Source organism: Ranitomeya imitator, chromosome 1, assembly GCF_032444005.1.
Source record: "Ranitomeya imitator isolate aRanImi1 chromosome 1, aRanImi1.pri, whole genome shotgun sequence".
In the NCBI taxonomy this organism is placed as follows: Eukaryota; Metazoa; Chordata; class Amphibia; order Anura; family Dendrobatidae; genus Ranitomeya; species Ranitomeya imitator.
In genome coordinates this window covers 907,485,826-907,607,721 of record NC_091282.1, presented here as the reverse complement: position 1 = coordinate 907,607,721, position 121,896 = coordinate 907,485,826, and the positions used below count along the sequence as shown (strand labels likewise).

The 121,896-nt window shown below is 46.8% G+C and overlaps 1 protein-coding gene across 2 annotated transcripts; it reads right to left on the bottom strand.

The window, feature by feature from the left end:
- Nucleotides 1-6,851: 6,851 nt before the first annotated feature.
- Nucleotides 6,852-65,665, bottom strand: PPM1K (protein phosphatase, Mg2+/Mn2+ dependent 1K). Of its 2 annotated transcripts, none has more exons than XM_069743435.1 (7): nucleotides 65,602-65,665; nucleotides 19,620-20,131; nucleotides 19,443-19,543; nucleotides 11,377-11,542; nucleotides 10,606-10,750; nucleotides 9,434-9,568; nucleotides 6,852-8,690 (listed from the first exon to the last, which is right to left on the bottom strand). In XM_069743435.1, exons 2-7 carry the CDS (start codon nucleotides 20,063-20,065, stop codon nucleotides 8,559-8,561), a joined length of 1,125 nt encoding a protein of 374 aa, XP_069599536.1. In that variant the 5' UTR covers nucleotides 20,066-20,131; nucleotides 65,602-65,665; the 3' UTR covers nucleotides 6,852-8,558. The 2 variants fall into 2 exon arrangements, with proteins under 2 accessions (XP_069599536.1, XP_069599531.1); XM_069743430.1 differs by lacking the exon at nucleotides 65,602-65,665 and adding an exon at nucleotides 21,711-21,864.
- Between the last annotated feature and the right edge of the window lie 56,231 nt (nucleotides 65,666-121,896).

Below are 121,896 nucleotides of genomic sequence, written 5' to 3'. Positions count from 1 at the left end.
AACAGCAATGCAGCTATCAGGGAGCCTTCTAGGGCAGCTCAATAAGCTACAGAGCTGATGAAGAAAAATCTAGCCTCCATTGTCCCTGCAAAGAAAAGGTGGTGTTGGACAGTGGAAATCGCTACAGCACAAGCGGTTTGGGGGTTAATGTACTCTGCCTAACGCTATCCCTGCTTCTGACGAAGTGGCAGCAACCTCTCCCTATGCTCAGATCTGCAGCAGTAAGATGGCGGTCGGCGTGCACTCCCCTTTATAGCCCCTGTGACGCCGCAGAAAGCAAGCCAATCACTGCCATGCCCTTCTCTAAGATGGTGGGGACCAGGACCTATGTCATCACGCTGCCCACTCTGCGTCCACCTTCATTGGCTGAGAAATGGCGCTGAACGCATCATATGAAACGCGACTTTGGCGCGAAGATCGCGTACCGCATGGCCGATCCCACGCTGGGATCGGATCGGGTTTCATGAAACCCGTCTTTGCCAAAAGTCGGCGACTTATGAAAATGACCGATCCGTTTCGCTCAACCCTTGTGAACACTCGAGGAGCTATGGCCAGTCCAAAGGGAAGGGCTGTAAATTGGTAATGTCTTATTACCCCCTTGATTTGGACTGCTACCCTGAGGAATTTTTGATAGTCTCTGTGGATGGGGACATGATAATATGTGTCCTTTAGATCTAGCACAGCCATAAAACATAGTGGAAACAACATTTTTACTGAAGTTTTTATTGTTTCCATTTTGAATGGCTGCACTCTTAAGTGTTTGTTCAGACTCTTCAAGTTTAAAATTGTCCTGTAGGACCCATCCGGTTTCATTCTGAGGAAAAGGGGAGAGTAAAACCATTTCCCTCTTTCTTGGAGGGGAACCTCCAGAAGAAGTCCCTTCCTCAACAGTCCCATCACTTCTTGTTCCAAAGCTAGTTGTTCCTCCGTTGAGGATCTCCAAGATGTTATCAGAAAGGATGTTTGAGGGAGGGTGTGGAATTTGAGCTTTAGGCCCAATTTTATTATTTCAAGTATCCAGAAACTGTTGGTTATTTTTCTCCCAGGGTCAGAGAAAGAGGGAAAACCTTCCCCCCACCTGGGGAAAGAGTTCATTGGGAGGGTTTTTTATTAGTCAGTAGGGCCTTTGCTGAACATGAGCCCCTTATTCTTTTTGTCTTCGGGTCCTCAAAGGGGTATTTCCTTTTGGGTGTAAGTGGGGCCTTCCTTATGTTTTTTTCCATTCCCTTTTAATCAAGGCCTGCTTTTTTCATTAAGCGGGAAGGCTCTTTTCTTCTGTTCAAGGCCTCCGAACATAATATCTTCAGCTGTTTTTTGGGGGTGAGGATCAGTTAATCCCATAGTGTTCCTAATTGCCTTGACAAGGCTTTCTGTCTCTTCTAGCTGAAAACAACTGCGACCCCCAGAGGAAGATGATGTTGATGATGAATTAGAGGTATCTGAATCCCCTTCTTCACTATTCATGTCACTAGACCTGAGTTCAAGGGATCTGTGTCTGGTCTTCCTTCGCTTTTTTACCCTCCTGAAGGGACCTAAAGGTGTCCTCCACCTGGGTTTTAATTAGCGATCTAAGTTCTGTTGCAAACATGGGAAGACCTTCACAGACTGTCTGTTCTATGCATGAGCTGCAAAGTCTTTTTTCCCACGAGGAGGGCAAATCTTCCCTACAGAGTGCACAGATCCTGTGTTTAGATTTCCCTGAACTTTTTCTCCCCTGAAGAAAAAGCAAAACAGAAAATAGGGCTCTGTCAGTCACGAACTTTCACGAAGATCACTCACCACCTGGCGGATGTAAGAGTACCGGTTGGGGATGAACCGTATCCACTGTAGGATTCTCCCTCACGCCAGACGCCACGCTGGAGCCTTTGCTGTGCTGGGATCCTGAGCGCCCTTTCCTGGTGGTATCATGTTGCTGTTGGTGGGAAGCCTGTTTTCCTTTTGCCTGTGGCCGCCGTTTTTTGCTGCTGCTGTGGTGGCGATCTGGACTGTGGGGGATTTTAACTCCGGTAGGTCCAGATCGCTCATGGTTCCTGGGGAACACTGGCAGAGCTCCATTAGAAGCACTGGGCCAGAGCACTGTCCCCCTTAAAGAGTGCTGTGACTGGATTACCCAGTCCTGCCCCGCGCCATTATGCCCTGCGCGCTGACCGTTTACCCAGTCATGCTTTGCACCTACTTGCATCATCCTGCTCGCGCACGCGCACAGACCGGCTCCCAGAGGTGCTTTGCGGCTGCGCCGCCCCCAACAAGGAGACGCGCCTGACTGTGCATGCGTCCTGGTTCCCAGAACCCTCCAGGAAGGCAGCCTTCATTTCAGGGGAGGCAGCTGCCTGTTACTGCCTCCCCCGGAGGTACCCCTGCGGTGGCATGCTGCCGGCGACCTGTTGCCATGAAGAGGATTTCTGGGAGAGGCAGCCTCGTGGTCTTCTCTTCCTTGCTGCCTCTCCCCGCACACCCTAGAGGCTCACTGACCCCAGCAGTGGCGCTTCAGTTAACCACGCCAGCCGAGGTAGGGAACCCCGCTGCCTGGATCGGTCTGACTGGCTCCGGCATCCCATGATGATTCTAGGTAAGATTGTGACTACTGCAGGTTCCCTATCAAGGACAGGAAACCAAACTGATGCGGGAGAGAGGTACTGCTTTTTTACAGCAAAAACCCTTTTTTTTTTTTTATTGCCAAGAGATCATGTTTTTCTGCAGAAAAACCAACTAGTGTTAACTTACCCTCACTGTTGCTCTTATTTACATTCTCATCTGGACTATTGTAATTCTACTAAATCAGTCTCCCTCTTGCTAAACTCTCACCTCCCCCAATCCGACCTGAATACAGCAGCCAGGATCATATTCCTTCCTTTCCAACCGCTGCCTCTGACCTGTGCCAATCTTTGCACTGGATGCCCATCCGCTACAGTCCAATACAAACTTATCCCTCTCAAAAGTGCTCCGCAGTTCAGCACCCCACCTACATCTCCTCTCATTCTATCACCCTACCCATGTTCTCCGCTTTGCTAATGACCAGAGACTAACATCCTCTATAATCTGAACCTCCCCCTCCAAGACTTCTTGCGTGCTGAACCAATTCATTGGAATGCATAACCGAGGACATCGATTAATCGATTGCAAGCGAGGCGCTCATTCCTCTTGGTATATTATTTACCGTATTTTTCTGATAATAAGGATATGTGCACACGTTTGCGAATTTGGCTGCAGATCCGCAGCAGTTTTCCCCATGTAGCGTACAGTACCATGTAAACCTATGGAAAACAAAATCCACAGTTCACATGCTGCAGAAAATTGCGTGCGGAAACACTGGTTTTCTGCAGCATGTCAATTCTTTGTGCGGATTCCGCAGCGTTTTACACCTATTCTTAATAGGAATCTGCAGGTGAAATCCGCATAAAAACCTGCGCTAAAGCCGCAGGTAAAACGCAGGGCATTTTACCTGTGGATTGTGCGGGAAAAATCCAAGATGGAATCCGCAACGTGTGCACATAGCCTAAGACGCACCTAGGTTTTAGAGCAGCACAGGGCCAGCTGCAGACGCCAGCTTCCAGCAGCGGCCGGGCTTTTGCGTGTGCCACTACTAAAGGGAATGAATATTCACTGCATTCCACGCCTATGGGAGTGAAGAGCAGTGAATATTCATTCCCTTTAGTAGTGGGACAAGTGAAAACCGGGCAGTTGGAGGAAGCCGCCAGCTGCCGCTGTGCTTGCTACTAAAGCACAATGAATACTCACTGACCTCCACGCACATAGTCCTGGCGTGGGGAGCAGTGAGTATTCTGGCAGCTGTCCTTTAGCTTGTAAGCCGAGCATGCCGTCCCTGCTTACAAGCATAAGGGCTGGTTTTCACTTGCGAGGAACACGTCCGTGTCTCGCATGTGGAAACGAAGCTCTGGTGCCGGCACTCCAGAGCGGAGCATGCGGCTGCATAGCAACACATGGAGCCGCACGCTCCGCTCCAGAGTGCCGGCACCAGAGCTTAGTTTCCACATGCGAGACACGGACGTGTTCCTCGCAAGTGAAAACAAGCCCTAAAGCAGCTGCTGGCATCGGAACAAGACGCTGCGAGGGAGCACAGGAAGGTAAGTTTTATTGTTTTTTGGTTTTTAAGTGCTTTTCAGATGGGGCCCTGCATACCAGGATGCTATTAAAGAGAAATGAATATTCACGGCCCTCCACGCCCATGGAATGCAGTGAATATTCATTTCTCATTAGCAGCGGGCACAGGAGTTAGCTGCAGGAACCGGCTTCTGCCTCTTGTGACCTGCCTCTGCCGCTCCCCCACCTCAGCCAGAACAGGTACATCCGGACTATAAGACGCATCCCCCATTTTTTGGGAGGGAAAAAAAAAGTGCATCTTATAGTCCGAAAATACAGTATGCATTACGCCGTAATGTCTTATTTTCTGTACAAATCCTCTCTAAAATGTAAAGTGCTGTAGAATATGTTGGAGATATAGAAATCAAAGTTATATTTAATCATTTTTTGTTATATTTTATATATAGTGTAGCAGATGAAAAAAAAAAAAAAAAAAAAAAAAACCACCTAGGTCTTCAAAAAAAAAAAAAAAATTTAAATAAATAAAAAGAACAGGTGTTCCCAGTATGCAACGATTAGCTTCTAACTGTACCAAGGTGGATCAAGAGACAGTCACGGACCACCAAGGCTCAATGATGATTGCAGCCTTATCCTACAGAAGAGAATGCAGAACATTGCAAATGCAGCATAGCTGCTGACTAGTCTGTCCATGCTCAGCTCTGGACTAGAAGCCTCTGCAATAGGCCTGTGAGCTTCAGGACTGGAACACAATGTACTGGAAGAAAGAAGAAAAGTGGTCTGGTTTTGTTGACACATCCTTGCTAATTATAGGTCAGCTCTGCTGATATGACATCACACATACAATGGTATTTCAGCACGTACAGAACCATAGATGACGAGGAAAAAGCTAACATATTAAACACCTTCTTCTCCACGGTATTCACGGTGGAAAATGAAATGCTAGGTGAAATCCCAAGAAACAACGAAAACCCTATATTAAGGGTCACCAATCTAACCCAAGAAGAGGTGCGAAACCGGCTAAATAAGATTAAAATAGATAAATCTCCGGGTCCGGATGGTATACACCCACGAGTACTAAGAGAACTAAGTAATGTAATAGATAAACCATTATTTCTTATTTTTAGGGACTCTATAGCGACAGGATCTGTTCCGCAGGACTGGCGCATAGCAAATGTGGTGCCAATATTCAAAAAGGGCTCTAAAAGTGAACCTGGAAATTATAGGCCAGTAAGTCTAACCTCTATTGTTGGTAAAATATTTGAAGGGTTTCTGAGGGATGTTATTCTGGATTATCTCAATGAGAATAACTGTTTAACTCCATATCAGCATGGGTTTATGAGAAATCGCTCCTGTCAAACCAATCTAATCAGTTTTTATGAAGAGGTAAGCTATAGGCTGGACCACGGTGAGTCATTGGACGTGGTATATCTCGATTTTTCCAAAGCGTTTGATACCGTGCCGCACAAGAGGTTGGTACACAAAATGAGAATGCTTGGTCTGGGGGAGATTGTGTGTAAATGGGTTAGTAACTGGCTTAGTGATAGAAAGCAGAGGGTGGTTATAAATGGTATAGTCTCTAACTGGGTCGCTGTGACCAGTGGGGTACCGCAGGGGTCGGTATTGGGACCTGTTCTCTTCAACATATTCATTAATGATCTGGTAGAAGGTTTACACAGTAAAATATCGATATTTGCAGATGATACAAAACTATGTAAAGCAGTTAATACAAGAGAAGATAGTATTCTGCTACAGATGGATCTGGATAAGTTGGAAACTTGGGCTGAAAGGTGGCAGATGAGGTTTAACAATGATAAATGTAAGGTTATACACATGGGAAGAAGGAATCAATGTCACCATTACACACTGAATGGGAAACCACTGGGTAAATCTGACAGGGAGAAGGACTTGGGGATCCTAGTTAATGATAAACTTACCTGGAGCAGCCAGTGCCAGGCAGCAGCTGCCAAGGCAAACAGGATCATGGGGTGCATTAAAAGAGGTCTGGATACACATGATGAGAGCATTATACTGCCTCTGTACAAATCCCTAGTTAGACCGCACATGGAGTACTGTGTCCAGTTTTGGGCACCGGTGCTCAGGAAGGATATAATGGAACTAGAGAGAGTACAAAGGAGGGCAACAAAATTAATAAAGGGGATGGGAGAACTACAATACCCAGATAGATTAGCGAAATTAGGATTATTTAGTCTAGAAAAAAGACGACTGAGGGGCGATCTAATAACCATGTATAAGTATATAAGGGGACAATACAAATATCTCGCTGAGGATCTGTTTATACCAAGGAAGGTGACGGGCACAAGGGGGCATTCTTTGTGTCTGGAGGAGAGAAGGTTTTTCCACCAACATAGAAGAGGATTCTTTACTGTTAGGGCAGTGAGAATCTGGAATTGCTTGCCTGAGGAGGTGGTGATGGCGAACTCAGTCGAGGGGTTCAAGAGAGGCCTGGATGTCTTCCTGGAGCAGAACAATATTGTATCATACAATTAGGTTCTGTAGAAGGACGTAGATCTGGGGATTTATTATAATGGAATATAGGCTGAACTGGATGGACAAATGTCTTTTTTCGGCCTTACTATGTTACTATGTAATTGTCTAAAAATCTGTGCCATTCTGGGTTTTTGTACCCTTTATGGTTGCAAGATGCTCAGTCCATTGCCATGCTACTAACCAGACCTTTATTTGGATTAGAGGAGGACAATGGCAAAGGTCGTACGGACTCAATGATGAATGCGGTCTAATATTGGTAGAGGAAAGCAAGAACACATGAAACATCTCAAACTTTTTATTAACTACAAAACTAAAAACACATACAATCCACCATCTTGTATAGCTGCCAACATTGTGTGACTAGTAGTACCAATATGTAAATCAGAAAATAACTTCTCCACTACCTGCAGGCCAGCAACTAGATATAATCTAGGTATACCTACAGAGGGGTAGAGCGGTTACAATTGGAGTACTAACAAAAAGTGGTTAGTGTAGCTGAAAGAGCCTTCAGAACCTATATTTCTCTCTCCTCTCCCCCCACTTCGCAGTTTAGATTTGGTCCACTACTCGGTCAATCCCTACTACGTCCACCAACCAACCAGTAAAATACTACCACCTACTCTCGCTGCCGGCACCATTTCAGCAGTGTCTGTACTGCCTTTCCAAGGGATCGAATGACATTGTTATGTCACGTAATCCAGGGGTGTCAAACTGCATTCCTCAAGGGCCGCAAACAGGTCATGTTTTCAGGATTTCCTTGTACTGCACAGGTGATAATTTAATCACCTACACACAATGATTACAGCACCTTGTGCAATGCTAAGGAAATCTTGAAGACCTGCACGGTTTGCGGCTCTCGAATGCAGTTTGACACCCCTGACGTAATCCTTGTTAAGTCAGCGCTAGCTTCACTCTCATCAAGACATCTGGAGAGAGAGAGAGAGAAATTGCAGTGCTCACTTACTCTGCATATTAATTATGTTTGCAGGAGAGAAGAATGAAGCCAGAGCCGATTAGCCACAGGGATCACGCGAAAATGTCACAGTAGGCCTGGGAGAACCAGTGCCGACACTGCTGGAACGGCACGGGTGGCAAGTATAGGTACTATTTCACTGAGGGAGTGGGGGCAGATTTCAGAAAGGGTGTCTGAGTAGTGGACAACCCCTTTAAGTGAAGCTGGCATGCAGGCATAAGTATTCCTACAAAGAGGGCAGGTGGGGGGGTGGGGGGGGGGGGGAGTTGGGCGGTGAAGGAAAAAAAAAAAAAAAAAAAAAAATAATTGTTTCCCCCTCACCCTTGTGCCAAGATTCAATCATCCCTTTGACCCCAAAAATAAATATGAGGAGCCTAAAAGCTGTTAAAACCCAAACAACAACCTCACCATTATCAGCACTATCAATGGCCAACACGGGCAAGTGACAGTCCCTAGACTTCAATTAAAATTTTTATTATTTATACACATTTACAAGAGAAAAACAATGCTAATCATGGGCTAAAAATGGCAACAGCAAGAGCAGAGAACAACTAAAAATACAATTAGTCTATTCTGCTCCTATTCACATTTTTCAGAAAAGAAAGGTGTTAAACACCTAGTACAAACCTTTATAGAGTACAAAATTGAGCACGGGTACAGTTACGTGGTAGTGTTCAATTAATCTCACATTATATATAATACAAACACTACACATATGGTGTAACAGATAAATGTCAGCAGAAGATGGAGACCTACCGCAGTGCAAATGAGCAATATTAGTAGTTCATATATGTCTGAAGTCAACCTTCTTGCCAACTTCTGTATTGATCCACTAAAATGAGGTGTTCCATACATTGGAATGGTTGGATCTATACATACAAGGTCCTTCCTTCCAACAAGAATTGTACATGACAAGCAGCGTTCCCTGGTCTAGAGAGTAATGGATTTAACGAATACAAGAAATCTTTGTACAGTGCATGTAGACTGTGCCAATATCTGCAGAGCAGTCTACCAGTTATGCCCATCTGCCACTCGATTTAAAGCCACGACTGAAAGAAAAGCTGACTTCAGTGCTCTTGTGCTTTCCCCATGCACCAAATGGGACAACTATGGCTGTGCTATTATCTTCTGCACCGTACTGGATCACCTGAAATGGACAGCAAGAAGAAAGTGGTCAGCATAAAAATATACTTCACATTATACAAATTAGAATTTTGCCATCAGGTCAGAAGTGGACAGTTATTGATTATATTATTCCCAATACTCCCCCTCCCCTCCGTTTTAAAATCCACCATATGGTTAGAGATATAGACCTTTGTTTAGTGTCAATTTTGGGGTCTTTTTTTGCTAAACGAGTGTGGCTCACAGGGTAAACATGCAGAGCAGCCTAAAGATACCCCCTTCAAATAATCCAAAGGCCATAATTTCACACTTAAAGGAATTGTCCAGTCTTAAGCTAAAAGTCTGGAGTCACTCTGCGTGCTGTAACAATTCTCCAGGGCTGGGGAGGAGCGATCATAGTGCGATTTGCACACTCCAGGCCACATTAAGACTATAGACTTTTTTCCAGCCTGACTCATTATACTTGCATTGAGCTAGGCCACGTTCATCTAGTCAGCATGTGACTATTGCTTTAGGGGGAGGGTGGGAGTGTTTTAGGGGGAGGGGAAAAAAAAAAAAAAAAACACCCCACACACAAGCAATGATGAAATGGTATATTAAGTCAGACGTTCTCGCTAGCGCATGGCCATTTATCTTCACCACCCAATTCTTACAGTTCTAGCAGGGACTTTACAGTAGGTGAAAACTTTTTATAGCAGTATTATTGCACATTTTCATCTCACAAGTTATCATAACCCATAATCTGATCAAACGTCTCACAATGGTCACCTGATCAGTGAGAACTTGCGCGGCTTCCCAAGGATCATGGCACTGGCTGATTATGTTACAGATCTCCTGACTGTTCACAATGAAGTTGATGCCATCTGTAGTTAATACTAAGAAGCTATCATCTGCATGGTGCACCTGCAAAATAGAGAAATAGTTAGCCAATAGCAGTGAACAGTCCTAAACTGGAGAGAGTGTACAGACTAGAGAGAGGAAGGAGTCAAACACTAAGACCTAGTTCCCATGATGAGTATTTGGTGCAGTCACTTCTGATGGTACAAAAAGTCTCCAGATGTCAGCTAAACTAGGCGTTTTTTCATTGTCTCCAAGTGCGAAGTCTCTTTAGTACTTCAGGTTTTAAAGACTTAGGTCAAAGCTAAATAATCGGAAGCTTCCAAAACTAACTTCATTATTCGAGTCATTTGCAGGTTCCTATCTGGCCCAATTGGTGCCTTTTGCTGCCTCCAACTTTTGGAACCACATTTTATCCAGTCACTCAAATATAGTAGATTCTTTAAAAAAAAAAAAAAAAAAAAAAAAAAAAAAATTTAAAAAAAATGGGGGGGTGGGGGGTGGGGGGGTGAGAAAATAAGTCCGACAGCCCTTATCCCCCACCAAATGTGACTTCATGCTTTACTGGCCTGAGCACTAGATAACAGCCATTTTCCATCAAAGGGATATGAACTACTTGACCAGACAATCTGGCTGGTGTTAAGTAGATAGTCCGCCCACTCAGGAGATATATCTCCAAGTGGTGGGGTGGGCAGCCCATTCTTGACCCTATATACATATGGAAACAAAAAGGTCATACCAGGCATTGCTAGGAATACCAGTGTGGAGCCAAAAAGTCTGGTTTCTTACTAATCACCCAAGGCAAATCCCCCCCCCCCTAAGCAGTACAATACACTAACAGCCAAAGCAAGATAAGAAGAATGCAGAAAGACAAAAGGGGCCCAGTGTTAACATTTGCATTACTTTGAAGTAGATCAGGGCATAAATTATGAGTTAAGAACCCCTTTTTTTTATTATTATTTTTTAAATTAACGCTTTTGGTATTTTTGTCCTCTCCCCAACATAGCCCTATGAAGGCTTTTAAAAAGGCAGGTAAAAGGGGAGGGTGGGACTGGAAGGAGAGTATAAAAAAAAAAAAAAAAAAAAAAAAAAAAGATTCTCACCTTAATCCGCTTGGTTTCAGGTTCTGCTATCACTCCCTTGGACTTGAGATCAAAATCACCTATGCTTCTGGTCATTGCTAGTTTTCCATTTACATGAGGCTGTCCCCAGCTATTCCAAGCCACGAAACCACCACTTGCCTTTATCCTGAAAATACACAAGGGTGATATTAAAAGACAAGGTTTTATTACGCAATCTAGATACCTTATTCATCATGTAGTTCCCCAATGCATGGGGGCACCACACATATTGAAGATTCCTGGCATAAAAGACGGAGAAAATGGTGCTTTGATGAGTGAATTGGTTCTTCAGTGGCAAGACTATTAAGTAACAGAGCTGAAAGAAACTTACTGAAGTCCCATTATAGAAGATGCAATATCATGATATATAAATATATGGTTTATGTCCAATAGAACTCAACTTGATCAAGAACAATTAAAGTTTGTCTGTCATTTGATTTAATCACCCATATGTTTGTTAAAAAAAAAAAAAACTACCACTTCGCTCCAAATGCTCATCGACAGCGACGTACACAGGAAATTACCTTATTGAGGTAAAACGGACAATATCAGTGCCCCAAATGTATACATTTAAGTGTAAAATTTAGAATTTTTTTTTTTTAATGGGTCATAATGGTCCATGGCAGGGATGGTTACAGTATTTCCAATATGTAAACCTCTTAGCGGACCCTCCAAGTTCAGCTAGCTTTTTGACAATTAACACTGTGGATAAAAATAGGACACAAATCAGACATAAATGCAAGGAGTTTATACCTTTGTTTTTCATCCTTCCGTTCAGGTGTATGGTCAATAGTCAGCTTCACAGGTTTTCCTTTGCGACACAACAGTGCCCGGCTGTCACCAACACTGGCCACAACTAGCTCAATGCCATCGCGCAACAAGGCTACTGTTGCAGTGGTCCCACTGTTCAATACAGTTGCTAAAGATACCATGAGAAATTCAGAAACATCATGTCAGTACTGACCGGAAACAAAAATAAGCCTGTAATATTCTGGATTTTCTCTTTTCATGCTAATGTGTGTTAAAACAAACTAAAAACGCAGTATTATACTGGACAGACCATAAACAACATGGCTCAATGCATGCCCTCATTAGTAGGAATGGTAATTAAGGGGGATATCCAGGAGAATATATAATTATATATATATATATATATATATATATATATATATATACACATATATACACTAGCTATTGAACCCGTTCTACGCCCGGGTGGCGAGCATTAATATTGGTATATGGTCTCCATCCTGGTATGTGCTGCTCCATCCTGTCATGTGCTGCTCCCATCCTGCGCCTCCATTCTGTCATGTGCTGCAGTGTGTCTTCAAGAAAATGGCGCCGGAAAGCGCAGACTGCGCAGGCGCCGATTCCGGCAGCAGGACCAAGAAAATGGCGGCGGAAAGGAATCAGGTGGCGTAAATAACAAATTGCTGTGGCATGAAGTGTCACAGCTTCATGCCACAGCAATTTGTTACTTACGCCATTCCTTTCCGCCCATTTTCTTCGTCCTCCTGCTGCCGGAATCGGCGCCTGAGCAGTCCACACTTTCCAGCGCCATTTTCTTGAAGACACACCTGCAGTGGAACCGGAGTGTCTTCAAGAAAATGGCGCCGGAAAGCACGGACTGCGCAGGTGCCGATTCCAGCAGCAGGAATCGGCGCCTGCGCAGTCCGCGCTTTCCGGCGCCATTGTCTTGAAGACACACTCCGGCTCCTCTGCCTGTGACTGGTCAGAGGGCGGCGCCGGCACGCATTAAGCGCGTCATCGCGCCCTCTGAACTGTCACAGCAGAGGAGCCGGGAGACGGAGCCGCACGCAGCGCTGGAACGGGGAAAGGTGAATATACTTACCCTCCTGGCGGTCCCTGACTCTCCGGTGGAGATCGTGGTGTGCGTTAAGTGCTTACGCATACCGCGATCTCCTGGAAGCGTTACTCTGTGGGGGCCAGACTGCGCCGGCGCTTGCGCCTGCGCAGTCTATAAAGGCTTCGGACAGAGTGATGCTGAGAGAGAGAGAGATTATATTTATATATATCACATGTAGTTGCTAAGGCTGGTTTCACATTTGCGTTTTTGCCGCTGCGTTTTAGCGCAAAAAAAGCATGCGTTTTTTTCATATACTTGAAATTAAAAACTCATGCGTTTTTTTGCATGCGTTTTGACGACGCATGCGTCGTTTCTATGCATGCGTTTTGTTGCAGAAATGCAACATGTAGTAATTTCTAGCGGCGATTTTTTGCCGCACAAAAACGCAGGGTTAGGGTTAGGATCCCTTAGGGTTAGGATCCCTAGCTATTTCTGTTTATAGTGGGTTTTCTTGTTGATTTTGATGATTGGCAGCTGTCACACACTTCTCATCATGCGTTTCAAAAACGCAAATGCAGGTAAAAATGCATATAAACGCGTCAAAACGCCACGTTTGTATTAAAACATGCAAAAACGCATGCGTCTAAAAAACGCAGCATTTAAATGCGTTTACATGCGTTTTTTCACCAAACGCGTTTGCGTTTAAAACGCTGCGTTTTTAAACGCAAATGTGAAACCAGCTTAACAGAGGCAATTACCTGTTTTTTTTATACCAGGTGCTGGTCATTGACTGCTCCTGCCAGGGATTCAGATACTTCCTGTCAGAGCAGCAGTTTTTTTTCCCCTTTGGAAAAAAGTGCTACTCACCATCCAGTTAAAACAGTCCTTTATTTAATCCAGAAAACGGGTAAAGCAGGAGAGGAGCGGAAACCTTCTGTGGACGACGGCCATTTCGCGCTGACTGCACTTCAATGGGTCCTGTGCTCATCTCTTCCTGTTGATAGGGCGGGACTACTGGCGTCCTGCTGATTGACATCTGGCTTCCCCCAATTAGGTAGCATAAAGAAGTCTGTCAATCAGCATGACTCCAGAGTCCCGTCCTGTCAACAGGAAGAAACTGCTGCTCTGGCAGGAGCAGTCAATGTTCGGTGCTGGGTACAACAGGAAAGTAGTTACCTGTTAGCAATTACATGCTTCCCCCCCCACCCCCTTCAAGAAGGGCTACAGGCAACTGCTCCACACATGTTCCAATATTAAAAATGGAATTTAGACATTTATATTACATCCAGAGGACAGGTCATTCATATTTAATAGATGTGGGGTCCCAATATCTCCAGAGGACAGGGACCAAAATTACCCATTATGCCCAATAGCTTCTGGCAGGAGAAGGAATAGAGGTGGCCATGCACAATTGTGGCCCTTGCTCCAGTCACTGCCATGGGAGACAAACGGAGGAGGATGCTAAGGCTTCTCTCACACTAGCGTCGGAATTTCCCCGTCGCAATGCGTCGGGGAGAGATTCCGACGCTAGCGTTTAACGCTTTGCACAATGGGTGCAGCGGATGCATTTTTCCGGTGCATCCGCTGCCCCATTGTAAGGTGCGGGGAGGTGGGGGCGGAGTTCCGGCCGCGCATGCGCGGTCGGAAAAAGCGGTCCGTCGGGAGAAAAAAAAAACGTTACATGTAGGGTTTTTTTTCCCCCCCCCGACGGTCTGCCAAAGCACGACGCATCCGTCGCAAGACGGATGCGAAGTGTGCAAATCCGTCGCAAATGCGTCGCCAATAGAAGTCTATGGGGAAAAAAAAAAATGCATCCTGCAAGCACTTTTGCAGGATGCGTTTTTTCTGCAAAACGACGCATTGTGACGGACTTACAAAAACCGCTAGTGTGAAAGTACCCTTACTGTGTTTGTGAAGTAGGAAATATCATGTTAAGGCTTCTTATTACATGTATGCCTATAGATTAGTATTTTGGAACACCAACATGTTACATGCATCTGTGCAGAAAGACCTATTTGGGGGGGGGGGCTGCATTAGGCCACGATGTTCAATGAAGAGTGTGACAGACAACTATTTAACAACATGTGCGACTATAGCTTAAAGCAGGTATTCTTACTGTCTCAAAAATGGAGGTCATATAGAAGCCAATTGAAAACATTTGATAAATTGGTCATGTTTATAGCAATCACAGCTCAGCATTAATATAATATTGAAAGTTTCCACTGACTTGTTGCCACAGACAAGGCTTGGCTTTAGTTTTTGCTACCCTTTAGCTTTGATAAATTAAGCCCAGCGGTCTGTAAGTTGCTGGATTCTCGCCTCTGTTCTTGCCGTAATTCACACTATATTGGTTGAGGCTACAGTCAGAATCACTTAGGCAGGTTGCACAAATTTAACTTTCATGGCCCAATTACAGACCTTAATGTCCAGACCAGCTGCTGGCCTCCTGGTCTACAGTCAGCTTCCCAAGCTTCTATGGAGGCTGTCGTGTTCGTGGCAAGAGACCCCTGGACAGCCATTACAGTCCATGAAAGTTGAATGTGCAAAGCCAGCCCAAGCAGACATTACATTACAGTCCTAGTCCTCGGTGTCCTTCATAACCATCCTATCCAAGTAGAAAGTGGACTAATTGCAGAAGGCCATTATGGCACTAATAATTTTTATTTATATAGCGCCAACATATTCTGCAGCACTTTACAATTACGCAGGGACATGTACAGACAATAAATTCAGTACAAGTTAAGACAATTTAAACAGTGACATTAGGGGTGGCACTAATGAAGAGAGATTGAGACAAGGCCACTTACAAGAGCAGCATCAAGATCTCCTTTTACAAAGACCCTGTATCCCCCCTTCAATAGTATGCATGAAGATCCATGACTGCTACAAATGAATTCAGGGAGACCTGGTCGGAGGTTTTAAAGACTCAGGTCTAATGAGTGACAAATAGAAAACCCAAGATCTAGCCATCTGATCAATAGCTGACCTTTAACACCTTGCTTATGGATGGAGGCCTTTGTATTGTTGGTGACAACACGGCTCTGCAGAAGGTCACCTTGGTTTCAACAGTAAAAATACCTGCTTTATGTAAGATGAAGTATTCGCTAGAGGCAGCCTGTCACCAGATATCCTGCCCAATCTGAGGCAAACTAGTTAGTGAGAGAAACTCCCAAATATTGCATTATGTCACCACATAAGCCGAGTCACCTCACTGGTTGACAGCTTTATCCCCATTAGTTGTCAGTCAGGAGTTGGGGGGTCAGCTGACATGGACTGGCGGCACAATACCTACTGCAGTCATTTTAAGTCTGTACATACTAAAGTAGACGCTGCGCACTGAGCGGTTCATAGTAGATCAGTCCGTGTCCATAGCCTGCTATAGATCTCTGCAGTACAAGTCATCATTTTACAGGACGATGCACTGCTGAGAACCAATTTAATTTTTTTACTGCACAGAAGATAATTTCAAACTGAAAATAGCAAATTACACACGTGACACTGCAACCAATAAAGCGTTACTATAGCAGCCTGACTTGTAAGAGACACGGCGCTATTATCATGGTGTCCGACATGGATCCGTGCTGCCCGGTGACAGATTCCCTTTAACTAGGAAAGCATTGCTTATGTTACAGTCATAGATTCTGGAACAGTCGTCTTGGTTATTGCAAATTCTAGATCATCTCCAAAAATGGTGCAATACACACCTTGCCAATTCCCTGTTGCTCCTGTGCAGACGCTTCCCAAATCCCAAGGCTTTAGTGAGCCTAAAAATCATAGGGGGTGAGAGGAGTGGTCTGCAAGCACAAAAAAAAAAAAAAAACCCACACACACCACAAACCACCACCTGTGAATCTGGTACTGTGCCCCTTTAAAAATAAATATATATATATATCTCTAAGTGGCACATTACCTGCTTTACAGTTGTTGGTGGGTGTGCCCCCTTCTCTTCTTTAAACTATATAAGAGGCATGACTTCCGCCATGTTGGTGCATTTACACAAATCCCAAAGCATGCACTTTTCAGATTAGATTTATATAAAAAGGCCAAGAGATTTTGCATGGCATTTTAATGGCTTTCTGGTGCCCAAGACAGTGGTTATCCAACACCAAAAACAAGCCCCAAGCCCCTCAGTGTTCCAAAATCTATGAGTTTTTAGCAAATAAATAAAGTGCCGAATTTACTTTATTGCATTTAATAGACATAACATTTATTATTTGTAAATCTGTCTTTTCAACGACACTAATAAACAGACCTGTCAAGATTGCTCAACACTCACTGGACAATTTAACTTCCATGTTCATCTCAACTAATGGGACAAAGTGGATGTTGGGATATTCCTGTAGTCCAGGCTAGGAACCGCTGGACTCCCTTCACCTGGGACAAAAATTAGGAGATGATCTCCCTTTCCACTGAAGGCCAGCATTACAACGTCTGGGGCCTCCAAGCCTAGAGCTGCTCATCACGCGCAGTGTCTGCTACAAATAACATGCGCACACAGGCAAATAGGAAGTTCACCCAAGGGCTTTATCATACAAGGCAAACCTGCAACACTGGGAGATGGGAACGTTAAAGGCTGCACGGAATAGGAAATGCACAGGACATGCAAGTCAACATAGGGATGCACCTACAGGTTTCACCAGATCTGATGCCAAGTAAAAGGGCCTTCAGTACGTTGCACACAATGGTTTGACTCAGTTTACAACAAAAGTCTGTAGTAAATTAACTCGTGAAGTCACAATTTCTAGTGCCATCATAGCACATCTACACCAAAATTGGAGAAGCCAAGGCGTGGCACCACAGCTAGTCTAATTTCTGACAAGCTGTGGCCTGCATTATACCAGAAGTCTTAGGCCGGGATCACACATGCGAGAAACACGTCCGTGTCTCGCATGTGAAATCCAAGCTCTGGCGCCGGCACTCCAGAGCGGAGCGTGCGGCTCCATGTGTTGCTATGCGGCCACACGCTCCGCTCCACAGTGCCGGCGCCAGAGCTTGGATTTCACATGCGAGACACGGACGTGTTTCTCGCATGTGTGATCCCGGCCTTACTCTGATCCCTGGACTGGAGTAAGATTTGTGGCAAGGTGCCCCTCTTAAAATGAATCAAGCACCTTTTACTCCAGCACATCCCTCATGACAGGCTTCATGAATCGGGGCCATTGTGTACAATGCTTTTAAGTTTGGAGCATTAGTAATTTTAGTCCCAATAGTTACAGATTTAAAGGTGTGCAGCCTCCCTACCCCCAGTATTGCAAGTTAAAACATTTTATATACTGAATTAGAGTTTAAGATAGCATGAGTGGCTGCCAAAAGGATCAACTCTCCTAAGCCATCTACATGGGCATGTAGGTCACAAGGGGTTGAATACAATGATACCTTTTTCTGCAATCTCATGACTTCCACATTTGTCTTATATGCAAGTGAGCTGTTCAGGACTATGTGCCGGACACTGATCTGCACGAGAATCTGCCTCCGAAGATTTTATTTTTCTTTTTTTATATGAAAGCGGAACATTACATGTCCCACACTGGTAATGGCTAACAGTACGATCTCACTAGAGAGCAGTGTGTGGTTATATCAGACATCTGCAGGGTCCTCTCAGCCTCACCTTCCATGTCACAGGCAGCCAATGATGCAATACAGCAGAGCTGTGAGAGCTGCAGCTTCTAACATGTTGGTTATTAGACAGAGTTCAGATCTCCTGTTATTTTTTAGTTACACATCTCACACTGGTAACACTTTCATTTAAAAACACGTTCGGAGGCAGATTCTGATCCAGATCCGTGTCTGGCCCATAGCATGGAACAGATCATTTACATAATAAAAATATGGATTTCTCAGAAATATGACAACAGATTGCAGATAAGGCATCACTTTATTCACCTTCATGCCCATAAGCGACTTAGGAGGGTTGATAACACAGATTCCCTGTACTGTAAGAATGTTGAAATCTAGGCACCATCATATAACAGACTAAAGTCACTATTCAGTAATATTGAAAGAACTCGGCTACAGTAGAGCACCCCCTGGTAATAACATATGCAATTCAATAACCCAATCGCTAACATACAAACTAACACAAGGGGTTGGCCCACTAATGTTTATCACCAATCCATTTTATTGTAAACACAGGATCTCCAGTTTTAGAGACAGATGGAGGTGCCAGCAGTCATACATGTCTGACAGGACGTCGACAGAGCAGCAGCTTTTTTTCCACTGCCTAACTTCGAGGAGCCGGCTGTCAGTCATGCCCCATCAGAGCAGCCTAGAAGAGCTGCTCTGTTGATGTGGAGCAGTGGATTTGCTCACAGGAGTGGTCAGTGACTGTTTAGAACAGGATACAATATGCAGATTGTGGCCAACTAGTGATGAGTGAACTTGCATGGATAAGGTGTTATCCAAGTATCTTGGGCATGCTTAGATAATATGTTAAGAGTCCCCACGGCTACATTTTTTGCTGCTGTTAGACAGCTGCAACACATGTGGGGATTGCCCGTTTGTTAGACAATCCCAGCATGTGTTGTGGCTGTTTAACATGCAGACGCATGGATTCAAACATTATTTGAGCACGCTCAAGATACTTGGATAACACCCAAGCAGGTTTGCTAACCATTTAGTAACTACTTGCCGGTTTGTTGTTCGGCTCATAGTTAAAATATAATAATAATAATAATAATAATAATAATATTTATTAAATCACTCAATCCCTTCAAAACAATCTTAAAAATTAAGCTAGCAACAGATATCCTGAAATAATTCACTTTAAAACAGATGTTGGAAAAAGGGGCATAATTCAGGAGGTCCGTCTCTTCTGTTAACTCCCATCAAGGCCAGAAGCACTGTACCACCTCCTCAGCAGTCCCTTAGATCAGGGGCTTAGCACATCTTTTGGATGTCCGCTTTATAACGCATTAGTCGAGTCACGATTCTTGTATCTAGTATGAATGTCTGCACTTCCATTTATTAAATAATGGAAGAACTGAGGGTCAAAAGAAACAAGTGGAGCACCTACCATTGGGAGACAGACGAGCCATTTTTGCAAACTCTTTATCAATTTCTAGAAATGCCTTGATCAGCACTTTTTCCATATCTTTCTCCTGGGTAAGGATGTCCCTGGGGAGATAAATCGCACATTAATAATGTAATATTGCATTCAAAGGGCAATAACCCCATGAATAAGATGACGTACGTGATATACTGGGCCATGTATTGGTTACAGAAGTCGGCTGCTCCAGCCCCTGCATGCCCATCGTAGACGGCAAAATACAAGACCTCGTCATTTATTTTGGAAAAGTTGAAGCGGTCTTCATTTTCCTTCCTCTTCGATATCTGAGAGGAGAAGCCCACCTTAGACATATTGATTTGAGGTATAATTTTGCCATACTTAATACTGGGCGGAAGCTGAATAGGCTCGTCAATTCGATTGTCCCAGATGCCAAAAGAGTCCCAGGTGGCCGGTCGCCCACTTCCGTCAGGGTCAAACCGTGATGAAAAAGACCTGCGATTGACAGTGAAGCACTGGCAGGCCGAAGCAACACGACCGTTATCTTGCAGCACACGCGACGTCAGCAGCGCTCCTCTTCTCACCCGAGACCCTCCATATCTTGCAAATATAACAAAGACGGCTGTTGACATTCCTCAACTACAAAGGACGTGGGAAGGAATAAACTTCTGATCTTCAATAGCTTGAAATGGATGAAACTGTAGTTTGCAGGGGGGGGAAAAAAATGTTAATGTATAATATTTCTTGTATATCACCAACGAGACACTATTTGTATCAGTCCTAGAGTCTAGGCCAAAAGTAAGACCTTATCAGAAGGCTTTGTGGTCAGATGTTAAAGAGGCCACTTACCGAATACATATTTTAGGGGGTCATGTCACACCAAATTGAAACAAACAAGGAAGGGAAAAAAAAAGAAAGTAAAAAATAAATGAAATATATAGTTAACTTTTTTTATCCTGCCATGTATAAGGCCAGATCAAGTTCTATAATAAAAGTCCCTGTGCCATGGCCTGCCTGCAGCGGGTAGACAAAGATTAGAGCAGCAATGACAAGGCAGAGCTGGACCCAAGGACAGCAAGTATTCTCCCAGCATGTTTTTTCTGTGCTTGAATTTTCTTGCTCAAAAAAAAAAAAAAAAGAAAATTCAAGTTCAACCTTTGTTAATGCTTTTCAGGTGGGTTTCAGAGTGGATCTGTCCCAATCTAAGCCTGAAGCCTATTGCAGGCTGCGACCCCTCGCGCAGTCATGCTCAGGTTAGAAGAGGTGCTGCGTCAGTCCGTGCAGTGCGATACCATCCTCACACGAGTTACAATCCTGCGCCCTTAAGAGTATATTCGCAGATTATGGACATGGTGTAGGGAAAAGAAATAAAACCCTGCGGTGAAATTTACATAGTGAAGAATTAAAGAGCCACTCTCCACCTCCTGCTGCACTACGGAGCGTTCACTAGCAGCGTCCAGGGTAACTGAGTGATGGCACCAGGAGCCTCGTGTATGGGCACCAGAGCAGCGATCATACAGCGCCCTGATAATTAGTCGTGCGGTCAATGGAGGACATTATGGGGACTGCAGCCATGTCCTCTAGGCACAGCTGCTACTAGGAGAACCTGTGTAATGGAGGGCAGACAGTGACCCCGCCAACAGCTGGCTGATGGGGGAGCAGCACCGATCGCACATTGGCAACCTGCCCTAAAAATAGGCCATCAAGGAGGAACACTAAACCTGGCCCACATGTCACCGATAATTCCTCTCCACAAGGTGGGCAACACGACCATCGCAGAGCCTCGCTCACCTCAATGTCTGTGCCGGGAATGGATCCTTGCAGACCAGCACAGCACTGGTTAACGGTGATGACTTACTTTGCTGCCCTCATCCATGTGTCAGTGTTGTCCATAACAACCAATCACAGGCCAGTAGTTAGGGGCTGTGATCTGATTGGTTGCTGTGTGGGATTATTGCACATTGATGTCATGCGACACCCCCAGTATGGGCCCTATGGAATATCACCGCCCGTGGTGACAGCAGCTGAGAGCCACGGGTCACATGACAGAAGGTGACCCGCCTGCTCATTAGGCAGCATTAGTGCCAGTGATCGGGACAGTTACCTGGACGGCAGCCGGGCCCTCATTCATTATCGCAGCATAATGTACACCCAGCCTCACCCGAGCAGGTGACACACCCACTGCCGCCACTGGATGCAGACCAGCTGTGCACAGCGCCCCCTCCCGCCCGCCAAGCACATTCCATGACACCCCAATAACACCAGCTGTGGTCATACCGCAGAACACGGTGATCCGGTGCGCACTGCGCTGACGACCCGTCTATCGCGCTCCAAAGCCGCCGGCACACTACGGGTTACAGGCTCTCCTGATCGCTGCGGGGAAATGAAGCAGCAACAAAGCTGTCTGGGCCCAAGTAGTGTGGCCTTCCCCGCCCATCAACATTCAACAGCCAATAGTAAGGCGCCTCGGCAGCCACCGCCTCCAGGCCCTGGCTTCCCACCAGATACACGGGAGGAGAAAGGGCGGGAAGCGCCTCCCTCAGAGGTCACAGCGCATTCCACAGCGGCTGCTGCCTGCTCTACAGTAACCCCCAGTGTGACGGCGGCGGCTAATGTTATGTAATCGTTCTCACACTGTGAAGTAATCATTGCAGGACGTTTCCTCACAGGCTTGCGTTATACTGCTCAGTAAAAGATGGCTGCTTGCTGTCAATGAATAATGAAAGCCGTCTTATTTACGCTGGAGACCTATACAGACCTGACATGAGGGAGGTTTATGCTTGGAAGCCACAAACTTGTATACTATAACAAGAAAAACAGTCACAAATAGGGACAGATGCATGTAGAAAAGCCGCGAAGACACCATCACGTGTTTCTCAACGCAAGCACTAAATAGCCAGGTCTTTCACCGGGAAGGACCAACCACAGGAAGGGCAGCATCCAAAAAGGAAAACCACCTATGCCAAAACATGGTATCCATTCACAGACAGCTGTTTCGGGGTATTTGCCCCTCATCAGTGTGGAGTAGGGACAGGACGCTGAAAAGATGCTGCAGGGAAACCAATGGCGTGAAAGAGTAGACCGGTACGTCTGCAGGCTTGTTCACACACTACTTTTCCCCATGTTTTTTTCCCCACACGTTTCTGCAGAAGAAAAGAAATTGTAAACCATCAGAGCAATTTTTCCAATCTGCAACGTGTTATTTCTTTCGGCAACGCCAACTTTTTCATTCAAATGGCTGAGAAAAACATTCAGAATGGAGCATATTTTACCCAGCGCCCTTCCTGCCAACACTTCACAAGAAAAATCTGCTGCATATAGTGAACTAGGGCTGTGAACTTGATATTTAACTTTTTCTGGAAAGCAAAAAATCACAGACAATATCTTTTACAGACACATTAGAAAACCATAATAAATACTGATTATAAGTGATTCGTGTCTATGTCAGGAGGAAGACCAGGCTGCAAGTACCTGTTTTGAGCCAGATCTGGAACTGCTCAAGCTGCGTCCTTTGTTTCCCTGGGGAAGGCAAAAAGGACTGGACCGGGGCTCTGACCAGGAAGCTGGGGGCGCGGTTATAAGTGAAAGTGCATGCAGCGTTTCCCGCCAGTGGTGACAAGCAAGGTGCGTGCGCAGCGGGCTCCGAGGGGTGCGTAGCCAGGCTACGACAACACGCGGCCGATCTGATGCCAGGATGCTGCCAGAGCCCACCGCAGTAATAAGGAAAGAGTTGGGAGCCCTGTTCAGTTAAGCGCCACACGACAGCCTAAGAGCCAGTTCAGGACTGTTCGCTGCTGCCCTCGTCGCTGGACCGTGGTCTGCAGGACCTTGCTGGACAAGCAGCACGCCAGTGGTTGTCGGCGCTTCAGTCTTGGCGGCATCAGGCAGCGCACCCCATAGATGACAAAGATCGACGTGTTGTGTGCTTCGTGACTGTGACTACAGCGCACGTGCCGCAAAGAGGGAACAGAGTACTGGATAGACTTTTGTAACCCACCTTACCTGTTATGTCCCATGAATGAGACATTTTACAGACTGTCTTGTAAATTTTACATTCTGTATTGCAGTTTCTCATATTGGTTATTGTTGCTATGTGTTTCTGTGTTTTGCGTAGCTCAAATCCTCCCTTTTTCCATGAAGTTTGTCCCTTTTGTCTCCCTGTCTCCCTCTGCTGGGTGTCATCTCACTTCCTTCTTCTTCTCCCTGTGTGTCTCAGTCTCCATCTTGGCTTCATTAGAGGCACATGTGCTTTCAGCTTGTTTGAAAAAAGTCTTTTTTACCTGCTGCTGTTTGTATGCATTAAACAAGAATTCTTGAAATCAAAGTCTCTTCTGGATTCTTCATAACATGTGTGCCGGCAGCTGCGTTAAGCTATCTGCGAACGCCGCCAAGTGTAAGTAAGGTGAAGAGATTCAGCATCACACAGACCCATATTTGCAGCCACAGGCTTCGGGGACAGAATAGTAAAAAAGACTTACCAGATTCATCTGCAAAGCCACCCACAGCTTCTATAAAGCTACAGAACTCCCTGAAGAGCATCCGCTTTCAGCATATAAGAGACTATACATCCCCCCTTCTCCCTGTGAATCAGGATGGCTGAAGGAATGTCTACACGGTCTCTGCCAGACCCATTGTTGGAGGAAGAATGCATAGAACTTGATCCACCATCTAGTGAGAAGGCTAGATGTCCCACAAAGCCCACACGGAAAGTAAGGGAGAATTTAGAATCCAGTAAACATGATCTTCTCTGTGCCATAGCAGAACTATGGAAAAAACTGCTGAGTCACATAGACAGCCTGTCTCAGCCTGCTTCTCTCGAAGGACCACCAGAGGGAACCCTTGCACAACTGTTCAGATTATCAACTGTTTGCAGAAATTTCAGAACAGTGCACCTCTCTGTTACAGAGACATAACCTGTCAGTTCCCTGCAAAGAGCTGCAAGATGTCATCTTGTATTTCTGGCTTAGCTAGACAGTCAAAGCGATCATATAAGTCACGCTCTTCAAAATCCTCAACCCGCAGCGAACAGCTCGTAAGAGCACGTGCAGAAGCTGAGGCCACTAAAATACAAGCTGCCTTCGCTGAAAAGAAAACTGAGATGGAAATAGAGGCAGCCAAAACAGAGGCCCTAGAGATGAAAAGAAAGGTAGAAACAGAGGCCCTACAGAAGAAAAAAAAGGCAGAAATAGAGGCCCTAGAGAAGGAATGCGAACACGCTGCAGCCATGACAAGGTTAAAGGTCCTGGAACAAGCCATCAGTGGGAGCCAAAGAGACAGTGATTTTGATACTGAAGACACTCTTAAGCGTACTAGAGACTATGTACAAAGCCAGTACAGCGCTCCCCCTGCTCCTGCAATCCTTCCTGACCGCACTGATGCTCCCCTGAGACAACAGGACACAGAGTTTTTCCCCTTTCCTGATCCTCTGTGCACCAGAATGTACCGGAAACCTGCACCGCACCAAACCTTGTACACAGAAACATACGTGCAGGCCATTATGCAGGCAAGTCACCACACTCCGGTCAGTCACACAGTTCCAGTCCCATGTGTGGCAGAAACTAAGCTCATTAAGCCAGTTAATGGACTGAACGCCAACACTGCCCTATATGTTCCTGCATTCTCAGGGCAAAGCACAGTCTGTATTTACAATGCTACCCAGCCAGCAATGGTCCTTCCAAAATTGGAGAATGCTGATATGACTGGCTTTGCAAGGTACATGATTCGGCGTGATCTAAATAATACTGGTCTTACAAAGTTTGACGATAAACCTGTGAACTACAGGGTTTGGAAGTGTACCTTTAAAACCACAATCAGTGACCTCGGCATCACCGCTGCTGAAGAGCTAGACCTGCTAATCAGGTGGCTTGGACCACAATCCACGGATCGGGTCAAGAGACTTAAATCCGTCCACATCAGTAATCCTGTCACGGGTCTCACCGCTGCATGGAAGAGGCTAGAAAGAAGCTATGGCAGTCCTGAGGCCATAGAAAAGGCCCTGTTCAAGCAACTAGAGGATTTTCCAAAGTATCTAGTAAGGACAGTACAAGGTTCCAAGAGCTCAGCGACCTTCTGTTAGAGCTTCAGCTGACCAAAGCAGACCCGTACCTGCCTGGCCTCAGCTACCTCAACACTGCTCATGGGGTAACCCCAATAGTTTCCAAGCTGCCATCCAATATCCAAAATAAGTGGTCCATGCTTGGATCAAAATACAAAAGGGAAGACCAAGTCTCCTTCCCTCCATTTTCCTACTTCTGTGAGTTCATCGAAAATTTTGCAGTGTAAGGGTATGTGCACACGTAGAAAGATCCTCTGCGGATTTGATAACTCCGCAGGGCAAAAACTGTGCTTTTTTCCTGCGGATTTATTGCGGTTTCGCGTTTTTTGTGCAGATTCCACTGCAGTTTTACACCTGCGGTTTTCTATTATGGAGCAGGTGTAAAACCGCTGCGGATTCCGCACAAAGAATTGACATGCTGCGGAATGTAAACTGCTTAGTTTCCATGCGTTTTTTTCTGCAGCATGTGCACTGCAGATTGCGTTTCCCATAGGTTTACATTGTACTGTAAATGCATGGGAAACCGCTGCGGATCCGCAGCGTGTGCACATAGCCTAAGACTGATCCAAGTTTTTCCCATGAAGAACACAGTAACCCTGTTTCATCTCCTAAACACGAGAGTCCATGTCTTAACTACAGGAACCGCCGAGCTCCAATGTCCGTCAAGACTGATGTTTGTCACGCTTGTGCCCAGACTGGTTGGGGGTGCGGGTGTGGCCCCACTGGACCACAGACCAAACTTCCCTGGAAGGGGCGTAACTAAGTAGCTTCCTAGGTGTTCGCTGGAGCCTCTGATGGTGAGGTCAGACTTGTGCAATAGGAAGCTACCAGGTACCATTCCAGGGTGGTGTCTGGCTGTGGCTGCTGATCCCACGGGGGAACGGAATAAAGACAGACAAGTGGGCACGGCTGGCGCTCTGGCAGGGGGGCACGGCTGGGACACAGGCAGGCGGACGGGTACAACAGAGACACTGGCAGGCGGGCATGGCTGGCTCTCTGGCAGGCAGGTACGGGTACTACAGAGACACTGGCAGGCGGGTACGGGTGGCTCTCTGGCAGGACAGGAGGACAAGGCTGGTACACTGGAAGAACCGGTAGGGAACGGTCTGCAGGCTGGTATGTAAAACAGGTAAGAACCTGTTTAGACAGGAGGACTTATGAATAGGAAGAGAAAGACCGCAAGAGCGGATGCAGAGCAAAAGCGCAGGTGCTAGAGCAAAGAACAGAGACACAGGAGGAGGAGCCAGAAGGAGTAGCCAAGTGGAGAAACGCAGGAGGCGGAGCCAAGAGCAGGAGGCGGAGCCAAGAGAAAAATGCAGGAGGCGGAGCTATGTGCAGAAACACATGAGGCGGAGGCAAGAGCAAGAGACGTAGAACCGCAAGGAACGGAGCGAGGTAGAACCGCAAGGAGCGGAGCCACAGAGCGAGAGCTGAGCGGAGCCGCAGAGTGCAGAGCAAAGCTACAGAGAGCAGAGCTGAGAGCAAAGCCACAGAGTGCAGAGCTGAGAGCAAAGCAAGGTCGCAGAAAGCAGAGCAAAGCAAGACACAGAGTACACACAGCAGGGAAAGGAAACCAAGACAGGAATATAGGACACAGGAACAGGATTAGACTAAGACAGAGTCAGGAACGAGAATAGGCACAGAGACATGGACACAAGCCAGGGTACGACGCCCCTCAGGGTGGCGGACATAGGCCAGGGTACACAGCCCTGCTAGGTGGCTACACAAGGACATAGACCACATAGGCCAGGGTACTAAGCCCCACTGGGTGGCTACACAGGAAACAGACCAGGGTACAATGCCCCCCTGGGTGGCAGACACGAGATTAACAGACAGGGCCTGGCACCTCAGCAGCTAAGAACTGACTGAGGGAGTAAGTTGCACAGGCCCCCACCAATGGGTGGGGATCTCTTAAATGCAGGAAGCCTCATGGCAATTGGCCGGGGACACTTTAGCAAGGTGCACACAGACTCAATAAGACACAGGAGTTGTCGGCGCCGCCCCCCTATGCACACAGACAGCATGCACCGAGCAAACAGCAGACATGAGGCACACAGCATGGAGATGGCAGCAGAGAGAAGTCACAACAAGGCCCAGAGAAGTGAGCTTCAGTGTAATGCAGGTGGGGGATGGGAGGCCATGCAGTGATGCCAGCAGGGTTGTTGCAATGTTCTTCCCACACCTTCAGTATCACAAGATAAGAGCAACAAAGGTGAGAAGGCTGAAAATCCTAATCGTATGTGTCCCATTCACAAGAAACCTCACTCCTTAAAGAAGTGCATCGGCTTCAGAAAGAAACCACTCCAGGAACGCAAAGAGCTTCTGAAGAACTTTGGGATATGTTAAAGGTGCTGCGATTCTACTGAACACTTTGCTAAGGACTGTAAAATATCTATTAAGTGTTTGGAGTGCAACAGTGAGGAGCATGTGCAAGCGCTCCATCCATTCCAATCTAACACTGCACAGCCTATGCCTTCCCCCACCACAAGGCAAGGCGGGGAGGATGCTGTTCAAACAGCGAGTTCTATCACAATATCTTTATGCACAGAAGTCTGCAGAGAAAGCCTCTGGGACAAGTCGTGTGCGAAGATATGCCTGGTCAATGTGTATCCCAAGGGTCGACAAGAGAAAACCGCAAAGGTGTATGTTATCCTGGACGATCAGAGCAACCGGTCACTTGCAAGGTCAGAGCTCTTAGATATGTTTGACTTAAAGGGAAACTCTCACCCCTACACCCTGGGCACCTGCAGCGTTACGTGTTACGGAGGCCTCTGGGAGAAAAGCTATTGGACTCATGGTGTCTTCTCTTGAGAACAGTGTGGAGATACCCTTACCCACTCTGGTCGCATGCAACCAGATACCGTCCAACAGAGAGGAAATCCCAACTCCAGAGGCTGCACTCCATCACCCTCATCTAAGGACTTTGGCAGGCAAGATACCAGCTCTCGACAACAGCGCAAACATTCTGATCTTGCTTGGCAGAGACATTCTGCGACTACACAAGGTACGTCAGCAAATCAACGGGCCACACGACGCTCCATTTGCTCAACGCTTTGACCTAGGCTGGGTTATCATAGGCAATGTCTGTATTGGAAAGATGAAGAGACCCACGAGGATTTCCTCATTTAAGACTCACGTCCTACCAAATGGTCGCAGCACTTACTTTCAACCATGCCCACATCATTACTGGGTGAAAGAGAAAATAAGCGATAACAAGTGGAAGAAAGAAACCTCTGACGACACAAACATATTGTAACAACTCTGCTGGCATCACGGCATGGCCTCTCATCTCTCACACTATCTTACCCACTGCTCCAGGTCATGATGTGGGTTCTATTTCTTGCCAGCTCCATATTCTGTTCCTCTGCCCTCTGCATGCTTCCTGGCTGTGTGTATAGGGGGTGGCGCCTGAACTCTATCGTTCTTATAGGAATCAGGTGCACCTGTCTAATCTGTTCCTGACCAATTACCAAGAGGCCTCCAGTATTTAGTGCAGCTCCACCCAGTGGACTGGGCCTGTGCAATGTGTTAGCTCAGTTTGTGTTTTGCTGCTGAGTTTGCCAGGCCTTGCTCTGTGTTTCTCCCTCTCTAGAAGCTTTTCTCCTTGCCTTGCCTTGATCTTGTTTTCCGCCCTCCAGGAGGCAGAATATCCTGGTCCCTGTGTCTTTGTTCCATTGCCTTGTCTGTACTTTGTCCTACCTCTGTCTCCTTATCTGTGGCTTCCTTCCCTCCTGTGTCTTTCCTTGTGTTCTCAATCTGCTTACACTCCGCACTCTTGCAGCTCTGCCTGCTCTGTACCTTTGTGGCTTTACCTCTGCTCCACACTCCTGCGGTTCTGCTCCATTCTACTCTGCTCTGCTCCCGTTGCTGCAGTAATCTCTTACTGCAGATCCTCTCCGCATTCCTTGCGGTTCCACTCTGCTTAGCTTCTGCAGTAATCTCTTAATGCAGCTCCTCTCCTCATTCCTTGTGGCTCTGCTCTGCTTAGCTTTTACAGTAATCTCTTGCTGCAGCTCCTCTCCTCATTCCTTGTGGCTCTGCTTAGCTTCTGCGGCTGCAGTAATCACTTGCTGCAGCTGCTCTCCGCATTCCTTGCGGTTCTGCTCTGCTTTGCCGCTGCAGATATCTCTTGCTGCAGCTCCTCTCCCCATTCCTTGCGGTTCTGCTATGTTTAGCTTTTGTTGCTACACTATCTCTTGCTGCTCTTCCGCTCCTATCTACAGCCTTGCACTTCTCTTCCTGTCTGAACAGGTCCCAACCTGTTCCTTCATTCTCCTTTCCTTCTGACTTGTTTCCATACCTGCATCTCCTTTGTGAACCTGTTCCTTCATACTTCAATCCTTTCTGCTTGTTTTCTTATCTGCACCTCCAGTGTGAACAGGTCCCTACCTGTTTCTTCTTACTACATATCCTTACCTGCACCTCCTGTGTGAACAGATCCCTACCTGTTCCTTTATACACCACACCAACCAGTCCTGTATTCCTGCCATCCCTGCCATCCCTGTGTGCCTATATAATCACTGCACTCGTACTCAGAAGCTTGCTTTGATATAGGTGAAAAAGTTTATTGAAACAATTGTGGCAAAAAGGAAAATTGGTGTAGCGATAGGCATAAACGACGTTTCGGCCAGCTCGTGGCCTTGATCACGCTATTGCTGGAACAAACAAATAATAAAAAGGACAATAAATAACTATATACAATGCAATCAATGACTATCTACAAGAAAATTAACATATATACAAATCTGGAAAACATGTCAAAACCACAAGTAGCCAATGTCTGTATATAGGGCGCATATAATATCAGGACGACAAATAGAGGCATAGGGAGGCAAAGAGATACATCTAACGTGCGTGAGAGTAAGATAGTAGCATACCCTGGTGGGAGATTCCTAATGTATGGCTGTACTGCAGTGTTGCTGGTGGTGCCAACCAAAATAAAGGGGCCTGGAGAGAATGGTGGAGAGCAAAATGAAAAAAATGAAAAGGAATATTATGGTACTGTCTTGTAGTAAGGGGCACAAAGAAATATGCTACAACGTACTTCTAATTTGCCAATAATACCCGTCTGATGGACCCTTGGTTGCCGTATAGTGGGATACACATATGGAAATAGCTGTAGGGACATATGGTAATATGTTATCTGTTAAGTTCTTGATAGATAAATAATGAGTAAGACAGATTCCAGTATACTTGCCAGTATATTGTTCTTACTACAGACAGTGTAGCAGGCCAGTTGTCGTAATACGAAACGTACGTGCAGATATGGCTAGAGAAATACATAAATATGGGAGTAAATTTGTCTGTACAGTGCATATCAGGTGGGGTACCGCGGAGCCATGTTATACTTGCCTGTATGATCAACCTGTAATACACTGGATGTCCCCAATAAGTGGAAAGGGTACATAGAAGTAACTGTGGAAATAGATATCTAGGGTAAGTGGGTTATAGGGGCGGCTCGTGGTATGAGATTATGTAGTAGGTGTACTACCTGCCGGTGTGTATGCCCAGTCTTGGTCCAACAATACGGGTACCCAGTTTCAATGAGAATGGGAGCTGTGGTGATTACCAATTCAGCTGTAATATAGTAGGGGAGTTGTTAGAATAGAGTACTCAGAGTCCCAAATTACTTAACTGTAGGGTGCATGTAGAAGTCTCACATCAGCGGTCCGTGGTTGTGGAGAGGCCGGCGTTGGTAGCCAGGTGATGGGAGCAGACACAACCTGTGTCCTTGCTAAGGAATGGCTGCCATGTCTAGTAAGGCAGCGCTATATAGGGCTATTGCCGGTCAGGTGACCGGATGCTGGCCGGAGTGTCCGCATCTGCATGATGTGAAGGGGAAGGGGAGGGAGGTCCCGTGGAGCCAGCGCGTGTGTTGTCGGCATCTTGTGCGGCAGAGACCGCAATATGGCACTCACGCATGGGCAGTGGGCTCAAGCGGGGACTCCAAGATGGCGCCCGCGCATGCGCAATGCATGCTGTGGGTTAAAGCGATGCCGGGACAGTAAGATGGCGCCCGTGCATGTGTAATGCCGATAGTGGGCTCGAGCGTTAGTGTCCAGACACCTGGAGCTGGCGACCACAGGGGAAGGAAGCAGTCAGTGTGCTTCAAGGATTACTATAAGGCCTTGATAATACAAGATGTACAAAGTTACAATAACACTGCAGATACATGATATAAATACAGATGTAAATATATATAAATGGTAGGAGTCCAAACTTGAAAAAAAAAGAACATAAGAAAACAGGGAAAATAAAAGAAAATAAAGAAAAGAAATAAAGAAAAGAAAAAAATAAAGGCTATGGGGATGACCAATGAATGAAGCTAAAGTTTGATTAACAAATGATAAAAAATGATAATAAAAAAACGGGGATAATTTTGAAACTAGAGTATAAAGTAAAGTAAAGTAAACTAGTGAAAATAGGCTGGGCAAATAGATATTGGTAAAGGAATCGGGGGGTATGGATCTTACCGTCTAGATAGTGCGCACGGTGGAGGCTATAAGTGCAGTGGGTCAGTTCGCCTAGGAAAAAAAAGGGGGTATACTCATGTTAGCCAATCAATTTCACGATTTAATCCCCTTGGGTGGAGGGTATCCAAGGTGTAGATCCAATATGTCTCCCTCTGTTTTAAAAGTTGGATGTGATTGCCTCCCCTTCTCGGGCGTGGTACTCTCTCGACTATTTGGAACCTAAGTTGGGCAATATTGTGTCTCGCCTCCTTGAAGTGCGCTGGCAGGGGTAACCATAATTTCTCGCGTCGGATCGTAGATTTGTGGCTGGATATGCGATCCCTTATTGCCTGCGTGGTCTCCCCCACGTACAGTAATCCACAAGGGCACTTAATAATGTAGACTACAAAGCTTGTTGCACAGGTGTAAAACTCTCTAATGGGATATGATTTCCCGGTTCGTGGGTGGACTACTTCATTCCCTTTGATAATGTTCGAGCAACACATGCAACTCAAGCAGGGAAAGGTGCCCGTTCTTTTTTGGTCAGTGAGGGTCCTAGTGAGCGATGATTTTTGTGACCCTAAGTCGGCTCTTACCACCCTATCTCGTATATTTTTGGCTCGTCTAGTGCACATTAGTGGGGGATCTTTGAAGATGGGTATGTTGGGATAGGCCTTGTGGAGGAGGGGCCAATGTCCCCGGATGAGGTTATGTATTTTGTGCATAGTGGGGTGGTGATTATGTACAAACGGGAGCCTCGGGTTCTTTTGTATACTGACTGTCCCGTCGTTGAGATCACTAATGGCTCGAGAGGATTCTATCTCAAGGAGATTGGTAGGATAGTTGCGGGCTTCGAATTTTTGTGCCATCTCCTGTATTCTGGTCTCCCTGGTTGGGGGGTCGGAAACAATTCTAGTAACCCTTTTAAATTGTGATCTGGGAAGGCTGTTTTTGATAGATTTGGGATGACAGCTGTTGTATAACAACAGGCTGTTGCAATCAGTCGGTTTCATATAGATATCTGTGGTAAGATGGCCATTGATATCTTTCAGTACTCTAGTGTCCAAAAATGTGACCTCCTTGTCATGGTATACCAGTGTAAAGGACAGCTCTGGTCTAACAGCGTTAATGTTGGCGTGAAATTTTAAAAGGCTAGTTAGGTCCCCTTGCCATATACAAAAAATATCGTCTATGTACCTATACCAGGTACGTGCGTGTAGTTGGAAGATAGGGTCTGTGTACACGTATTCTTTCTCAAAACGATCCATATATAGATTGGCATAGGCAGGGGCCACATTAGACCCCATAGCGGTACCACATGTCTGTACGAAAAAATCATCTCCAAATAGGAAGTAATTTTCTCTAAGTACTAGATTTAATAAATCCAAGCATAGTTCCTGGGTGCCCCTGTCTACGTTGGCCTCATTTAGTGTTAAGGATACCGCCTCGATACCCTTATCATGAGCAATTGATGTGTACAAGCTGTTTACATCGAATGTACATAGGATACTGTTGTGTGGAATGATGTCAACATTACGGATTTTCTTAAGGAAATCTCCAGTGTCCAATATGAATGATTTAGTGAGTTTGGTATGTGGCGTTAGGAGTTTCTCTAGGAACATGGATAATGGGTTCAATATTGAGTCGGTTGAGGCCACTATGGGGCGGCCAGGAGGGTTTTGAAGGTTTTTATGGATTTTAGGTAGAATGTAAATTACAGGGGTCACCGGGTGATTATTGGTGAGGTACACTTTTGTTTTTTTGTCAATGGTATTCATTTGTAGGTGTTTATCGAGTACCCTGCTAATCTTTTGCTGTATAGCATAAGTTGGGTCGGTCTGTAACATTTTATATGTTGATGTGTCCGAAAGTTGTCTCCTTACTTCGGTCATATAGAAACTCCTATCCATGACAACGATCGCTCCCCCCTTGTCTGCTGGTTTTATGACGATATTTTTGTTCTCACTAAGTGAGTCCAGAGCCTGTTTCTCGAGAGAGTCAAGGTTATGGCGGACAGGGAGGAAGCCTAATCGTTGGTCATGGAGAGTCTTTTTGACGTCTCTGTCGAGTAAATTGACAAAGGTCTCCACAGCGTGACTTGATTTAGGTGGAATGAAGGTGCTGCGATTACGTAGACCTAATTGATCAATTGTGAGGATTGATCCCTCAGTTTGGGCTGGTGTAGAAACTGGTCTAAAGGAATTAGTGGACTCCTCAAAATATACTTTGAGTCTAATATTCCTGTAGAATTGCTGTAGATCCCTCTCTAATTGGAAGGAATCCCATTTAGGGGTTGGGCAGAATGATAGACCCATGTTAAGAACTTTCAATTCTAAAGGAGAGAGAGTGTAGTTAGAAATATTGATCACAGAGTTTGGACCCCTACCTGAGATCTGAGTGTCATGTGACGATCCACGTCCTTTCTTCCTGGACCTCCGGGTTGGCGTGCGTTTTGGCCTAAAAAACGAGGTCCCGATGTGTGAGCCCCACCAGTCTCGCTGCCGGATCCTGCAGAGGAACCCCCAGCAGGTGAGGAGCCCCCTGAGTGGTAATTTCCGCCTGGGGTGCGACGATATCTGGGTCTTGGACGTTTGGGGAAGGAGTCCTCCCATTTGTACACGTTGTTGGTTAGATAATCTTCAATGTCTCTTTGAAATTTTGTACGTTTTCTCTCTTCCAAAGTCTTTTGATGTATGGTTAGAATAGAGTCCACTTTACCTTTTAACGTAGTGAATTCGGTGCTGCTCAAGGTGGAGTTTAACTGCGTCTCGATGCTCTCTATTTTCTCTTCAGTAGTTTTAATGGCCTCTTGGAGGTACTCGATAGTAAGCAGTATGATATCGAATGAACATTTGTTTAAGATTTTTTGAAAAGTTGCGCAATACTTTTCATTCTCTGAAAATAAAGTTGGGCGAAGATTGCAGCGTAGTCCCCTGGGTATTTTTCCTTGACGATGATATTCTCCCAAGGTGGCACAATGCAGATCGTAGCCGATGAGTCTCTTTCTCTCTTTTTCCCAATCCCTCGACTTGGCGTCCTTGCTGGGTAGATGTAAAAAATCTGTCTTTGTTTTTATTTTGGACAGGATAGTAGAGCCCGTTGCATCATCGTAAACATAGGTTTCAGTAGACATGGATTCCGTCGGTGCTTAGAACCAAAAATAGTCAATGCGGAGAATTCGAAGGCTAGCACTCGACTGTTATGGATGTGACGGTGCTAGTGAACGGAACCAATAGTCCCAATGCACATATCGATATATAATCACTGCACTCGTACTCAGAAGCTTGCTTTGATATAGGTGAAAAAGTTTATTGAAACAATTGTGGCAAAAAGGAAAATTGGTGTAGCGATAGGCATAAACGACGTTTCGGCCAGCTCGTGGCCTTGATCACGCTATTGCTGGAACAAACAAATAATAAAAAGGACAATAAATAACTATATACAATGCAATCAATGACTATCTACAAGAAAATTAACATATATACAAATCTGGAAAACATGTCAAAACCACAAGTAGCCAATGTCTGTATATAGGGCGTATATAATATCAGGACGACAAATAGAGGCATAGGGAGGCAAAGAGATGCATCTAACGTGCGTGAGAGTAAGATAGTAGCATACCCTGGTGGGAGATTCCTAATGTATGGCTGTACTGCAGTGTTGCTGGTGGTGCCAACCAAAATAAAGGGGCCTGGAGAGAATGGTGGAGAGCAAAATGAAAAAAATGAAAAGGAATATTATGGTACTGTCTTGTAGTAAGGGGCACAAAGAAATATGCTACAACGTACTTCTAATTTGCCAATAATACCCGTCTGATGGACCCTTGGTTGCCGTATAGTGGGATACACATATGGAAATAGCTGTAGGGACATATGGTAATATGTTATCTGTTAAGTTCTTGATAGATAAATAATGAGTAAGACAGATTCCAGTATACTTGCCAGTATATTGTTCTTACTACAGACAGTGTAGCAGGCCAGTTGTCGTAATACGAAACGTACGTGCAGATATGGCTAGAGAAATACATAAATATGGGAGTAAATTTGTCTGTACAGTGCATATCAGGTGGGGTACCGCGGAGCCATGTTATACTTGCCTGTATGATCAACCTGTAATACACTGGATGTCCCCAATAAGTGGAAAGGGTACATAGAAGTAACTGTGGAAATAGATATCTAGGGTAAGTGGGTTATAGGGGCGGCTCGTGGTATGAGATTATGTAGTAGGTGTACTACCTGCCGGTGTGTATGCCCAGTCTTGGTCCAACAATACGGGTACCCAGTTTCAATGAGAATGGGAGCTGTGGTGATTACCAATTCAGCTGTAATATAGTAGGGGAGTTGTTAGAATAGAGTACTCAGAGTCCCAAATTACTTAACTGTAGGGTGCATGTAGAAGTCTCACATCAGCGGTCCGTGGTTGTGGAGAGGCCGGCGTTGGTAGCCAGGTGATGGGAGCAGACACAACCTGTGTCCTTGCTAAGGAATGGCTGCCATGTCTAGTAAGGCAGCGCTATATAGGGCTATTGCCGGTCAGGTGACCGGATGCTGGCCGGAGTGTCCTACTACATAATCTCATACCACGAGCCGCCCCTATAACCCACTTACCCTAGATATCTATTTCCACAGTTACTTCTATGTACTCTTTCCACTTATTGGGGACATCCAGTGTATTACAGGTTGATCATACAGGCAAGTATAACATGGCTCCGCGGTACCCCACCTGATATGCACTGTACAGACAAATTTACTCCCATATTTATGTATTTCTCTAGCCATATCTGCACGTACGTTTCGTATTACGACAACTGGCCTGCTACACTGTCTGTAGTAAGAACAATATACTGGCAAGTATACTGGAATCTGTCTTACTCATTATTTATCTATCAAGAACTTAATAGATAACATATTACCATATGTCCCTACAGCTATTTCCATATGTGTATCCCACTATACGGCAACCAAGGGTCCATCAGACGGGTATTATTGGCAAATTAGAAGTACGTTGTAGCATATTTCTTTGTGCCCCTTACTACAAGACAGTACCATAATATTCCTTTTCATTTTTTTCATTTTGCTCTCCACCATTCTCTCCAGGCCCCTTTATTTTGGTTGGCACCACCAGCAACACTGCAGTACAGCCATACATTAGGAATCTCCCACCAGGGTATGCTACTATCTTAGGCTAGGTTCACACTAGCGTTGCGCCGCCCTGCGTCGGCGACGCAACGCGCGACGCACGTAAAAACGCGCGCAAACGCGCGCAAAAACGCGCGCGTTTTGCGACGCGTGCGTCGTTTTTGACGAAAATCGGACGCACAGAAAATGCTACAATGTAGCGTTTTCTTGCGTCCGACGCTAGCGTCGGAAACGACGCACGTGGCAAAAACGCCACCAAAAACAACGCACGCGTCCCCTATGTTAAACATAGGGGCGCGTCGCCGCTGCGTCGCCGCTGCGTCGCCGCTGCGTCGCCGGCGCAACAGCGACGCACATTGGCGGAACGCCAGTGTGAACGTAGCCTTACTCTCACGCACGTTAGATGCATCTCTTTGCCTCCCTATGCCTCTATTTGTCGTCCTGATATTATATGCGCCCTATATACAGACATTGGCTACTTGTGGTTTTGACATGTTTTCCAGATTTGTATATATGTTAATTTTCTTGTAGATAGTCATTGATTGCATTGTATATAGTTATTTATTGTCCTTTTTATTATTTGTTTGTTCCAGCAATAGCGTGATCAAGGCCACGAGCTGGCCGAAACGTCGTTTATGCCTATCGCTACACCAATTTTCCTTTTTGCCACAATTGTTTCAATAAACTTTTTCACCTATATCAAAGCAAGCTTCTGAGTACGAGTGCAGTGATTATATATCGATATGTGCATTGGGACTATTGGTTCCGTTCACTAGCACCGTCACATCCATAACAGTCGAGTGCTAGCCTTCGAATTCTCCGCATTGACTATTTTTGGTTCTAAGCACCGACGGAATCCATGTCTACTGAAACCTATGTTTACGATGATGCAACGGGCTCTACTATCCTGTCCAAAATAAAAACAAAGACAGATTTTTTACATCTACCCAGCAAGGACGCCAAGTCGAGGGATTGGGAAAAAGAGAGAAAGAGACTCATCGGCTACGATCTGCATTGTGCCACCTTGGGAGAATATCATCGTCAAGGAAAAATACCCAGGGGACTACGCTGCAATCTTCGCCCAACTTTATTTTCAGAGAATGAAAAGTATTGCGCAACTTTTCAAAAAATCTTAAACAAATGTTCATTCGATATCATACTGCTTACTATCGAGTACCTCCAAGAGGCCATTAAAACTACTGAAGAGAAAATAGAGAGCATCGAGACGCAGTTAAACTCCACCTTGAGCAGCACCGAATTCACTACGTTAAAAGGTAAAGTGGACTCTATTCTAACCATACATCAAAAGACTTTGGAAGAGAGAAAACGTACAAAATTTCAAAGAGACATTGAAGATTATCTAACCAACAACGTGTACAAATGGGAGGACTCCTTCCCCAAACGTCCAAGACCCAGATATCGTCGCACCCCAGGCGGAAATTACCACTCAGGGGGCTCCTCACCTGCTGGGGGTTCCTCTGCAGGATCCGGCAGCGAGACTGGTGGGGCTCACACATCGGGACCTCGTTTTTTAGGCCAAAACGCACGCCAACCCGGAGGTCCAGGAAGAAAGGACGTGGATCGTCACATGACACTCAGATCTCAGGTAGGGGTCCAAACTCTGTGATCAATATTTCTAACTACACTCTCTCTCCTTTAGAATTGAAAGTTCTTAACATGGGTCTATCATTCTGCCCAACCCCTAAATGGGATTCCTTCCAATTAGAGAGGGATCTACAGCAATTCTACAGGAATATTAGACTCAAAGTATATTTTGAGGAGTCCACTAATTCCTTTAGACCAGTTTCTACACCAGCCCAAACTGAGGGATCAATCCTCACAATTGATCAATTAGGTCTACGTAATCGCAGCACCTTCATTCCACCTAAATCAAGTCACGCTGTGGAGACCTTTGTCAATTTACTCGACAGAGACGTCAAAAAGACTCTCCATGACCAACGATTAGGCTTCCTCCCTGTCCGCCATAACCTTGACTCTCTCGAGAAACAGGCTCTGGACTCACTTAGTGAGAACAAAAATATCGTCATAAAACCAGCAGACAAGGGGGGAGCGATCGTTGTCATGGATAGGAGTTTCTATATGACCGAAGTAAGGAGACAACTTTCGGACACATCAACATATAAAATGTTACAGACCGACCCAACTTATGCTATACAGCAAAAGATTAGCAGGGTACTCGATAAACACCTACAAATGAATACCATTGACAAAAAAACAAAAGTGTACCTCACCAATAATCACCCGGTGACCCCTGTAATGTACATTCTACCTAAAATCCATAAAAACCTTCAAAACCCTCCTGGCCGCCCCATAGTGGCCTCAACCGACTCAATATTGAACCCATTATCCATGTTCCTAGAGAAACTCCTAACGCCACATACCAAACTCACTAAATCATTCATATTGGACACTGGAGATTTCCTTAAGAAAATCCGTAATGTTGACATCATTCCACACAACAGTATCCTATGTACATTCGATGTAAACAGCTTGTACACATCAATTGCTCATGATAAGGGTATCGAGGCGGTATCCTTAACACTAAATGAGGCCAACGTAGACAGGGGCACCCAGGAACCATGCTTGGATTTATTAAATCTAGTACTTAGAGAAAATTACTTCCTATTTGGAGATGATTTTTTCGTACAGACATGTGGTACCGCTATGGGGTCTAATGTGGCCCCTGCCTATGCCAATCTATATATGGATCGTTTTGAGAAAGAATACGTGTACACAGACCCTATCTTCCAACTACACGCACGTACCTGGTATAGGTACATAGACGATATTTTTTGTATATGGCAAGGGGACCTAACTAGCCTTTTAAAATTTCACGCCAACATTAACGCTGTTAGACCAGAGCTGTCCTTTACACTGGTATACCATGACAAGGAGGTCACATTTTTGGACACTAGAGTACTGAAAGATATCAATGGCCATCTTACCACAGATATCTATATGAAACCGACTGATTGCAACAGCCTGTTGTTATACAACAGCTGTCATCCCAAATCTATCAAAAACAGCCTTCCCAGATCACAATTTAAAAGGGTTACTAGAATTGTTTCCGACCCCCCAACCAGGGAGACCAGAATACAGGAGATGGCACAAAAATTCGAAGCCCGCAACTATCCTACCAATCTCCTTGAGATAGAATCCTCTCGAGCCATTAGTGATCTCAACGACGGGACAGTCAGTATACAAAAGAACCCGAGGCTCCCGTTTGTACATAATCACCACCCCACTATGCACAAAATACATAACCTCATCCGGGGACATTGGCCCCTCCTCCACAAGGCCTATCCCAACATACCCATCTTCAAAGATCCCCCACTAATGTGCACTAGACGAGCCAAAAATATACGAGATAGGGTGGTAAGAGCCGACTTAGGGTCACAAAAATCATCGCTCACTAGGACCCTCACTGACCAAAAAAGAACGGGCACCTTTCCCTGCTTGAGTTGCATGTGTTGCTCGAACATTATCAAAGGGAATGAAGTAGTCCACCCACGAACCGGGAAATCATATCCCATTAGAGAGTTTTACACCTGTGCAACAAGCTTTGTAGTCTACATTATTAAGTGCCCTTGTGGATTACTGTACGTGGGGGAGACCACGCAGGCAATAAGGGATCGCATATCCAGCCACAAATCTACGATCCGACGCGAGAAATTATGGTTACCCCTGCCAGCGCACTTCAAGGAGGCGAGACACAATATTGCCCAACTTAGGTTCCAAATAGTCGAGAGAGTACCACGCCCGAGAAGGGGAGGCAATCACATCCAACTTTTAAAACAGAGGGAGACATATTGGATCTACACCTTGGATACCCTCCACCCAAGGGGATTAAATCGTGAAATTGATTGGCTAACATGAGTATACCCCCTTTTTTTTCCTAGGCGAACTGACCCACTGCACTTATAGCCTCCACCGTGCGCACTATCTAGACGGTAAGATCCATACCCCCCGATTCCTTTACCAATATCTATTTGCCCAGCCTATTTTCACTAGTTTACTTTACTTTACTTTATACTCTAGTTTCAAAATTATCCCCGTTTTTTTATTATCATTTTTTATCATTTGTTAATCAAACTTTAGCTTCATTCATTGGTCATCCCCATAGCCTTTATTTTTTTCTTTTCTTTATTTCTTTTATTTCTTTTCTTTATTTTCTTTTATTTTCCCTGTTTTCTTATGTTCTTTTTTTTCAAGTTTGGACTCCTACCATTTATATATATTGACATCTGTATTTATATCATGTATCTGCAGTGTTATTGTAACTTTGTACATCTTGTATTATCAAGGCCTTATAGTAATCCTTGAAGCACACTGACTGCTTCCTTCCCCTGTGGTCGCCAGCTCCAGGTGTCTGGACACTAACGCTCGAGCCCACTATCGGCATTACACATGCACGGGCGCCATCTTACTGTCCCGGCATCGCTTTAACCCACAGCATGCATTGCGCATGCGCGGGCGCCATCTTGGAGTCCCCGCTTGAGCCCACTGCCCATGCGTGAGTGCCATATTGCGGTCTCTGCCGCACAAGATGCCGACAACACACGCGCTGGCTCCACGGGACCTCCCTCCCCTTCCCCTTCACATCATGCAGATGCGGACACTCCGGCCAGCATCCGGTCACCTGACCGGCAATAGCCCTATATAGCGCTGCCTTACTAGACATGGCAGCCATTCCTTAGCAAGGACACAGGTTGTGTCTGCTCCCATCACCTGGCTACCAACGCCGGCCTCTCCACAACCACGGACCGCTGATGTGAGACTTCTACATGCACCCTACAGTTAAGTAATTTGGGACTCTGAGTACTCTATTCTAACAACTCCCCTACTATATTACAGCTGAATTGGTAATCACCACAGCTCCCATTCTCATTGAAACTGGGTACCCGTATTGTTGGACCAAGACTGGGCATACACACCGGCAGGTAGTACACCTACTACATAATCTCATACCACGAGCCGCCCCTATAACCCACTTACCCTAGATATCTATTTCCACAGTTACTTCTATGTACCCTTTCCACTTATTGGGGACATCCAGTGTATTACAGGTTGATCATACAGGCAAGTATAACATGGCTCCGCGGTACCCCACCTGATATGCACTGTACAGACAAATTTACTCCCATATTTATGTATTTCTCTAGCCATATCTGCACGTACGTTTCGTATTACGACAACTGGCCTGCTACACTGTCTGTAGTAAGAACAATATACTGGCAAGTATACTGGAATCTGTCTTACTCATTATTTATCTATCAAGAACTTAACAGATAACATATTACCATATGTCCCTACAGCTATTTCCATATGTGTATCCCACTATACGGCAACCAAGGGTCCATCAGACGGGTATTATTGGCAAATTAGAAGTACGTTGTAGCATATTTCTTTGTGCCCCTTACTACAAGACAGTACCATAATATTCCTTTTCATTTTTTTCATTTTGCTCTCCACCATTCTCTCCAGGCCCCTTTATTTTGGTTGGCACCACCAGCAACACTGCAGTACAGCCATACATTAGGAATCTCCCACCAGGGTATGCTACTATCTTACTCTCACGCACGTTAGATGCATCTCTTTGCCTCCCTATGCCTCTATTTGTCGTCCTGATATTATATGCGCCCTATATACAGACATTGGCTACTTGTGGTTTTGACATGTTTTCCAGATTTGTATATATGTTAATTTTCTTGTAGATAGTCATTGATTGCATTGTATATAGTTATTTATTGTCCTTTTTATTATTTGTTTGTTCCAGCAATAGCGTGATCAAGGCCACGAGCTGGCCGAAACGTCGTTTATGCCTATCGCTACACCAATTTTCCTTTTTGCCACAATTGTTTCAATAAACTTTTTCACCTATATCAAAGCAAGCTTCTGAGTACGAGTGCAGTGATTATATATCGATATGTGCATTGGGACTATTGGTTCCGTTCACTAGCACCGTCACATCCATAACAGTCGAGTGCTAGCCTTCGAATTCTCCGCATCCCTGTGTGCCTGCCAGCCCTGTGTTTTCTGCCGTGCCTGCCAGCCCTGTGTTCTCTGCCGTGCCTGCCAGCCCTGTGTTCTCTGCCATGTCTGCCAGCCCTGTGCTCTCTGCCATGCCAGCCTACTCATCTGAGTTTCAGCCGTGCTCTTCTGCCAGTCCTGCCTGATGCCCGCACCTGTCCTAGTGTTCCTGTTCTCCAAGTGGGATCAGCAGCCACAGCCAGACACCACCCTAGAGTAGCACCTGGCAGCTGCCTGCTGCACAAGCCTGACCTCGCCATCAGAGGCTCCAGTGAAAACCCAGGCAGCTGTCATAGTCACGCCCCTTCCAGGGTAGTCTGATTTATGGCACAGTGGGGCCATAAATTCCCCGAGCTCACGCCCATCAGTCAGGCCGTGAGCATGACAGTTTGCACAGGCCATGGCCTCCGCTGTATTCCATGTCCTACCGCTCGCAGAGCATGATTAACTTTTTTCCTGCCCGTATGAGCAACCTGAAAAATTTGTTCCACCAAGGGTGGTTCAGATTGAAGAGACTTCTGACCCAATTATAGTCTCTAATGCCCTTTTTGAGCAACTTCAGGCCTATGAGGAGGAGCACGACCCAGATGACCCACCTATGTTCTATGGGAATCCTGAAAAATGCCAGGGGTTCCTGAATCAGTGCTTGCGCTACATCCTGCAGAATGTAGCTTGTTTCCCCTCTGACCGGGTCAAGGTGGGTTACATCATGTCCTACCTGGCCGAAGATGCTCTAATATGGATAACTCCCATCTGGGAAGCAGGGGATCCTATTGTCATGAACCTAGGGGCCTTCCGTAGAGTCTTTGACATACCTCGTCCTGCTGCTCCTATGAAGTCTTCTCCATCTAGATCTGAGAGGCGCTCCAGACGGGCGAAACCCGTGAAGAAACCTCCATGTCAAGCCATGATTGTCTGTGATCCTCCAGTTCCTCTACTCGTTAAAGCAGCTACCCGTGTGAAGCCTAAGAAGGTTGATGAGAGTGGGCTGGCAAAGCAGCAGCCTGAAATCAGCCATAAGACGGGCATACAATGTCGCTGCTGTTGTGAGGAACACCTGGATGGCCTCTGTCCAGGGGATCTAAAGCTCCAAAACCTCAGGCCAGTAGGAGAGACTGCCCTTGGTGAGAATAACTCCCTTCCGCTAAAGTCTGTGTCTGTTCCGGTGCCTTGTGGGAGCTTCGGTCCTGCAGATGTGTTCAAGCTGCAATCCAGATGGAGTCTATGTGTGGTTCCTGTTCCACAGCTCCAGAATCCTGTGAAGGTGTTTGGTGAATGCCGAGTCCTACTTATGAGCAGTCCAGTGTCAAAGGGACTACTACAGCTCCAAATCGGAGCATTATATTCAAAGAAGACCAGTTTCCCATTGGTCATTCTGAGCCGGGTACTCTACTGCCCAGTCCGGTCCGAAGACCCAGCATGGTGCTGCATTTTGAACTACCTAGTCTCCAGAGGTCTCTAGTTCCTATAATGCAAGGTCAGTCTACAGTGTTGTCAACTTCTCCACCTGATCTGCTGGTTAAGTCATGGTGTGCTGACGCCACTGAAGAAAAGGAAGCAGTGGCACCCTCTCCACACACCTCCAGTGACAATACCAGTGACCAGTTCCCAGGAACATCCCTGTCGCTTAAACATTTTTCTCTGAACTATGGGCAGAAGATGCTTCCTTTAAAGACGCCTTCAGACTCCATGTGGCAGGTGGATGAAGAAGTTGAAGCAGAAGCTCTTGTATCTCTGTTCTTCACCTATTCGGAGGAAGAGATGGTCCAGTTTTGTCAGAGTAACAGGCTGATGGGGCTTCCTGAATGTATGTCTTCTGCTTCCAAGTGGCTACTTGATACTAAGACAGAGACTTATTCATCCTCTAATCCGGAAGAGGAGATCCAGTTTTTTCATGGTACCAGGCTGAAGATGTTTCCTGTATGTATGCCTCTAGCTTCCATCTGGCTATTTGGTGAAGATCCCGAGACAGAAGTGTTCTCATCTCTGCTTTCCACCAGTCTAAACGGGGAGGTTCAATTTTCTTGTGATTATGGGCTTAAGTTGGATCCAGTGAAGGTGTCTTCATTTTCCAAAGAATCGGATTATGTTGAGGTTAAATCAGAAGCTTCCAAGTCCCTGCTTTCAGTCAACCAGGTAAAGAAGTCCTGGCCCTTGTATCTTCAGTGTGGGAAACTGATCTTGCTAGACTCAAAGAAACTGGGCAACCTGAGATCTAATGTCTCATCTACCTCATTCTACCAAAGGAATGTTGTGATGGTTCTGACTGTGTGCTCCTATCCTTCTTCTACAAGTTATTCTGGCAGGCTTGAAGAAGAGGGGCCGCAAAGGGGGGGTACTGTAACAACTCTGCTGGCATCACGGCATGGCCTCTCATCTCTCACACTATCTTACCCACTGCTCCAGGTCATGATGCGGTTTCTATTTCTTGCCAGCTCCATATTCTGTTCCTCTGCCCTCTGCATGCTTCCTGGCTGTGTGTATAGGGGGGCAGCGCCTGAACTCTCTGGTTCTTATAGGAATGAGGTGCACCTGTCTAATCTGTTCCTGACCAATTACCAAGAGGCCTCCAGTATTTAGTGCAGCTCCACCCAGTGAACTGGGCCTGTGCAATGTGTTAGCTCAGTTTGTGTTTTGCTTCTGAGTTTGCCAGGCCTTGCTCTGTGTTTCTCCCTCTCTAGAAGCTTTTCTCCTTGCCTTGCCTTGATCTTGTTTTTTGCCATCCAGGCCACACAGTGCTCCATACTGTATAATGGCCACACATGATGCTCCATACTGTATAATGGCAACACATAATGCTCTATACTGTATAATGGCCACAAATAATGCTCCATACTGTATAATGGCCACACAATGCTCCATACTGTATAATGGCCACACATGATGCTCCATACTGTATAATGGCCTCACAGTGCTCCATACTGTATAATGGGCACACATAATGCTCCATACTGTATAATGGCCACACATGATGCTCCATACTGTATAATGGCCACACAGTGCTCCATACTGTATAATGGGCACATATAATGCTCCATACTGTATAATGGCCACATATGATGCTCCATACTGTATAATGGCCACACAGTGCTCCATACTGTACAATGGGCACACATAATGCTCCATACTGTATAATGGCCACACATGATGCTTCATACTGTATAATGGCCACACATGATGCTCCATACTGTATAATGGCCACACATGATGTTCCATACTGTATAATGGCCACACAGTGCTCCATACTGTATAATGGGCACACATAATGCTCCATACTGTATAATGGCCACACATGATGCTCCATACTGTATAATGGCCACACAGTGCACCATACTGTATAATGGCCACACATGATGCTCCATACTGTATAATGGGCCCACATGATGCTCCATACTGTATAATAGCCACACATAATGCTTCATACTGTATAATAGCCACACATAATGCTTCATACTGTTTAATGGCCACACATAATGCTCCATACTGTATAATGGCAACACATGATGCTCCATACTGTATAATGGCCACACATAATGCTCCATACTGTATAATGGCCACACATAATGCTCCATACTGCATAATGGCCACACAATGCTCCATACTGTATAATGGCCACATATGATGCTCCATACTGTATAATGGCCACACAGTGCTCCATACTGTATAATGGGCACACATAATGCTTCATACTGTATAATGGCCACACATGATGCTCCATACTGTATAATGGCCACACAGTGCTCCATACTGTATAATGGGCACATATAATGCTCCATACTGTATAATGGCCACACAAGATGCTCCATACTGTATAATGGCCACACAGTGCTCCATACTGTATAATGGGCACACATAATGCTCCATACTGTATGATGGCCACACATGATGCTCCATACTGTATAATGGCCACACAATGCTCCATACTGTATAATGGCCACACATGATGTTCCATACTGTATAATTGCCACACAGTGCTCCATACTGTATAATGGGCACACATAATGCTCCATACTGTATAATGGCCACACATGATGCTCCATACTGTATAATGGCCACACAGTGCTCCATACTGTATAATGGCCACACATGATGCTCCATACTGTATAATGGGCCCACATGATGCTCCATACTGTATAATAGCCACACATAATGCTTCATACTGTATAATAGCCACACATAATGCTTCATACTGTTTAATGGCCACACATAATGCTCCATACTGTATAATGGCCACACATGATGCTCCATACTGTATAATGGCCACACATAGTTACTCCTACACACACATCTCCGCTCCATACACCTCGTACACACTCAGCTCCGCTCCATACACCTCGTACACATTCAGCTCCGCTCCATACACCTCATACACATTCAGCTCCGCTCTGTTATGATGCGGTGGTCTAGGAGCAACATGGAACGAGCTCTGAAGGAAGTGGTAACTGTACTGACCGCAGTCCCTAAGCTCAACACAACACTAGAAGTAGCCGTGGAATGCTTCTAACTCTCCCTAGGCATCTCGTCACAGCCTAAGAGCTAACTACACCTAAAGACAGAAGCAGGAAAACTATCTTGCTTCAGAGAAAATCCCCAAAGGATAGATTAGCCCCCCACAAATAATGACTGTGAGTGGAGAGGAAAAAGACATACACAGAATGAAACCAGGATGAGCACAGGAGGCCAGTCTAGCTTGATAGATAGGACAGGATGGAATACTGTGCGGTCAGTATAAAACACTACAAAAAATCCACGCAGAGTTTACAAAAAAATCTCCACACCTGACTAAAGGTGTGGAGGGCAAATCTGCTTCCCAGAGCTTCCAGCAAGACAGAATTAATTCACACTGATAAGCTGGACGAACATAGAAAGCACAGAATGGATAAGTCCACAATCTATGGACAGAAAAGCGCAAGCAAAAACTTAGCTTTGCTGAACTGGTCATGATAACAGGGAAATCCAAAGAGATGTGAATCCAACCAGGAACCATTTACAAGTGGCACTGGCTGAAGGAACAGCCAGGCCTAAATAGCCGGGCAGAAGAGACGATAAGTGGAGGCAGCTGATGACAGCTAACTCCAAGGAGCAGCCATACCACTTGAAACCACAAGAGGGAGCCCAAGAGCAGAACTCACAAAAGTGCAACTTACAACCACCGGAGGGAGCCCAAGAGCGGAATTCACAACAGTACCCCCCCTTGAGGAGGGGTCACCGAACCCTCACCAGAGCCCCCAGGCCGATCAGGACGAGCCAAATGAAAAGCACGAACCAAATCGGTGGCATGGACATCGGAGGCAACAACCCAAGAATTATCCTCCTGGCCATAACCCTTCCACTTGACAAGATACTGAAGCCTCCGCCTCGAAAAACGAGAATCCAAAATCTTCTCAACCTCATATTCCAACTCTCCGTCAACCAACACCGGGGCAGGAGGGTCAACCGAGGGAACAACGGGCACCACATATCTCCGCAACAAAGATCTATGGAAAACATTATGAATGGCAAAAGAGGCTGGAAGAGCCAAACGAAAAGACACCGGATTAATAATTTCAGAAATTTTATAAGGACCAATAAACCGAGGCTTAAACTTAGGGGAAGAAACCTTCATAGGAACATGACGAGAAGACAACCAAACCAAATCCCTCACACAAAGCCGGGGACCGACACACCGATGGCGGTTAGCAAAACGTTGAGCCCTTTCCTGAGACAACATCAAATTGTCCACCACATGAGTCCAAATCTGCTGCAGCCTGTCCACCACAGAATCAACACCAGGACAATCAGAAGGCTCAACCTGCCCAGAAGAAAAACGAGGATGAAAACCAAAATTACAAAAGAAAGGTGAAACCAAAGTAGCCGAACTAGCCCGATTATTAAGGGCAAACTCGGCCAACGGCAAGAAAGACACCCAATCATCCTGATCAGCAGACACAAAGCATCTCAAATAGGTCTCCAAGGTCTGATTAGTTCGCTCAGTTTGGCCATTAGTCTGAGGATGACACGCCGAAGAAAAAGACAAATCAATGCCCATCCTAGCACAAAAGGCCCGCCAAAATCTAGAGACAAACTGAGAACCTCTGTCAGAGACAATATTCTCCGGAATGCCATGCAAGCGAACCACATGCTGAAAAAATAATAGAACCAGATCTGAGGAGGAAAGCAACTTAGGCAAGGGTACCAGATGGACCATTTTAGAGAACCGGTCACAAACAACCCAGATAACAGACATCTTCTGGGAAACAGGAAGATCCAAAATAAAATCCATGGAAATATGCGTCCAGGGCCTCTCAGGGACCGGCAAAGGCAAAAGCAACCCACTAGCGCGGGAACAGCAAGGCTTGGCCCGGGCGCAAGTCCCACAGGACTGCACAAAAGCACGCACATCGCGCGACAAGGAAGGCCACCAAAAGGACCTAGCAACCAAATCTCTGGTACCAAAAATCCCAGGATGACCAGCCAACACTGAACAATGAACCTCAGAAATAACCTTACTTGTCCATCTATCAGGAACAAACAGCTTCCCCACTGGACAGCGGTCAGGCCTATCAGCCTGAAATTCCTGAAGCACCCGCCGCAAATCAGGGGAGATAGCAGAAAGAATCACCCCCTCCTTAAGAATGCCAACCGGCTCTAGAACTCCAGGAAAATCAGGCGAAAAACTCCTAGAGAGGGCATGAGCCTTAACATTCTTAGATCCCGGAAGATACGAGACCACAAAATCAAGACGGGAGAAAAACAGGGACCATCGAGCCTGTCTAGGATTCAGCCGCTTGGCCGACTCGAGGTAAATCAGATTCTTATGATCAGTCAGGACCACAACGCGGTGTTTAGCTCCCTCAAGCCAATGCCGCCACTCCTCAAACGCCCACTTCATAGCCAACAACTCCCGATTGCCGACATCATAATTGCGTTCCGCAGGCGAAAACTTTCTGGAAAAAAAAGCACACGGTTTCATCAAAGAACCATCAGTGTAACAACCCTGCCGGCATCACTGCATGGCCTTCCATTCCCCACCTGCCTGTTACATCTACTCACTCACCCAGTGCCATGCTGTGAGATCTGTCTGCTGCTGGTTCCATGCCATGTGCTTCATGGCGGCCTGCTCTGTGTACACTTCCTGGCTGTGTGCATAGGGGGGCGGCGCCAGCCACTCCGGATTCTTATTGAGACTGTGTGCACCTCCCTAAGGTGCTTCTGGCCAATAGCCTTGAGGCCTCTGATACTTAAGGCATCCTCACCCATTGGAGGATGCCTGAGCAAACTATTCCCCTCAGTTAGCATTTGCTACTGAGCTGCCAGGTCGTGTGTTTCCTGTCTCAGAGGGCTGCACTATTGCAGGCCTTCATCTGTGTTCTGTTTGTGTATCCGTGTCCGTTCCTGTCTGTACTCTGGTCTATGTCCGTCCCTGCTCCTTCTTTGTCATTAGTCATTTCCCACTCTGCTGTGTGTACCTCTGCCTTATCTTTCTGCTCTGTTCGCCACTGTCTGTGGCTCTTCTTCTCTCTGCTCAGTTCTACCACAACCTGTGGTTCTGTGTCTCTCAGCTTTTTTCTCAGCTCTGCTCTCTGACCTTGCTCCGCACTCTGTGGCTTTGCTCTGCGGCTCCGCTCCTTACGGTTCCACCTGGCACCGCTGCTTGCGGTTCTACGTCTTTAGCTCTTGGCGTTACCTCCTGCGGTTTCGCTCTTGGCTCCGCCTCCAGCGTCTCCGCCTCCAGCGTCTCCGCTCTTGGCTCCGCCTCCAGCGTCTCCGCTCTTGGCTCCGCCTCCAGCGTCTCCACTCTTGGCTCCGCCTCCAGCGTCTCCACTCTTGGCTCCGCCTCCAGCGTCTCCACTCTTGGCTCCGCCTCCAGCGTTTCCGCTCTTGGATCCGCCTCCAGCGTCTCCGCTCTTGGATCCGCCTCCAGCGTCTCCGCTCTTGGCTCCACCTCCAGCGTCTCCGCTCTTGGCTCTGCCTCCAGCATCTCTGCTCTTGGCTCCGCCTCCTGCGGCTCCGTCCTTGGCTCTGCCTTCTCCTTCTCTACTCTCTGCTCTGCCTTCTCCTTCTCTACTCTTAGCTCCGCCTTCTACTCGTACTCAGCCTCCTGCGATTCAGCTTTGCTTCCACTCTTGCTCTATCTTTATTCTGCAACTTTCCATACAGGTCTCTACCTGTTCCTTTATATTCTCCAGTCTGAACAGGTTCTTACCTGTTTCCACACATCCATCTGAATCCCAGTTCCTACCAGAGTATCAGTCCTGTCTGCCAGTGCCAGCCGTGCCCGCCTGTCTGCCTGAGTGCCAGCCGCGCCCGTCTGCCTGCCTGTATCTCCGTCAAGCCAGTCCACCCGTCAGGGCCTCTGCCATACCTGTCTGTCAGCCAGTGTCACAGCCGTGCCTGCCTGCCCATGTCTTGTCCCCGGTGGGATCAGCATCCACAGTCCGACTCCACCCTGGAGTGGTACCTGGTAGCTTCCTATTGCACAAGTCTGACCTCACCATCAGGGGCTCCAGCGAACACCTAGGAAGCTACTTAGTTACGCCCCTTCCAGGGAAGTTCGGTCTGTGGTCCAGTGGGGCCACACCCCCAGGCGCCCGCGCCAACCAGTCTCGGTGCGAGCGTTACAGATTGCTCAGGCCATGGTCCCCGCTGAGTCCCATGAGCCGTTGCTCTCGGAGCAAAATGAACTCTCTTCTAGCCTTTATTGGCCCCCGGAAGGTTTTTATACTCAGTTGAAAGATCTACCTACACCTACTCCTGGTGGTCTCCTCATAATCTCTAGAGAGTTGTATGATTACATTGCCAGTAGAGAAAAACTCCTTCCGCCTAGATACTATGGGGATCCAGAGGAGTGCATGGAGTTCCTGGAGCGTAGTCTGATGTACAGTATATCGAAGCTAATCCTTCCGAATTTTCTTCTGATGAGTTCAAGGTAGGATTTATCTTGTCCTACCTAGCAGGAGATGCATTGAATTGGATGAACCCTCTCTGGGAAGCAAGGGATCCAATCCTCTCAGACCTTGGGGCTTTCCTGGAAGCCTTTGTTAAAGCCTTCAAAGCGCCTAAACCTGCTCCTCCTGCAAAGTCTTCCCTCACCAGATCCCAGAGGCGGTCTAGACGAGCGAATCCCCCAAAGAAATCGTCACGTCAGACAAAGTCCGTCCAAGACCCACCTGTTCCTCTACCTGTCCCAGCAGGTACCCAAGCAAAACCCCAGAAGGCTGATAAAAGTGGGCTGGCAAAGCAGCAGCCCAAATCCAGCCGCAAGAAGGGAACGCGGTATCGCTGCGGTTGCAATGAACATCCAGACGGTCTCTGCCCTGTAGATCTAAAACTCCAAAACCCTGGGCCAGCAGGAGAGGCTGCCCTATGTGAGAGTACCTCCTCTCCATTAAAATCAAAGACGGTGTCTCTGTTTTCCGGGAGCTTTGGTGTGGTAAAGTCGCCAACCATTCGGAGTCGGTGTGTGGTCTCTGTCATACAGCTCCAGAACCCGGTAAGGGCGTTGTCTGAAGTTGGTCAAGCCCTACTCAAGAGCAGTCTAGTCCTGCAAGGACAACTACAGCTCCAAGTTGGAGCCTTATACACAAAGAAGTTTATCTACTGTATGCTGTCTGTTATGCCCATGGGTCATTCTGAGCCTGGGACGCTACCACTCGCTCTGGTCAAGAGTTCCTGCAAAATACTTCGTTTGAATTTATCCAGTCATGAGAGGTGTCTGGTTCCCATGCATCAAGGACAGTCAACTGTGTTGTCTTCTTCTTCAGCTGGTCTGCTAGTCGTCGAGTCAAGGTGTGTTGATGTCACCCAAGATGGGGAAGCGGTGATTATCTCTCCACACGTCTCCAGTGACTATACCAGGAACCCGTTAGTCATCGAGTCAAGGAGTGCTGATGTTACCAAAGATGGGAAAGCGGTGACAATCTCTCCTCACTACTCTAATGACTATACCTGTAACCTGTTCGTGGAAATACCTCCGCCTCTTGGACGTTTTTTTCTGGATAATCGGCAGAAAATGGTTCCTATGTGGGTGCCTTCATTGTCCATATGGCCGGTTGGTGAAGATTCCAAAACAGAAGTTTTCTCCTCTCAGTTTTTTCCTGATCCGGTGGAGTTATTATTCTCCACCCTCTGCTCCAGTGACTTTTCCTGCGTTCAGTACTCTGGAACATTTCAGCTACCTGAAAGTTCGTCTCTGGATATCGGGCAGAAGGTGTATCCTGTGAGTGTTCCTTCGGCTTCAATGTGGCCGCCTGGTGAAGATTTCAAGACATCTCTGCTACCTGAAAATTTGTCTCTGGATATCAGGCAGAAGATGTATCCTGTGAGTGTTCCTTCGGCTTCTAAGTGGCTGGCTGGTGAAGATATCAAACCAGTAGCATACAAGTCCCTGCTTCTTGTCTACCCAGAGGAAATGGTCCAGTCCATTGAGGAGGCTAACCCTATTTGGTACAAAGAGACTTTGCTATCTGAGATTTCTGATGAAGCTAACCCTGTTGGGCACAAAGAAACTTTGTCTTCTGAGATTCCTGGTGACCCGTTTGCCTTATCCTACTTTGAAGATGTTATGACTTGGACTGTGAGTGGTTTCTTTCTTCTTCTATGGATCATTTTAGCAGGTTTGAAGAAGAGGGGCGTAAAGTAGGGGGTACTGTAACAACCCTGCCGGCATCACTGCATGGCCTTCCATTCCCCACCTGCCTGTTACATCTACTCACTCACCCAGTGCCATGCTGTGAGATCTGTCTGCTGCTGGTTCCATGCCATGTGCTTCATGGCGGCCTGCTCTGTGTACACTTCCTGGCTGTGTGCATAGGGGGGCGGCGCCAGCCACTCCGGATTCTTATTGAGACTGTGTGCACCTCCCTAAGGTGCTTCTGGCCAATAGCCTTGAGGCCTCTGATACTTAAGGCATCCTCACCCATTGGAGGATGCCTGAGCAAACTATTCCCCTCAGTTAGCATTTGCTACTGAGCTGCCAGGTCGTGTGTTTCCTGTCTCAGAGGGCTGCACTATTGCAGGCCTTCATCTGTGTTCTGTTTGTGTATCCGTGTCCGTTCCTGTCTGTACTCTGGTCTATGTCCGTCCCTGCTCCTTCTTTGTCATTAGTCATTTCCCACTCTGCTGTGTGTACCTCTGCCTTATCTTTCTGCTCTGTTCGCCACTGTCTGTGGCTCTTCATCTCTCTGCTCAGTTCTACCACAACCTGTGGTTCTGTGTCTCTCAGCTTTTCTCTCAGCTCTGCTCTCTGACCTTGCTCCGCACTCTGTGGCTTTGCTCTGCGGCTCCGCTCCTTACGGTTCCACCTGGCACCGCTGCTTGCGGTTCTACGTCTAGCTCTTGGTGTTACCTCCTGCGGTTCTGCTCTTGGCTCCACCTCCAGCGTCTCCGCTCTTGGCTCCGCCTCCAGCGTCTCCACTCTTGGCTCCGCCTCCAGCGTTTCCGCTCTTGGCTCTGCCTCCAGCGTCTCCGCTCTTGGCTCCGCCTCCAGCGTCTCCGCTCTTGGCTCCACCTCCAGCGTCTCCGCTCTTGGCTCTGCCTCCAGCGTCTCTGCTCTTGGCTCCGCCTCCTGCGTCTCCGTCCTTGGCTCTGCCTTCTCCTTCTCTACTCTCTGCTCTGCCTTCTCCTTCTCTACTCTGCCTTCTCCTTCTCTGCTCATAGCTCTGCCTTCTCCTTCTCTTCTCTTAGCTCCGCCTTCTACTCGTACTCAGCCTCCTGCGATTCAGCTTTGCTTCCACTCTTGCTCTATCTTTATTCTGCAACTTTCCATACAGGTCTCTACCTGTTCCTTTATATTCTCCAGTCTGAACAGGTTCTTACCTGTTTCCACACATCCATCTGAATCCCAGTTCCTACCAGAGTATCAGTCCTGTCTGCCAGTGCCAGCCGTGCCCGCCTGTCTGCCTGAGTGCCAGCCGCGCCCGTCTGCCTGCCTGTATCTCCGTAAAGCCAGTCCGCCCGTCAGGGCCTCTGCCATACCCGTCTGTCAGCCAGTGTCACAGCCGTGCCTGCCTGCCCGTGTCTTGTCCCCGGTGGGATCAGCATCCACAGTCCGACTCCACCCTGGAGTGGTACCTGGTAGCTTCCTATTGCACAAGTCTGACCTCACCATCAGGGGCTCCAGCGAACACCTAGGAAGCTACTTAGTTACGCCCCTTCCAGGGAAGTTCGGTCTGTGGTCCAGTGGGGCCACACCCCCAGGCGCCCGCGCAAACCAGTCTCGGTGCGAGCGTTACAATCAGACTCCCTCTGAGACAAAACGGCCCCTGCCCCAATCTCAGAAGCGTCGACCTCAACTTGAAAAGGAAGAGAAACATCCGGCTGACGCAACACAGGGGCAGAAGTAAATCGGCGTTTAAGCTCCTGAAAGGCCTCAACAGCCTCAGAGGACCAATTCGTCACATCAGCGCCTTTCTTCGTCAAATCAGTAAGGGGCTTAACCACACTGGAAAAGTTGGCAATGAAACGGCGATAGAAATTAGCAAAGCCCCAAAATTTTTGAAGGCCCTTCACAGATGTGGGTTGGATCCAGTCATGAATAGCTTGGACCTTAACAGGATCCATTTCTATAGACGAGGGAGAAAAAATAAAACCCAAAAAAGAGACCTTCTGAACTCCGAATAGGCACTTAGACCCCTTCACAAACAAAGCATTATCACGAAGGATCTGGAACACCATCCTGACCTGCTTCACATGAGACTCCCAATCATCGGAAAAAATCAAAATATCATCCAAATATACGACCATGAATTTATCAAGATAATTGCGGAAAATATCATGCATGAAAGACTGGAACACAGATGGAGCATTAGAGAGCCCAAATGGCATCACAAGATATTCAAAATGGCCTTCGGGCGTATTAAATGCAGTTTTCCATTCGTCACCCTGTTTAATACGAACAAGATTATATGCCCCTCGGAGGTCAATCTTAGTAAACCAACTAGCCCCCTTAATCTGAGCAAACAAATCAGTAAGCAAAGGCAAGGGGTATTGGAATTTGACCGTGATCTTATTAAGAAGACGATAATCAATACAGGGTCTCAAGGAGCCATCCTTCTTAGCAACAAAAAAGAAACCCGCTCCCAATGGTGACGAAGAGGGCCGAATATGCCCCTTCTCCAAAGACTCCTTAACATAACTCCGCATGGCGGCATGCTCTGGCACAGACAGATTGAAAAGTCGGCCCTTAGGGAACTTGCAACCAGGAATCAAGTTAATCGCACAATCACAGTCCCTGTGCGGAGGAAGGGAACTGGACTTGGGCTCATCAAATACATCCTGGAAATCCGACAAAAACTCAGGGACCTCAGAAGAGGGGGAAGAGGAAATTGACATCAAAGGAACGTCACTATGTACCCCTTGACAACCCCAACTAGTCACCGACATAGTTTTCCAATCCAGCACCGGATTATGTTCCTGTAACCATGGAAAACCCAGTACAACAACATCATGCAGGTTATGCAACACCAGAAAACGGCAATCTTCCTGATGTGCTGGAGCCATGTACATAGTCATCTGTGTCCAGTACTGAGGTTTATCCTTGGCCAAGGGTGTAGCATCAATACCCCTCAAAGGAATAGGGCTCTGCAAAGGCTGCAAGGAAAAACCACAGCGCCTGGCGAATTCTAAGTCCATTAAGTTCAGGGCAGCGCCTGAATCCACAAATGCCATGACAGAAAAGGACGACAATGAGCAAATCAGGGTCACAGATAAGAGAAATTGAGGCTGTATAGTACTAATGGTAACAGACCTAGCGACTCTCTTAGTACGCTTAGGGCAATCAGAGCTAACATGAGCAGAATCACCACAGTAAAAACACAGCCTATTCTGACGTCTGAATTCCTGCCGTTCTGTTCTAGTCAAAATCCTATCACATTGCATAGGTTCTGGACTCTGCTCAGAGGATACTGCCATATGGTGCACAGCTTTGCGCTCGCGCAGACGCCGATCGATCTGAATGGCTAGAGACATAGATTCGCTCAAACCGGCAGGCGTAGGAAAGCCCACCATAACATCTTTAAGGGCTTCAGAAAGACCTTTTCTGAAAATAGCAGCCAGAGCCTCTTCATTCCATTTAGTGAGCACAGACCATTTTCTAAATTTCTGGCAGTATAATTCTGCCGCTTCCTGACCTTGACACAAGGCCAACAGGGTTTTTTCTGCATGATCCACAGAATTAGGTTCGTCATACAATAATCCGAGCGCTTGAAAAAATGCATCTACATTCAATAATGCTGGATCCCCTGTTTCAAGAGAAAAAGCCCAGTCTTGAGGGTCACCACGCAGCAAGGATATGATGATTTTTACTTGCTGAATGGGATCACCAGAAGAACGGGGTTTCAAAGCAAAAAACAATCTGCAGTTATTTTTAAAGTTCAAAAACTTGGATCTGTCCCCAAAAAACAAATCAGGAGTAGGAATTCTAGGCTCTAAAGCCGGAGTCTGGACAACATAGTCCTGAATACTCTGTACTCTTGCAGCAAGTTGATCCACACGAGAAAACAAACCCTGAACATCCATGCCAAAGCATATATCCTGAACCACCCAGATATCAAGAGGAAAAAAAAGACAAACCAGAGCACAGAAAAAAAATGGTTCAGAACCTTCTTTTCCTTCTTTTGAGATGCATTTAATTCAATTTTGGCCACTTGTACTGTTATGATGCGGTGGTCTAGGAGCAACATGGAACGAGCTCTGAAGGAAGTGGTAACTGTACTGACCGCAGTCCCTAAGCTCAACACAACACTAGAAGTAGCCGTGGAATGCTCCTAACTCTCCCTAGGCATCTCGTCACAGCCTAAGAGCTAACTACCCCTAAAGACAGAAGCAGGAAAACTATCTTGCCTCAGAGAAAATCCCCAAAGGATAGATTAGCCCCCCACAAATAATGACTGTGAGTGGAGAGGAAAAAGACATACACAGAATGAAACCAGGATGAGTACAGGAGGCCAGTCTAGCTTGATAGATAGGACAGGATGGAATACTGTGCGGTCAGTATAAAACACTACAAAAAATCCACGCAGAGTTTACAAAAAAATCTCCACACCTGATTAAAGGTGTGGAGGGCAAATCTGCTTCCCAGAGCTTCCAGCAAGACAGAATTAATTCACACTGATAAGCTGGACGAACATAGAAAGCACAGAATGGATAAGTCCACAATCTATGGACAGAAAATCGCAAGCAAAAACTTAGCTTTGCTGAACTGGTCAGGATAATAGGGAAATCCAAAGACATGTGAATCCAACCAGGAACCATTTACAAGTGGCACTGGCTGAAGGAACAGCCAGGCCTAAATAGCCGAGCAGAAGAGACGATAAGTGGAGGCAGCTGATGACAGCTAACTCCGAGGAGCAGCCATACCACTTGAAACCACAAGAGGGAGCCCAAGAGCAGAACTCACAAAAGTGCCACTTACAACCACCGGAGGGAGCCCAAGAGCGGAATTCACAACACCGCTCCATACACCTCGTACACATTCAGCTCCGCTCCGTACACCTCGTACACATTCAGCTACGCTCCATACACCTCGTACACATTCAGCTCCGCTCCGTACACCTCGTACACATTCAGGTCCGCTCCATACACCTCGTACACATTCAGCTCCGCTCCGTACACCTCACACACACACAGCTCTGTTCCGTACACCTCGTACACTCTCAGCTCCGCTCCGTACACCTCGTACACATTCAGCTCCGCTCCATACACCTCGTACACACATGGCTCCGCTGCATACATCTCACACACACACGGCTCCGCTCCATACACCTCGCACACGCACGGCTCCACTCCATACACCTCGCACACACACGGCTCCTCTCCATACACCTCGTACACATTCAGCTCCACTCCATACACCTCATACACATTCAGCTCTGCTCCATACATCTCGTACACACACAGCTCTGCTCCGTACACCTCGTACACATTCAGCTCCGCTCCATACACCTCGTACACACACGGCTCTGCTCCATACACCTCATTCACACACGGCTCCTCTCCATACACCTCATTCACACACGGCTCCGCTCCATACACCTTATACATACACTTACCATTGCAACCAGCACAGCAGAGTCCTCTCAGTCCTGCAATCCATGGAGGTCCCGATCATGTGACCCGTGACTCCTCCCCTCCTGTGACCTCATCACAGGTCCTGTTTGCACAGAGCAGTCAATATGTGGTGTGCTGCTCTTCGAGTGCAGGGATGACCGGCTGATATTGCACACCGTGGGTTGTGAGCAGGGGCGCGTGCACTGCAATAGTGACAGCAAATGTCAGGGATTATGGAGAGTCTGCACCAGGTGTTCTGGCCACCGCTCTGCTGCCCCCTATCTTTTAGTGACGACTGCCGCCTGAAGCAAGGGTCTCAACTTGCCCCATGATAGCGGTGCCCCTGCTTACGGCTCTGCCTGCTCTGTACCTTTGTGGCTTACCTCTGCTCCGCACTCCTGCGGTTCTGCTCCGTTCTACTCTGCTCCGCTCCAGTTGCTGCAGTAATCTCTTGCTGCAGCTCCTCTCCGCATTCATTGCGGTTCCACTCTCCTTAGCTTCTGCAGTAATCTCCTGCTACAGCTCCTCTCCTCATTCCTTGTGGCTATGCTCTGCTTAGCTTCTGTGGCTGCAGTAATCTCTTGCTGCAGCTCCTCTCTGCATTCCTTGCGGTTCTGTTCTGCTTTGCCGCTGCAGATATCTCTTGCTGCAGCTCCTCTCCGCATTCCTTGTGGTTCTGCTCTGTTTAGCTTTTGTTGTTACACTATCTCTTGCTGCTCTTCCACTCCTATCTGCAGCCTTCCACTTCTCTTCCTGTGTGAACAGGTCCCAACCTGTTCCTTCATTCTCCTTTCCTTCTGACTTGTTTCCGTACCTGCATCTCCTGTGTGAACAGGTCCCAACCTGTTCCTTCATACTTCAATCCTTTCTGCTTGTTTTCTTATCTGCACCTCCAGTGTGAACAGGTCCCTATCTGTTTCTTCTTACTACATATCCTTACCTGCACCCCCTGTGTGAACAGGTCCCTACCTGTTCCTTTATACACTACACCAACCAGTCTTGTGTTCCTGCCATCCCTGCCAGCCCTGTGTGCCTGCCAGCCCTGTGTTCTTTGCCGTGCCTGCAGCCCTGTGTTCTCTGCCGTGCCTGCCAGCCCTGTGATCTCTGCCGTGCCTGCCAGCCCTGTGTTCTCTGTCATGTCTCTGCCAGCCCTGTGTCTCAGCTGTGCCAGCCTACTCATCTGAGTTTCAGCTGTGCTCTTCTGCCAGTCCTGCCTGATGCCCGCACCTGTCCTAGTGTTCCTGTTCTTCAAGTGGGATCAGCAGCCACAGCCAGACACCACCCTGGAGTAGCACCTGGCAGCTGCCTGCTGCACAAGCCTGACCTCACCATCAGAGGCTCCAGTGAAAACCCAGGCAGCTGTCATAGTCACGCCCCTTCCAGGGTAGTCTGGTTTGTGGCACAGTGGGGCCACAAACCCCCCGAGCTCACGCCCATCTGTCAGGGCGTGAGCATGACACATTCCTGTCCCACAATGATGACCTTGGGTCAACAGTTTTCAACTCTACAAGAGAAGACAACCAGCTAGCACCTGCAAGGGAGGACAAAGAGTTGATAAAGATTATGGAAAAGGAATTCATCCAAGAAGATTCAAATAGCTGGGTAGCACCTTTACCTTTTCGTTCTCCAAGGCTACCTGATACTGTAATCTGCAACAAGCAACGGCAAGGTTTTCATCCCTAAAACGCACCTTAAAAAGAAGGCCAGAGATGGAGAAACATTTTGTTGACTTCATGCAGAATATTTTCGACAGAGCTCACGCAGAACACGCACCCCTGCTAAAAGAAGGTGAAGAATGCTGGTATCTCCCATCCTTTGGTGTCTACCATCCTCGCAAATCTGACCAAATTAGAGTGGTGTTTGACTCCAGTGCTCAGTATGAAGGCATCTTCCTAAATAGCCTGCTCCTCACTGGGCCTAATCTAAACAACAGCCTTATAGGAGTACTGATTCCCTTCAGGCAAGAAATGCCAACAGCAGCAAACCTTAGACTCCACAAGATCATCTCCAACAGTAAAAAGGTAATGGAAGCATTTCCATCTGAGGATCACGCTGCTGGTGTAAGGGATCTTGTTCTGGGTTCTGACGTTCCTCCCATGCAACGCTGCCTCGGTCTGCTTTGGGATATTAACCAGGACATATTCACTTTCCAGGTGTCAGCTTGTGATAAACCTTTCACTAAACGAGGAGTTCTATCTGTTGTGAACAGCATCTATGATCCTCTCGGGTTTATCGCACCCATCACCATTGAAGGCAAGATACTGTTGAGACAGTTGACCGCCAAGAGTACGGATTGGGACACTCCACTACCATCCCAGAAACAACAAAGGTGGGAGGCATGGAAGAAGTCTCTGAAGGTCTTAGAGCATTTCCAAGTCCCACGTTGTTATTCCCCAGGCACCCTTTCAGCCACCATCAGAAGAGAAGTCCACATTTTCTCCAACGCTTCTACAGAGGCTATAGCTGTCATAGTCTACATGAAGACCTTGGAAGAAGATAACCGGGTGCATTGTGGATTCATCCTCGGTAAGGCAAACTAACCCCAAAACCTGCTCACTCTGTTCCAAGACTCGAACTTTGTGCCGCTGTTCTGGCAGTGGAGTTAGCTGAAGCTATAAAGGATGAAATGGACATTGCTATTGCATTTACCTTCTACACAGACAGTAAAGTAGTACCAGTAACATCGGATCCTGATGCATCAATGATCCTTACTCCTGCTACACTTCTTACTCAGAAGGTTGGAGCTGCGGCAATCCCTCCAGGGAAGTTTGTGGACGGGGACATTTACAGACGTCAGTGGAAACAAGTACAACACTTGTCCAATGTCTTTTGGCACTGCTGGAAAACTGAATACCTGCACTTGCTCCAAAGCCATCACAAATGGCAGACTGCAAAATCTATTCTCCAAGAGGGAGACCTCATCCTCTTTAAAGATAAAGAAGCTCATTGCAACGACTGGCCAATGGGTCTTATCACCAAGGTTGCACCAAGCAATGACGGGAAGATCTGTAAGGTAGAAGTCAAGATTACAAAGGGCAGTTCAACTCGTATTTTCTTCCGTCCAGTCACTGAGCTTGTGCCACTTTTACCAAAGGAGGACATAAAGTCGTTTATGTACACTGCTCACGGCGGGGAGCCTACCGCCATATATTCCTCTAGCTGTGTTGGAACATTTGAACTTTCTCCAGCGGATTGTTAGGTTGGTCGAAGTGTTTGCACTTTTCGGCTTCCCCAATCTGAAGAGGGGTTTACGTTTGGACTCAGACTATGCCGCTGTTGAGGACTTCATGCCTCCAACTGAAGACTGGACCATGCCAATTGGACTACAACTGTTGTTGTTGTTACTTGCATGCTTGTTTTTCCTTTTGTTTTTCAGATCTACAGTGACATCCCCAGAGGACATCATAAGAATTATGAAATCTAAAGATTTCAGATGGGGAGTGTTATGTCCCATGAATGAGACATTTTAATGACTGTCCTGTACATTTTACATGCTGTATTGCAGTTTCTCATATTGTTTATTGTTGCTATGTGTACCTGTGTTTTGCATAGCTCAAATCCTCCCTTTTTCCATGAAGTTTGTCCCTTCTGTCTCCCTCTGCTGGGTGTCATCTCACTTCCTTCTTCTTCTCCCTGTGTCTCAGTCTCCATCTTGGCTTCATTAGAGGCACATGTGCTTTCAGCTTGTCTGAAGAAAGTCTTTTTTACCTGCTGCTGTTTGTATGCATTCAACAAGAATTCTTAAAGAAATTGAAGTCTCTTCTGTATTCTTCATAATATGTGTGCCGGCAGCTGAGTTAAGCTATCTGTGAACGTCGCCAATTGTAAGTAAGGTAAAGAGATTCAGCATCTCACAGAGCCATATTTGCAGCCACAGGCCCCGGGGACAGAATATTACCAGCATATACTTTCCCGCCCACGGGAGACCCTGATTGTGCTGCGGCGTTGTTTGCTCCGGCCAAATATGTTCATGGACTAGGGGCTCAGTGGAAGGTACTGGACACCGACCACTGGCACCAGAAGACAGACCGTTGTTTGCAGGACCCCACTGGAACAGCACCGCGCAGCCAATGTTGGCGTCATCGCCTGCTCCATAATTGCTACGGCCTGGAAGACGACTAACAGGCTAAGTTGATCTAACACGAACTGCCACTATCTTTTCCCTTGTTTTCATTGACTCTGCGCTTCTTTTTGCATCTGAACTGTTTTTGTCCTCCCTTTAACTGTTTGTCTCCCTGCGTGGAGTATTCCCCTGTTAAGTAAAATTGTTAACCCTTGCTCTGCCTCCTGTCTGTCACTGTATCCCGCAACCAGCTCACATCTACAGCCCACAATTCCTATATGAAGACATCGGCAGCAGTCACTGCAAACTATAAAATGAGAATTACAGTCAAAATAATCTATGAATTTCTCAAGCTTCAAAAGAATCAGACACCTTATATTTTATATGGACAGGGCAAAAAAGTGCCTCATTTTTATGGGCAGTCCTGGAATTTCTGGACAGTTGGCAACCCAGTAGTGAATGTGTGTGGTTACCCTTAGAGAGCAAAAGGATCAGCTGTCACCTTTCTTTTTTAAGAGGAAGACACTTCAGGAAACGTCGGCGTTCTTTCTCTTGAAGCTTTGTTTTTTTAGTAGTTTTTAGGATGTTTCCTGAGCGCTTTCTTAACTTTTTATGATCCACAGCATGGTTCTTATTAACGTTATTTCCAGTATTTTTGGTCATCTTTTTACTGGTGTTTTCTTTTTTCTCTCCATTCAACAATGAAAAAAATACTTTCAAAATGCTAAAAGAGACCCCCAGGTTGCCTTATGGGCGCTTTTTTGTCATCCCATTGACTTATATTATTAAGTATAAAGTGTCTTCAGAGACGAAAATGCTCCATACTTATAAAGACGTTCAAAAGACATATGAACATATAAACAGTAAAGTGCACAGAAATGCATATTTTCAATACTTTAATTTTTTCCGAGAGCCGTTTCAGGCTGGTTTGAGTGAATTCACTTGAAAATGATGTAGCGTGCAGATACCTTTAGAGAACAAAATGATCTGCAGTCTAAAATCAGACACGCCGGATCCTTATCTCCCCCAACAATCGTTTGGGGCCTCCATACACATTAGACCATCAGCCAAATCCATCGATATGAGTCTAATGTGTATGGGGTGGTCTTAAGCCCAGATTCACATAGACTGGATCGGCTACATATCTTTTGAGCCTTGACCAAAGCTCAACAGTCTCATGTTCGTCTATATATAAAGCTAAGTCTCCATTTTGTTAGTCCATGGAAATCTGACTGCACTCAGATGTCATTCAAAGTGCAGTCCTCTGGTTTCAACGGACTCATGGACTTGCAAGGCTGAGTGTGATTCGAATATTGGATCAAACTTGTGCATGCGATTGAACGGGGAAAAAAACAGCATGCTGCGATTGCATGCAAAATTCGGATCGCATGCACCGATAAAAGTCTATGGATGCATATGAATTTCTCTGTCTCCTCTGCAGCTATGCTGTAATCCTCTTGTGAGAGGATCGGAGCACAGAGCACTGACAGTTGGCTCCTGCTGACAGCAAAGCTGAAGCCTAGGGTCATTAGCATATCGCATCGAATGTGATACGCTAGTGTGACACCAGTTGTGATACGCTAGTGTGACACCAGTCTAAAGGGAGATTTCACAAGCGCCTAAACGGCACATTTTTTTCCCACTGAAGCAGCATCATAATAATCCATGACCCACAGCCAGACTGAGATTTGAGGATAAAAAAAAAAAACATTTTCAGCAGCTTTATAAAAAAAACCATTCCAAAGTAATTGTGATGTGGCTTAACTTTCTAATATGCCCGTAGTCCAAATTATACATTATTAAACCAATGGCAAGGCCCTAATCTCCAATGTTCCTTGGCATAGGAGGGAGGTTTATGGATGAGATGTCTTGAATGTGCCTGCTTTATGTTTAACATTGCCATTGTAACTTTCAGTGAAAATGAACACTTCTGCCTTTAACATTATTTTCATGCACCTCTTTGAGAAGCGGCAAAATAGCGCCCCCTAAGTATCAGACAAAGATATACTATAAGTAGAAGCCAAAATCTCCTGCCAGGCTTCGTCAGACGAATGTGCATACAACCAATGTGCCAGTGCACATGACTGATTTTCCATACAAACCAACAGTCTGTGTAGGGAAAAAGTTGCCGCATGCACTACTTTGGTTCCAGTTCTGGACCGGAATAGTGCCTGTAAATAGCAGGCAGCTTCTCCACTCATCAGATATGCGGACAAGCAGATGGCCCGGCACTTGGAGTCGGTCACGTCTGCAATTTGTGGAAGTAACTGGCCAGAGTTTTTGTACTGCCATTTGAACTTGGCCTTACAGATATTAAATATTACAATATCCACTTAATGTATATTTAGTCTATGAAGAGTTAACACTCACAGATTTCCCTTACCTTATGCCTCAGGACACAACACAGTTATTAATGTGACAGCGATCTCATGTTGCTCATGAGTGTGCCAGCAGCAGATCAGTATGACACATGAAAAGCAAGCACATGACAGGAGTACACCCATCAGTATGACACATGAAAAGCAAGCACATGACAGGAATACACCCACTTCTGTACATAGACATTGTGCTCATATGTCTGTGCCACTAACCAGCTCTCTGCCTATTACCAATTCCTATGTGTTGTATTTATATCATGCTCAACTTCAATAGACAACGCACCTATCTTCATATATGTTATGGAAGGGCTAGTTACAATTTACATATATTACCACTCAAACTGGGGATTTAAAGCGACCCTCCACTCCTATAGTAAATGTGACCATACATTTCCAGTAAGAGTCGCCATACCTACTGTGCACCTCCTGCCACCATGTCTTAGTCTCCAAGGTTATCCCGTCTAGATCTCCAAAATGGCAGATTCATGGGGAGCACTATGGAAAGTTTGAACCTTGCAGAGAGGCCTAGTGAAGATGAATGCAGTACACAGTGCAGTCCAGTGTGTCTATCCTGCTATAGGGAAAAGGCAGGGAAGGCATGTTTAAGATGGTACACAGCGCCCGGATTTCTGCACTGATATGAAGGCTGCAACAGAGTGGAAGCTGATAATTGGCTGCAGTGGTCATGTGACACAATGTCAGCCATACCATAAGAGAAACAGTGCTGTGATTGAATGAATGGCACAAGTCCAGGTGTCACGGCTCTGTTGTCGAGTGTCCTGGGACCAGGGGCTCTTTCCCTGTCTCTAATGCTAGGGGTGCCCTAGCTCGCCCTCTTCCCCGGATTACTTATGATGGTGAAGATGCCAGGGCTACGTACCTTGCCTTAGCTCCTGTACCCACCCTTTGTCTGTTCCCTTTTGCCACCCAGGGAAAAGGGGAGTAGTAGTGTTCCGTAATACACCAACCAGACTAACAAGGCAATGCGAACAGGGGTAACGAAAAATACCAAATATATGACTATACTCAGACAACAGAGGAATGCATTGAACCCCCAGCACCAAGAATATGTTATGCTATATATATTAGGTATAATAGGTTCCATGTGAAATGCATCAGTCCACAGGCTGCGCCCCTTGGCAGAGGGGACAAGATATTCTCCTTCTGACCTCCCCCACCTTTGTAATTCCCACAGTAAATACCAGCAGGCTCCGGCCCCCTGCGGCTATTGTAATGTATGTATGGCCTGTTTTTTCTATTGGCCTGCCCTGTGTATCTGTGTTATATATTCTGTGTGTTGTAAATAAAGTGCGTTCTTTTAGACTGGAAATACCTGGAGTAGCAGTCAGCTTTTATATGCTCCCATATAATCAAGAAATTCTAGCCAGCATCCTTCATTCAGAATCCAGCAAAAGCAGAGTGGACCTCCTGAAACACGGGGGGTGCTGAAAGAGGTACTACAGCACAGTAGACCCCGTTACACTGGTGGCAGACAGCGGGATGTGATACCCCTTCTACAGGAGGAAAGGAATGAATGGAAGACAACTACCAGAAGTTAAAGAGGACTATACTAAAAGATCTGGTGGAAGCCCGAAGGTTAATCGCCAGCAACAAAACAAAAGTGGATTTGATAGCAGCCATCATGGAACACGACAGTGCAGCGCCCCCCAATGTGAACTTGGAGGAGACTGAATTCCAGAGGGAGGTAAAGAACAGACTGGCGTTCTATGGCCCAAACCCTGCAGTAGAGATCATACGAGAGGTGATGGCTGATATGCGTACTGATCTGAAGGACGAGATGGCCGAGCAGACCAGGATAGAGCTAACCAAGATGGAGATGGCAGAGCGGAGAGAGGAGAGTCAGCGAGCAAGGGGAGCTCTGGCCTCCGCCCAGGTACCTTCAACAGTAAGCCACAAAAAGATCCAGTATAATGCCTTCCGACAGTTGGGGGAGGCAGAGGAAGACATTGATGGCTTTCTGCAGGACTTTGAGCGGCAGTGTGCCCTTCATCAAGTGAAGCCGGAGGAACGGGTTCAAATTCTGGCCAGCAAGCTGACAGGCCGGCAGCGGACGCCTATCGCACGGTACCTGATGAGGACTGTATGGACTATGAGCGGATCAAAGAAGTGATCTTGGCCCGGTATGCGCTGACACCAGAGGCATACCGCCAAAAGTTCCGCGGACTTATAAAACGAGTAACCGATACCCACGCTGAATGGGCCTGTAAATTACGGTGGTCACTGCTACAGTGGGTACAAGGGAGCCAAGCAACCACTAAGGAGGACATCCTCCAGCTCTTCTTGTTAGAATGATTCTTTAATGGACTAAACCCCGAGACACAGGAATGGCTTCAGGACAGGCGGCCAATGACTCTTGAGGAAGCCGCTCGTCTGGCCGATGAACATCATGACGCCAGGAGGCCTCAGTTGTCCGGATCAAAGATGGTCACTAGGGGTCCGCCCATGGACCTGGAGGGCCCCAAACCACCGAAGATTGTAGGGGGACCAGCTAGAAACCCGGCCTACCACAGTTCCCCTGGGGCGTGATGCCACCCCTGCCGTCAGCTGGGCCACCTGCAAAGACAATGTCCCAACTGGACTCAGCATACCCAGTGGCCAAAGGCGGGAACAGCTACCTTCCGCCGGGCCGCTGTACACTGCTACCAAGGCGAAGCTGACCCGGCATTGGGGGCTACAACTAACCAAGGGGTGGAAGACATGGAGTAAGTGCTACATGAAGTAGACCCCGTGCAGGCAGCCCGGGCAGATAATCGACAACAGCATCGACAGGTTGTGTAGGTTAATGGGAAACGCATGCAGGGACTAAGATTCCGGAGCAACTTTGACCCTTGTGAAGCCTCATCTCGTCCGGGACGAAGAGAAGACGGACCGGACAGTGGCAGTCCGTGTAGCAGGGGGAGCCATACATCGACTGCCCACTGCCAGGATTCACCTGAACTGGGGAGTTGGGGATGGCCTTGTTGAGGTCGGCTTGATGGAGGATTTGCCTGCAGACGTTTTGCTGGGAAATGACTTGGGGCCCATGTTGTCTGCCTTCTCGGTTGCCCCTCTGGCTGAGACATATCCTGTGACCACCCGGAGACAAGCTCGAGCTGCGGAGGCGGAATCATACTCAGAGGAGGCCCAGGTAAGACATCCCAGCCCTATACGTATTCCCATAGCCAGACACATTTCTTGGGCCACCCCAGATGAATTTAAGAGGGAGTTACTTGGGGATCCTTCATTGGAGGGATATCGTGGGAAGGCACAGGAGGGGAACTGGAAGGGGAACAGTTTATATGGAAGCAGAGACTCCTCTCACAGAGCAGCACCACACAGGGACGAGCCCCACTATAAAACGACAGCTGGTAGGTCCCAAGAAGTATAGGCAGGAGTTACTGCGAATCTCTCATGACATACCCTTGGCCGGGCACTTCGGCGTCAGTCACACCAGGCATCGTCTGACACAAAACTTTTTTTGGCCGGGGGTAACCTATGATGTTCGTCAATACTGCCAGACCTGTGACAGTTGCCAGCGCATTGGCAAGAGGGGAGATCGATGCAAGGCCAAATTACGCCCCCTCCCCATTGTGGAGGAACCATTTAGCCGAGTAGGGGTCAATCTGATAGGGCCGTTAGCCAAACCCAGTCCGTCAGGGAAAAGGTATATATTGACAGTGGTAGATTATGCCACACGGTATCCAGAGGCGGTTGCGTTACCTAACGTACTGGCAGAGACGGTGGCGGCTGCCCTGCTCCAGGTTTTCTCACGGGTTGGATTTCCCCAGGAGATTATCTCAGACCAGGGTACCCAGTTTACAGCAGAGGTGACCAACCAACTGTGGAAGCTGTGCGGCGTAAAGTCCATTAGAAGCGCCCCGTACCACCCGCAAACCAATGGGTTGTGTGAACGCTTTAACGGGACGTTAAAACAACTCATTGGGACTTTTACCAGGATCTACAGGGACTGGGAGAAATTCTTGCCTCACCTCCTGTTTTCCTATCGAGAGGTGCCCCAAGAATCCACAGGGTTCTCCCCATTCAAACTGGTATACGGGAGACGGGTAAGGGGACCCCTAGACTTAGTGCTAGAACACTGGGAAGGGGAGGGCATCATAGAAGGGGTTCCTATTGTACCCTATGTGCTGGAATTCCGGGACCGCCTACAGGAGCTGACCTAGGCTGTACGTGGGAACATGCAGGTGGCCCAGCGACGCCAGCGCGTATGTACGATCGGAGGGCCAGAGAGCGCACCTTGGAAATAGGGCAGAAGGTCCTGGTGTTAGAGCCCACTAGGCAGAACAAGTTCCAAGCTGCATGGCAGGGGCCCTACCAGGAAGTGGGGAAAATAGCCGACACCACCTATAATGTCGCCGATTGTGATGACCCCAGGGTTATCCGCATGTTCCACGTGAATATGCTGAAGCCCTATCGGGAGCGCCCTGAAGAGGTAGTGGCCATCTGTGCACCTGAAGCAGAGGATTTAGCCGGACTTCCCTTGCCTGATGTCTTAGGGGAGAGGACTCAGTCTAAAACATGGGACCAGGTACACTGGGGTGAAGACTTAGGTCGCCGGGAGAGACAGCAGGCGTAGGAGTTGTTGAGGCAGCGACAGAGGATGTTTTCGGGGAAACCCGGGTACACTCACCTGGCACAACACAAGGTTGAGACCCAGGATCAGCCCCCCTGCGACAACCCCCCTTCCGCATCCCTGAGTCTGTACGAGAAGGGATGCGACAAGAGATACAAGAGATGTTGCGTTTAGGGGTCATTGAAGAGTCAGATAGTCCCTCGGCATCCCCCGTAGTGTTAGTGTCCAAGAAGGATGGGACTACATGGTTTTGTGTAGACTATCGTAAGCTCAATGAGAAAACAGTGACGGATGCGTATCCCATGCCGCGTGTGGATGAGTTGTTAGACCGGCTGGCGGGGGCAAAGTATTTGACCACCATCGATCTATGCAAAGGCTACTGGCAGATTCCCCTTAGTCCTGATGCTATTCCCAAGTCGGCATTTGTCACCCCGTTTGGCTTATTCCAGTTTCGAGTTATGCAATTCGGGATGAAGACTGCCCTGGCGACCTTCCAGAGGCTGGCTGACCGGCTTCTGGATGGTCTCCAGGACTATGCGTGTGCCTACCTGGATGACATCGCCATCTACAGCGTGACATGGGAAGAGCATCTAAATCACCTAGAGACAGTATTAGACAGGATCCACAAGGCCGGAATCACCCTGAACCCAAACAAGTGTCACGTGGGCAAAGCAGAGGTTCAGTATTTAGGGCATTGGTTGGGAAGTGGAAAACAGAGACCAGAACCAGCCAAGATAGAGGCCATAGCCAAATGGCCCACCCCACGCACTAAAACCCAGGTCATGGCATTTCTAGGGACAGCGGGGTATTACAGGAAATTCATTCCCAATTACAGCAGCGTGGCCAAGCCCCTCACTGATCTGACCCATAAGAACCAACCCCGCCAGGTAACCTGGACCCCAGAGTGTGAGGAAGCCTTCCGACAGCTAAAGGACGCCCTCACCAATACCCCTGTATTGGCCGCACTCGATGCAACTAAACATTTCCTTGTTCACACAGACGCTTCTATGTTTGGATTGGGGGCAGTACTGAGCCAAGTCGGGCCGGACGGCCAAGAACACCCGGTAGCTTACCTGAGTCGGAAGCTACTGCCCCGTAAAGTAAGCTATGCGGCCATCGAGAAGGAGTGCCTGGCAATAGTATGGGCACTCAAAAAGTTACAACCATATTTGTATGGACGACAGTTTTCCCTCCTAACGGACCATAATCCCCTAGTCTGGCTTAATCGGGTCTCCGGAAACAACGCCAGATTACTGCAGTGGAGTTTAGCCCTACAACCTCTGGACTTCACCATCCACTACAGACCCGGCAAACAAAACGGTAATGCCGATGGACTAAGTCGACAAAACGGAACTCGTACCGACCCCATAAACTTCGGTCATCCCCAAACCGATCCGTTAAGGATCAGACTGTGTATGCCGATCGCGTCGCTGAAAAGGGGAGCTGTGTTACAGAACCCCTAGCACCAAGAATATGTTATGCTATATATATTAGGTATAATAGGTTCCATGTGAAATGCATCAGTCCACAGGCTGCGCCCCTGGGCAGAGGGGACAAGATATTCTCCTTCTGACCTCCCCCACCTTTGTAATTCCCACAGTAAATACCAGCAGGCTCCGGCCCCCTGCGGCTATTGTAATGTATGTCTGGCCTGTTTTTTCTATTGGCCTGCCCTCTGTATCTGTGTTATATATTCTGTGTGTTGCAAATAAAGTGTGTTCTTTTAGACTGGAAATAACTGGAGTAGCAGTCAGCATTTATATGCTCCCATGTAATCAAGAAATTCTAGCCAGCGTCCTTCATTCAGGATCCAGCAAAAGCAGAGTGGACCTCCTCAAACACGGGGGTGCTGAAAGAGGTCTACTGCACAGTAGACCCCGTTACAACTTATGATGGTGAAGATGTCGGGGCTACATACCTTGCCTTAGCTCCTGTACCCACCCTTTGTCTGTTCCCTTTTGCCACCCAGGGAAAAGGGGAGTAGTAGTGTTCAGTAATACACCAACCAGACTAACAAGGCAATGCGAACAGGGGTAACGAAAAATACCAAATATATGACTATACTCAGACAATAGAGGAATGCACCGGGGAGTGGAGGATGGGGTTAAACCAAAGTAGGAGAGGAAAGGGAATTATCACACTTCAAAACCTAGCAACAGTCAGAGCTAAATCCACTATCCACCTTCTCCAATAACTACCAATAAAAACCTCCAGCCATACAGCAAAAGCTGGCTCTGACAATGAGTGCTAACCAGGGCTTAGATTATAGGAGATGGGAGTGGTTAACTGCATAGCTGAGCCTTAACACAGGAAAGCTTCCAGGAGCTCTCAACTGAGCAGATTAACCCCTGCACTGCTAAAAGAAACTTGCACCGTTTAATATGGTGGAGTGCTTCTAACCAGTGTAGGAGTAGGATAAATCAGACACTGCGGTCTTCTGGTTCCTATCTGTCATTGTAAACCCATGACACCAGGAGACGAGTATACAGTTTTTTTTGGAATGCAAATAGTACAGGAAACAGGGATGACACAGGGGCAGTTGAAAACATTTCCTTGTGTAGGAATACACAGGCACATCCAGCTTGGTGGTTACTGAGTTCAATCCCTATGCAGCAAACACAGATACTACCCAATGAGATGGTGTATCTCAGATAAAGCCCTGGTACAGTTATATATTAGGGACAGACTAATGTCCCTAATAGGCTAGTACAGGAAACAGGGATGACATGGGGCAGTTGAAAACATTTCCTTGTGTAGGAATACACAGGCACATCCAGCTTGGTGGTTACTGAGTTCAATCCCTATGCAGCAAACACAGATACTACCCAATGAGATGGTGTATCTCAGATAAAGCCCTGGTACAGTTATATATTAGGGACAGGCTAATGTCCCTAATAGGCTAGTACAGGAAACAGGGATGACACGGGGCAGTTGAAAACATTTCCTTGTGTAGGAATATACAGGCACATCCAGCTTGGTGGTTACTACATGGAGGTTCAATCCCTATGCAGCAAACACAGATACTACCCAATAAGGTGATAGATCTCAGATAAAACACTGGTGCAGATAAAGCCCTGGTGCAGTTATATATTAGTGGCAGACTCTGGTATGCCAATGTAAAGGTACCGTCACACTCAGCGACGCTGCAGCGATATAGACAACGAGCCGACCTAAACTAGATCGCTGGAGCGTCGCTGTTTAGGTCGCTGTAGAGACGTCAAACACAGCAACTCCAGAACGATGCAGGAGCGATCCAGTGATGTAACTGGAGCGCCCCCAGACGCAGGGCCACGGGTTACTCGGTACCGGTCCTCTCTGGCTCAGTTCTGGGGATGTCACGGTGGCTGGACCCGGTCCATGACCCTGCTAAGGGGCGTCCAAAAAAAGAGATAATGAAAGTCAGCTAAGGTTTCATGACGCCACCTGTGGTATTCAGTCAGGGTGACCGACGCTGCTTGGGGTCCACTGGGGTGATGTGATGGCAGCTAGATGGTATACCTTCCCACAGGTGAAGTATGTCCCCAGGGCTTCCCAGTGGTGTAGGTAGCGATGGTGTGAGGCGCAGTCAATAACGAGGACACAGGGTTGCAGTCTCTTTACCTTTTACTAAAGGCTTCAGGATCCTCAATCCAGAGCACTGTCAACAGGGCTGTCTGAGACCGGCCGGTCCGAAGGCACATCTAGAGTTCCCTTTGCAGGTGGAAATCGTTGCCTACCACTAGCGCCTGTGTGTTGTAGTGCTTCCCTGCTGAGCATTCGGGATAGTCCTCACAACTTCCGTTCTCGTTCTTTCTCGTTCTTTCTATTCTCCGTCCCTCAAGTTTGTTAGGGCTAGGACGCACCCGTTTGACGGGAAGGCTCGGAGCTATTCTGGGACCCTAGAGACGCCCCTCTCCACGCCTGCCCCCTATGTCTGCTTAGGTGATGTAAGGTAGACAGCCAACCTATAATTAACTGTCCTGCGGTATTTGAAGTTAGGCATAGAGTCAGTTACTTCCTCGGTGTTCCGGTCACCGGCTACGCACCTCAGTAGGATGTTGCCGTTCTCGGGGCACGACTCCTACTGGCTCTCCTTTGTGCTTGATCTCGTTTCTCACTGTCCACAATATCCTTTGCTTCGTGTCCTTTCTTTAGATGCCGCCGCAAAGTAGTGCAGGCGCGGCTCTGTAACGATCTGTCCTTGTCGCTAAGTCTCTGCCAGGTTCCGACGCCTGACAGGGACTCCCCTGAAGTCTCCCCCGCAACACCCCCTGCAACGGGATGTTGCCTGGGCAAAACCCAGTCAGCTTCTCCCTAACTTTCTATCCAACCCCTAGTTTTACCAGTGTGAGGAGTGGCCTAATAAATAAAACCTTTTGCTCCCCCTAGTGGCCGGAGTGTGAAGTGTAATGTGTGATAGTGATACCTGGTCAGATGAACTCCTTTAGTGCCATCAGACGTACCATCACTCCCCTTAATGGCAGAGCAACATTACTGCAACGACCAGGTCTCTGGGGCGCTGCATAACGGCGACTCACTTATCGTTCTCCCTGGTTGTTAGCTCCATGTAAAACGTTGCTGGCGTCGTTGCTTTTGATGTCAAACATGACGATACACGCCGACCTGGCGACGAAATAAAGTTCTGGACTTCTAGCTCCGACCAGCGATGGCACAGCGGGATCCAGATCGCTGCTGCGTGTCAAACACAACGAGATCGCTATCTAGGATGCTGAAATGTCACGGATTGTTGTCGTTCTCGTTGCAAAGTTGCTGAGTGTGACGGTACCTTAAGGAGGCTTATTCATCATTCAATGCTCCTCTGTTAAATTTAATATGCAAATTGCCTCTTCGGAGAGGAAGATGACTTGATCTTTATAGTGCCACCTGTTGGAAGCAACAAATTCCTCTCTGAAGAAACAATTTGCGTATTACATTTCCTAGAGGAGCATCGCACAGCGAATAAAGCCTCCTTACCTTTACATGGCAGAGCTGGTATAATCCGCAGACACGATAACTGCATGGGGCAAGTGAGTTCTTCCAACTCCACTTTCTCAGTGAAGTTGCTCACAGTCAGGGATCACAAAGATAGTAACGCTTCACAAGGCTCCAGAGACATGAACCATGTCCCTTCCTCCGTGTCAGGCCGGAAACCACTCCTGGGCAATCTTATTCCCTTGCGACTGCTGCTTAGGAACAAAAGGAATTTTCCAACTGGTAAGTTTATCCTCCACTTGTTTAGGGGAATGACAGACCACCATCCGCCCATCATATGAAATCAGCAGCTTCACTGGGCTAAACCCCCATCTACATACCTCCCAACTTTTGAAGCTGGGAAAGAGGGACAAAGTTTGCGGCACGCAACGCGCGCGGTGGCAAATTTTAGGCCACACCTCTGACCACACCCATTCACTAGTCACACCCATATCCACGTCCCAACCACACCCATTTAGCACTGCTGATCACACTGTTCATAAAGAATCAATCCTTGGAGTGGAGCCATGTGTGTATGAGGTGTATGGAGTGGAGCTGAATGTGTACGAGGTGTATGGAGCGGAGCTTAAAGTGTACGAGGTGTACGGAGCGGAGCCTTGTGTGTATGAGATGTATGGAGTGGAGCCGTGTGTACGGAGCGGAGCCGTGTGTGCAAAGTGTACGGAGCGCAGCCGCGTGTGTAGGAGTAGCTATGTGTGGCCATTATACGGTATGAAGTATCATGTGCGGCCAATATACAGTATGGAGCATCATGTGTGGTCATTATACAGTATGGAGCATCATGTGCAGCCAATATACAGTATGGAGCATCATGTGTGGTCATTATACAGTATAGAGCATCATGTGCAGTCATTATACAGTATGGAGCATCATTGAATACAAAGATAATGACATCATATGTAATCGAGGAATAGGTGGCACAAAGAAGGGCATAACACAAAACCCCAGAAATAACCCCCAATAATCATATGGACAATTATAGGACCAACTGCAAAACTCAATAAGAAAAACTAAAACGCGCCAACAACAGTTTTTTTAGTCCAAAATGCAATGATGTTCGCTTTGCTATGCATTGATTGTCACCTGAATACCTTGCTGTGGGAGTTATTTTTGTATGGCTGTGCTGTGCACCAGCCGGACTATGGCTATCTATGATGGAAACTCTGTATTATATATATGATTCATGCGCTGTGCACTGCTTACATTGGGCATTTCTGTGCCGCACTGCTGGATGTTCCCTATGTTCCCCCTCTATTTGTCTACATATTTTCATTATAATAAAGTAATTTTGCATTTTGGACTAAAAAAACTGTTGTTGGCGCGTTTTAGTTTTTCCTAGTATGGAGCATCATGTGCGGTCATTATACAGTATGGAGCATCATGTGCAATACAGTATGTATGGAGCATCATGTGCAGTCATACAGTATGGAGCATCATGTGTGGCCATTATACAGTATTGAGCATCATGTGTGGCAATTATTCAGTATGGAGCACTGTGTGGCCATATTTTTTGTTTATAATTATTCAAACTTTGTCCCTCTTTCCCAGCTTCAAAAGTTGGGAGGTATGCCTGAACCCATTGACCCTTGACAATTCTTCTCTGAGCGCTTCATTTTCATCCACCAGCGCATTAAACGATGTAGTGTATTCAGCCATTTTATGGCTGGTGCGATCTCCCAGTGCTGAGATCTCCCCCTTCATTTCCTGTAGCATTACATGCATGTCTTCCTTCAGGGAGGCCCTTAGGGAAGTGAGAAGTCCTTGCATGCCTTCTCTTGTTAGCGGGTCTCCCGCAGCACCCTCACCTCCCCCAGTGCCCGGTGAGAAACGCGAGGACACGGATGGAGAGACTGGTGCCATTTTACCTGCAGTCCCCACGGGCTTTTCCCTGGCAAAGAAGTTGGGCAGTCTCGACGGGGACCCGTGCTTCTGGGCTCGGCCGTATGTCATCATGTGCCCCAGGCAGTGTGGAAGCTGATGTTGCTTATGTAGAGGAGAAGGGATGTCTGTAAATGCCAATTTGAGCTGGTTTAGGTCCTGTGTCTCAGGAGCTCTTCAGCTATGCAGACTCCAGGTTCAGCTTGCAGGCCATGCCCCTGAACATGTGTTTATGTGCTGCATGTATACCAACTTAAATCAAGCTCAACCCTGTGAACATTGTTCTTTTGTGACTTGTTATTTTCAGTATCCCTGTTTACTTTAAATATTGTTAATCCAGTTAAAGAAATTGTGGTTTCCTCCTGGTGCCTCCGCTGTTGCATTTAGACCACCTGCTTACATTGACCACAGCAAACTTGACTACTTATTGCCACTGGTCCAATATTCTGACCCAGAAGTACATGGGATCAGGGTCTTGAGAAGGGACACAGTGCAGGTCTGACTGAGACTGGTTGTTCAAGTTGTGTTTTTGATTGGAAAGTTTTTCACTATGTACCCTGTCTTGTGCATTGGCCTAATCCTTCACAGGGTTCTACCAGAAAAAAAATCACCCCAAATGAAGGCACAATAAATTTCAAATAAATTAGAAAGAAGGGGAGAATCATGAGATGTATGAGAGATTTCATGCATGGAACATTATAAATTTAGTTTTGGAAAAAATTTGGCATGGCTTGGTCGGGCCTTTTTCAATAAATAATGGCTAAGTATCTTCCACTGAGTTCACACTATTCTTTTGCACAAGGAAGTACAATCGAGATGGTTTGATATTGATCGTAGTAAACTTGAACATTTGGGAGTTCAGTTTCCAAACAAATGGACTGCATGACTGTTTCTTGGGCATATAAAAGACTAAATCTTGATGCAATTGAAGTAGCGCTGATGACAATGTGCTACTTGCTGGTGCAGACTAGTTACCAGAAAGAAAATGACGGAATGAAGGAGGACAGCTTGAGGCTTGCTCATCTTGACAGTCAGTTACAACCTGCATTAACATCCGATCTACTACACCGCTGCACGACCAGCTCTACCCTCACCTACTGTAGCCTCACCCATCCCTTGTAGACTGTGAGCCCTTGCTGGCAGGGTCCGCTCTCCTCCTGTACCAGTCGTGATTTCTGTTGTTTAAGATTACTGTACTCATTTTTATGTACACCCCTTTTTACATGTAAAGCGCCATGGAATAAATGGGGCTATAATAATAAATTATAATTTCTCCACATGAGCAGATGATAATGTGTCATGGGCTGAAGGAGTGATGTAGTTCACATGGCTTATTATCCAACAACACACTGCAATAGATTGGCCTTCAAACAATGTGGAAAAGAATTCCCACACACAAGATGCTCACACATTAGAATTGCCACCACTACGACCACTACTACAGCTTTCACGCACTGTTGAGCCTCCTACACCAACAGTCATGACATTCTGCTCCAGAGCTGACAGAAGAACAAGCAGATTTTGCCACAGAGGAATTTTTAGCCACACGTCCTGACTCCCCTGCAGTGTGTAAAGTCGAACACCCTACTCTTCTTATGACCTCTTCTTACGATATCACTTTGACTCTCACCTCCCCACTTGATTCCCACATGTAGACTTGTCCTGGCTCAGAGTACTGTTGCTTGTCAGAGCCAAAGTTCTACTACTTGGTACTACTACTGTGGGGATGGTTGTTGTCAGCATTGCCATTTGTACTGTTGTTAGCGGTCCTCACATATTTTGTCACGGTATAAGGTTTTTTCTCTCTAGCATTCACTTAACATGAAGGGTTTAAATAGTTATAGGACTGTAGTAGTCATCAAAAGTGATATTTTGTGGGGAACCTTTTTTTTTTTCAAAATAACATCCTGAAAACATCAATCCTCTTCAGAATACTGCCCATTAGATGATATGCACTTGCCACAATGGTTTTTACACTGTTTGAAACATTTTTTATATTCTTTTGAACTAATACTGTTAAGCGCCTCCAGCTATTTTTTCTTAACCTCTTCTGCGTGCTGAAAACACTTTCCCTTTTGGTTTTTCTTCATTCTTGGGAATAAGAAGACGTTGCAGGGGGCTAGGTCGGGAGAGTGAGGGGTTGAGAAACCGTTGTCATGCCATTTTTCATCAAAAACTGGTTGATTTTAAATGCTGTGTGAGAAGGCACGTTGTCATAATGAAGCAGCCAGACCCCTGATCGCCACAATTCAGGTGTTTTTTGCCAATAAACCTGATTTGCACTGGTGGTTGAATAATTTTGGATTAAGCTGTAGACAGGATATCTGATAATAAATATGGAGTTGTAGAACATATTATTAGGTATTTGTAATTGAACAAACGCTTGAGACACATCCAGACTGCTGTAATTATGGAAGGATAACTCCAATGAGTCCTCAAAGCATACGAGGAGATACCCCCCAAAAATAAGAATTACTTTTTTTTTTTCAAAATAACATCCTGAAAACATCAATCCTCTTCAGAATACTGCCCATTAGATGATATGCACTTGCCACAATGGTTTTTACACTGTTTGAAACATTTTTTATATTCTTTTGAACTAATACTGTTAAGCGCCTCCAGCTATTTTTTCTTAACCTCTTCTGCGTGCTGAAAACACTTTCCCTTTTGGTTTTTCTTCATTCTTGGGAATAAGAAGACATTGCAGGGGGTTAGGTCGGGAGAGTGAGGGGTTGAGACATCGTTGTCATGCCATTTTTCATCAAAAACTGGTTGATTTTAAATGCTGTGTGAGAAGGCACGTTGTCATAATGAAGCAGCCAGACCCCTGATCGCCACAATTCAGGTGTTTTTTTTTCTCACTGCCTCATATTATCGCTTCAGCACTTGCAGATAGTAATGTTAGATCAATGTGGTACCCTGAGGAACAAGCTCAACTTGAGCGACTCCTTTGATGTCAGAAAAACAAACAATAATGGACTTCAAATTTGATTTCACTTGCTCTGCTTTTTTTGCTCTGTGTGATGAAGCTGTCTTCCAATGTCTGGACTGCTGTTTTGTTTCAGGATCATAGTTTTAACACCAAGATTCATCCATTGTGATAACCTTTGCCAAAAAATCAGTGTCACCCTCCTTACTCGCCTGACCTAGTACCCTGAGATTTCTTCTTATTCCCAAAAATATTAGAAAAACTATAGGGAAAGTGATTTCAGGACGTAAAAGAGATTAAGAAAAAAATAGCTGGAGGCACTTAACAGCATTAGTTCAGAAGAATATATAAAATGTGTCGAACAGTGGAAAAATAATTGGGACAAGTGCATATCATCTAATGGACAGGATTTTGAAGGGGATTAATGTTTTAAAGATGCTATCTCAAATTAAAAAAAATAAGTAATTCTCGTTTTTTGAGGTACCCCCTCATATGTTATATTAACATATAATTTTCCAAACACACTTAAAGCAAGAGGATATATAATATTTTGTTATGTTTGTGAGGCAACTTACTCAGGAAAATAGGTAATATGCTAAAAACTGCAACTGATCCTTCCGGTTCTTGTACAGACAAGAAATCCTGGCCACGCAATCCCTATTGGTTCCTGCGTGAGCAGAGATAGCCCGAATCACAGACTAGAAGATGGCAACTCTGACCTAAACTGCCTAAAAGGCCGTTGAGATCCCAAAGTGAGTAGAATAAACGACTAAATACAAAACAAAGTATATAGTACGTACTGCGAGACTATGCCACCTACTTAGAAAGTAACAGAAGGCAGGTGCACAGTAGAGTACAGAAACAGCAAAGAGATAACCCTTAGCTGGAATTTCACAGACTGGCTTTAAACAACAACAGAATGTCAGAACATTCAAATGAAACTATTACCAGCAGAAAATGCTAGCAGGGGGAAAGTATATAATTATAAAGAAGAAAAAAACATAAGCCAGCTCACCAGTAACCACCACAGGTGCCCGGAACTCTGCTGCAGACAGGCGTAGTATTCCAAAGAAGAAAAAAAGTTGAGTTCCAGCTCCTTAAAAGTAATTAGTTTTATTAGTGCCATTAAAAAACATACTGTACATGGTGTACAAGCTCCCTCCGGTATATGCCGATGGACATTGGCATATACCGGAGGGAGCTTGTACACCATATACAGTATGTTTTTTAATGGCACTAATAAAACTAATTACTTTTAAGGAGCTGGGACTCAACTTTTTTTCTTCTTTGGAAAGTATATAAAGCCAAACCCAAACGGTGATAGAGGAGACAAATAAAACACCTGTGTTATGCTAAACAGACTGCAGTTAAAATAACATAACTAAAACACTTGGGGAAAATGTGTGTAATGGTAAGCTGCAGCCGCTGATGCGGCCCAGCCCATAGACACCCCCACGCCGACCGACCACGACGGCGTGGGGCGCACATCCCCCGGGGACGCAATACGGACCCTTTATACCGGAGAGGGGGACCCGGGCCTACCCGAACTAGGTAAGGACAGAGACCGGGGTTCTGTGGCAGCTGAGCATGTGGACAAGGAAAGAGACATGTAGGACTTAATTACACCGCACAACTTCTGGTATAGAGAAACTAAAGTTTACTAAAGTAAAGTCACACAGTATATAAACCAAACATGACAATGCCAGGCTCCCGATTCCACACCTCCCAGAAGGGTACCACCCAGTGGACCCCAAGGCACCAACGGATCACCAAGGCATACAAAGGCAGGACATCAGAATGCAGGCAAAACATCTGGGTACACGAGGACGTCAGGACATCACGGTACATGAGGTCATCAGAACATCAGAGTACATCAGGTCATCAGGACATCAGGGTACACGAGGTCATCAGGACATCAGGGTACACAAGGTCATCAGGATACAGCCAGGACATCGGGGTACAGACAGGACATCTGGACACAGGGCCACCAGCAGACATCAGACAGGAGTCGTTCAGTTCCAGACATCCGACACAACCTACAGGCACCACAACAGTCATCAGGCTCCAAGCTCCAGGCAGTGGTCATCAGGTTCCAGACTGCGGTCGTCAGGCTCCGGGCATCGGACCTAGGAAGGAACTCAAGTGGGATGGTGCTAGAACCGCAGGATTGCTGGACCTGCCAGGAGCTAGCACCGCATGGTAGCCAGAGGACAGAGTAGTAGATGCTCAGAAACACTGGTTACAAGAGACTCAAAGTCACTGGGTGCAAGACTCCAGACACAGATAGATTCCAGGAACATAAAACAGCAGACACAGTTCAGACAGGGTCAGGTACTGGACAGGTACAGGATCAAGGATTCAGGCCTGGATAAACCACCTCCAGGACTGGCGCCAGAACAGGACATAACAGGAATCAAGTATCCAACAAATGTGTTAGACCGCACCCAATACTGACACCGTCTCCATGGACAATGTCATGATTAAGGGAGCTTAGTCTTCAGAAACGCGTTGAGATTCTTACCCATATGGTTTGTTGTTATGATAGGCAATTCAGTATCACAATGGACATGGAGGTCAGAGCACATACAGTGATCTGACAATAACCCAAAATAATAGAACGAGCTCTGAGACGTGGGAACTCTGCAGACCGCAATCCCTGATCCTCTCCAAACACAACTAGAGGCAGCCGTGGATTGCGCCTAACGCTCCCTATGCAACTCGGCACAGCCTGAGAAACTAACTAGCCTGAAGATAGAAAAAACAAGCCTACCTTGCCTCAGAGAAATACCCCAAAGGAAAAGGCAGCACCCCACATATAATGACTGTGAGTAAGATGAAAAGACAAACGTAGGGATGAAATAGATTCAGCAAAGTGAGGCCCGATATTCTAGACAGAACGAGGATAGGAAAGATAACTTTGCGGTCTACACAAAACCCTAAAGAAAACCACACAAAGGGGCAAAAAGACCCTCCGTACCGAACTAACGGCACGGAGGTACACCCTTTGCGTCCCAGAGCTTCCAGCAAAACAAAATGGACAAGCTGGACAGAAAAAATAGCAACAAATAGCAAAGAAGCACTTAGCTATGCAGAGCAGCAGGCCACAGGAATGATCCAGAGAAACACAAGTCCAACACTGGAACATTGACAGGAAGCATGAATCAAAGCATTAGGTGGGGTTAAGTAGAGAAGCACCTAACGACCTCACCAGATCACCTGAGGGAGGAAACTCAGAAGCAGCAGTACCAGTTTCCTCCACAAACGGAAGCTCCCAGAGAGAATCAGCCGAAGTACCACTTGTGACCACAGGAGGGAGCTCTGCCACAGAATTCACAACAGTACCCCCCCCTTGAGGAGGGGTCACCGAACCCTCACCAGAGCCCCCAGGCCGACCAGGATGAGCCACATGAAAGGCACGAACAAGATCGGGAGCATGGACATCAGAGGCAAAAACCCAGGAATAATCCTCCTGAGCATAACCTTTCCATTTAACCAGATACTGGAGTTTCCGTCTTGAAACACGAGAATCCAAAATCTTCTCCACAATATACTCCAATTCCCCCTCCACCAAAACCGGGGCAGGAGGGTCAACAGATGGAACCATAGGTGCCACGTATCTCCGCAACAATGACCTATGGAAGACGTTATATATGAAAAAAGAATCTGGGAGGGTCAGACGAAAAGACACAGGATTAATAACCTCAGAAATCCTATAAGGACCAATGAAACGAGGTTTAAACTTCGGAGAAGAAACCTTCATAGGAATATGACGAGAAGATAACCAAACCAGATCCCCAACACGAAGTCGGGGACCCACACGGCGTCTGCGATTAGCGAAACGTTGAGCCTTCTCCTGGGACAAGGTCAAATTGTCCACTACATGAGTCCAAATCTGCTGCAACCTGTCCACCACAGTATCCACACCAGGACAGTCCGAAGACTCAACCTGTCCTGAAGAGAAACGAGGATGGAACCCAGAATTGCAGAAAAATGGCGAAACCAAGGTAGCCGAGCTGGCCCGATTATTAAGGGCGAACTCAGCCAAAGGCAAAAATGACACCCAGTCATCCTGATCGGCAGAAACAAAGCATCTCAGATAGGTTTCCAAGGTCTGATTGGTTCGTTCGGTTTGGCCATTAGTCTGAGGATGAAAAGCCGAGGAAAAAGACAAGTCAATGCCCATCCTACCACAAAAGGCTTGCCAAAACCTCGAAACAAACTGGGAACCTCTGTCAGAAACGATATTCTCTGGAATGCCATGCAAACGAACCACATGCTGGAAGAACAATGGCACCAAATCAGAGGAGGAAGGCAACTTGGACAAGGGTACCAGATGGACCATCTTAGAAAAGCGATCACAGACCACCCAAATGACTGACATCTTTTGAGAGATGGGAAGATCTGAAATAAAATCCATAGAGATATGTGTCCAAGGTCTCTTCGGGACCGGCAAGGGCAAAAGCAACCCACTGGCACGAGAACAGCAGGGCTTAGCCCGAGCACAAATCCCACAGGACTGCACAAAAGAACGCACATCCCGCGACAGAGATGGCCACCAAAAGGATCTAGCCACTAACTCTCTGGTACCAAAGATTCCAGGATGACCAGCCAACACCGAACAATGAACCTCAGAGATCACTTTATTTGTCCACCTATCCGGGACAAACAGTTTCTCCGCTGGACAACGATCAGGTTTATTAGCCTGAAATTTTTGCAGCACCCGCCGCAAATCAGGGGAGATGGCAGACACAATTACTCCTTCCTTGAGGATACCCGCCGGCTCAGATAAACCCGGAGAGTCGGGCACAAAACTCCTAGACAGAGCATCCGCCTTCACATTTTTAGAGGCAGGAAGGTACGAAATCACAAAGTCAAAACGGGCGAAAAACAGCGACCAATGAGCCTGTCTAGGATTCAAACGCTTAGCAGACTCGAGATAAGTCAGGTTCTTATGATCAGTCAATACCACCACCACGCGATGCTTAGCTCCTTCAAGCCAATGACGCCACTCCTCGAATGCCCACTTCATGGCCAGCAACTCTCGGTTGCCCACATCATAATTCCGCTCAGCAGGCGAAAACTTCCTGGAAAAAAAAGCGCATGGTTTCATCACTGAACAATCAGAACCTCTCTGCGACAAAACAGCCCCTGCTCCAATCTCAGAAGCATCAACCTCGACCTGGAACGGAAGAGAAACATCAGGTTGACACAACACAGGGGCAGAAGAAAAACGACACTTCAACTCTTGAAAAGCTTCCACAGCAGCAGAAGACCAATTGACCAAATCAGCACCCTTCTTGGTCAAATCGGTCAATGGTTTGGCAATACTAGAAAAATTGCAGATGAAGCGACGATAAAAATTAGCAAAGCCCAGGAACTTTTGCAGACTTTTCAGAGATGTCGGCTGAGTCCAATCATGGATGGCTTGGACCTTAACAGGATCCATCTCGATAGTAGAAGGGGAAAAGATGAACCCCAAAAATGAAACCTTCTGCACACCAAAGAGACACTTTGATCCCTTCACAAACAAAGAGTTAGCACGCAGGACCTGAAAAACCGTTCTGACCTGTTTCACATGAGACTCCCAATCATCCGAGAAGATCAAAATGTCATCCAAGTACACAATCAGGAATTTATCCAGGTACTCTCAGAAGATGTCATGCATAAAGGACTGAAACACTGATGGAGCATTGGCAAGTCCTAATGGCATCACTAGATACTCAAAATGACCCTCGGGCGTATTAAATGCAGTTTTCCATTCATCGCCTCGCCTAATTCGCACCAGATTATACGCACCACGAAGATCAATCTTGGTGAACCAACTAGCCCCCTTAATCCGAGCAAACAAATCAGATAACAAAGGCAAGGGGTACTGAAATTTAACAGTGATCTTATTAAGAAGGTGATAATCTATACAAGGTCTCAGCGAACCATCCTTTTTGGCTACAAAAAAGAACCCTGCTCCTAATGGCGACGATGACGGGCGAATATGCCCCTTCTCCAGGGATTCCTTCACATAACTGCGCATAGCGGTGTGCTCAGGCATGGATAAATTAAACAGTCGACCTTTTGGGAATTTACCACCAGGAATCAAATTGATAGCACAATCACAATCCCTATGCGGAGGTAGGGCATCGGACTTGGGCTCATCAAATACATCCCGGTAATCAGACAAGAACTCTGGAACCTCAGAAGGGGTGGATGACGAAATTGACAAAAATGGAACATCACCATGTACCCCCTGACAACCCCAGCTGGACACCGACATGGATTTCCAATCCAATACTGGATTATGGGCTTGTAGCCATGGCAACCCCAACACGACCACATCATGCAGATTATGCAACACCAGAAAGCGAATATCCTCCTGATGTGCAGGAGCCATGCACATGGTCACCTGGGTCCAGTATTGAGGCTTATTCTTGGCCAAAGGCGTAGCATCAATACCTCTCAATGGAATAGGACACTGCAAGGGCTCCAAGAAAAACCCACAACGCTTAGCATATTCCAAGTCCATCAAATTCAGAGCAGTGCCTGAATCCACAAACGCCATGACAGAATATGATGACAAAGAGCAGATCAAGGTAACGGACAGAAGAAATTTTGACTGTACCGTACCAATGGTGGCAGACCTAGCGAACCGCTTAGTGCGCTTAGGACAATCGGAGATAGCATGAGTGGAATCACCACAGTAGAAACACAGCCCATTCAGACGTCTGTGTTCTTGCCGTTCAACTCTGGTCAAAGTCCTATCGCACTGCATAGGCTCAGGTTTAAGTTCAGGTAATGCCGCCAAATGGTGCACAGATTTACGCTCACGCAAGCGTCGACCGATCTGAATAGCCAAAGACATAGACTCATTCAAACCAGCAGGCATAGGAAATCCCACCATGACATCCTTAAGGGCTTCAGAGAGACCCTTTCTGAACATAGCTGCCAGCGCAGATTCATTCCATTGAGTGAGCACTGACCATTTTCTAAATTTCTGGCAATATACCTCTATCTCATCCTGACCCTGACAAAGAGCCAGCAAATTCTTTTCTGCCTGATCCACTGAATTAGGCTCATCGTACAGCAATCCGAGTGCCAGGAAAAACGCATTGATATTACTTAATGCAGGATCTCCTGGCGCAAGAGAAAATGCCCAGTCCTGAGGGTCGCCGCGCAAAAAAGAAATAATAATCAAAACCTGTTGAACTGGATCACCAGAGGAACGAGGTTTCAAGGCCAGAAATAACTTACAATTATTTTTGAAACTCAGAAACTTAGTTCTATCTCCAAAAAACAAATCAGGAATAGGAATTCTTGGTTCTAACATAGATTTCTGATCAATAGTGTCTTGAATCTTTTGTACTCTTGCCGAGAGCTGATCCACAAATGAAGACAGACTTTTAATGTCCATCGCTACACCTGTGTACTGAACCACCCAAATGTCTAGGGGAAAAAAAAGACAAAACACAAAGCCAAGAAAAAAAAATGGTCTCAGAACTTCTTTTTTCCCTCTATTGAGAATCATTAGTACTTTTGGCTTCCTGTACGGTTATGATAGGCAATTCAGTATCACAATGGACATGGAGGTCAGAGCACATACAGTGATCTGACAATAACCCAAAATAATAGAACGAGCTCTGAGACGTGGGAACTCTGCAGACCGCAATCCCTGATCCTCTCCAAACACAACTAGAGGCAGCTGTGGATTGCGCCTAACGCTCCCTATGCAACTCGGCACAGCCTGAGAAACTAACTAGCCTGAAGATAGAAAAAACAAGCCTACCTTGCCTCAGAGAAATACCCCAAAGGAAAAGGCAGCCCCCCACATATAATGACTGTGAGTAAGATGAAAAGACAAACGTAGGGATGAAATAGATTCAGCAAAGTGAGGCCCGATATTCTAGACAGAACGAGGATAGGAAAGATAACTTTGCGGTCTACACAAAACCCTAAAGAAAACCATGCAAAGGGGCAAAAAGACCCTCCGTACCGAACTAACGGCACGGAGGTACACCCTTTGCGTCCCAGAGCTTCCAGCAAAACAAAATGGACAAGCTGGACAGAAAAAATAGCAACAAATAGCAAAGAAGCACTTAGCTATGCAGAGCAGCAGGCCACAGGAATGATCCAGAGAAACACAAGTCCAACACTGGAACATTGACAGGAAGCATGAATCAAAGCATTAGGTGGGGTTAAGTAGAGAAGCACCTAACGACCTCACCAGATCACCTGAGGGAGGAAACTCAGAAGCAGCAGTACCAGTTTCCTCCACAAACGGAAGCTCCCAGAGAGAATCAGCCGAAGTACCACTTGTGACCACAGGAGGGAGCTCTGCCACAGAATTCACAACAGTTTGTGCTGAAGTTTGTATCCTCCATGTTTAAGTTTGTGAATAAAGAAAACTTTTTTTCATGGATTAGGTGAAGCTGGACATTTTCTTCTCTTGGCCATTAGATCCGCAGAGATCTCCAACCACTGACGCTGTTGACAGAATTCCCACATGCAAGTATTTTGCATTAGCCCTGGCCTTATCCTCCAGACTGAAAACCTTCCTTTTAGCGTGATGTTGCTGTCAACATTTGACATGTCTGGAACCCAGCACCTGCTCCACCTCATACACCTTGACATGCAAATTTTCCACCTCAACCGAGGAATTATCCTCCGGATCACTACTATGTGATAAAGTATCAGCCCCTTCCTTCTCAGTATCAGGGAGATATGTCAGAGAGAAATCAACATCAGGTTGACTGAGGAAAGGAGCTTTAGAAAAAGCATTAACTGCCTCAGTAGACCAAGAGGAAAAGAGTACCCTTCTTGGTCAAATCGGTAAGAGGTTTCACTATGACAAATAACGTCTTAATGAACTTATGATAAAATTTTTGCAAACCCTGAGAACCTCTGTAAATCTTTAAGATTAGTTGGTTGTACCAAATCAATGATGGCCTGTACCTTAATGGGATCCATCTGAGCACAAAATAAGATATATGCAGGGGAAGAACTTCACACTCGGTGTCAGAAAAAATATCCTCAGATTCCTGAACAAAATCGGGAGGAGGAGATCTCATAGATAACAAGGATTTAAATAAAAAAAACTTGAAAAACAGAAATTCCCCCAAGACATAACTTTGTGAGTCTCCCAATTTACGGTAGGATTGTGTTTCAGCAACCAGGTCATATAATAATAATAATACTTTTATTTATATAGCGCCAACATATTCCGCAGCACTTGACAATTAAGCGGGGACGTGTACAAACAATAAATTCAATACGAGTTAAGACAATTTAAACAGTGACATTAAGGTACCATCACACTGAGTGACTTTAGAACGATAACGATAGCGATCCGTGATGTTGCAGCGTCCTGGATAGTGATATCGTTGTGTTTGACATGCAGCAGCGATCAGGATCCTGCTGTGAGATCGCTGGTCGGAGCTAGAAGGCCAGCACTTTATTTCGTCGCTGGATCACCCGCTGACATCGCTGAATTGGCGTGTGTGACGATGTCTTCACTTGTAACCAGGGTAAACATCGGGTTACTAAGCGCAGGGCCGCGCTTACTAACCCGATATTTACCCTGGTTACCATTGTAAATGTAAAAAAAAAAACACTACATACTTACATTCCGGTGTCTGTCGCGTCCCCCGGCGTCCGCTTCCCTGCACTCCTCCTGCATCCTGTGTCAGCGCCGGCCGGCCGTAAAGCAGAGCACAGCGGTGACGTCACCGCTCTGCTTTACAGCCGGCGCTTACACAGGATGCAGGAGGAGTGCAGGGAAGCGGACGCCGGGGGACGTGACAGGCACCGGAATGTGAGTATGTGTTTTTTTTCTTTACATTTACAATGGTAACCAGGGTAAACATCGGGTTACTAAGCGCGGCCCTGCGCTTAGTAACCCGATGTTTACCCTGGTTACCTGGGGACTCCGGCATCGTTGGTCGCTGGAGATCTGTCTGTGTGACTGCTCTCCAGCGACCACGCAGCAACGCTGCAGCGATCGGCATCGTTGTCTATATCGCTGCAGCGTCGCTTAATGTGACGGTACCTTTAGGAGTGAGGTTTCTGCTCGTAAGCTTACAATCTACAAGGAAATGGGGGGACACAATAGGTGAAAAGTGATTGTTATTTCAGGTCTGGCAATTATAATAAATAGGGATTTTCATACAAAGCTGCATGATCCGGTCATCAGCCCGTGTGTTTAAGTGCAACAGTCAAGTATCAAGTGCAGTTATGTGTATGGAGGGTGTGGAGACAGATGAATAGTAGGGTGCAGATTCAATGTAATATTTGGAAGGAGGGAACAGGGCAAAGTTAGTTTACTGAGTAGTTGATGTGGTAGGCTTGTTTGAAGAGATGGGTTTTCAAAGCGTGCTTGAATAGGTCGGGGCTAGGTATCAGTCTGATCTTCTGGGGAAGTGCATTCCAGAGAGCTGGCGCAGCACGAGAGAAGTCTTGGAGATGGATGTGTGAGGTTCGGATTACAGGGGATGTTAGTCTTAGAACTGTGGAGAGCTTTGTGGGTGAGAGAGATGAGTTTATACTGGACCCTGTAGCGAATGGGTAGCCAGTGTAATGACTGGCACAAGATGAAGGCATCGGTGAAGCGGCTGGACAGAAATATGACTCTGGCTGCAGCATTCAAGATGGATTGGAGAGGAGAAAGTTTGGTAAGAGGGAGACCGATCAGAAGAGAGTTGCAGTAGTCCAGATGGGAATGAATAAGAGCGACAGTAAGAGTCTTAGCAGTTTCAACGGAGAGAAAAGGTCATATTCTGGAGATGTTTTTAAGATGCAGGTCACAAGAGCGAGTGAGTGATCGGATATAGGGAGTAAAGGAAAGTTCGGTGTCGAATATGACCCCAAGACAGCGGGCATGCTGCTTGGGAGTTATGGTTGAACCCTCCAGGGTAATGTCGATGTTGGGTAGAGTGAGGTTAGTAGAAGGAAGAAACACAAGAAGTTCCGTTTTGGAGAGATTTAGTTTCAGGTAGAGGGAGGACATGATGTTAGAGACAGCAGACAGACAATCCTTGGTATTTTGAATTAGGGTAGGGGTGATGTCGGGGGAAGAAGTGTATAATTGGGTGTCATCAGCATAGAGATGATACTGGAACCCAAATCTGCTGATTGTTTGTCCAATAGGACAAGCAGGTGTTTCATTGAGTTTTATTCCTGTGAGGAAACAGTGTGTGCAGTGCATACACACTAGAGAGGGAGAGAAGTGGACCGAAGAAGACTGTGCTTACCGTGCGCACACTCCAGAGGGGGAGGGAAGGAGAGAGTAGCAAGCTGAAGCGGCGGTGTGAAGAGACACAGACAAGGACCTGGCGGGTCACGTGACCAGAGCGGGAGGCTCCTAAAGAAAAGAGCTAGCACCCGAGCATACTGGGGGGTGCAAAGCTGAAAATAAGAGCCGGCAACGCAGGAAGAGGAGTCAGACAAGCCAAGGTCAGTAACAGGAGGACAGTGCAGGACAAAAGGAGTGAGACAAAAACATAGTTAGGTGTATAGTCTGAGTCAATTAACAATAGAAACAAACAACGAAGTACAGAATCAACAGGCAATAACAAAGTGGGGGACAGACCGGATCACCAACAGGAAATATTCACGCAAAGCAGGCACAAGGCACAAACACACAAAACACCAGGGTCAACTTAACTCAGCTGAGGGCAGGAGTATAATGGACAAGGACTTGAACAAACCAAGGGTATATAAAGCTCTCCCAGAACTAGAAAGAGGCCACAAATAATTAACCCCTGGCACGTCCAACCGAAAACTACCATAGGATCATGACAATTCCCTACTTGAACCCTCTGTAGGCCCCAATCTGCATCAGTTTTCCTGCCACAATAGGATGAGAGGGTGAAGTCACAAAAACACCCTCAAATGTTTTCTTATACTTAAGACATCTGTCCGAAACAACTGCCAGTGACATGGTCTCATCCAGGGACAACGAGGAGGGACTATAAACGATCATGACTGCCAAGACCCATGATAATATTCTCCCACAAAGTGACGCCACACCAGAAAAATTAAACTATAACTTGTTTATTTTATAAAATAATTTTGATCATGTAACTTCAATCTTTTCTTTTGGCTTAATATTTGGGTCGCAGCTTAAAACCGGCAAAAATTTGCCAACCAATCGGGTGTAGGGAGGTTGTCTGCCTTCCAGTCTCCCGGCGCAGGTATCCTCACCACCATAATCTCCACCCATTCCGCAGCTGCGACTGAATAAAACACAAAAACCAACAACCAAAACACAAGGGAGGGAGGGCGGGAAACAGGTCCGGGTCCAAAGTGAGAGGATCCGGAAGCGCTAACAGGCGCGCCAACCCCTTTTCAAATGGGGCCACGCCCCCCGGCGGCGTGGCCTCCAATCATCAGCGCCGTCACCCCGTGGGAGACCGGGGAGGAGCCATGCACAGGCCCGGCAGTCAGGTGACAGCGGGACTGTGCCGCAGTGTCCCTCAGACTGCCGAGACCCACGATAATATTCTCCCACAAAGTGACGCCACACCAGAAAAATTAAACTATAACTTGTTTATTTTATAAAATAATTTTGATCATGTAACTTCAATCTTTTCTTTTGGCTTAAGATTTGGGTCGCAGCTTAAAACCGGCAAAAATTTGCCAACCAATGGGGTGTAGGGAGATTGTCTGCCTTCTGGTCTCCCGGCGCAGGTATCCTCACCACCATAATCTCCACCCATTCCGCCACGGAGTAGCCCGTGACACGAGCTACGACCCACCCAAAGAATGGAGCGCCTGAACCACCCCTTCCCGAAGACCATCCAGGAATATATCTAAGCCGGTGTCATTCAGATGGACCCCATCTGGCAGGAGAAAACCTGAATTATCCCCCTCTAGCCGGTGGTGCCTCACCACCACACCATTCTTGAACCTAATGAATCGGGATATCCGCTGGTTTAAGGTGCATCGAGGTCTTTCCATGGCGCTCAGCTCCCTGGCGCCACGCCAAACCAATCTAGGAACCACCTCCGACCAGACTAAACGCATTGCTGTAAAGAAACCCGGAAATTTGTCCAAGTCGGCTCTCATCAGGGTCAACAGTTCCGCGAGAGGAAAAGAAGCCAGGTCGTTCCCTCCGGCATGAATAACCACCACTGTCGGGGAAGACGCGACTCTTGCAATACGCACAACTTCCGGAAGGACTTGAGCCCAGGTAAGTCCCCTTGTTCCTCGCCAAATCAAGTCCATTCCTGCAAAAACCCAGTGATCGACCTCCTGGGCGTAGTTCCGTACGCCGTGCTGCCCAATAAATGAACGAGTGACCCACCAGCCATATGCTGAGCCGCATACCATCTGAAAACAAATGGAACAACAGTAATGTTAAGCAAAACGCAATGAAAGCTAGGAACAGACGGCAAAACATAAGCAAAATCCGCATAAGAGTGTTATCTTGGCCGCAAACTCTTACATGACTAATTCAGGCCTGATGTACCTGGTAAAACAGCGGGACCTCCATCTACCAACCCTCTGAATATCTGCTTCGAAAAAACCCGCCCTAGAGGCTTCGGTCGCTGCGCCGATCCTAAATGAATGGGTACCGAAATCTGCCGCGGGCAGACCTAGGAATGACAGAGCGTGCCTAAGGACCGCCAAAAACTGACACGACAAAAAGGGGGAGCCGTTTTCGTGGATGAACAATTGAGACCCGCTACTCCTAACCTGCATGAAATTTTTAATCAACGCTAAAGGGCAAATCGCCCCCCCCGATGGCAAAAAGAGGGAACCAAGTGCCCCTGCCTTCCTGATCGGTTTTGGATCTGCGCACCCTCACCCTCAACCCGTCGTCGCAGATCACCATGTCGTCCAGCTGCAGGCCGCCAGCCCTGAAACGGGACGAGGGGAGTATTTCACTAACCCGCATGGCCCCGAAAAAAGCCAGACCGAAAGCCACCGAGATCAAAGTGGCTTCGTAACCGGAGTCGCAAACATTAACCAATAGTGAAGTATATCGTGGCACAACTGTGTCGGTGCTCAAGAGAGGTTTCCCACACCAGTATCTATATATATAATTGTCTAAGGGTTTTTCTGTCTGTCTGTCCAGGAAATCCCACGTCTCTGATTGGTCGAGGCCACCAGGCCTCGACCAATCAGAGACGGGCACAGCATCGACGTAGAAATCCCGCGTCTCTGATTGGTTCAGGCCGCCAGGCCTCGACCAATCAGCGACGGGCACAGCGACGATGATGTCATAAAGGACGTAGACATCCCGCGTCTCTGATTGGTCGAGGCCGCCAGGCCTCAACCAATCAGCAACGGGCACAGCGACGATGATGTCATAATGGTTGCCATGGCGACGATGATGTCATAAAGGTTGCCTCGACCAATCAGCGACGGGCACAGTATCGACGTAGATGTCATAATGGTTGCCATGGCGACGATGATGGCATAAAGGTTGCCTCGACCAATCAGCGACGGGCACAGTCATCATTGTCCATATACTACGGGGACATGCATATTCTAGAATACCCGATGCGTTAGAATCGGGCCACAATCTAGTATATATATAGTAAGTAAATAACTTGGCACTCAACTTAGTGGGTAGTGATAATAAACAAAGATAGTTTTATTACTTGAATAGCAGCCCAGCATAAACGTTTCGGTCTAACATTTAGACCTTCTTCAGTAAACTGCATAAATGTATAACAGAACATGACAATTACAATGTTGAAAACATCGACAACATTCAGTTTACTGAAGAAGGTCTAAAGGTACCGTCACACTAGACGATATCGCTAGCGATCCGTGACGTTGCAGCGTCCTCGCTAGCGATATCGTCCAGTGTGACAGGCAGCAGCGATCAGGCCCCTGCTGTGCTGTCGCTGGTCGGGGAAGAAAGTCCAGAACTTTGTTTCGTTGCTGGACTCCCCGCAGACATCGCTGAATCGGTGTGTGTGACACCGATTCAGCGATGTCTTCACTGGTAACCAGGGTAAACATCGGGTAACTAAGCGCAGGGCCGCGCTTAGTAACCCGATGTTTACCCTGGTTACCATCGTTAAAGTAAAAAAAAACAAACGTTACATACTTACCTACCGATGTCTGTCCCCGGCGCTGGGCTTCTCTGCTCTGGCTGTGAGCAAAGTGGCCGGAAAGCACAGCGGTGACGTCACCGCTCTGCTTTCCGGCTGCCCGGCGCTCACAGCCAGAGCAGAGAAGCACAGCGCCGGGGACAGACAGCGGTAGGTAAGTATGTAACGTTTGTTTTTTTTACTTTAACGATGGTAACCAGGGTAAACATTGGGTTACTAAGCGCGGCCCTGCGCTTAGTTACCCGATGTTTACCCTGGTTACCGGGGACCTCGGGATCGTTGGTCGCTGGAGAGCTGTCTGTGTGACAGCTCTCCAGCGACCAAACAGTGACGCTGCAGCGATCCGGATCGTTGTCGGTATCGCTGCAGCGTCGCTTAGTGTGACGGTACCTTAAATGTTAGACCAAAACGTTTATGCTGGGCTGCTATTCAAGTAATAAAACTATCTTTGTTTATTATCACTACCCACTAAGTTGAGTGCCAAGTTATTTACTTACTGCAAACATTAACCAAAACCTTAACCAGATTAGACAGTAGTTGGAAAGAGATAGGCCTCCTTTGGTCGTTCTGCACGCTTTCCCGATGCCAGCCCTTCAGTACTTGCCCAATCAAAAAATGCTTGGTTGAATCGGGCCACCCACGTAGCTTAAAATGAAAAGCGACACCAGATAAGCGATTACGAGCTACCACTCCCGAAACCCCAGAGGCCTGTAACCGTGCCAGGAAAGCCAACGTGACCTGAAGTCTCATAGAGCCCGAATCACCTACCGGTTTCTCAGCTGCCAAGCTGCACCACTCATCCCATGCCTTACCGTATGCTCTCCAGGTGGACGGAGCAATGGAAGACCTTATAAGGGGAATCAATTCTCCGGGACATCCCAAACCGAAGGAGGGCATTCCAGGATTTGCTGTAGTTCCCTCGGCTGCCGGCCACACCGCACCTGTGGATCAGACCGATGTATAACATTCGTAAACTCGTCATTCATAAAGGCATAGGCGCTCGCCTTTATCCATGTGTTGTACTCCAAGCATTTTAAAACCGTGAACCCTATGACCTTTATGACGGGTAAGGAGGAAGATGACAGGCAATTAATGGCATGTATGGCCTTGTCCGATCTAAGCTGCAGTCGGATACACTTGTTGCATAACAACCGTCCCCACAGTTCCATGGCCGCCGCCAGAGGGAACAGCTCAACTAGAACCGGGTCCTGATGCCATGCTCTGGAAACCCAGGATTCAGGCCATGAACCCACGCACGTCTGGTCCCTGAAACTGACGCTGAACCCCGACGAGTCCATCAGACCAAAACTTAGACCCAGGCTGTCGCTGACACATTCCTCCTCCTGAAAACATGTTTTGCCGTTGTAAGAAATGAGGAAACACTGCCATATGATCAAATCCCTGCGCAGCTGAGCAGTAATCCTAATCCTGTGGTGAGGTTGCCTCACGCCTCTCATGGCCAAAATCAACCTGCGAGAAAAGATTCTGCCCATTGGCATTATCTTACAGGCGAAATTCAGTGAGCCGAGAAGGGATTGCATTTGAACTAGGGAAACCTTACCAACTGATAAGAAACCCGCGATTAGGTCTAAAAGCTTTGCGATCTTGTCCTGGGGCAGCCTGAACTCCATGGCAACCGAGTCAATTTCAATCCCTAAGAAGGAGATTACGGGAACAGGACCAATCGTTTTTTCCAGAGACAGGGGAACGCCGAAAAGGGACATGACATCCTTAAATTGGGCCAGGGCCTGGGAACAAGATTCCGAATTAGCCAGGCCCACAAGCAAAAAATTGTCAAGGTAGTGCGTAATTGATGGCAAACGCGTTACCTTACGAGCGACCCATTCCAGAAATGTGCTAAACATTTTGAAATAATGGCAGGAAATTGAGCATCCCATCGGGAGGCATGTGTCGTAGTAGTATCGCCCCTCGAACATGGCTCCTAACAGGTGGTAGCAATCTGGGTGGACCGGGAGCAGCCGGAAAGCAGATTCGATATCAGACTTTGCCATAAGGGCACCCGGCCCGGCTTTTCTGACCATTTCGACAGCTCTGTCAAAAGGAATATACGTTACCGCGGTGTCGTCACCCGGGATGCCGTCGTTCACCGAGCTGCCTTTGGGGTAAGACAAATGGTGAATCAGCCGGTATTTTCCCGGTTCTTTCTTTGGAACTATGCCTAATGGGGAAACCCTCAAGTTATAAAAGGGGAGGGCGTCGAATGGGCCCCGGAAGCGTCCTGCTTGAATTTCCTTATTCAATTTCTCGTAAAGGATGGCTGGGGAGTCCCTGGCAGATTTTAAATTGGGGGACGACTGGGGTTTGCTCGAGAAAATGAAAGGGATGAAAAAACCAAAAGAAAAACCAAAACTGAGCCGCGGCCGGTTTATTGGGGTATTTGGCCAACCACGGTTCCATGATTTTTGCGCTCACCGGTGTCAGATGGTTCACCCCCAGCTGGAGTCTTATTGCTACCCGCTTTTTGAGGGGGTCTGGAGCATTTTGAAGCAGAGTGGGTTCCCCCGCACGCAGAACATTCGTGTTTATATTTGCATAATCCATAGAATTTGCAGTGGCCCTCGTTGAAGAGCCAACAAGTGCCTGGCCTTCGTATAACTGTCGACCCTGTACTATTGGCCGGGCCGTGGGGGACCTGGGAAAGGGCTGCAAGGTTTTTTGAGCCATCATCAAACGCAACCATGAATCGGTGGCTTTGACCCCCCACCCCAAATGTGGGTTAATGGCTAGCCGGCGGCGGAAATCTTCGTCATATTTCCACCAGGCCGAGCCGCCGTGTGACTTGTATGAATTGTAAATGCTGTCTAGATAAATGAAAAGCTCAGAACAACGTTCCGGGTGCTTCTCACCCATCACACACCCTAGAACTGCGAAAGCCTGAAGCCAATTGTTAATAGTTTTGGCTACTTTCGGCTTCCTGTCGTACACTTTTTCGCCTATTCGTCTCTCCTTGTCCACCGAGTGCTGCTCGGTGGATACGAGGGACCAAATGTTGATGAACTCGTTAGCCCAAATTTGCTCCTTCACACTGATGTCTAGAAGTGACCCTAGCGGTGGAACACCGCATAAAAGTCCTTCTTTGTAAATGTCCGGGCGGGGAGGGGGGATGGATGGAATAGGTGGCGCCGCCGATTGCAGCAACCTGGGATTTACAAAAATCCTCCCACCGCCTGTGCCAAGCGGGATCGCGTCCGCTAAATTTAACGTCTTACCCCTATCACAACCCCAGGCCCCAGTAAAAACGTACTCACCGGGTTGCATGCTGGGTTCCGGGCGACTCTGCTCCTGAGTTCCGTGGGTATTAGCACTTCGCCGCTCCCCCCGGGACGCGGACCTGTGTCGTGATGAAACGTGTCGGCGAGATCGGCTGGATGAACTATCCGACGATGATGGAGATCGCCACCTCAACGACCTAGACCGCCTGCTGCGGCGACTGGATCTGGACCTATGGTAATGCCCCCTGCTACCATAGTGTTCCCTACGCCTTTTTTTGCGTCGGCGACAATGTCCTGATGACGAGGAGGAGGAGAGGCTGCGCGCGGAGCGGTTACCCGCGCTCTGAACGCCAACCAGAGCCGGGGTGCCAGCACCCTGTGTGGGAGGTCCAACACCGGTTGCCACCAGCGGTACGACTGCTGAGGCGTTCTGATGTTCTCCTACTTATACAGATAAATGTGGTGTAACTACTTGCCCCCCAGAGATTAGAGAAGGGGGTGTTGTAAAAATCACTGGGCAAGAAGGGAAGGGGGATTCCACTCTAGCTCCTGCGTGCCCCCCTACCGTTTGCTGCCCGATTATTGATACGGAACGTATCTGTTGTTGGGCTGTTATTAATGTCTCCCAACCCCTCCCTGTGTTATTGCTGCTTTCCCCCATTGGTTGTGGTGTCCGGGAAATTATCTCCTACAATTCATCTACCCCCTCCACTGTTATGGACCTGGTGGTTAGGAGCACCCGGAACAACCTGATGGTTAAACTAACACAGGACAAGCTCTGGGAAGTGGGAGCTCTGCTAACCGCAACCGCTAAACCTATCACACAACTAGAAATAGCCGTGGAGCGTACCTAACTCTACCTAGACGCCTCTTCACAGCCTAAGAGCTAACTAGCCCTAGAGATAGAAAATAAAGCCTACCTTGCCTCAGAGAAATTCCCCAAAGAACAAGGCAGCCCCCCACATATATTGACTGTGAGTTAAGATGAAAGTCACAAACACAGAAATGAAACAGGTTTCAGCAAAGGGAGGCCAGACTTACTAAACAGACAGAGGATAGGAAAGGTATCTTTGCAGTCAGCACAAAAAAACTACAAAAAGACCACACAGAGTGTGCAAAAAGACCTCCGCACCGACTCACGGTGCGGAGGTGCCACTCTGCATCCCAGAGCTTCCAGCTAGCAAGGTAAAATCATGATAGCAAGCTGGACAAGAAAACAATGAACAAATAATTAACTAGCAGGGACTTAGCTTCTGCTGGAGTAGACAGGTCACCAGAAAGATCCAAGAGCGAACTGAACCAGTACAAGAACATTGACAGCTGGCATGGAGTAATGATCTGAGTGGAGTTAAATAGAGCAGCCAGCCAAACAATAAACTAAGTCACCTGTGGAAGGAACCTCAGAAGCAGCATCTCCACTCACAGCCACCAGAGGGAGTCCATGGACCGAACTCGCCGAAGTACCATTCATGACCACAGGAGGGAGTTCGATAACAGAATTCACAACAGTACCCCCCCTTGAGGAGGGGTCACCGAACCCTCACCAGAGCCCCTAGGCCGATCAGGACGAGCCAAATGAAAGGCACGAACTAGATCGGCAGCATGAACATCAAAGGCAAAAACCCAGGAATTATCTTCCTGACCATAACTGTCATGATCCCAATGGCAGGGGATCACAAAAGGACAAGCACAAAAGCAAAACAAGCTCTAGGGTGATGGAACCTGAGCTGACCGCGATACTGAACCTAACACACAACTAGCTGTAGCCGGGGAACGTGCCTACGATGATTCTAGACGTCTCGCGCCAGCCGAAGAACTAACTTCCCCTATTAGAAGAAACACAGACCTCTCTTGCCTCCAGAGAAACACCCCACAGAAATAGCAGCCCCCCACATGTAATAACGGTGAAATGAGAGGAAAGCACATACGTAGTTATGAAAACAGATTCAGCAAAATGAGGCCCGCTAAAGCTAGATAGCAGAGGATACAAAAGTGAACTGCGCGGTCAGCGAAAAACCCTTCAAAAAACCATCCTGAAATTACTTGAACTCATGTGCCAACTCATGGAACATGAGGAGCAATCTCAGCCCACAAGAGCAACCAGCAACAAGAAATCACATATCTGCAAGCTGGACAAGACAAAAATAAAGCAAAACGTGGAACAGGAAAATCAAAACTTAGCTTGTCCTGAAGATTACAGAAGCGGGTAGCAGAGGTAAAAAGACACGCTGATTACATTGATAGCCGGCGAGGAAATGACAAGAAAGCCAGGCTAAATAGGAAACTCCCATATCCTGATGGAACAGGTGGACACCAGAGACCGCAGAGAACACAAGTCACCCAGTACCACCAGTAACCACCAGAGGGAGCCCAAAAACAGAACTCACAACAGTACCCCCCCCTTGAGGAGGGGTCACCGAACCCTCACGAGAACCACCAGGGCGACCAGGATGAGCCCTATGAAATGCACGGACCAAATCGGCAGCATGAACATCAGAGGCAACCACCCAAGAATTATCCTCCTGACCATAACCCTTCCACTTGACCAAATACTGGAGCTTCCGTCTGGAAACACGAGAATCCAAAATCTTCTCCACAACATACTCCAATTCTCCCTCCACCAGCACCGGAGCAGGAGGCTCAAGCGAAGGAACAACAGGTACCTCATACCTCCGCAACAACGACCGATGGAACACATTATGAATAGCAAATGATGCCGGGAGATCCAAACGAAACGACAGAGGGTTAAGAATTTCCAAGATCCTATAGGGACCGATGAACCGAGGCTTGAACTTAGGAGAAGAGACCTTCATAGGAACAAAACGAGAAGACAACCACACCAAGTCCCCAACACGAAGACGAGGACCCACGCGGCGACGGCGATTAGCAAAATGCTGAGCTCTCTCCTGGGACAACTTCAAATTGTCCACCACATGACTCCAAATCTGATGCAACCTATCCACCACCATGTCCACTCCAGGACAATCAGAAGGCTCCACCTGACCAGAGGAAAAACGAGGATGAAACCCCGAATTACAAAAGAAAGGAGAAACCAAGGTAGCAGAACTAGCCCGATTATTAAGGGCAAATTCGGCAAGCGGCAAAAAGGTAACCCAGTCATCTTGATCAGCAGAAGCAAAACACCTCAAATAAGTTTCCAAGGTCTGATTAGTTCGTTCAGTCTGGCCATTCGTCTGGGGATGGAATGCAGACGAAAAGGACAAATCAATGCCCATCTTAGCACAGAACGTCCGCCAAAATCTAGACACAAACTGGGATCCCCTGTCAGAAACGATGTTCTCCGGAATACCATGCAAACGAACCACGTTCTGAAAAAACAGAGGGACCAACTCAGAGGAGGAAGGTAACTTAGGCAAGGGTACAAGATGAACCATCTTAGAAAAGCGGTCACACACAACCCAGATGACGGACATTTTTTGAGAGACAGGAAGATCCGAAATAAAGTCCATGGAAATGTGCGTCCAAGGCCTCTTTGGGATAGGCAAAGGTGACAACAATCCACTGGCCCGAGAACAGCAAGGCTTAGCCCGAGCGCAAACTTCACAAGACTGCACAAAAGAACGCACATCCCTCGACAAGGAAGGCCACCAAAAAGACCTGGCCACCAAGTCTCTAGTACCAAATATTCCAGGATGACCTGCCAACGCAGAAGAATGGACCTCGGAGATGACTCTACTGGTCCAATTATCCGGAACAAACAGTCTTTCAGGCGGACAACGATCAGGTTTATCCGCCTGAAACTCCTGCAAAGCACGTCGCAAGTCTGGAGAGACAGCCAACAAAATCACCCCATCCCTCAGGATACCAGTAGGCTCAGAATTTCCAGGGGAGTCAGGCACAAAACTCCTAGAAAGAGCATCCGCCTTCACATTCTTTGAACCTGGCAGGTATGAAACCACAAAATTGAAACGGGAGAAAAACAGTGACCAACGAGCCTGTCTAGGATTCAGACGCTTGGCAGACTCAAGGTACATCAGATTTTTGTGATCAGTAAAGACCACCACACGATGTCTAGCACCCTCAAGCCAATGACGCCACTCCTCAAATGCCCACTTCATGGCCAAAAGCTCCCGATTACCAACATCATAATTCCGTTCAGCGGGCGAAAATTTTCTAGAAAAGAACGCACATGGCTTCATCACTGAGCCATCGGAGCTTCTCTGCGACAAAACCGCCCCCGCTCCAATCTCGGAAGCATCAACCTCAACCTGAAAAGGAAGCGACGCATCTGGCTGACGCAACACAGGAGCGGAAGAAAACCGGCGCTTAAGTTCCTGAAAGGCCTCCACAGCCGCAGGAGACCAATCCGCAACATCAGCACCCTTCTTAGTCAAATCCGTCAAAGGTTTAACAATACTAGAAAAATTAGCTATGAAACGACGATAAAAATTAGCAAAGCCCAAGAACTTCTGTAGACTCTTAAGAGATGTAGGCTGCGTCCAGTCACAAATAGCCTGAACCTTGACGGGATCCATCTCAATAGTAGAAGGGGAAAAAATATACCCCAAAAAAGAAATCTTCTGGACTCCAAAGAGACACTTTGAACCCTTTACAAACAAAGAATTGGCCCGCAGGACCTGAAACACCTTCCTGACCTGCTGAACATGGGACTCCCAGTCATCAGAAAAAACCAAAACATCATCCAAATACACGATCATAAATTTATCCAGATATTAACGGAAAATATCGTGCATAAAGGACTGGAAGACAGAAGGAGCATTAGAAAGTCCAAAAGGCATCACCAAATACTCGAAATGGCCCTCAGGCGTATTAAATGCGGTTTTCCACTCATCACCCTGCTTTATCCGCACAAGATTATACGCACCCCGAAGATCAATCTTAGTGAACCATCTAGCCCCCTTAATGCGAGCGAACAAATCAGTCAACAATGGCAAAGGATACTGATATTTGACTGTAATCTTATTCAAAAGACGATAATCTATACAAGGCCTCAAGGAACCATCTTTCTTGGCCACGAAAAAAAAACCTGCTCCCAAAGGGGACAAAGATGGACGGATATGTCCCTTTTCCAAGGACTCCTTAACATAATTCCGCATAGCAGCATGCTCTGGCACAGACAGATTGAACAAACGACCTTTAGGAAACTTACTGCCAGGAATCAAATCTATAGCACAATCGCTATCCCTGTGAGGAGGAAGCGAACTGAGCTTAGGCTCCTCAAAAACATCCCGATAATCAGACAAAAATACAGGAACCTCAGAAGGAGTAGATGAAGCGATAGAAATCGGAGGTGCATCATCATGAACCCCCTGACATCCCCAGCTTAACACAGACATTGTTTTCCAGTCCAGGACTGGGTTATGAGTTTGTAACCATGGCAGACCAAGCACTAAGACATCATGTAAATTATACAGTACCAGGAAGCGAATCACCTCCTGATGAATGGGAGTCATACGCATGGTCACTTGTGTCCAGTACTGAGGTTTATTCATAGCCAAAGGTGTAGAGTCAATTCCTTTCAAAGGAATAGGAACTTCCAGAGGCTCCAGACTAAACCCACAGCGATTGGCAAATGACCAATCCATAAGACTCAGGGCAGCGCCTGAATCCACATAGGCATCGACGGAAATGGATGATAAAGAACAAATCAGAGTCACAGACAGAATGAACTTAGACTGTAAAGTACCAATGGCAGCAGACTTATCAACCTTTTTTGTGCGTTTAGAGCATGCTGATATAACATGAGCTGAATCACCACAATAAAAACACAACCCATTTTTCCGCCTATAGTTTTGCCGTTCACTTCTGGACTGAATTCCATCACATTGCATTGTCTCAGGTGCCTGTTCAGAAGACACCGCCAAATGGTGCACAGGTTTGAGCTCCCGTAAACGCCGATCAATCTGAATAGCCATAGTCATGGACTCATTCAGACCTGTAGGCGCCGGGAACCCCACCATAACATCCTTAATAGCCTCAGAAAGGCCATCTCTGAATTTTGCAGCCAGAGCGCGCTCATTCCACTGAGTAAGCACCGACCATTTCCGAAATTTCTGACAATATATTTCTGCTTCATCTTGCCCCTGAGAGAGAGCCAATAAAGCTTTTTCAGCCTGAATCTCTTGGTTAGGTTCCTCATAGAGCAAACCCAATGCCAGAAAAAACGCATCCACATTAAGCAACGCAGGATCCCCTGGTGCCAATGCAAATGCCCAATTCTGAGGGTCACCCCGCAGGAAAGATATAATAATCTTGACCTGCTGAGCAGGGTCTCCAGAGGAACGAGATTTCAATGAAAGAAACAACTTGCAATTGTTCCTAAAATTCAGAAAACTAGATCTATCTCCAGAAAAAAACTCTGGGATAGGAATTCTAGGTTCAGACATAGGAGCATGTACAACAAAATCTTGTATATTTTGAACCTTAGCAGCAAGATTGTTCAGGCTGGAAGCCAAACTCTGGACGTCCATGATAAACAGCTGAGGTCAGAGCCATTCAAGGATTAAGAGGAGGATAGAAGCAGCCAGGCTGCAATTAAGGCTAGGCAGCAACCTCTGGGAGAGGAAAAAAAAAAAAAAAACTTCCTCAGACTACTTTTCCTCCTACTTCAGCCAATACGATTACCACTTTCGGGCCGGCTATACTGTCATGATCCCAATGGCAGGGGATCACAAAAGGACAAGCACAAAAGCAAAACAAGCTCTAGGGTGATGGAACCTGAGCTGACCGCGATACTGAACCTAACACACAACTAGCTGTAGCCGGGGAACGTGCCTACGATGATTCTAGACGTCTCGCGCCAGCCGAAGAACTAACTTCCCCTATTAGAAGAAACACAGACCTCTCTTGCCTCCAGAGAAACACCCCACAGAAATAGCAGCCCCCCACATGTAATAACGGTGAAATGAGAGGAAAGCACATACGTAGTTATGAAAACAGATTCAGCAAAATGAGGCCCGCTAAAGCTAGATAGCAGAGGATACAAAAGTGAACTGCGCGGTCAGCGAAAAACCCTTCAAAAAACCATCCTGAAATTACTTGAACTCATGTGCCAACTCATGGAACATGAGGAGCAATCTCAGCCCACAAGAGCAACCAGCAACAAGAAATCACATATCTGCAAGCTGGACAAGACAAAAATAAAGCAAAACGTGGAACAGGAAAATCAAAACTTAGCTTGTCCTGAAGATTACAGAAGCGGGTAGCAGAGGTAAAAAGACACGCTGATTACATTGATAGCCGGCGAGGAAATGACAAGAAAGCCAGGCTAAATAGGAAACTCCCATATCCTGATGGAACAGGTGGACACCAGAGACCGCAGAGAACACAAGTCACCCAGTACCACCAGTAACCACCAGAGGGAGCCCAAAAACAGAACTCACAACACATAACCCTTCCACTTGACCAGGTACTGGAGTTTCCGTCTCGAAATACGAGAATACAAAATCTTCTCTACCACATACTCCAACTCCCCCTCGACCAACACCGGGGCAGGAGGATCAACGAAGTGAACCATAGGCGCCACGTATCTCCGCAATAACGACCTATGGAACACATTATGGATGGCAAAAGAAGCTGGAAGGGCCAAACGAAATGAACAGGATTGAGAACTTCAGAAATCTTATTTGGACCAATGAAACGAGGCTTAAACTTAGGAGAGGAAACCTTCATAGGAACATAACGAGACGACAACCAAACCAAATCCCCAACACGAAGTCGGGGACCAACACAGCGCCGGCAGTTAGCGAAACGTTGAGCCTTCTCCTGGGACAATGTCAAATTGTCCACTACATGAGTCCAAATCTGCTGCAACCTGTCCACCACAGTATCCACACCAGGACAGTCCGAAGGCTCAACCTGCCCTGAAGAGAAACGAGGATGGAAACCAGAATTACAGAAAAAAGGCGAAACCAAAGTAGCCGAGCTGGCCTGATAATTAAGGGCGAACTCAGCCAAAGGCAAGAAGGACACCCAATCATTCTGATCAGCAGAAACAAAGCATCTCAGATATGTTTCCAAAGTCTGATTAGTTAGTTCGGTTTGTCCATTTGTCTGAGGATGGAAAGCCGAAGAAAAAGACAAATCAATGCCCATCTTAGCACAAAAGGACCGCCAAAACCTTGAAACAAACTTGGAACCTCTGTCCGAGACGATTTTCTCCGGAATGCCATGCAAACGAACCACATGCTGGAAAAACAATGGCACCAAATCTGAGGAGGAAGGCAATTTAGACAAGGGTACCAAATGGACCATCTTAGAAAAGCGATCACAAACCACCCAAATGACCGACATCCTTTGAGAGACAGGGAGATCTGAAATAAAATCCATGGAAATGTGCATCCAGGGCCTCTTCGGGACCGGCAAGGGCAAAAGCAACCCACTGGCACGAGAACAGCAGGGCTTAGCCCGAGCACAAGTCCCACAGGACTGCACAAAAGAACGCACATCCCGTGACAAAGATGGCCACCAAAAGGATCTAGCCACCAAATCTCTGGTACCAAAGATTCCAGGATGACCAGCCAACACCGAACAATGAACCTCAGAGATAACTCTACTAGTCCATCTATCAGGGACAAACAGTTTCTCCGCTGGACAACGGTCTGGTCTATCAGCCTGAAACTTCTGCAGCACCCGCCGCAAATCAGGGGAGATGGCAGACAAAATTAGCCCCTCTTTGAGAATACCCGCCGGCTCAGGAACACACGGAGAGTCAGGCACAAAACTCCTTGACAGGGCATTAGCCTTCACATTCTTAGAGCCAGGAAGGTACGAAACCACAAAATCAAAACGGGAGAAAAACAGCAACCATCAAGCCTGTCTAGGATTCAACCGTTTGGCAGACTCGAGATAAGTCAAATTCTTGTGATCCGTCAAGACCACCACGCGATGCTTGGCTCCTTCCAGCCAATGTTGCCACTCCTCGAATGCCCACTTCATGGCCAAAAACTCTCGATTGCCAACATCATAATTGCGCTCAGCAGGCGAGAACTTTCTAGAAAAGAAGGCACATGGTTTCATCACCGAGACATCAGAACTTCTTTGCGACAAAACAGCCCCTACTCCAATCTCAGAAGCATCAACCTCGACCTGAAACGGGAGCGAAACATCCGGCTGGCACAACACAGGGGCAGAAGAAAAACGACGCTTCAACTCCTGAAAAGCCTCTACAGCCGCAGAGGACCAATTGACCACATCAGCACCTTTCTTGGTCAAATCAGTCAACGGTTTAGCAACACTAGAAAAATTAGCGATGAAGCGACGATAAAAATTAGCAAAGCCCAGGAACTTCTGCAGGCTCTTCACAGATGTTGGCTGAGTCCAATCATAAATGGCCTGAACTTTAACAGGGTCCATCTCGATAGTAGAAGGGGAAAAAATGAAACCCAAAAATGAAACCTTCTGAACTCCAAAGAGACATTTTGACCCCTTCACAAACAAAGAATTCACGCGAAGGACCTGGAACACCATTCTGACCTGCTTCACATGAGACTCCCAATCATCCGAAAAGACCAAAATATCATCCAAATATACAATCATGAATCTATCCAGGTACTCTCGGAAGATGTCATGCATAAAGGACTGAAACACAGATGGAGCATTAGAAAGCCCGAATGGCATAACCAGGTACTCAAAATGGCCCTCGGACGTATTAAATGCTGTTTTCCATTCATCGCCCTGTTTAATACGCACAAGATTATACGCCCCTCGGAGATCTATCTTGGTGAACCAACTAGCCCCCTTAATCCGAGCAAACAAATCAAACAGCAGCGGCAAAGGGTACTGAAATTTGACTGTGATCTTATTAAGAAGGCGGTAATCAATACAAGGTCTCAAAGAACCATCCTTCTTGGCCACAAAAAAGAACCCTGCTCCCAACGGTGATGACGACAGGCGAATATGACCTTTCTCCAAGGATTCCTTTATATAACTCCGCATAGCGGCATGCTCTGGCACAGATAAATTGAACAGTCGGCCCTTAGGAAACTTACTATCAGGAATCAAATTAATAGCACAATCGCAATCCCTATGAGGAGGTAGGGCACTGGATTTGGGCTCATCAAATACATCCCGGTAATCCGACAAAAACTCAGGGACTTCAGAAGGAGTGGAAGGCGAAATTGACAGCAATGGAACATCACCATGTACCCCTTGACAACCCCAGCTGGACACAGACATAGATTTCCAATCTAATACTGGATTATGGACCTGTAGCCATGGCAACCCCAAAACGACCACATCATGCAAATTATGCAACACCAAAAAGCGAATATCCTCCTGATGCGCAGGAGCCATGCACATGGTCAATTGACTCCAGTACTGAGGTTTATTCTTGGCCAAAGGCATAGCATCAATTCCTCTCAATGGAATAGGATACTGCAAGGGCTCCAAGAAAAAACCACAGCGCCTGGCAAACTCCAAGTCCATCAAATTCAGGGCAGCGCCTGAATCCACAAATGCCATAACAGAATAGGACGACAAAGAGCAAATCAGAGTAACGGACAAAAGAAATTTAGACTGTACCTTACCAATGGTGGCAGACCTAGCGAACCGCTCAGTGCGCTTAGGACAATCGGAGATAGCATGAGTGGAATCACCACAGTAAAAACACAGCCCATTCCGACGTCTGTGTTCTTGCCGTTCAGCTCTGGTTAAAGTCCTATCACATTGCATAGGCTCAGGCCTATACTCAGAAAATACCGCCAAATGGTGCACAGCTTTGCGCTCACGCAAGCGCCGATCGATCTGAATGGCCAAGGACATAGACTCATTCAGACCAGTAGGCGTGGGAAATCCCACCATGATATCCTTAAGGGCTTCAGAAAGACCCTTTCTGAACATTGCCGCCAGGGCACACTCATTCCACTGAGTAAGCACAGACCACTTTCTAAACTTCTGACAATATACCTCCGCTTTATCCTGACCCTGACACAAAGCCAGCAAGATTTTCTCTGCCTGATCCACTGAATTTGGTTCATCATAAAGCAATCCAAGCGACAGAAAAAAACGCATCTACATCACGCAATGCAGGATCTCCTGGCGCAAGGGAAAATGCCCAGTCTTGAGGGTCGCCACGCAACAAAGAAATAATGATTTTTACTTGTTGAACGGGGTCACCAGAGGAGCGGGGTTTCAAAGCAAGAAACAGTTTACAATTATTTTTGAAATTCAGGAACTTAGATCTATCCCCAGAAAACAAGTCAGGAATTGGAATTCTAGGCTCTAACATCGGATTCTGAACCACAAAATCTTGAATGTTTTGTACCCTTGCAGTGAGATGATCCACACAAGAGGACAGACCTTGAATGTCCATATCTACACCTGTGTCCTGAACCACCCAGAGGTTTAGGGGAAAAGAAAGACAAAACACACTGCAGAGAAAAAAAAATGGTCTCAGAACTTCTCTTATGCCTCTATTGAGATGCATTAACACTTTGGGCCAGCTGTACTGTTATGGACCTGGTGGTTAGGAGCACCCGGAACGACCTGATGGTTAAACTAACACAGGACAAGCTCTGGGAAGTGGGAGGTCTGCTGACCGCAACCGCTAAACCTATCACACAACTAGAAATAGCCGTGGAGCGTACCTAACTCTACTTAGACGCCTCTTCACAGCCTAAGAGCTAACTAGCCCTAGAGATAGAAAATAAAGCCTACCTTGCCTCAGAGAAATTCCCCAAAGAACAAGGCAGCCCCCCACATATATTGACTGTGAGTTAAGATGAAAGTCACAAACACAGAAATGAAACAGGTTTCAGCAAAGGGAGGCCAGACTTACTAAACAGACAGAGGATAGGAAAGGTATCTTTGCGGTCAGCACAAAAAACTACAAAAAGACCACGCAGAGTGTGCAAAAAGACCTCCGCACCGACTCACGGTGCGGAGGTGCCACTCTGCATCCCAGAGCTTCCAGCTAGCAAGGCAAAATCATGATAGCAAGCTGGACAAGAAAACAATGAACAAATAATTAACTAGCAGGGACTTAGCTTCTGCTGGAGTAGACAGGTCACCAGAAAGATCCAAGAGCGAACTGAACCAGTACAAGAACATTGACAGCTGGCATGGAGTAACGATCTGAGTGGAGTTAAATAGAGCAGCCAGCCAAACAATAAACTAAGTCACCTGTGGAAGGAACCTTAGAAGCAGCATCTCCACTCACAGCCACCAGAGGGAGTCCATGGACCGAACTCGCCGAAGTACCATTCATGACCACAGGAGGGAGTTCGATAACAGAATTCACAACACTCCACCTCCTGTGATGACGCAGATGACCCCTGCACCCCCCCATGTTATCAGCAGTTAAGGGATCTGACCCGGCTATGGTGCCCAGCGGCTGCTGCTGTGAAGTCCCTCCCCACACCACCCTAGCCGCCGAAGGAGCGGCGCTGGAATATTGTAAAATGTCCCCCTCCTGCACCTGCCCGACTGCAGCTGCTGAGCCGCGCTGTCTTCTGTCCACGTGTGAGGAAGCGCGCGCACTCGCGCTGCGTGCACTCCTCTTTGATACTAATGGCGGGCTCAGGTGAGCTGGCGGCCGGGAGGCTCTGCCAGAACGCCGCCCGCCCGACGGCATCCCCTGGCTCGCTGCAGGGAGGGAGCCGCTCGTGGCCAGTAGCGCCGCTAGCCAGTCACTACCCTCCCTGCTAATCTTATCTCTCACCGCCTCCTGGAGCGGTTCCATTGTGCCGGCAGCCCCAAACAGGTCCGGGTCCAAAGTGAGAGGATCCGGAAGCGCTAACAGGCGCACCAACCCCTTTTCAAATGGGGCCACGCCCCACGGCGGCGTGGCCTCCAATCATCAGCGCCGTCACCCCGTGGGAGACCAGGGAGGAGCCATGCACAGGCCCGGCAGTCAGGTGACAGCGGGACTGTGCTGCAGTGTCCCTCAATCTCGTATCTAGCTAGAAAGACCCTGGCAAAATTGACTGTGGAGAGCTGGGTCATTCCAGGAGATTTCCACTGCTCAGCATCTGAACTGATAGCAGTAGTCCTCCACACTGTTTCCCCTGAACTCACCTATGGAACATTTATTCAGCAACAGCAACCTTATCGATGTTGTCATAAATGAGGCCCAGCGCAGAGAAAAGGGTGTCATCTGAGGAAGGCTATGTGCACACGTAAGAAAAGAGGTGCAGAATTTTCTGCACAAAATCCGCATTTCCTGGCAGAATCCGCAGCTTCATGAAAACTACTTTCATGAAGAAAGAAAAATGGAAAACTGACATCGATCACCGTCGAAGCAATCTGGCAAATTTACATTAGGCTCAGAAGCCAGTTTTAGGTGTGGTAGAACCTATGTAGTGCCGGTTAACACATGCTGATGTTGCTGCTTGATATCTGCCACTTATGATGAAAAGAATCACAATTACATGGTCAAGGTGTCCACAGCATCAATGATAGCTTCTTAGCACACAGAAATAAAAATAGAGTGGGATCGTGATAATGTTATGCTTATGTAGTAACTCGCATGTGAAAATAGGTAATATACTAAAAACTGCAACTGCCCTTCCGATTCCTGTACAGACTAGAGAGTCTGACCCCTCAGTCCCTACTGGTTACTGCATGAGCCGAGATAGCCTTAACCACAGACTAGATTAGAAGATGGCAACTTGGACCTAAACTGCCTAAAGGCTGGTTGAGTTGCCTAACGTGCCTCCTAAAGAACAGGAGGGCATAACAGAGTGTGAATACCTACTAAAGGGAAATTGTGCTGAAAAAAGGAAAGATCCCAAACAGAGTAGAATAAACCATGAAATACAAATCATACCTCCCAACTTTTGAAGTACACATGCGGCTCTACTCCGTACACCACGTACACACACGGCTCTGCTCCGTACACCTCATACACACGCGGCTCCGCTCCATACACACGCGGTTCTGCTTCGTACACCACGTACACACACAGCTCTGCTCCGTACACCCTGTACACACGCGACCCTGCTCCATACACCCTGTACACACGTGGCTATGCTCCGTACACCTCGTACACACATCCACACTGTGCTGTACCTGCAAAAGAGGAGACAATTGTGTCTTCTCCTCATGGTCCGGTATGCTCCATTCTGCCTGCTATCTTAATCCTCGTGTGTGTGCCTGCTTCTTCACTGCTTTGACTGACCGTCATGATATGCAGGTACACTGAGACTCAGAGAGTAGCCACAACAGAGCACACAGGAACTGCTGCTTCTGTAGGTCACTGTTCTTCTTGCTTTGGCTGCAGAAATTACCTCAGTCCAGGAGTAAGTAAGCAGGACGACAAGCTGAGATCTCTCTGAATGACGAGAAGAGGGGGAGACAGACAGGGCATTTTCTGATATAAGAGGAAGAGGGGGCGTGTCGGCTGCTTCTCGCTAGTACAGTGCGGGAAAAGAAGATCTCGGCCGGGACAGCGGGACAGAGTCTCAAAATCGGGACTATCCCACTGGATCTGGGATGGTTGGAAGGTATGATAAAGTACGTATTGTGAGATAATATGCCACATACTTCCTAGAAAGCAACATAAAATAGGTGCAGAGTAGAGTACATAAACAGCTAAGAGATAACTGTTAGCTGGAATTTCACAGACTGGCTTAAAACAACAGAATGTAACAACATTCTAATGAAACTATTACCAGCAAGAAATACCAGCAGTGGGAAATCATATAAAGCCGCACCGGAACTTTGATATGGCAGACAAATAAATACACTTGTGTTATGCTAAGCTGGCTGCAGCCAGAATAACAGAACTAAAACACCCAGGGTAAAGGTGTTTCTGCAGTGGCTCCACCGATAAAGAAACCGACAACGAAACACAGGCTCAAGGGTTTGAACCCAGGAGCATGACATATTTGCTGTAGAGCCATTTGCTTCTACTACATTTGTAATACTAACTTACCATACTATAAGGTGTTTGTTGCATTAGGCGTAGAAGTCAAGTGATGATTGTTTTGCAGAAGACAGATTGAGTGAGACATTTACATATCACATGGTTCATCAGACATTTGGGTCTCAATGGAGGATATTTATTTATTTTACTTACTTATATAGCACCATTCATTTCCACAGTGCTTTATAGACATTATCACCATTGGGACTCGATCTAAATTCCCTATCATACTTTGAAGTGTGGGAGGAAGCTCACGCAAACACAGGAAACTTACAATATCCCTTGCACATGTTGTTGAACCCTCCAAGCTTGCAGTTCTAACCACTAAGGTTTCTTTCACACTTCCGTCGGTACGGGGCCATCGACAGGCGTCGGCGCGACGTACCGACAGAAATGTGACAGACAAGTGACAAATTTTGAGTGACGTGGGCAGCGGACGCATGTGTTTCAACGCGTAAGCTGCCCAATGTAAAGTCCCGGCGAGATTTCAGGGCGTGCCAGCCGCGCATGCGCATAAAAATCCACTGGATGCGACGTACGAAAGAACGTTCCCTTGAACGTTTTTTCGATACGATGGGCCGTCAAAACCTGACGCATCCAGTCGACGACGCATGCGACGTATGGCCATGCGTCGCAATGCGTTGCTAATGTAAGTCTATGGGGAAAAACGCATCCTGCGAGCAACTTTGCAGGATGCGTTTTTTCTCCAAAACGACGCATTGCGACGGTGGCCACACGACGGAAGTATGAAAGAGGTCTAAGCCACCAAGTTTCCCTATAAGGATGTGAGTGTTTGCCAATGAGTAACATTTCTAAGAAAGAAAACAAAAAATGCATACCAGAAGCCTAGCATCAGTACCAATTGTTTTTAGGTGATCACCTAGGCCCCATAGAACTAGTGGATATAAATCAGCATGCCAAGATATTTGGCCAATTGTCTGTTTTCAACTTTGGGGGAACAGTTTGGCTGGAGGCTGATGTTTTCCAGCTTGGTTCCCAATCTTTCATCCAACATCAACATATCACCCTATAAATGCTTTTCTCGATGAAAGGGCAAAAATTTCCACAGACACTGTGTTAGGGGTCGAATTCCTGCCTCTGCACAGGGGGAATCTCGAGCCATCACCTCTGTGGTCTCCCATTCTTCTCCAGTGGAGTCTGCTCAGCGGAGACATCGGTCCCAGCGTCTGGCTCAGCCTGATACTGTGCGGATGGTTTCTGCTGCTTTCCCAGGCTCAGCCATTGTAGCCAGTACTGGTTAGCGGCGAGCAGACGTCTCTGGGACTACGTCCTTCTTTTTCCCTTCTCAGCATGCCCAAGGTAAGACCTCTCATTGGAGGTCAGGGGTCACATGCTCAGGTACTGCTGCAGATGCCATTGGTCCTCTAGGAAAGTCCTGAAGTTGCTCTGGTATTGTAGCAGCTTCCATTTGTCCTCTAGGAAGGTCCTGAAGCTGCTGCAGCTATAAAAGGTTTGCATGGCCGCACGGCCATGCGCTAGTATCACTTCACACTATGAGCTTGCTATTTGTGGTTGCGCCTGTATGTGGATAGGGTTTGGCTGAAATAAGCCCCTAGAATACCAGCACCTCTGGTGAGGAGTTTGTATGTATGTATTCAGGGCCCCGGCTGAAATAAGCCCCTAGAATACCGGCTCCTCCAGTGAGGAATTTGTATACTTCTCTGTGTGCATGACCACTGACTGCCATCAGCTCAGCAGTTAGCTGTGTTCCTCTGTGACGCTAACAGGGCACAGCGTGTTCTTTTCAGTGCGACTCTGTGAAGTAACTCAGTTCACTTATACCACCATATATTGCCGTCATCTTCTAGCAGCAGGTTCTCTCCTGCACGGTGGGCCCCGGGCTGCGAACGCACCAATTATAACATCTATATTAACTCTGTGCATTCCGCCAGTCCTAACACACTGTCCAAAATCTTGTAGAACACTTTCCAGGAAAAATAGAAGCTATTATAGCTGAAATGGGAAATCAAGTCCATATTAATGCCTTTAGATTTAGAGTGGGATATCATGAAAGCTTCAGTACGTATAATGTGTTGGTGTGCTACTACTTTTAAGATAGATATTACAGATGCCAGTTAACAGTGATATCAGAGCTAATGCTAAAATATTACTAATGTGCCTCCTGAGTAGTGTTGAGCAATACCGTCCGATACTTGAAAGTATCGGTATCGGATAGTATCGACCGATACCCGAAAAGTATCGGATATCGCCGATACCAATACAAGTCAATGGGACACCAAGTATCGGAAGGTATCCTGATGGATCCCAGGGTCTGAAGGAGAGGAAACTCTCCTTCAGGCCCTGGGATCCATAGTGAGGTGTAAAATAAAGAATTAAAATAAAAAATATTGTTATATTCACCTCTCCGGCGGCCCCTGGAACATCACCGCGAGGAACCGGCGTTCGGCAGGCTTCTTTGTTCAAAATGAGCGCCTTTAGGACCTGCGGAATGACGTCGCGGCTTCTGATTGGTCGCGTGCCGCCCATGTGACCGCCACGCGACCAATCAGAAGCCGCGACGTCATTCCACAGGTCCTAAAGGCGCTCTTTCTAGGAATTTATCTGAGGAATGACGTCGCGGCTTCTGATTGGTCGCGTGGCGGTCACATGGGCGGCATGCGACCAATCAGAAGCCGCGACATCATTCCGCAGGTCCTAAAGGCGCTCATTTTGAACAAAGAAGCCTGCCGGACGCCGGTGACTCGCGGTGATGTTCCAGGGGCCGCCGGAGAGGTGAATATAACAATATTTTTTATTTTAATTCTTTATTTTACACCTCCGATACCGATACCCGATACCACAAAAATATCGGATCTCGGTATCGGAATTCCGATACCGCAAGTATCGGCCGATACCCGATACTTGCGGTATCGGAATGCTCAACACTACTCCTGAGTTAAGAGTCTCTATTGCAGGATGTCACTGCATGGCTTTGCCAGTAGTTTCAGGTATTGCTGGTAAAAGCAAGAGCTAATAAAATAAGCAAAAAAGATGCCAAAAAATAGCAAGAGAGGCAATCAAGGAGAAATTCTTCTTCCTTATCTAGTTACAAATGGTATGGAGTAGCACTTGTATTAATGTGCACGACCCCAAGAGCTTAAAGTCAGCTACCGTGGAAAATGAAGGGACATTGCTGCTAAGAGAGGTGCCTGAGAGAGGGCTTGCTATAGGCACAGTGTGTGTGCGCTGTACTGCTGCGAAAGTGTCTTGCAAATTGTTGCAGTGTGAAGAAAGTACTGTTGAAGAGACTGCCAGCATTGCATGCGTCAAAAACTGTTGTGATTGCCGGTAAAAGTTGGACTTCTGAACCCACTGTGGTGAATATCAGTTTTGAATCTATAAATTAATCTATTATCTCTTATGGGACTGGTTAACCTTTAAGCTCATTGCCTCCCTTCAGAAAAGGTGCTAAACCAACGTCTGTGTGCTATTGTACTCTACCGTTATCGCAGAGTTGAGAACAACTTTAACAACAAGGGCCACTAGACTCTATTCTGCTTAAAGAGGCATACCATCCACTTTTAGAAAGCACTTTGCCCTATGTACAACAACCAAACATCCGCTTTCCAAAATCTGCACAGGTGCAAATAATAATTACAAACTTGATGCTGAGGTTGCCTAAGTTTTATTCCCACAATCTCAGTGCTTCAAGGTTTTAGTGTTAACATAACAGTTAAAGAAGTATATTGGGGCTGTTGACCTTGCAGGGAAGCAGGAGCTGGCAAATGTGAAATACCGTCATATTTACATCTCCATAATTTATACTGTGAACATATGGATGCAATGTAAAGACATGTGCTATCTGTTTTTTTGCAGATCCATTCATTAACCCCATTACCCCTAAAGGTGGTTTGCACGTTAATGACCAGGCCAATTTTTACAATTCTGAACAGTGTCACTCTATGAGGTAATAACTCTGGAACGCTTCAACGGATCCCACTGATTCTCAGACTGTTTTTTGTGACATATTGTACTTCATGATAGTAGTAACATTTCTTCGATTTAACTTGTGTTTATTTGTGAAAACAATGGAAATTTGGTGAAAATTTGGAAAATTTTACAATTTTCCAACTTTGAATTCCCATGCCCTTAAATCAGAGATATGTCACACAAAATAGTTAATAAATAACATTTCCCACATATCTACTTTACATCTGCACAATTATAGAAACTTTTTTTTTTGTAGTTATAAGGGTTAAAAGTTGACCAGCGATTTCTCCTTTTTCTAACAAAATTTACAAAACAATTTTTTTAGGGACCGCATCACATTTGAAGTCATTTTGAGGGGTCTACATGATGGAAAATACACCATTCTAAAAATTGCACCTCTCATGGTACTCAAAACCACATTGAAGTAGTTTATTAACCCTTCAGGTGCTTCACATGAAATTTTGGAATCAGGAAATTAATGAACATTTGACTTTTACTTCAGATCCAAATTTTTTTTTATTTTGACAAGGGTAACAGGAAAAAATGGACCCCAAAATTTGTTGTACAATTTTCCTGAGCATGACAATACTCCATAAGAGGAAGTAAACTACAGAGTTTGGAAGGGAAGGAGTGCCATTTGAATTTTTTGAATGCAAAATTAGCTGGAACAATTGGCGGATACCATGTAGCGTTTGGAGACACCCTGATGTGGCTAAACAGTGAAAATCCCCCAGAAGTGACACCATTATGGAAACTAGACCCCTCAGGGAACTGATTTAGATGTGTGGTGAGCACATTGAATCCTTAGGTGCTTCACAGAAGTTTATAACGTTGAGCCACAAAAATTAAAAAACAAATCACATTTTCCCCACAACTATGGTTTTAGCCCCAAATTTAGCATTTTCATAAGGGTAATAGGAGAAATTGCACCATAAGATTTGTTGTGCAAATTCTCCTGAGTATACTGATACCCCATGTGAGGGAGAAAACTACTATTTGAGCGCATGGCAGTGCTCGGAAGGGAAGGAGCGTCATTTGACTTTTTGAATGTAAAATTTCCTGGATCGGATGTCATCTGTTATGAAAGCAATCCAGTAACACAGTGTGCCAGCAATCAGAGCACATACAGTGATTTGACAATAACCCAATAACAATAGAACGAGCTCTGAGACGTGGAAACTCTGTAGACCGCAATACCTGAACCTAACCTGAACACAACTAAAGGCAGCTGTGGATTGTGCCTGTCACTACCTATGCAACTCGGCACAGCCTGAGGAGCTGACTAGCCTGAAGATAGAAATACAAGCCTGACTTGCCTCAGAGAAATTCCCCAAAGGAAAAGGCAGCCCCCCACATATAATGACTGTTAGCAAGATGAAAAGACAAAACGTAGGGATGAAATAGATTCAGCAAAGTGAGGCCCGATATTCTAGATAGAGCGAGGATAGCAAAGAGAACTTTGCAGTCTACAAAAAACCCTAAAGCAAAAAACCACGCAAAGGGGGCAAAAAGACCCACCGTGCCGAACTAACGGCACGGCGGTACACCCTTTGCGTCTCAGAGCTTTCAGCAAAACGAATAGACAAGCTGGACAGAAAAAATAGCAACAAAAGCAAAGAAGCACTTATCTAAGCAGAGCAGCAGGCCACAGGAAAGATTCAGAAGCTCAGATCCAACACTGGAACATAGACAAGGAGCAAGGAAGACAGAATCAGGTGGAGTTAAATAACAAGGCAGCCAACGAGCTCACCAGAACACCTGAGGGAGGAAGCCCAGAAGCTGCAGTACCACTTGTGACCACAGGAGTGAATTCAGCCACAGAATTCACAACAGTACCCCCCCCTTGAGGAGGGGTCACCGAACCCTCACCAGAGCCCCCAGGCCGACCAGGATGAGCCACATGAAAGGCACGAACAAGATCTGGAGCATGGACATCAGAGGCAAAAACCCAGGAATTATCTTCCTGAGCATAAGCCTTCCATTTAACCAGATACTGGAGTTTCCATCTAGAGATACGAGAATCCAAAATTTTCTCCACAATATACTCCAATTCCCCCTCCACCAAAACCGGGGCAGGAGGCTCAACAGACGGAACCATAGGTGCCACGTATCTCCGCAACAACGACCTATGGAATACATTATGTATGGAAAAGGAGTCCGGGAGGGTCAGACGAAAGGGCACAGGATTGAGAATCTCAGAAATCCTATACGGACCAATAAAACGAGGTTTAAATTTAGGAGAGGAAACCTTCATAGGAATATGACGAGAAGATAACCAAACCAGATCCCCAACACGAAGTCGGGGACCCACACGGCGTCTGCGATTAGCGAAAAGTTGAGCCTTCTCCTGGGACAAGGTCAAATTGTCCACTACCTGAGTCCAGATCTGCTGCAACCTGTCCACCACAGAATCCACACCAGGACAGTCCGAAGACTCAACCTGTCCTGAAGAGAAACGAGGATGGAACCCAGAATTGCAGAAAAATGGAGAGACCAAGGTAGCCGAGCTGGCCCGATTATTAAGGGCGAACTCAGCCAACGGCAAAAAGGACACCCAATCATCCTGGTCTGCAGAAACAAAACATCTCAGATATGTTTCCAAGGTCTGATTGGTTCGTTCGGTCTGGCCATTAGTCTGAGGATGGAAAGCCGAGGAAAAAGATAGGTCAATGCCCATCCTACCACAAAAGGCTCGCCAGAATCTTGAAACAAACTGGGAACCTCTGTCACAAACAATATTCTCAGGAATGCCATGCAAACGAACCACATGCTGGAAGAACAAAGGCACCAAATCAGAGGAGGAAGGTAATTTAACCAAGGGCACCAGATGGACCATTTTAGAAAAGCGATCACAGACCACCCAAATGACTGACATCTTTTGAGAAGCGGGAAGGTCAGAAATGAAATCCATCGAAATATGTGTCCAAGGCCTCTTCGGGACCGGCAAGGGCAAAAGCAACCCACTGGCACGTGAACAGCAGGGCTTAGCCCTAGCACAAATCCCACAGGACTGCACAAAAGCACGCACATCCCGTGACAGAGATGGCCACCAGAAGGATCTAGCCACTAACTCTCTGGTACCAAAGATTCCAGGATGACCAGCCAACACCGAACAATGAAGTTCAGAGATAACTTTACTAGTCCACCTATCAGGGACGAACAGTTTCTCTGCCGGACAACGATCAGGTTTATTCGCCTGAAATTTCTGCAACACTCGCCGCAAATCAGGGAGATGGCAGACACAATGACTCCTTCCTTGAGGATACTCGCCGGCTCAGATAAACCCGGAGAGTCGGGCACAAAACTCCTAGACAGAGCATCCGCCTTCACATTTTTAGAGCCCGGAAGGTACAAAATCACGAAATCGAAGCGAGCAAAAAATAACGACCAACGGGCCTGTCTAGGATTCAAGCGCTTGGCAGACTCGAGATAAGTAAGGTTCTTATGATCAGTCAATACCACCACGCGATGCTTAGCTCCTTCAAGCCAATGACGCCACTCCTCGAATGCCCACTTCATGGCCAGCAACTCTCGGTTGCCCACATCATAATTACGCTCAGCAGCAGAAAACTTCCTGGAAAAGAAAGCACATGGTTTCAACACTGAGCAACCAGAACCTCTCTGTGACAAAACCGCCCCTGCACCAATCTCAGAAGCATCAACCTCGACCTGGAACGGAAGAGAAACATCTGGTTGACACAACACAGGGGCAGAACAAAAACGACGCTTCAACTCCTGAAAAGCTTCCACGGCAGCAGAAGACCAATTAACCAAATCAGCACCCTTCTTGGTCAAATCGGTCAATGGTTTGGCAATGCTAGAAAAATTACAGATGAAGCGACGATAAAAATTAGCAAAGCCCAGGAACTTTTGTAGACTTTTCAGAGATGTCGGCTGAGTCCAATCCTGGATGGCTTGGACCTTAACCGGATCCATCTCGATAGTAGAAGGGGAAAAGATGAACCCCAAAAATGAAACTTTCTGCACACCGAAGAGACACTTTGATCCCTTCACGAACAAAGAATTAGCACGCAGGACCTGGAAAACCATTCTGACCTGCTTCACATGAGACTCCCAATCATCTGAGAAGATCAAAATGTCATCCAAGTAAACAATCAGGAATTTATCCAGATACTCACGGAAGATGTCATGCATAAAAGACTGAAACACAGATGGAGCATTGGCAAGTCCGAACGGCATCACTAGATACTCAAAATGACCCTCGGGCGTATTAAATGCAGTTTTCCATTCATCTCCTTGCCTGATTCTCACCAGATTATACGCACCACGAAGATCTATCTTAGTGAACCAACTAGCCCCCTTAATCCGAGCAAACAAGTCAGATAACAAAGGCAAGGGATACTGAAATTTAACAGTGATCTTATTAAGAAGGCGGTAATCAATACACGGTCTCAGCGAACCATCCTTCTTAGCTACAAAAAAGAACCCTGCTCCCAGTGGTGATGACGATGGGCGAATATGTCCCTTCTCCAGGGATTCCTTCACATAACTGCGCATAGTGGCGTGTTCAGGCACGGATAAATTAAATAAACGACCTTTGGGGAATTTACTACCAGGAATCAAATTGATAGCACAATCACAATCCCTATGCGGAGGTAGGGCATCGGACTTGGGCTCTTCAAATACATCCTGATAATCAGACAAGAACTCTGGGACCTCAGAAGGAGTGGATGACGAAATAGACAAAAATGGAACATCACCATGTACCCCCTGACAACCCCAGCTGGATACCGACATAGAGTTCCAATCCAATACTGGATTATGGGTTTGTAGCCATGGCAACCCCAACACGACCACATCATGCAGATTATGTAGCACCAGAAAGCGAATA

What these genes read in the sequence shown, in the direction of transcription:
- PPM1K (XM_069743435.1), bottom strand. Translation starts at nt 20,065, where the DNA reads ATGTCAACAGCCGTCTTTGTTATATTTGCAAGATATGGAGGGTCTCGG. An exon ending in TACATGGCCCAGTATATCAC is followed by an intron (nt 19,544 to 19,619) that starts GTACGTCATCTT and finishes TTATCTCCCCAG; the next exon opens with GGACATCCTTACCCAGGAGA. An exon ending in GGCTCGTCTGTCTCCCAATG is followed by an intron (nt 11,543 to 19,442) that starts GTAGGTGCTCCA and finishes TGGTATCTTTAG; the next exon opens with CAACTGTATTGAACAGTGGG.